The following is a 143,884-nucleotide window of genomic DNA, read 5'->3' as shown; positions in this document are numbered from 1 at the left end:
AAGAGGTGGAAAGAAGAAAGTAAAACACGGAGATGGAGACAAGAGTGATTCAGAGGGGAAGAGGGGGCAGGAGAGAGCGAGCAAGGAGTCAAATGAGAGAGTTGGAGGGGAACGAATTACAGAGCGAAGTGGGAGAGAGCAAACAGGTGGGTGGGACAGTGAGCCGGAAGAGGAAGAGAAGGATACAAAGGTGGCAGTGGGTGAGATGGATGGGGGAAGCCAGATGGCAAAAGAGGAGAAAAGGCCAGGGGGGGAAGGAGAAAAAGACAAAGGGAGAGAGAAAGAGAAGATTTTGCCAAACACTGCTGCAGCACCCCCTGAAGCACTGGGATGCATTTAACAGGGGGCTGGAGGAATCTTCATTCATCAGGAATTCAATTAAGTGGAATAGTCATTATTAATTTTATGGGAATTATTTGTACGGGGGAGGCTGGAGTGCGGAAAGGAATCCAGGAACCATTTCTTCTGTCAACGCCCCAGGTCAGGTAGGCTCAGGCAGCGCGATCTCACCAGTTGAGATATTAATGAGATGCCTCTAGGTGCAAATGATAGTTTAATAGGTGTTACTTAACGGGAGTGCCCCTCATCCACACACGCCAGCCTGCACAGCTCCCGAAGAATTGGCCACCTTGTTAGAATAAGTAATTAGAATGTAGGAACACTCGCTTTGACACTTTAATAAAGTGTCAGTCGTCATCAATTTAGTATTTAATAAAAATAAAATTAAACATTTATTACTTTTTTACAGCATTGTATTTAAAATATATATCCTGCAAATTTTCAGGATTTAAAATGAACTTCTTGGTAGGACTGTGGTCCCAAAAATGGGCCCTATGAGTTATTTTTGTTTTGTTTAGCTGGGTGGGGAGGGATGTGGCTTTGAATTACAAGACAGACAGAGAATAGGGGTGGTGGGGCTATTGGATTATGGGCTTCTGTGGGGGTCTTGAACAGGTTCCCTCCTCCATCTCCTTAGCATTCCTTGCATTTTTCCTGGGCTCCGAGCATGGTTTTGAGCAAACCCCCCTGGCCCTCTGACAGTGCATATGGGCTAGGCCCATTGACAAGATGTGCATGCTATCCAGTGCAATCATCTAGGAAGGCACCATGCAGCTGAAGGAAGGGGAACTCCCTCAAACACTGAGAAGGAATAAGAAACCTAGGACCAGCACCAAAGCTGCAGCACCATAGGGCTGCAGGCCAGGCAGGATGACAAAAGTGTGTTCCACCCAAGCCTTTTGCCCTGCATTGAACCAGCTGCTAATTTAGGTGCAGATGAGGTGATGTGCTCCTGAAACCGTGCCTATGTAGGTGAAGTGCTCAGAAGCAGAGGGAAAAGATGGGAGGGGACAGAGGACCCGTGATGTGGAGAGAGTGTGGCAGGGAACTGGGTACAGATGGGATTGCACTGGGTGAGAGTAAGGAGTCACAGAGCGTGCTGAGCTCAGGTGGAATTGCCGCACTGAGGAGACCGATGGGTTGAGTGCTTGGGGCCGGGGGCGGGCAGTGGCCTCAAATGGGATCGTGCTAGTGACCCTGGGCAGAAGTCAAGGGAACTGGGGACCAGATCCAAAGCCCACTGAAGTCACTGGGAGTCTTTCGATCAACCTCAGTAGACCACGGAGCAGGCCCTAAGCATTCATACACAGTGGGCACAGGCAGGATGTTTATTCTTTTCTCAGCTCTCCACCTATCCATAACATGCCCAACACCAAGGTTACCGTGTGGCTCCAAAAAGCCCCAATAACATGATGCCCCTCGCACCACACTGCAGTTGCCTCCCCAGGGAGGCTTCCAGTGAGGCAGGTGAGAGATGGGAACTGGCCCCCAACAGTTCTGAATAGGTCTTTGTGCCCCAGCTGGATGACCAGCGAGTCCTGTCTCAACCTGCCTTTCCCATGCCATGAGAGTGGGAAGGACGCCAGCAGGGTTCTCCCCACAGTGCTGCCCAAGCACTCTGAAATGCAATGAGGGGAAATGGGGTCACGCGAACTCCTGAGCTCTACCTCCTCCCCACCCCCACATGCCCTGCTGCCCCCCAGTCTCGGCCCAGAGCAGAGAGCCCAGCCAGTGCAGGGGAAAGGGACAGCTTTGAAACAAGTGAAATTCATGCTCAGATCACCCTGACTTTCTTCCACCAGCCCTTATCTCAGCTGAAACAGGACAGGGGGAATAGCAGCTGCTGGAAAGGAACAGACGGGGCAAACCACCCTCTCCCGTGCCTGTCCCCCTCCAGCTGCTGAAACAAAGAGCAAGGAAGTCAGACCCTGCCCACACCCCCTCCACTCCAACAAAGGCAAGCGGCCGCTCCTGGCAGTGGCCTTGCGGGAGGGGGTGTGTGTGTGTGTGTCAGAGAGCTATCATCTCTGTATCGAACAAGCCTGGAAAGAAGAACCTAAGCCCCGCTCCGCTCCCACACGTGCCACCCCCGCACCCCCGACACACGCATAAGTGGCCTGGGCCAGTTCTGCAGGGGCTCAGCAAACACACCGCCTGTATTGTGAAAAACAAGATTCAGCAAGTGAGGAAGAACAGGAGGTGCAGGAACTCCCTCTGGTTTAGGTGCCTTGGCAACACAGGGGAGGGACATTCCCTGGATATCAGCCCTACTAACAAGGGACTCCTGTCTTGGAGACTAATGAGGTCATCAACGGAAACCTAGGCAACAATTATTTAAATCTAAGCTCATCTCCTCCTGCCGGTGTGGGGCGGGGGGGTTAGGGAAGAGCCTTGGTGACATCTCCCCTATAGAAGCTCCCGTGGAGTCTGTTGGAGGGGCAGAGGGGAATGTCTCAAGTCAGGGAACACCAAATCCTTCCAGAGAGGCAGGCAAATGCCAATGACTAACTGAATGGAAACTCCTGGGGTCAGGGTCCCACGGAAATCAGTTTCCACAGCCCTTCACACCCACAACCTTGCTGATAAAGATAATAAATAACATGTCAGTGATACATGCTGATGAGCAAACAGATCTTCCGAGCCAGAGACGAGGGTCCGATAGGAATTGCCATACTGAGTAAGACCAGGGGTCATCTGGTCTTGTATCCTTGTGTGTTAGATCCCTTTCCCCTATGCTTCATCCATCCTTGCTCATTAGACTGCAAGCTCTTTGGAAGAGTTGTCCATGTTTGGACACTGCCTAGCATAATGGAGTCAAGCTAGCACTTTGAAAGTAGCCGGGTGGATGTCACAGCTTGGCCTCTCAAGCCCATGGGTCAGGTGGGCTTGTGAGCTTGAGCTCCAGCCCAAACCACAACGTCCACATGGCTATTTTCACAGCCCTCGCTCAAGCCCTGGTAGCAGGAGTCTGTCTAGCTGGACTGCGAGGTTGGTTCTCAGCTGTGATGTAGACATACCTTATTTGACTTGTGGCAGAGCTGAGAACAGAAGCCGGGTCTCCCAAGTCCCAGGCTAGTGCTCTAACCACTGTACCATCCTTCCTTTCTGTGCTTGACTCCATCCTTGACTTCAGTGGGAGTTTTGTACAAAATCTGTGTTTGTAGAATTCACCAACCCAACTGGTAAGGACCAACTTTTTCATAAGACACTGACATCTGATACAATTTATAATAATACTTTCCAGTTGTAGAGCTCTTTTCATACAAGGGGATCAAAGCATTTTGGAAGCATAAATTAATTAAGCCAAACAATCCCCTTCCCCAGCCCGCAACAACAAAGGCAAGGTGGGTATAACAACATTGGCCCGGCAAATCGATGCACTGACTCAGAGAAGTTAGGTGATGCACCCAAGATCACACAGCAAACCAGTGACAGGGCCAGGAGCAGAATCCAAGCACCCCAGCTCCCAGGCTCCTGCTGTAACCTTTAGAAACAACAATGCCTTCCTTTGACAATTACCCCTTTCTATCTCTCTGTGCGCGCTTCTGCAGTCAAATGCTGGAAGTGGGCAACACCCCATCTAAGCTGTGTTCCTGCCTAAACATTTCCCAAGTTCTGAGGAGAGAAAATGTCCCCTCAGTCTGAGCTCTCAGGATGGTCCAGATGGGCTCTAAGCATAGAGCTAGTTTCTGAGTCAGAGGATGCTGCTGACTGGCCAGAGAAGCCCTACGTTGAAAGAAGCTCTAGGCAAAACCCAAAGGGCCTGCGGATCAGGCCGAGAAGCATTATAAATAGAACACGTATAGGGACATGGGAGCCGAGCAAAGCTCCAATGAGAGACCCGGAGACTGTCACTGGAAGAATCATAAACCTGTAATGGGAGGTACAGTATGAAAAATGCAACATGCTACAGAATGGCCACAGAAATCAATTCAGGTTTCTTCCCCTGGGGTTTGGTAACAGGGGTACTGACAGCCTGGAAAGAGGATGCACTGGGCAGAGGGAAGCTGTGGTGCTGTCACCATCATTTCCAGGGGAACTGTCATTTGCATTTCCAGGCATGAGCTACGAGGTTACCAGGGCTGCAGTGGGAGCTGCGTTTGACTGAGATCCAGAGGTTTTGTTTATATTGCCCACCATCGGTGAGTTGGGGTCAGCGGTCAGGGCTTGACACTAGGCTCCAAGGTCGGGCTTGGGGGGAGGTTCCCTTTATGGTAGAGAGTGAAAGTGCAGTGCACTTGAAAAGGCTGCCACACTGTGGCTGTGCGAGGTCTGACAGCAGCACTGGCAGATCCCCTGGGAAAACCTCTCCCTGGTGTTTCTTTCACAACATTTTCCTCTCCTGGATTCTTCAGCATCCTTGTTAGACCATATTGACTTCTGCTTTTTGTGGGGAAAGGGTAAACAGGCTTCATCTGCCTTCTCACTTCTCTGCTCCCCCCTAGAGTGACCTGGTATCCTAGTTCGCTCTCTCTATTCACAGCCATCAGCACGTTTAATTCTGAGTTCTCAGGACATCGTTGGTAGGAAAGGACTGGTGGAAGGGATCCTGCACTTTCTGCCACATCAACAGCAGTGCATGGCGCAACCTACAGTGGGGGCAAAACTTGCAGTGATCCCAGCACCAGCCAAACGAGGCTGCAGAGAGCCCTGCAGCTGTCGCACAATTCCCTCTGCAGCACCTGCAACAACTGCCAGCACCAGCCACAACCTCAGCACCTCAGCACCAGCTGCAGTCACAGCAACAACAGACACAACCGGCACGACTGTGACAACTCCCCAAGCACCACCACTGACAAACGGCTGTAAAACCCATACGTAGAACCACAGAACCAGCAGCAAGCATCCGCAATACCTTCACTTATATCAGCAAGAGAAACACTCCCAGCCCTGCAACAACAAACCCACCACTGACTAGAGCTCTGTGCACTCAGACCCATATCCAGATGGGATTCTGTCCGGTAATCCCAATAAAAATATGAACTACACTGAGTGTGTTTGGACCATGAGTCATTCCTCTCACCCCTGCCACCAGCTTAACTTGGGAATGGTACGAGGCCCGCTGCTATTCAGTAGTTTTATCAATGACCTGGCAGTAAATACAAAATCACTTCTGATTGGTGATGTGATAAATAATGCTGAGAACAGGGCAGCCCTGTAGAGTGATCCAGATCGTGTGGTAACCTGGCCCGTTTCAACCAAAATGTGTTTTAGTGCAGCCAAATGTACGGTCATGCATGCAGCAACACAGGATGCAGGCCAGACCTACAGAGTGAGGGAGTGTATCCTCGAAAGCAGTGACACTGAAAAAGATTTAGGGGTCAGAGTGGACAAGCAATGGAACCTAAGCTTCCAGTGCAATGCTGTGGCAAAACGGGCGAATGGATGTATAAACAGGAGTAGCGAGGAGCAGGGCGGTGATTTTACTTTGTACACAGCATTGGTGAGCCCAGCACTGGAATGCTGCATACAGTTCTGGCGTCCACATTTTTAAAAAAAGATGCTGAAAAATTGGAGAGGGTGCAGAAAAGAATCCCCAGAAATGATTTGAACACTGGAGCAAATGCCCGACAGTGAGCTGCTGAAAAAGCTCAATCTGATTCGCTTATTAAAAAGAAAATTGAGAAGTCACTTGATGCCAGTGTATAAGTGCCTTCCCTTCACGGGGAGAAAATATCGGGTCCTACAGCACTCTTTAATGTAGTGGAGAAAGACAGATCTGGACACTGGAAGTTGAAGCCAGGCACATTCAATTTAGAAATGAGTCACAATTTTTTGTTTAACAGTCAGGGTGATTAACCATTGGAGCCAACTACCAAGGGAAGTGGTGGATTCTCCATCTCTTGATGTCTTCAGTTCCAGTTTGGATGCCTTTCTGGAAGAGCTGCTTTAGCTAAACACAAGTGACTGGGTTCAGTACCTAGGTGACAGGGTTAAATTCTGTGTCCTGTGTTACACAGGCCAGACTAGATGATCTAATGGTCCTGTGTGGTCTTAAGAATCTAGGAATCTATTAACTTAAATAGCCTCTCAAATAAATAATAAAATAAAACCTCCAGTGGCTACAGGTCAGCAATAAACTCTTCCTTCGTTTCTCCTCACACAGGCTATATCTACGCCACAAGCTGGGGGTGTCATTCCCAGCTCTCACAGACAGATCTGCACTAGCTCTCATTGAGCTAGTGCCTAAACATCGTAGTTTAGCTGCAGTAGCACGGGCAGCCTTGAGCGGGAACTAGGTTAGCCCTGCGGAGTGCAAACCCACCAGGCGTATGTTCACAAAACGGCTAGCCCGCTGCTCATCGCAGCCCACGCGACCACAGCGACACTATTTTTAGCCTGCTAGCTTGATGATTGCTAGTACAAATCTGCCTGTGGGAGCTGGGAATGACAGCCCCAGCTTATAGAGCAAACATACCGAAAGGCAGACTTAGGTTGGTTGCTGCCATTCCATCATTCTTGAGGCAGACCATTGAAGGTGGGATGTTCATTCTGCACAAGACCACTCAGAATGGCCATAAAACACATACTGGAAAAAATGCCCCCTTAGAGGGACTTGTGTTCCCCCTCACTGTGCTGTTTGCTGTATCACTGGGTCCTTATGGCCAAAGGCTACCTTCTGAGCTTCTGAATTAAAGTGGAGAAATCCTTCTCTTGGGGACCTGGAATGCCCTTTTCCCACAGCTGACATGACACCATCCAGCTTCCCACCTCACTCTGCCAATCTCTGGGCCACTTCCAGGGTGCTATAGGACAGACTCAGTATCAACTAACTTCATTGAGGCCTGCTGAAATACTGAACGCTATTGGGCTTTCCTTCAAACACAGATGAGGGAATGGAGGGCCCAGTGATGAGAGCACTCGCCAGGGAATCAGGAGACTGAGGTTCAATTCCTTATTTCCCCGATGGGCTTCCTGTATGGTCTTGGGCAAGTCATTTAGGCTCAGATCTTCAAAGCTATTTTGGCACTCCCATTGATCCTGGACCTTAGGGTATGTCTACACAATGATGTAAGCCCAGGGTTCAAACTCAGGCTCAAACCTAACCTCCCTTCCATCTGCATACAAATTATACTGCCCCAGGGCTTGGACCTAGGGTCCCAGGACCCCACAAGGGTGGAGGTGCTGAGGCAAAGTCAAGCCAGGACCCAGGGTGCAAGTCTTATTGCTTTGCAGTGTACACACAGCCCTGCTGGACCCATTGTCTGGGAGTCCCAGAGCCAAAAGCATTCCACAATCCCACAGGCTGACTTTCTTTGTCCTCTGGACAATCAAGTGTGGACAGTCAAGTTTCCCCACATTGCACCACAAACAAAGGGCTAGAGCGGCCACATTTTGGGAGCGTGCTAGGAAGACTGGGATATAGTTGATTGGACTCAGGCCCATATCATGCAGAGTAAATGCTGGAGCCCCAGGTTGGGACCCAGAGATCATCCATTCCTAACCTGGGGTTACAAATGAGTGTAAATGCTCCAGTCCTAGCTTAACAAATCCAGGGTCTGCAAACTTGAGTCCTACTAACCCTGGGCTTACATTGCAATGTAGATGTACCCTTAGCCTCTCTCTGCCTTAGTTCCCCATCTGCAAAATGGGATCATAGCACTGCCATACCTCACATGGGAGTTCTGGGGGTAAATACATTAGAGACTGTGAGGTGCTCAGATACTATAGTAGTGGGCCCATATAAGTATAAGAGATAGATACATTTGTAATCAGATGGAAGGTACTGTGAGGTCTCCAGGCACCCCCTTGTCTTCCAGCAGTTCAGCTGCCCTGTGTGGAGCTATCTGAAAGCATCACATAGGTGCTGGAACGAGGGGTCCTGGCTTGAAGTGATTTCCATCATACACAGGGTTTACGGTTTGGTTCAATGGCTCTCAGCATCCCCCACTCTACAAATTGTTCCAGTACCCCTGAAGCATCAGCTAAGATATAACTATGGAAGACGGCGTTAAGTGACACTAGTGTGAAGTAGAGGCACTGTGGGATATTGTATAATGTGTAGCCAATTGCTCAACTACATTTGTGGTATAATATTTAAGATGTTCAAGAGACCAAATAACCAAGCTTAGCCAGGGTCACTAATTAGAGACACAGCAGTACTGTGCAGAAAGAAAAGAGTTAATATTTTACCAGTCCCCTAGGAAGCTTGTTTCTCATGCCGTTGACCATCCACAGAAAGTATGCTTCAAAACACCCCCACCCACCGCCAACTACCAATATTAATATCATAGCTGTTTACAAGCTAAACGCGCTCAATACGTCACCCGAGGCTCAAATTTATCAATCAGCTTTTTACCTTCGTTTTCTGGTACCATGATGTACCTTTCCGTATCTCTGGTTTGGATACTACATTCCAAACCAGTAAAGGTACCTCCTAACATGGGGCTGGACACAGAACAAAATGTATCTTGTCTTTGACCGGTTTCATATATTCCCAGTGCCAAAGCTGACTTCATCTTTGCAGGATGCTTTGGGATATACATCTTGACATGAGTGAACAGCATTGTGGGAAAGACCTAATATAATTTGATGAACATAACTGCCCAGGTGCTGGGTATAATACAATATTATAGTGGCATGCACTATGCTTATGTGTTGGCTAACAAGGGCCTGTTTAAGGAAATGGTCGTTTTACCACAGGAGTTTAGCACAGGAGGGTAGAAGCACTGAGGATTCACAAGAACGGCAGGTAGATGAACACGTGTTCAGGCCCTAACCCTGTGCACCTACAGGAGGCATTATTTCAAAGAGGAGCTTTGAGCCAGAACAGCTCAGTAGCCGCCCACTCTTGATTCGCAACACAACACGGCATCATTTGTCACTGAGAAAAGCATCCACTTCTTGAATTGGTAATGCAGGCAGCCTTAGCACCAGTGGCTTCACAAGCAAATTTAGACACTTGCCTCACCAGCAAAAATCGCTGCAAATGCCTCTAGTCTTGTTTACCTCTGCTGTGGGATCCTGTTAAATTCAGAACAAACCCTGTCAACGCTGACGTGCTCGCAATCAATAGAAAGAAAGCAGTTGGCAAAAAGAAATAGTGCTATTTTGCTACTGAAAGTTTTAACATTTTTCTTTTTTCCTTTTCTTTTTGAACACGCTGCCATCTCTTTTCATCCTTACACCGGGGCACTGCAAATGTAAAACTGTAAATTGCAAGACTATGCAAATACCACTAGTATCATTTCCATGAAAATTGGTTGCAGAGAGCAATTAGCACTTCGTTAATAATCAATGAAGTGGCAATTTACACATTGCCCAAAAGCAAATTGTAAATTCAATTTGGTCTATAATTGAGAATTTTGGTGCTTGGCAGAGATGGCTGCTCCAGCAAAGACTTGCGCAGCAGAGTTTATGAGTCAAGTCTCCAGTGAAGTCAGGTTCCTCAGTAATCTAAACACAGCTTCTTCTCAGCCTAAACTGGGACCCTGTCCACAAATGAAATGAAGGTCTCAGATGCAAATTCGTCTCTGTACCCAGGGAAAACACTTGTGAATTTCATTGTCTCTAAATATTCACCTCCTCTGCACAAACACATTGATTACTGTCAGGCAACATTATTATTATTAATATGGCAGTGGTACTAGGATCTTTCCAAACCCAGAGGAAGCCTCTGTCTCGGCCCCAAAGAGCTCGCATTCCAGTAGTAGCCATGGCACAAATGAGAGTTACAACAATAGCTGGGGAGACTAGACTGAGGTCTGGACGAGGGGTAACAAGGAAGAGAAGTGGTCATTTGGGCACTGCAGCAGACATAAAGACACACCATCTATTTTGTGCCATCTACAGCATATCAGTTAATGTCCAGATGCCTCAAATACTCTTCCTTTACTTCTGATTTCTTTGCCATGTGAGCATTCCTGACTCCTTTTCTCTTTGCATTTGAGCTGGTTCTTTCCTTAGGCAAAGCTCCGTCACCAAAAGAAAGTCGCTTTTATTTTCTCCCAGCGTCCTCCCTTAGGATGGATTGTGGCATCTGATAAACAGGTGCAGAAGAGGCCATGAACCCTCCAATGATTTTGTCCTCCATTTAATGCACACTGCAAGTCCTGCTTTGTGAAATGTGTCACTTTCCCATCTGAAGCCTAATGTTGTCCAATGAAACGCTGCTTGGATCTTGTGGATCTTATGAAATGCTGGGTGACCACGTAATAGGGGCATTTTCCGTAATAATTTTATATTATGATTACAATGGCACCTTCCATCTTGGCAATGGGTGTAAAGTGCCTTGGTCCCCCTTCATGTTGCTGGTGAGCTGGAGAAGCATTTTTATCTTTATTGTACAGATGTAGAAAGTTGGGCAAAGGGAGGACTTGCCCCAGCCCACACAGGAAATCTCTGGCAGAGCTGGGAATAGAGCACCCGTCTCCCAGGGCTCAGCTCCATGTCTTATGCCTGAGAATCTCCTTCTCCCCAATCAGGATCAGCACTCCATTGTTCTAGGAACTGGAGATACCCTCTGCAAGGCACATGCCCTTCCGCCAAATTGCTCGCCGTCAAAGGCCTTGACTTTACAATTGGATCTGGATAGGGGGACCTGATGCCCATGCAGAATCCCATTAAAGTCCATGGAGCGAGAGGTTCTGATTGCAGGACCAGAGCTCAAATGCATTTGCCAATGTGGCTCAGTTACCCCTGAGCAAGTGCTGCTGTGAGGTTTGGAGTGCACTCTGAAGGAAGCTCCTTTGCACGTCCGGGGGGAGGGAGGACAGCTTTGTGATCAGTTTCCATCTGAAGTGGATGTTATTAGTTGGTGTAATTAGATCCCTGACATGGGATGTACAGGGCTTCTCAGCTTTCACCCAGCAACGTCTCTGCACCCTTCTTCCCGCCTGCTCAATCCACCTTTACCAAGAGATTGAATTTACAATAGACTTGAACACATTTAAATCCATTTATTGCAAAATTACTTTTCGATAATTACATCACAGCACTGACTGTGTTGCATAATGAAATTAGCATGAGAGAAATTAGAAAGAATATAAAATTATAAGAAATATTGAAATACCTCTTTCCCCATCTATCTTAGCACAGTCCATAGCTTAACTGGAAAACGAGCACCGCTCCTGGATGGGATTTGAATGCATCAAGTGTAATTTTATAATGTCTTTTGTATAAATTAATTATAATGGTTATTGCTGCTTTACATTATTAGATTGAAATTTGCCTCCACTTCAGCGCATTGAAAGAAAGCAGCACCCATTTTTCTCTACAACGTCCTGAAAGTTCTCGTGGCAAGGAGCCATTCTTAGCACTTAGAAACCACCAATGTGTGTTCAGGTGAAAGGTCTGGATTAACACTGGCCTGCCCCTGGGCCCCAATCCCATAATCAGAGCCACAGGAGCAGACTCTCGTGCCTGTGTGCAGACCCATCCACTTCAATGGGGTACCAAGCCAGTGCAAAGGCCTTGCTGCATGGATTCAGTTGTAGGACTGGGGCCTTTCTGGGGAACATGTCACTGAATGGTGTTGCCGGCAATAGAGTAGCTCCGGGGGGTTTAACCGTCACACAAGCTTCAAATCCTAGACCCATAATTTTTGCACCCCCAATCAATCATAGACACAAAATTGCAGGCAAAAAATCAATGGCCGACAAATGATATAACAGAGGAGTCTAACTACCTGCAGGCGCAATCAAATGGTCAAGCATCTATGTGTTATTGTTTGTGCCAGTAACTGATTACTGCCAAATTTGTTTGCAGGCACAAAATTGGAAGCCAAAAAGAGGCCCCTTTGAAAACGGTGCCCTTTAAAAGTAGTTTAGATGCAATGGTGAGGGAAGCTCTGGTGAGGAGAAAGAGAGATTTTGTTTCCGTAATTTTTTATGTCGATGGTTTTACATGCACAGTTTGTTTTATAACTATGTTGTTACCTGAGCAAACTGCATTTGTAAATAGCAGGAGAGTAGTCAGGCAGTTGTTGTGATGTACAAATCACAGTTTTTGCATATACAAAAACTTAGACACAGAGTTCCAATTTTGCTGCTGCTTACTCCTTGCTAGGAATTCTAATACTCAGTTTGTGATGTTATTTCCACATTGAAGTCATCCAGAAACTAAAAGGTTAATGCATTATGAACTGTAGCACATGACTCAAACGTACTGACATGTGCCTGCCATGCTCCTAGTGGTTAGAAGAGCCCGCTTAGAGATGAAACTTTGTATCAGCTGTTGTACGCTTTACCTGTAAAACCAAATTAAGCCTAAATCGGGGTGTGCCTGTAGCCCAGTTTGAGAATCTTTTGGGAAACTTTTCATGGTAATCAGCCTATATTTTCCTTTACTTGATTTCAGCCATTATTCCTAATTATACCCCAGAGGTCCCTTAATTTTGTATGGAAAAATCAAGGATGAGAAATGAAAAATATATGCAAATTATTGGTTGAATTGCTTCTAAATGGAATAGAATGTAAAACCTTTCACATGAGGTGTCAGCAAGTCTTCAAGCAGAGCTGGTTAAAATTTTTCAAATTTCAAAATTTCAATGAAATTTCAAAATAAAAAGCAATAGGGGAAACATTTCCATGAAATTTTCACAAAATGTCTTCCTTGGTGCTTCTGGGGCAGGGGGGGCATCTTTTTGTTCTGTGTTTGTACAGCACCTGGCACAATGGGGTCCCGGTCCGTGACCAGAGCGCCTAGATGTTACCACAATAAATAATAATAAATTTGGATTTAAAAGGTTTGAAATTTAAAATTTTGAAAAAACAGGGGGAAAAACTGAAACCCCTCCCCTCCTCCCCCCCCGAATTTCTCCCCTTTTCCCCCTGACCAGTTCTGTCTTCATGTTTATGGCATCAAGGTTCCTCCTGAAACTTTAGGTCTTTCTACAACAGAAGGGAGGGAACCAAATGCGTGGGTGAGAGAACCTCCCCACACGCCTTTCTGAATCACCCACAGCGTACGTCCTGTCATAGTTGTAACAGCTTCCAACTGAAAGCAGCAGCTTCCTGTAATGATTCCAAGGGACCCCACGTCTTACGGACTCTCCCAGGAGACATAACAGAGAGGGAAGATAAAAACCTTCAGCGCTGTATCATCAACCCCCAAAATTCTTCCACAGATCACAGCCTCGTTCATGAGCTGACACTGTTTTGGTTGAGAGAGAGCTCTATGTCAGCCCCTGGGAAACGGGATCGCTGTATTTTCCAGTAAACGTCATAGGGTGACTGCCGGGAATATAGGACAATCCGATGAAAAATACAGGACCAAGCCTATATCTGAGGGACAGTGCCCTGCACAGCGTTGTGTGTGTTGTCCACAATCACAATTTGTATCCAATGGATAACCCCTTTGTGTGACTGCTGCTGAAGGCTTTGGGAGAAAGCGTGTCCTGTATTGACTTCATATGGGATGTGGGCAATACAGCAGCAAATAAGGGCCATCCCGTGGACTAGGAGTTAGGTGGGCATTCTGACTGATGTTCACTAACACAAAACATACAAGGAGTCCGGTGGCACCTTAAAGCCTAACAGATTTATTTGAGCATAAGCTTTCGTGGGTAAAAACCTCACTTCTTCAGATGCATGGAGTGAAAGTTACAGATGCAGACATAAATATACTGACACATGAAGAGAAGGGAGTTACCTCACAAGTGGAGCACCAGTGCTGACAGGGCCAATTCGATCAGGGTGGATGTAGTCCACTCCCAACAATAGATGAGGTGGTGTCAATTGCAGGAAAGGCAAAGCTGCTTCTGTAATGAGCTAGCCCTTTTGATACCAGGAACTGGCTTGCTGCCTTGTTCCTAAACTGTGTCGGGGAGATCTCAGGGACCGGTGCCAGTCCAGAGACTGGTTGTTGAGAAACACTGCACTAATGTACCCTATTACAGGCCTGTGGAATTAGCCCCACATGCAGGCCCAAGCAAACTTCTCAACTGAGCAACATGCTCTCAAAGCCAGGAATTTCACAACACCGTCTTTCTGTTAAGTTTTCAGGTTCCAAAAACAAGCCGTCCCCAGATCTGGACTAAGAAGAAAATAGTGAAGCCATTAACAATGAAGTACACCAAGCAAACCCAGCTCTGAACACCGAACGGCCTTTTTGGATGAATGCTAACAAAATTAATCTAGGCCTTAGATTTCCCTGACTTCTCACTGCTGTTTAACCCTGTTCCTGTAATAACAGTGAGACAGATTTGCCAGTCAAGAAGATTGGAGCCCCCAAACCTCAGTTGGGGCTGGAGCCAGAAGCCCAGCAGTTTATGGAGCATAATAGAAAAAAAAGTTAATAAATCTAAACAGCACCTAATTTATTGATGAAGTAAGAAAGACCATTTAATGTGGAAAACATAAGCAAGATCAATAGGAGAGAACACAAATAAGTGAAGCTATTGACACATAAGTATTTTAAGCCTAATTGCAGGCATATGCACTTTCTAAGGGTATCTCACCTTCTAATAGCACCCAAGAGACTATGGGGTTAATTGATGCAGCTGTTTACTCCCGGCTCACGTGATCTGAATTGGAATTCCCTGGAGGATGTTATTAAACTAAAGTGTTTAATGAAGTGCTAAAGAGCGGAGTTTCTAATATTCTTCCTTTGAATGAAACTGAATAAAAAAGAACAAACTTCTCTTTCTGGGATGGAAATTTCAGCTTAGTATTAGGCTAAGCTGTCCCAACCCTCATGGTGGGGTGAGGCCGGCTGAGGGGTGCTCAAAGTGAAAGATCAGTTTAAATTTTTTATTGCGGTGAGGGATTTGGTGAAACTCTCACATTGCTATTCTCAGGAAATTTCTCCTCCTCCCCCTTCACTTGAACATAGCTAGTCGGGAGGGAGAATCCTCTTCCGGAGCATCCGGGTAATTCACTCTCCATGTTTATTCAGTCCCAAGGTCCCTCAGACACTGTCCCTCCATCCCTGACCCACAGGAGCCATCCTCTCCCAGAGCAAATTCAACTTCCAAGCCCATTTGACTGTGTGGCCCCTCCAAACTGATCCCCCCCCCCCACCCCCCCCCCCACACAACATTATTACTCTTTAGTGAACATTCTCTTTGGGAGGGAAAAGGGGATTTGATCCTCACCTTCCTTCTCCAAAGAAAGAGAAAAGAAGGAGAGAGTGGAAAGTTGGATGGAAGACAGCAGCTGGGATACAAATCAAGGGGCTGAAATGGTGTCAGCTGGAAGAGATACATAATTATTTCAGACTAACCTACGCCCAACAGTGAATTAAATCACCTTTTCATACGCAACTGACAAAGGTATTGCATGTTAGATAAACTTCCAGCTGTATCAAGAGACACTGAGCCAGATGCTTCTCTCAGTCTCGCTGGTGCAAATCTGGAGCAACTCCTCTGAAACATCAAACAACCTAGCCTGTGAGTTCAGTGGATTTACACCAGTGTTACAGAAACAGGAATCTGGCCCAATCTTCTTAAACCTCTCAAGCCAAATTCTCTTCCTTTACTCCAGTGTAAATCTACATTAACACCATCAGCTTCAACGGGGTTACTCTGTTATAACTGAGAGCAGAATTTGGGCCTTGCTCTTTTGTCGCTCCCATAAAAAGAAAACAATGGAAATATTTACTGGAGGAAAGTTGACAGGAAATGGGGAAAGGGGAAGCCTAAAGATTAGGAGAATTTCTGATGCCACAGGCCATGTAAATCTTGCTGCAAAACAAGCATCCAGTTTTTCATTTCATTTGAATTTTTTCCCAGACAACACTTCCCATATTCCCACCAGTCCTACTTAAACACGCGGTGGCAGGGCAGAGTCCATGAGGCTACCCAGCGTGCAAACACTGTTTGAGTACAGCCAGGTTCATGCTGTGTTTAAGTCTGATTTAACTCACTTGTAAGGCCTTGGATACCCTAAAGATAGCCACTAGCTTCTTTACCCTGTGATACCTCACTATTGGTTAACTCCCTCCAACACAGATAATATACAGGCCACATCCACCTATCCCAATGGCACAGAGCTCAGTTTATTGCCCCTCCCCTCTATACCCGGCACACACAGAGTTCAGTTTCGCCGTGTGACGGCCCCGATTTGGTATAGGAGGTGGAAGCAGCTACCACTGGCACACAACCCGGGAGACTGGACAAACAGACCTTCACTGCAGCCGCTGAGCTCACACTGCCTGCACCCCAGCCAGGTCAGGGATTTATTTGACTGCCTGGTCTGTGCCACTGCTGGCTCTCTTAAAGGCAACAGCCAAGACGGTCAAAACTGGAAGCCTAAAGTCAGACTCCTGAGACCAGATTTAAACACCGGCCTGATTCTGAACAGTGCTGAGCGCTCACTCAATCCTACCGACCTTTGAAAATCAGATAGCTGCCCAAATATGGACGTAGGAGTCTGACTTTAGGCTCCAAGGATTGAAAACCTTGGCCACAGCATCCTTGCTGGACAGGCACATACCAATCTTATCCTGCCCCATATGCAGTGCTCACAGTCATCTCCCTCCCAATCTCTGGAGCATGGAGGTCTTGCCCCTCCTGTCATCTCCCCACCACACCATCCCACCCTCCCAATATTGTAAGAGTGCTCACCTCCCTAGTCCTTGTCACATCCTCAGCCCTTGCTCTGCTATCCTCCCCCCACACCTGCCTTGTATATTGAGCTTTGACCTCTCACATTCCCACTTTCAGTCCCCCACACCTAATATCATGAGCATGGAGCTTCCAGTTCCCCCCTTTCCTGATTCCCCATTCTACACGCGGAGCTCTCCGCTCCCCGGTTTCCATTCAGCAGCCCTATACTATGAACAAGGAAATGCTGGCCTGCAGTCCTTTGTGTGGAGGGACTCCGATAGGAAATTGCTTGCTCTGTTTGGATTTTGCATTCTGAAAAGGGCAAATGGACGATGAATCTGATGAGGCCATGGGATTTCCCTAGAGCCGGAGGGTCTGTCAGGGTTCAGCAATCAGGCAATGAGCTGATTTTTACATCAGATGCTTAGAAAATAAGAACAAAAGCACTGCCCTCCAAGTTTAACCATGGAATCAGATTCTGTCCAGGGCTGCTCTGAAATTACCTCTGTCTCCAGAGCGAGCTCTTCTGCCACAACTTTGAGAAATGCTTTAAAAAAAAAATCAGTGATCTTAGGAATCAGTGTAGACACATCAGGTCGGTCACCACAAGCAAAAATCCCCTGTTTTCTCCATTCTAATTCTACCCCTGCCAGGAGGGCTTTGTCCCTTTTTAGAGCCTTCATGCTATTAAGTGCCCAGAACATGCTTCCTCAAAATAAAGATACTCTCCATCAAAGCCAATAAAACATCTGTATTGAATTGATTAGATGGGGTTTAGGAAGACTGGTCTGTCCCCTGTATCTATCCCCTGTGTGACAGAGCATGTGGATGGGAAGGGAGGGCGTATTTTCTTTCTGTTATTTAGGGATAATCTGTGACACACGCCCACACACATGCTCCTCTTAAAGCTGAACCCCGTTACGATCATTCCAAGGGATGCTGATGGCGGATCATATTGCTGCTGACTCTGTCCCAGACCCGGGCTGGCTTGAGAGCAAGGCAGCAGAACTGGGAGCAAGACACAAGACAGCAATGCCAAGCACTGGATGGGGACCTTTCTGAAAATCCAAATTAAATAATAAGAGAATGATAGGTATTGGGGGGGTCTGCCTCCTGAGGGCTCTGAGCCTCTGCTGACATCCGCGGGAGCTGCGTTTATGCAGCACCTCTCGGGAGTGGGCCTCTGAGATGGAAATGTTTTATTAGCCTGCGTAGGTCATCCTCCTGCCTGTGCAGAGAGAGGGGCCGATGGTATTTCCTAGTGCTTTTGTAACCCGCTGGTGAATGTGGGTTGCTGATCCCCAGAGGGGCTACGTTGGTACAGCTCCCACTGCACGAGGATTAATTCAGGTTGTAGCAGCTCATGGTTTTAGCTCAGGAAGTCCCTGGTTCAATCCCCCACATGTCAGCAGTCATCATGCTTTGTCCAGTCTTGTTTTAAATAGCCCAAACACTGGAGCTTCCACCACTTCCCCTGAATGACCAGCCTCAGTCCAAAAGATCCCATAGTCCTGATAATCAACCTGAACTTCCATGTCTAGCCTTCCTGCTTCCCCCACCCTTCTTGTGCCACCTTCAAGAATGTCTCTCTTTTTCTGGTGTTTGAATGTATAGATGGTTACGTCCCTGCTTAGCAACCCCTTTCCTCAGAAATCTCTCCTCTGGCTCCCTAACAGCGGCCCTGACCCAGGGAAGCAGCACTTAATGCATAGGGTTCATTTTAAGCATGTGCTTGTGTCCTTTTGATCTCTGTCCGGAGTCAGGTTGGTTGCTCTTCTCTACCCACTTTGTCTCCACCCTCGAACTCCATCCCATTTGACTCCATATTTCTAATACTGAGCTTTCTAGCACAGCCACAGCCACATACAGAGGCACCATTATTTCCCTGTCCCCCCAGGGAATTGATATCTCGGCAGATGCAGCCCCAAATTGCATTGCCCAGGTTTGCGTTGGAAACTCGCGCCCAACTGGCTCATCCCTCTCACTGTCCTCACACACGGTCTGGAATACTTGCTCCGAGATGTATTCACTGCCAGGGTTCCCTGCTGAAAACAGTTAGCTATTCCTGCTCACATTTCTTACCGTCCTTTGCATTATGTCTCTGTCCCCAACTCCTCCCAATTTACTACCACCTGTGACTTTTATTGACAAGACATTTTCCTTCTTTTACGGATCAATAACAAAGAGGTGAAATCCCACTGGGCCCAACACTGATTTATGCCTCGAGTCTTATCCTGTGCCTCTCACTGTAGTATCTGTGCTCCTCCAGCAGCTACAAAACCCCACTGCCAACTTAGTGCATGGTCACTGCTCATTACCCTTCATTCATGACCCAGCCACCGGACTACTAGGCCAGATCACATCTTACTCCAGACGTTTATTTTCCAGTGTAGTTACAACTAAAATCAAACTCGCCAACAAGCGATGTAGCATAGAACTAAGCAGCCTCAATCAACCAGGGATCTGTAATCAGGGTGTCAACTTGCAATTGGAAAGGGGAATCTAGTAAGGCATTCCAGGCAGTCTGTCTGCTGAAAGCACCAAGCGTCGTTATTACAAAAAATGATACCAATGAGAAAAAAAAAGTTACGGCCAAAAGCAGTGCCATAGAAAAATGAGGAGACAAGATTAGAAAATTAACTATCGAATATGAAGTCTTGATGTGCATTCACTGAAGAATATTTATTGGCCTGGTGTGTCTTGCTTGCCTTCATAACAAATATCATATTTTTAAATAACTGAAGTCTGTCTTGCTCTCACACCCTCCCTCTGTCTCGCTAGATCTGTCTCTGCCTCTCTCATAGCAACTCTGACAAACCATGCGATTCTGATGGAAAATTCATTAGTTGTCTTTTTTTTTCTCCCATTTTCCCAGTCAGCTTCGCGCCTGATCTGTCAGCCTCTTCCATCCTGATTATCTGGAGACGCCAATTTCAAAGAGACATCTTAATAGTGATGTCAACGAATTAATTAGATGTGTTAATGAGCTAAAAGCAACCCAAATTAAATTAATGCAGTAATAAGCACAGACAGCAAAATTAGCTCCAATTTCTGTAAATGATTCTGAACTGTACACAACATCTCATCCTGCTAGAACATCACCATCCCCCAAAGCTAATCAAAAACTCCAGTGCAATTAACTGCTTAATTACAAAACACACACACAGCTCATAGATCCAGCAGCAGGAGGGGTGTGCTATGCTACCAGAGCAAGAGAGAGAATTCTCTGAAACAAACAACACAAACCTTCCCCTGCAGTCCTTCAGGAGGGGCTGCTCCCCCTCCTCCAATACAGGGGGTGGGCAGACAGCAGGGTATGGAAAGGAGCCTGAACTGAGCAAGGCAGATACATAGGCAGCTCCTTCTCTTCTCATCCTCTAAGCCAGGCTGTCCTAGTCTCATGCTGCTCCATAGCTGTTCAGTCCACAAGGAGCCCTCTTGCTGGATGGAACCAACTGTGGCAATAACCTGTGCAGCCAGGTGTACATCTACCTGAACCTCCTCCTGGAGGACGGGCAGGTCCCTGCAGCACCCACCTTGCTGGAGAACAGCATCCAAGGCTCAGGTTGTTTATGGTTTGTGTCAGAATCTTGAGTTCCAACTAAAAGCCTAATTGTCCAGCACTGCTGATTTCCCAAGGGAGGGGTATGGGGGTGGGGAGCTGCTAATAGCTTTGCAGAGCAGCTCAGGTATCTGATTAGCTCTCATTGTAGCCAGAGAGGGAGAGGGAGAGACAGCCAGGGAAAGGAAAGGAACAGAGTAGTGATGGACACAGAGAAAGAGAAGGGGAGAATGGTGGCAAAAAGCAAAAAGCCAGGGGGAATGAAAATAACCAGAAGAAAGTGATGGAGAGAGACATGAAGAGGGATAAGGAGGAGAGGGAGAATGAAAGGAAAAAAGGGGGAGGGATGAAAGGTTTACACTCAAAGAGGCATATGTGTTTTGCCAGTGCCATGTGGACACCACTCTGGAATGGGTACACCTGTCGAAACCCCACTCAGTTCTGGCCAGTTCATTAGCCTGCTTCCCCTCCCAGCCCCACACTGCTGGAATGCCTTGGTGATGGCACGATAAGCAAGTAGCCTTCTTATCAAAGAATGACAGTATTGATTTGGAGGTTGTAGTCATTAGCCCATTTAGTAAATGAGGAATATTTGAGATAAAGAGGAGGGTAGAAATTCACTGTGACAAACAGAATCTGTGTTGGGGTTTGGGTTTTTTAACCTTTTATTGCAATTAGTTCAGTCTGTTAATAAGCAAAGGATATTTTTAGTTAATTTCAGTTCCAGTTAATTGATTCAAAAGGGAAACCCAGCAACTGAGTTAATTGATCCATGCATCTTGCACAGTAACAGCGAGGTACTCCCTTGGCAACTGTCATCGCTGGGACTCATAAAGGGAAGATATAAACATTGGATGGGGGCCCCATAAAACCGCTGCTGGGGATTATGAAGAGACAAAGCATTGGGGTTTGGATTCCACACACTTGATCGCCAAAACTGAACCTTGGAGAACTGCTGCTCCATCACTTAGCTACAATAAATCCTGTACACTGAATATCATCGAGTCGTCTGTTATTTCTGCAGACCTGGCGTCAGTACTATCTCTACAGATCCGTATGCTTGTACTCTATCTGTACATTGTAATATATGTATTAGCTCTATAAATCTATGCCTGTTGAATGCTTAGATCTCAGTGTCTCAACACGGATGATCTTTCCTTTTTCTCATTAGTGAAAAACGTATTTCCTCTTTTTCTGCCTTGCTGTTTTCTATATCAGTCGTTTTCAACCTTTTTTCATTTGCAACCCCCCAAAATTTTTTGAATGAGGTGCTGACCCCTTTGGAAATCTTCGACGTAGTCTGCGGACCCCTAGGGGGCCATGGACCACAGGTTGAACACCACTGTTCTATATATTTTGTGAATGGGCATGTGCGCACACACACACAGTCGCATGTGTAGCCAACGACATGTGCAAACACACTCTCCCATTGGGGAGGTAGCAATTTTAGAAGCCGGGGTGCTGGGCATTATGAACTTTTGTGAGACCATGACCCAGTGGAAACTCCACTTGAGCTGTATTTTGATTGGGGCCACTCTGCATGTAACGCTGTACTAAATTTCTCCGTGGGTCTGTGGCTTCCTGAAAAACCAACGCACGTGTGAACAGATCACAAAGTAAGCCATTTTCACTGAGGATAATGAACTCTGGAGGACACTGTCAACTTTTTTTTAAAGTGACTAATTTAAAAGTCCGACGTTCTGGGAGAGGGCTCTTGAAGTAGATTTTTTTTTTTTATCCCTTTACAAATGTGAGAAGGACTTTTCTGTTCCACTGCTGGGTCCGTAAAGGTGTTTTGGACCAGCCCAAGAACAACACTGGACATGTTCTGGCTAACCTTCCCTCCCCATTGTTAATATACACACACCTAGCAGCAGCCTCTTCCATTTCAGCTTTGCAGCTGCTGCTGTCCTTGGTAAACACCCTCTTGCAGAGCAGTGAATGGGTGATGCAAATAACCATCTACTGACCAGTGACGCTGACTAGAGACAAAGTGCTATCCAATGCACAAAAATATTTTTGATTTAATGTCTTTCAGTGACCGTGACTGTAACTACAGTCAGTCCAGCATTTTCCATGATTCAGTACTTCAAGTTGACAGCACCCCTTTAATGCAAATAAATACATAGGAAGCTTTTTAGAGTTGTATTCAGAATTCCCAGCATTGATGCTCCTACAGCCATAGTGTACCTGTGTTTGACAGCGGTTTGCTCCAATTTCAAATGTAATAGAATGCTCTGCACACTCTTAAATCCAGCCAGAGAGACCACATCTTCTTAGAAACTTCTGATTGACTGCACCCACAGTTCTTCAGCCATAAGCCCCTGAATCTGCCATTGCAAATTACCCTTGTATGATCCAATCGATAGTTAGGTTCCTAGCTATCTGATTAGTATGTGCATGGTGCCCACTGAATGTGCATATTGATAATCTGGGTTACAGCCCAGTGCAAATCTGGCTGCTGATGTTGTAGGTAATTTCCCCTAACGGGATCCAAGATCTCATTTCCAATCACCATTCTGAAAAACTTGGTGCTACATCACTAATACAAATTCTCATAATTCACTGTTTAGAGACCAATGATGCTTTTCTGAACAATTTCTTTCCGTACTCAGATGAACTCACAACTTCCAGATCATTCAAAGGGCAAACCTCTGGTGTGTATCAGCTAGAACTATCAAACATGGAAGGAATGTAATCCATAAATGGGATCCCATTGCGATGGGCACTGTGTGACACGGAGTAAAACATGGCCCATGCTCTGAGGAACTTGCGATCTGATTTGAAACAAGAGCAGCTAGTGATCATGACAACCAACAGAAAGAGGCGGTGAGGTAGAAAGAGAAGGATTACCAAAGATAACCAAAATAGCATCACTCAGTTATACAGACAAGCTGTGCAGAATGGTATGGTTCGAAGTCATTGAAGGTTTTGTTAAAAAATAAATGTCTCCAACTGCTGCATCACCTGGCTGACTTCTTGTAGGCCTCACAGCAGAACACAGAAGAAGGACGCTTAGGGCACTTGCCTTGGACTCAGGAAACCACGGTTCAATTCCCTGCTCTGCCACAGACCTCTTGTGTGACCTGGGCAAGTCACTTAGCCCTTTTTGCCTCAGTTCCCCAGCTGTAAAATGAGGATACTAGAACTGTCCTACCTTCCAGGGGGCTTGTAAGGATAAATATGGTAAAAGTTGTGGGGCACTCACATACCAGGATAATAGGGACCCTCTAAATACCTTGGATAGACAGAAAAGGGTCTTGAGTGGGAAATGGCTTTGTGGATTAATTCAGGGGTGATGCTCCATGCATGAGGAGCACTGTGGAAGAAGCAGACATTCAAGGCTGCCACCATTGGTTGAGGAAAGGAAGTGGAGGAGGTGATGTCATAAGAAACAAAGGTGGATACGGAAAGGCAGAGTTGTGAAAGGCCTTCAGCATGAGGAAAACAAACTTGAATTCAATGGGGTGGAAAACCAGGTCCGGTTAGGAGAACTGGATTCTGTTCCCAGACTCATTGTGTGACCTTGGGCAACTTCACTTCTATGGCTTCAGTTTCTTCATCTGTTAAACTGGAATTAATGCCTATTTCACAGGGACAAGGTGGGTGAGGTAATATCTTTTACTGGACCAACCTCTGTTGGTGAAAGAGACAAGCTTGCTCAATGCACTAAGGTTGATAAAGTGATGTGAAGTCTTCATATGGAAGGCAATATTCACGATATTATCTAAGGACTATCCTCATATAGAAGGTGCTATCCAAGGGTAAAATGTTTATTGCTCCTTCATTCCTCCACTGTTAGTTTGCCAAATTCCTCAGTAAGAGGACAGTCCAAGAGGCTAGCCTCATTATCTCTGCAAAGCTCACCTTGGAAGGAGCTTTTTATCCCTGTTCCTTTACCAGAGAATGCAGTCCTTGTATGTGTCTACCTTTGCTTCTCTGAGACATTCTGTAGCTTTGAAGCCTGGTCTTGTGCTATCCTCTTGTCCAGGATGTCAGAGCCAATCCCAGGGTTCAGATGTCACTAATGTTCTAATATGTGGTCACTTCTCAGAAGACAGACGTGAACAGAATAAGCCGAGGCCTCAGAAGTTTGGTTCGTAGTCTGTAAACATGCACATTGGGAAAGAATGTTCTGTCACCATCTGCTTGTGACTTCATGACCATGCAGTGCTTCTATGCTTTAAACCAGCAGTTCACAAACTGTGCGTTGGGACCCCAAAGTGGGTCACGACCCCCTGTTTAAAGTGGTTGCCAGGACTGGCGTTAGGCTTGCTGGGTGCTGGGATCCAGAGCTGAAGCCCAAGCCCCACCACCCGGGGCCAAAGATGACGCCTGAGGGCTTCTGCCCTGAGTAGCGGGGCTCAGGTTACAGGCCGGTTTGGCCCCACTGGGCTTGGGCTTTGCCCCCCCAGGCAGAGGGGCTTCAGTGAGCTCAGGCTTTGGTTCCCCCTCCTGGGGTCGTATAGTAATTTTTGTTGTCAGAAGGGGGTCATGGTGTAATGAAGTTTGAGAACCCATGCTTTAAACAATCAGTTTCTAGGAAATTTCTGTTTTACCCTTTGCTATGTCTTGCTTTACATAGGCCCTTTTCCCAAACCATGAAGCTGTCAGGGAAATTTGTGCTGCTTGGAATGGTCTGAGGCAGATTCCCACACACATGTGAAGGCTGTTACATACCTCCTGAAATACAGAGCAGTGTGCCACTTACTAACTTCTTGTGCACTATTTCAATTTGTCTTCAAGACTATGGAAAGAAGCTCGTGAGCTCCTGTATTTCCTTTTGGTGCAGAAAACTAACATTGTTCTAAAGTGGCATATAATTGAACATACTTAAAAGACTTTTCGATTAAACAGTCACATCTGTACGTTTGGAAACCATCGCCCTTGCTTTTATTTTAACGATACTAGTTAAAATGGAATAAAAACAACAACATACTTTCATGTGGATTTTAAACAGATTATTTCAACCTACAGAGGCTAGATACTAGATAGATTGGAGCTAGAGAGAGGGAGAGAGCTTTACAACTGTGGTATAACTAAGGGCCTATTTAAAATTAGATTTTTCAAAAATCGCCAATTCATACACTTAGGCCCTGATTCCACAAAGCATTTAAACATGTGCTTAAAGTGAAGCACGTGTTCAAATGCTTTACTGAATTGGGGTCTTAGCATGAAACTCACAACATTAGAAGTATTTAGTTCTTTTGATGCATTTTCCCTCTCCACTCCTTTTTTCTAATAGGACAACATGACACTTTGCCCATGTGGGAAATCAACAAAAGCCAAATTTTGTTAGATGCAGAGCACCTTCAACTCCAGTTGACTTCAATGGGCTGTGAGAGCATTCAGCATCCAGTGGGATCAGGCCCTAGGAGCTTTACTAGCCATCAATGCTAGACATGTTACCAGCAATCAAGACCCATTGCTGGTACTACTCTGAGCATTGGAGGTTGGTAATGTTTCTAGTGGCACATGCTAGAACCATTGCTTGCATCTAGCATTGGACGTCCTGGGAAAAAGCTGAAGTGGAAAAGCAGAGTGCACTTAAATAATACCACAAGTTGCCCACATTTTAAAACACTGGCCCTCGATTCTGTTGCATATTTTTCAATTATTTACGATGGTTTGGGCAGGTCTTTGTGATCTATAATGAAATACAGACAAAGCACTTTTGAAACTAATATATCTAATATAATGAGATAATTGTGTGTGTTGAAACAAACCCACCTATTTCTTGATATACAGGATTTACAAACACAATTCCCACGAAAGCTAATGAGAAATATACATATAAATCTCTACACATCGAGAAGAAAATACACCCCATAAGTGCATTTCTTGAGGTTGTATTATCAATCTGCCATCTGGTTTTATTTATTCATGATTCCTCATTCTAGTACAATAATATTAAATACAGCTTTGGCTTATTAATATTTTTTAAATTAATATACATTTTAACTGGAATTTATTAACTTCCCCTTGGTTTGCCCTTTACCTGTTTCACTGTTCTCTCACTACGTTATACCAAGCTCACATGCATCTCACTATGGTTCACTCTTCAGGTCTTGGCTTCTGCTCAGTGTGCCTGGGGAGGCGCCATCTTGCTCTTCCAAGTGCCATGGAAGCCAGCATTTGTAAGATCCCTTTAACCAAACTGAAAATTAGTTCAAACCAAGCCCAATCCACTCACAGGCTAGTTTTATCTATCCCAGAGCCGTCCAGGCTGCCATGCAACTGCTCCAGTTCTCCAGAACTGTCCCAAGAAGGAGGAGCTGGGACATCTGTAGCTGTTGTAAGGGACCCACCATCTCCTTCTACATCCTGTACATGCAGATACGTCACCTATCCCCTATAACCACTAGGAGGATCATTACATCCTCCAGGATGGTCAATCTTTACCATGCCGTGACCCCGTTTTTCCACACCAGCGCCCTCTGAGACCTCTCTCCCATCTAGCTAGGATCTAGCTGGTAGCCCCCATACACCCAGTTAGCAATATGGGAATAGCAGGATGGTTGCTACCTCTGACACCTGTTCACAACCTGCCTGGAGTCACAACCCACAGGCTGAGCGCTTCTGATGTAGACCGGTGGTGTCAAAAATCTTTTTGGTCATAAAGGGTATGTCTATATAGGCTGCAGCAGCGAACCTCCTGGCCTGGGTCAGCAGACTCAGGCTCACAGGGCTCATGCTACTACACTCCATATTGCTGTGTAGACAGTGTTTTGAAGTTGTGGCTTGGGCTGGAGTTCAAGCTATGAAACCCTTCCCTCTCCGTAGGCTTCAGAGCCAGAGCTCCAGCCAGATCTGCAAGTCTATGCAGCTATTTTCAGCATGGCATCGCGAGCCCCACAAGCCCAAGTCTTTCAACCTGGGGGTGGGGGGTAGGCGCCCCAGTGCTGCAGATTGGATAAAGATTTTTTACACCACTGGTCAACACCCGAAGAGGGACCCTGCCCTTTATAAGGGAGCCTGCCCTTCCAAATCTCCCAGGTTTGATTCTTCTCTTCATTATATCGCCTGCTTTAAAATAGCACTTCCAGTATCAGCTGGCTGAAATAAGAGAAGGCCATAATCTGAAGACCTTGCTCAGTTTTCACTCACTCCTTTCTCCGTCAAAATTCCTATTGACTTCAATGGGTATTTTGCCTGAAAAAGGACTTTAAGACTTTGTCCAGAGTCTTCTACAGGTCCAACCCTTATAAAAAGTACTGTCCTTCTACAGTATTGATCCATAACTGTACATCCTACAAAAGCAATATTTTGGGGGTATTACTGTAGAGTTCTGCAGTATTTTCTATAGGGTATTTGTCTCACGTCCACAGTAATCTTTCTTTTTCCTCCATTTCTATTGAATGCTGTTTTGATCTTCTGCATATCCCTCCTGAGTTTATATTCCTTCTTCTTTGTGTTCAGTTCTCTGATCGTGGCTTCTCTGTCATGTCATGTGATTCATATTCTTAACGTGCAGAGTAGCAACCTGTCACATGCATAACCTCTTTGCACCAAAAATGATCTTTGATCTATGTAAACTCCAAATGATGCCGGAATGCTTGATATTAATATTTTTTGTTTGTGTGTCAATGTTCTCTAGAATCTAATTAAGCAATGTTTTGAGAGCATTATAGATGTTTGAACAACTTGGCAGAGCAGACAATAAGAGCTATTGACCTGCGAAGATAAATTGTGCTTGCAAATTCTAAGAATTCACACGTCCACACTTCTTTATGCTAATTCTTCTGAAAATACGCATTCAAAACAAGGCTTTATTTTGTAATAATCTTGGAAGGCTTAACTGAGTATCTTTTTATTCTCTTTACTTTTAGACACAGACACAGAAGGACAAAACAGAAGCACTGATGTGGCTAAAAGAAATGACAAAATAAAACAAAGAGCAGATCTACCCCAGCATTAGCAGCAGAATTTTTCAATCACTTTGACCCTGTTATGACTGAATAGGTTAAATTGGCTTTGAATGATGTAAAGATTGACAGGGTATAGGTCATCCTCATACAGCTACTTACCCTAATTTGACTTTAGTAATCTAAACGGAGGTGTCAGATTGGAGTGATGTCGAGATATATATATATGCGGATGCCAGGTCTGCTGTGGGAAGGTAAGGAATTAATGGTCTACCACACGCCAGTTACAAGAATGAAGTCACTGCAGTCGCCTGCTCTAGCCTGGTAGAAATGGGAGGATAAGTGCTTAACACTTTTTGAGAGGATCCGCATACCCACAATGGGAGTTGAGGGTGCTTAGTTGCTCTATGGATGCTCTGAGCCTGTTTGCTGTACTGGGCCCTCCGGGATTATAGAACAAACAAAGGAAGCTAAGCATCAGGAGAAACCGACGAAAGGTTAGATGGACTAGAAGAAAGAGTATAACGTACGAGGGGCACAGAGCTGTCACCAGATGTGGAGTATTCACATCAGCACTGCCCATCCATTAACTACTCAGGCTAATGTTCTGTACCCAGCGCTTGACCCACTGGGGCATCAAGAGCATTGTTAATGAAGGTAAGACAATCAGTTCATATTTCGGAATATATCTCATCAACCTGGCATTTGGCTCCTAAGGAGCACCAGCCCCCAGCTGAGCACTGTCACTGATTTGTTGAGACAGAATTATTGTGTGAACTCTTGTACGTTCTGCCTTTCTCCAGTCCTTCCCACCAGAGCCGCTCTCTGGTCAATGGCCACATGTCCAAAGGGGAAGGGGTATCAAGTGCAGGATAGCGCAGGGAGCTTAGTTAGGTCCAAGCTTAATATTTAACATCTTCATTAGTGGTCTGGAAGAGAGGGAAGCAGCACAGTGAGGGAATCGGCAGGTGATCTGAAATGGGGTGGAGTTGTACACAGCACTGAGGACAGAGTAATAACTCCAAGAGACCTGGAGGAGTCAGAAATATGGGCAAAAACCAATCATTGAGGAATGGTTCAAAAATATGGGAGGTTGTGGTTATGGGAAAATTAACACACCAATTCCCTATTCAGCAAAATAGAGAGAGGACAGATAGATACTTAGGTATTTTATTATCTTTTATTCAATACTCCGAGAAAGTCCAATTACCTGGGGGGAAAAGCACACCTGTCCAATTTTTTTCAATATTAACATTTGCTAGACATACCTAGTCTGTTAAATATGTGTACATCAAGAGGTCACTCAATTTAATGAAATCACTAGAAACCACATAGGTGTAAAAATGCTCGCTCTGGAATGTGGTAACACCCTGCAAAATAGAAAGATCTGATGACTGTATTCCTGTAGAATGTCTTTTTTGAACAAAAGATAACTGTTGTCATGATTGTTTTCTATCTGATATTTATATGGCAAGGGTTTGTACACTTGTTAAAACTTCCTAAATAAAAAAATAGAAGAGAAAGAAAGAAAGAAAGAAAGAAAGAAAGAAAGAAAGAAAGAAAGAAAGAAAGAAAGAAAGAAAGAAAGAAAGAAAGAAAAATAACAGTTTGGAAAAACACAAAATTTGGAGATAAATCATCCAAAAATGCCAATGTGATTCTGGTATGCATCACCCACTTATTACTGCAGGCTGCGCTAGACTGTCTACCATTTCTTGGAATATTGAATGCTACACCAGACAATGCACTAGTACCTGTGAAATAAAGAACAATCTCGCATTGATAGGGAAGGACTAGATGACCTGGTAGGACTTACCTACCTCTAACATCTATGATCCATAGGTAGCCTTACCCCATCCCTTGCCTGAATGCTCCCTGTTCTCTAAGAATGGGAACCCCACCGCTCAAAGCAGCACAGCACAGATCCCTGGGGCTGAAGACAAGCTGAAGATGATGACCATCAGCTGATTGGATTGCCTTCCCAGAGGAATCTACACTAGTTCCTGCCAGGCTGATCGACTGTGAGTGATTGATTGCAATCGATTTCTTGGGGGCAGACACAGATGCAGCACCAGGGGTGTTGCTGTGTTAGCATTTAGTTTTAGGGAGGACAGATTAGGAGCAAATTTTTCTAGCCTGGGTTTGACGCCCGCTATCATTGACCAGGCCTGAGCAGACGGAAGGAAGATTTTTGTATCCCAACATGGTTTTACTGTGGCCCTTTGCATTAACAGTTAACATTTCAAGTGAAACAACACACCGATGATCACATCCTGCCTTTCCTGAAAAGGGTGCATGAGGCCTCCAAAGCACAACTGATGCAGTTCTGCATAGCGGAGGAAGGGGGACAGACCATGGGAAGCCCACGGCCTGGGGTGCTCTGCACTTTTCCACAAGGCCACCTTCCGACTGCCATCGGGGAAACGTTTGCAGAAAAGCTAGAGAGCAGCAAACTCTGTCGATCCACTAGCCAAATTCTCTGCGTCATAGCAGGCCGTGGCCCTACTTCATTCCGAAGGAGAGTAGCTGAGTTGTTCGGCTATGCCCGAGCTCCAAACTGGGGAAGAATATTCCATCCCCCACCTGCACAGGTTCCTGACACAGGGCTAGCTGCTGTCCACACTGTGTTAGCGAATACTGTCCTGCAATGTTGGGAGCAGACACCTCCGACTACCCAAAATGAATTGCCGAAGTAATGCATGTCATACGCCTTGTGAGTACAACCACCTCCTTGACGGTTCTGCAGCCTGCGGGACCACCACCGACACAGCCTGAACCCTCCTTACTAAAGAGCTGTCCTCATGGGCTACGGATCATTCTGGCTGCTCTAGCTGATCTGGCTCAGTTGCATGGAGGAAAGGTAGTCACTTGTGCACCTGGTGGACAAGCAGATTCCACACAGCACTGAAATTTCCATAATAAAGTGTTTTACACATCCCCCAGAGGGATGTTTGTAGTTTAGCCTTGCCCTGACCCATAGCAGTACTGGCTCCCCAGTGGTTCTCAACCGGGAGTTTGCGTACTCCTGGGGGTACGCAGAGGTCTTCCAGGGGGTACATCAACTCATCTAGTTATTTGCCTGGTTTCACAACAGGCTACATAAAAAGCTCTAGCGAAGTCAGTACACACTTAAATATACAGACAATGCCTTGTTTATACTGCTCTATGTACTATACGCTGAAATGTAAGTGCAATATTTATATTCCAACTGATTTATTTTATGGTTATATGGTAAAAATGAGAAAGTGCGCAATATTTCAGTAATAGTGTGGCTGTGACTTTTGTATTTTTATGTCTGATTTTGTAAGCAAGTAGTTTTTAAGTGAGGTGAAAATTGGGGGTACACAAGAGAAATCAGCCTCCTGAAAGGGGTACAGTCGTCTGGAAAGGCTGAGAGCCACTGCTTTCGGAAACAGCACAGTGCCATCTGTTGGCTGTCTCTCCTCCTTATCCAATGGAGCGAAACTTTCCTCAGGAGAAAGCTCTGGAAAGCAGATAAAGGCCAAGGAGAAGTGCTGCCTTTGCCCTGCAATTTCCAACCCTCCCTTTTCCAGATGACATGCGATGGGAACGTCCTTTCCTTACGCTGGCATTTCCCATTCAGTTGGCTTTCCCTAAGGACATGAATATGGGAGTCCAGCTTCCCTATCTCTTTCTGTGGCTCCATTACCTCACTTTGGGTTGATTCCCGACCACTTTCGCATAGTTAATGTTTGGTTGTGCCTAGGGAATGTGGGTTTTGTGTGCAGAGCTTGATGTGGTGTTTGGCAGCCGGGCAATTTCAGTAAAGTCTGAATCATAAACAGTAAGGTAGCATTGTCTAGTGGGCTCCTAAATTCTAACAATCCCTTCTTTACCACTCAGTGTGTGATCTGGGGCAACTCATTTCTCTTCTCTGCACCTCAGTTTCTCCAACTGTCAGAAGCACAGTGATACTTCCCATTCCCACAGGGCTCGAGTGTAGCTGGATGATGCTTGTTCTCTTCTAACAATCTTTTTAAGACATGCATGTGGCCCAGACAATGAGCATTCCTACTCTGAAGGGCTGGGCAACCTTGCTTTGTTGCTGTGTTTCACCCAAAAGTGACTGCTTTTAAGTTGTGCACAGGCTTCTCTCTGTGCATTGTTTGCCTATCAGTTGAAGTGCTCTGGGATATTTCAGGATGAAAGGCTCTCTATAAATGTAGAGCGTATCACTGCTCAAGCTGGTTTCAAAATGCTATGTATTTTCTGTGTAAAATTTGTAACGGAATGTAGCATTTTTATTTCATTTGAAAATTTGTGGGCCATGTTGTAGTTTTCTTTTGATTCTTCAATAAAATAGAAACCAAAAGAAAAGTGTTTCCCCATCCCCAACCCCTTGCATCACCCATTCCCCTCCATTTTTCCCACTGGAAAAAGCAGAGGAAAAGGGATTTTTAAAAATGGGCGGAAAATTTCAGATTTTGATGAAAAAATTGGAAAATTTCAACCAAACTGAATATTTTTGTTTTGGTGAAAAAGCCACCTTTCATTGATATAACCTTCCAACTACAAAAATTTCAACCAGCTTTACGAGAGCTAATCCTAAAAGGATGATTGTGAGACTCCAAAGAGGTCGATTTGCATAGGAGTTGCAGGGGCTCAGTACAGCCTGGGGACAGCCAGAAGTTCCCAAGTTCTAATCCCACTCTGGCAGACTCCTCTCTGTCTCAACTTCCCCAGCTGCAAAAGGAGGATAATGTTGAAGTAAAAAGAAAACGGTACAGAGTTTAAGCACAGAAGTTTCCGGTTATCAGGGAATAAGGTACAGATTATCAAGGGGTGTGAAATTCGGTTTAGGAACGGGTGGCGTAAGGAATACATAATCTGCAATCTCCCTGATTGGGGTTAAAAGTTTAATGGGTCAAAGTACAGACATTGAGATATGGGGGTATGTTGTCCATATAATGGCTATGTTCAGGTGTGGAGTATAATGAGTGGATACGATGATGATGATGGATCTACCCTCATTTGGTGGGATTTAATGTTCAGTGGGTTTATGGTTCCAGTTCATATGGTCCAATGGAAAAAGTCTCTCAGTCCCTTTCCCATAGTGGGTGCACGATGTCGTTCCAGCTCACACCTCCTGGTACTGTCGGTGGCCGGTGATGTGTTCGATGTAGATGTCCCTGGACCATCAAATGGTGTCCGAGACCATGAGGCGCCGCATGAGCCGTGCGTAGCGTCGACCGATCCCACAGGTCCGCAGCACACGCCCGTTGCAGGGGTCCCAAGCGCCCAGGGCTCCAACGATCAGGGCATCCATCTGCACCTCGTAGCCCTTCACTCTCAGGGTGTCGGCCAGGGGGGCGTATTTTTCCAGCTTACGAGCTCGGGCTTCGTGGAAGGCCGGGGTCCTGTTCTCGAAGGAGACCATGATGTCGACGAGGATGATCTTTTTCTGGGCCTCGTCAGTGACAACCACGTCGGGTCGCGACTGGCTGTCAGTACCGGGGATGGCACAGTTCACGGCGACCTCCCCCAGGCGCGGTGCGATGGCTTTCACCAGGCAGTTCTGGATGGCATTGTGGCGCAGCTGCCAGGCTCTGGAGTGGGGCTTGCAGCTGCACAGGACGTGGGGCAGGGTCTCGTTGGAGTACCTGCACTTCCTGCAACGCTTGTCTCGGTTCCCGTGGCGGACAGCTCCGTTGAGCGGGACGCAGTTGAGCCGGGCGCGGTGGATGAACCGCCAGTCGGCGAAAGGGGTGAAGCCGCCCCCGGCGAGGAAGTGGTTGCTGGCGTCCCACTTGCTGGTCAGTTCGAAGGCTTTACCCTGGTCCGGTTTATGCTTCAGGGTTTCCATGTCCAGTGAATGGATGGCTGCCTTCAGGGTCCTCTCCAGCACGCCCCTGGCGCTTGGGGTGACGATGGTGTTGTCGTCGGACCTGATCTGCGGCACCAGGACTCCCAGCTCCTGGTGCTCCTCGCACCACTCCCAGCAGCAGCCGACGCACTTCCCCAGGTGACGCGTGGCATTGCGAGCGCGGGACCACAGTGAAGCGATGTCGCGCCCGTCCCGTCCGAATTCGCCATCCAGGGAACTGCTCAGGAAGCTGGCGGTGTCTTGGTTGGAGGGGGCTCTTCCGATCTGCTTCTTTGTTGCGTCATGGAGGGCGTTTGCTGCGATGTTTCTTACCATGGTGTTGGGACACGTCAGCAGGCAGAAGGCATGGGATAGTACACTACTTACTTACCCACCCCCATCACAGGGGAGGATGTTAATTAGTTAATGGCTGCAAATGGGCTTTGAAGTAGCAAAGTGCTCTATAAATGCTACATATTATTGTTATTACACCAAAGCAAGAAATGAGAGGAGACGGGGATACAGTTCAAATGAAGCTCTCTCTTTACTGATAAAATAGAGCGTCTTGAGCAGGAGGGCACTGGATTCTTAAGAAGTTTACACAGTTTCCAGGGATAGAAGCAATTACCACCTAGAGCAGTAGCACTTCCTGAATTACAATTAATTGAAATTTATACAAAAATAGAAAACCAGCTACATTTTATTTTCTGTGGCCTGACGTTGAGAGTGCTGGAGAGATCCAGAATAACATTTATAGACCAGACCCTACTCATCCTAACCCCTCTTAATCCAAAACCTCAATGTTCCAAAATTAGGTTGCATCATATGTTCCCCCATCTGTGTCACTTGCATACAGATGTTCTGTGCTGTTCTCTTTGGACAGCTGGAATTCTTTTCCACTCACAAAGAAACAGCAATGAGCTGTTTAATATAAAGAGGCTGTGAGTTTTGACCTAGAAACCTTAGTGTCGCTCATATTCTGTGGCTAAGGATGACTCTGGTTTGACGTCACAGGGACATTCCAAACCATCTCAGCAGGCTTCATCTGGATTGTATCCATCACACAATCTTACCTAGGGCCTCATCCTGCTTTCCAAAGGTTTCACTGAAACCAGTAAAAAGAAAAGGAGTACTTGTGGCACCTTAGAGACTAACAAATTTATCTGAGCATAAGCTTTCGTGAGCTACAGCTCACTTCATCAGATGCATTCAGTGGAAAATACAGTGGGGAGATTTATATACATAGAGAACATGAAACAATGGGTGTTACCATACACACTGTAACAAGAGAGTGATCACTTAAGGTGAGCTATTACCAGCAGGAGAGCGGGAGGAGGACGGGGGGGGGGCGCGCGGGGGCAGAAACCTTTTGTAGTGATAATCAAGGTGGGCCATTTCCAGCAGTTGACAAGAACGTCTGAGGAACAGTCGGGGGTGGAGGGGAGGAATAAACATGGGGAAATAGTTTTACTTTGTGTAATGACCCATCCACTCCCAGTCTCTATTCAAGCCTAAGTTAATTGTATCCAGTTTGCAAATTAATTCCAATTCAGCAGTCTCTCGTTGGAGTCTGTTTTTGAAGTTTTTTTATTGAAGAATTGCAACTTTTAGGTCTGTAATCGAGTGACCAAAGAGATTGAAGTGTTTCACTGGTTTTTGAGTGTTATAATTCTTGACGTCTGATTTGTGTCCATTTATTCTTTTACACAGAGACTGTCCAGTTTGACCAATGTACATGGCAGAGGGGCATTGCTGGCACATGATGGCATACATCACACTGGTAGACGTGCAGGTGAATGAGCCTCTGATAGTGTGGCTGATGTGATTATGCCCTATGATGGTGTCCCCTGAATAGGTATGTGGACACAGTTGGCAACGGGCTTTGTTGCAAGGATAGGTTCCTGGGTTAGTGCTTTTGTTGTGTGGTGTGTGGTTGCTGGTGAGTATTTGCTTCAGGTTGGGGGGCTGTCTGTAAGCAAGGACTGGCCTGTCTCCCAAGATCTGTGAGAGTAATGGGTCGTCCTTCAGGATAGGTTGTAGATCCTTGATGATGCGTTGGAGAGGTTTTAGTTGGGGGCTGAAGGTGATGGCTAGTGGTGTTCTGTTATTTTCTTTGTTGGGCCTGTCCTGTAGTAGGTGACTTCTGGGTACTCTTCTGGCTCTGTCAATCTGTTTCTTCACTTCAGCAGGTGGGTACTGTAGTTGTAAGAATGCTTGATAGAGATCTTGTAGGTGTTTGTCTCTGTCTGAGGGGTTGGAGCAAATGCAGTTGTATCGTAGAGCTTGGCTGTAGACGATGGATCATGTGGTGTGGTCTGGATGAAAGCTGGAGGCATGTAGGTAGGAATAGCGGTCAGTAGGTTTCCGGTATAGGGTGGTGTTTATGTGACCATCGCTTATTAGCACTGTAGTGTCCAGGAAGTGGATCTCTTGTGTGGACTGGTCCAGGCTGAGGTTGATGGTGGGATGGAAATTGTTGAAATCATGGTGGAATTCCTCAAGGGCTTCTTTTCCATGCGTCCAGATGATGAAGATGTCATCAATATAGCGCAAGTAGAGTAGGGGCATTAGGGGACGAGAGCTGAGGAAGCGTTGTTCTAAGTCAGCCATAAAAATGTTGGCATACTGTGGGGCCATGCGGGTACCCATAGCAGTGCCGCTGATTTGAAGGTATACGTTGTCCCCAAATGTGAAATAGTTCTGGGTGAGGACAAAGTCACAAAGTTCAGCCACCAGGTTTGCCGTGACATTATCGGGGATACTGTTCCTGACGGCTTGTAGTCCATCCTTGTGTGGAATGTTGGTGCAGAGGGCTTCTACCTCCATAGTGGCCAGGATGGTGTTTTCAGGAAGATCACCGATGGATTGTAGTTTTAGTAGTGATAGACTGCAGCATCGGGGATATATAATGCAATATAGGCCAGATACTGAGGGGTGGGTGAACCCTTTTGAAAAAAAAAAATAGAGTGGTTTTAGTTGTCAATCATCCTTCACACGGAACTCTTCCAAGGAACAAAAAGTTCACCTAACTTTCTTAAAACGTAGATTTCATTTTCATGCCCATATGACCTTTCTGGCTGCATGTGGAAGTAGTAGGGGGCGGCTCTAAAATACCAAGAGGCAGGCTATTCTTGTGGCATTTTGGCCTGGAGACTGGAAGTAACAGAAATCTTTTTCTCTTAAGATTCCTCGATCAGTTTTATAGACCAAAGTTCAGAGATGCATCCAGATTTTTTGAGTGCTTATCTGACCTGAATCTCTGTTGCTGCCCAGAATTTCAGGTTATTATAACTACAGAGATGGCACTGGTGTCTAGTAGTTAAAGCTGGGATCTGGGAATCAGGAAACCTTCCTTTTTATCCTCACTCTGAAACTGACTCCCCGAGTGACCGTGAGCAAGTTACTTAATCTTGTTGTGCCTCAGTTTTCTCTTCTGTAAGATGCAGCTAACACTTACTTACCTTTGTAAGTGCTTTGAGATCCTCAGATGACAGGATCTCTAGAAGCCATTATTAGTAATAATGATTATTATTCTTATTCTTTTTGTAACTAAACCATTAATAAAAATAATTTTTCAGAGAAACAAAGTACCCTGTCTCTCAATGACAGATTATGGTGATGGAAAAATTATTCACAATATGAATCTGTTTCCAGTCTATTTCATTTCAATAAATTATAGCACTGAACACTTTCACTTATATTTTTACCAAAAAGGAGTCCACACGTATATTTTCCCATAAACTGCGCTTGCATTTTTTGGCTCTTTTGTAGCCTCTCCTGGTTATTACTTTAAACCCTTTCGCATTTCCAGATTGTCTCCAAAATTTTAAACATATGTCCACTTTCTGTGTGCAAACTGAGTAGTTAGACACACAGTCACCCCATTTGCAGGCCCAAATTGGTGTACATGCACAATTTCAGTGTGCAACAGGCTGTGTCAATAATGCCCTTGAATTCTGCAATGCACAATCATTTGCTTGCCCGATCAAAACTGGGCCATATCCTTTGAAGTGAAGAGCAACTCTCTTGCAAGGTAATTAGCATTTCGCAGGATCAAGTCTATAATTTGCATGCACAAGTTGGATTTATGTGCACAGATAAGGTCATTAGACTTTGTATTTTGCCTCCACAAATTCCTTTTGGACCTGCAAAATTGTGTTAGTTGTGTACATCTCATCTTTTAAAGGATGACTCAGCTGGTGTAAATCAGCATTGCTCCACTAAGGTTGGTGGAGCTACACAGCTATATGCCAGCTAAGGATCTGGCCCTAAACATTTAGGTTATTTGATGGCAGGCATTCCTAGGGAACCGAATCTGTGTTTCTCTTGATCAGTTTTGTAGGGCTCCATTGCATGGCATTAACACAGCTCATTGCACTGCTGAGCAGAGAGCCGGATTTGTACTTTTAAAAAATAAATAATAAACCAATATGGAAATTGGTTGCTGCTCCCCAATTAGTTTGTGTCCCTCTTCCCCATTTCCTGGTGAAAACTAGGAGCCCTTATGGGACAATTCCTACAGTATCACCGCAGCCTGTCCTTGGAGCTTGACATCTGATCACAGAGGAATGGTTCTATTCTCCACTACAGCTGATGCAAATGTGTGCTAAGCATTTTCTTGTGGAGGGTAAAATACAGGAATCCCTTCACACCCAGGAGCTGTGCAATTGCTCTCAGGTACACACTCACCTACACACACACACACACACACACACACACACACACACACTCTTTCCTATGGTCCTTCCTTTCCCCGCCCTTTCCTCTGGCTTTCCGTAGCTCCCATCTCTCCCACACCTCCCTCTCAACCTACTCTCCCTCTGCTAGGTCCCTTTGCTCACCAGCCTCTCCTATCAGCAATGGTCACCGGTCCCTCCATCTCTTTCTTCTCTTCACTGTTGTTTATCCATTAAATTCACTCCAGATGGGGCTGAGATTTTCCTCTTTCCTTCAAGTCAGTGCCACAAGAGCCGTGTGTGAATTCTACCCGTCGACAGGTGCAGGGCAGAGTGGAGCATATGCCATTGGTTTGGCAGGGCTTGCTGCAGAGCTAGCTTCTGTTAGTGTCTCCCAGGGCAGAACTCAGCTGGGACCTGGCACTGCTCAGAAACACCATCTGGCATCGGCAGGCCGGCACCAGTGGAACCATTACCCGAATAGGCAGCTAGGCAGACGGGAGCACCTCGCAGCTCAGCGCTGAAACTGCATACAGCAGCCCCCACAGGGCCCCTCTTAGCAGTATAATGTGGGTTTTCCCTACAGTCAGAAGATGCTGCAACGCCGACAGGTTACTTGGGCTGAGAGCCAAAGGAGAGGTTCCTTGCCAGGGCTCCAGTAACTCAGGGCTTTGATGGCAGCTGCAACAGTAGCCACTGGAGTGAGTGGATGTTGACCCCAGTTGTCTGACCAGGGTATTAACCTTTTATAGCAGTGCTTCATTCCAGTGCCTGCTGCTCATTTACAGGACAGCACATCTCCCTAGGTTCCTCTGCAACCCTTCCGCATTCCCTGGTGCGACGTCTGCTCAGATACTGGGACAGTTTCATAGGAGATGGAATCCCAAGGCCACGGGGACAAATGTCGATGCTTGTCTGGACACCACCCTCTAGAGTAGCGGTTCTCAAACTTCATTGCACCACGACCCCCTTCTAACAAAAATGACTACACTACCCCAGGAGTGAGGACCGAAGCCTGAGCTTGCTGCCCTGGGTTGCGTGACCCAAAGCTCAAGCCCCAACCGCCCCAGGGGGACTTGGGCCTCAGCTTTGTCCCCAGGCGGCGGGGATCGGGCTTCAGCTTCAGACCTGGGCCCCGGCAAGTCTAATGCCAGCCCTGGTGACCCCCTTAAAACAGGGTTGTGACCCACTTTGGGGTCCCAATCCACAGTTTGAGAACCCCTGCTTTAGAGGGAGAGACTCCTGGGTCATGTGTCCTTAGCTGCTGACAACCTTCATTAGCAGGAGGAGATGGGTCCAGGACTGTAGCGTAAAAGGTTAAAACAAAGGCAGAGCTGGGCCCCTGAGCCTGATTCCTAAGCCAACGGATTTCAGGCAATAGGAAGGGGCCAAATTCAAACCCTGATTTATTGAGAGCAAAATAATAATCACGCACTCGGCAAGATCTCCCTTGGGCAACACCCAGCCATCCTCCTGCCCCGCGGGGCCACGCTCCCCTGGGTTCAGCTCCCTGCAGTACTCTCCGAAGCACACGCCTGAGAGGAATGGGAATTCCTCATCCGAAACAGGACACTCTGCCTTCCCGTCGGAGCCCTGTTTATCCGGGACAATGGATCCCACAACGAACCGTTCCTTACAGAATAGCCATGACGTGGCCCTGCTCTGGAAGTGTGCAAAGGCTGCTGAGATGGCCCCCCAAAAAACCCGCACCCCTTCATTCATCACCCTGAGTCTTCTCTTCTCTAACAGCCTCCGCCCACATTTCACTGTATTACAGATAACTGGGGGGAAAATAGCCGGCATTGTTTTCATTTCCCGTTTTTCAATGCCATTCTGACCACTTGTTGACCTCTGCGTCACCTTCTCTGCCGTGTTAGTGGAATTCAGAGCCTGTGCAGTGCCATGGGGCATGGTATGGTACGGTACCCACCTTGGAGCTAAGTTTGCCTGAGACAAGGCCTGGCTTTTGCCAGGGACTTCCAGTTGCTTTGCATTTTGTGCGGCCTTTTATTCAATTCAGGTATATGGCTCCTCTGTATGCATCACTGCTGCAGTTTTATTGGACTTAACCCTCCCCTTCTCAGGGCTAGTGCCACATCAAATGCAATGCGCCCATTGCCTGGGTGTCTGGATTAACCTGCGGGGCAAAAGCTGGGTGTATTCATCCTGCAGACTTATCGCAAGTGTGTGCCTCAAACTTAACCGCTCAGATTCTAGGGACAGCACCAGCATCAGTAGGACATTCTCCCTACCTGAGTGTTTGGGTCTTGAAGCTAACGCCAGTACATTTGGGATTGGTCTTCCTGATCTCTGCATTTGCACTCTAAAAAAACCCTTCTAAAAAAACTCAGATATTCCTTCATCTCCCTTCTCCTTTATGAGATGTCCCCCTCCCAAAATCCCCTTTGATTTGTTCTCAAAATACGCCATTTGTTCTCAAAATACGCCAAATCTCAAAATACGCAGACCATTGGGAAGGACTAGAAAGACCCATTGTTCCATATGATGTATCTTTCAGATCCTTTTAGATATGGGTTTGGCCTGTACAACTTGAACTAGATTTTTGTAAGGGGCCGTTGTCGGATAACACAGAAAGGCAGGAGGTACCCAGCCCACCACCCAATTTCTTAAAAAAAAAATAACCTGTTTTAATTGAATTTTAGAAACGTAAAGGAAAAGTATCTTGATTGTGTTGCTGGCAGCACTCGGCAAGCTTACCCGGGGAGTTCTTCTTGTGAGTATGTCTCCCCTCCCACATGTATCTGACACTTAGCTTTTGAAAGCTGCTTGGAGCAATTGCCTTGCTGAAGTGTGACATCATTTGTCACATACAGCAATGGAGACCGTCCAACGTGAGAAAGTCCAAGAGCTCTCTCCAGAAATGGGCCCGACTCACCAACATGTTGCCTTCAGTAGAACAGTGAGTTCTTACCTTGTGTCAGCTAAGATGTGGTCACGAACAAGAGGTCAAACCCCAATGAAGACACAACAGTTTGTAGCATTAACATGAGTTAGCAGTTCCAGGGAAACCCTGGGCTCTCCCCACCCCCACAGCCTTTACCTTGACCTACGAGCTCAGTGATTTTCAACCTGGGGGTCCACAGACTATATCTAAGATTTCGAAAGGGGTCTGCACCTCCATTAGAAATTTTTTAGGGGCTCCACAAATGAAAAAAGGTTGAAGACCACTGAGCTAGCTCATGTGACAACTACAAACTGCCTTGTCTTCACTAGGAATTGATGTGCTGTTAGCTACCATGCATTCGCAAACACAAGGGAAGAACACACCTTCTTTCCTAGTGTGAGCACAGCCAAAGTTTGAAGCTGGAATTGGATCCAAGTCTGAACACCCCTCTAATCAAGGGTATTTGGATCCAGGGTTTGGGTTCAGCTCAGGTGAGAGAAAGGCCGGGGCTGTGAAGTTCAGATATGGATCTGGATACACATTTCCTAACATTAGAGAATGTTCAGATCTCATGCTCGGATCCACCCCTTGTTTTCTCTCCTCCTGCTTTCCCACCAGAGCTGCAGACCTTTGTCAAAGATTCATACCACACGAGACCTGTACCAGACAACCTGCTGTGTCAGGAGGACATTTAAAACCTTCTATGATCCCGTCTAATGGCAAAGGAACTAAACCTCTGCTGCGATATCTCTAACACCTTTCAGAAGATAATGTAATATCCTTGGTAGTTACATCCAGCTGACAATAAAAGCACTTGCAGTGCAGAATGATATATATCGCATTGGAAACTTAGTAGGAAATGAGTTTTTAGGGTTTCCCATTTTGCTATGGTCTTCACACATACAAGTTCACAGAGGTTTGACAATCTGATAATCCCACAGATTAATATCAATAGCCTTGAACGGGACTCCGAGACTGCACCTTTCGTTTCACGTTGCACTCGCCTCCTCACTGAGTTTTCCTCACAGTCTAAACTGTGCTAACCTTTAGCAGAAGCCAAAGAACAGCTCTGCCCGTCTTTATACGGGGTCTTTGTTCTTTCCTAGAGGCTCCCCTGGCTGTACCCTGAGTTTCAGTTCATGTTCACTGGGTTATCGGGTTGCAGTTGGTCCACTTGCCTCAAACTCACCCGCAGCCCAGAGAATAGGTTAATTGAGCACTTGTCTATTGTGCTCAGTTCCTGGATGCCTGCTAGCTGTACAGGATGGTTTAGTGCCAGAGACCAGATGGACACACAATCCCATACCACTCTGCAAAAATCTCATTCCTCTTTTAGCTATTGGCTTCCCCCTGGCCCCTGCACACTGACCTTCCCTCTCTCATGTGTAGAGCATTCCCTTCGCCTGAGAGTTACCCATCCAAGTCTAGCCCTCTTGTGGCTGGCTCTGCGGAACAGGGGCACGGGGGTTGGGCCAGTGGTGGTCGACAGAAGCAGCAGAAAAGTTTGTAAAGAGACTCCAGTTAAAAATGAGAGAGCGATGAGATGAAGTAGGGCAGAAGGGGCAGGGAAGAAGAGGCAGGGAAGATGGGAAACTAGAAGAGGAGGATAATGGGGGGAAGTGGAGATGGCACAAGCGGCTCTGAAACACCGACGGAGTTTGGAAATGGACGGCAGTGGCAGCTGGCAGTGATTTCATAAAGCTCTGAGAAAACCCATGCTGGCGAGGTCTGTAATGCATCACTCTCCATCTCAGGGTGATAACTCCTCCCTCCATTTGGCCTCTGTGATAGCACCAACAAACTGAGAAGCTCATGAAGTTATTCCAATCTCCTACCAGGCAGCCCAGAATGAGCCTTAAAAGGTTATGTAACCTGATGGTCAGGGTGTGTGTGGTACATACCCCACTTGGTGACTGATTCACAGAAGATCCACCTCGAGAGCCTGGCTCATTAGTTCAAGCTGTAGAGACTTGTCCTTTTTAGCGCCGCAGGTCCCTTGTGCAATCACCAGTGCTGGCCAACCTGGTGACTGTCACAACGCCAGCCTCAGTCGTTTTCGTGAAGAATTAGGTTATGTCTACACTTAAAACGCTCGCTTCAGTGTAGACACCCACTCCAGAGATGGGAGGGGTTCTCCCACTGCTGTGGGTAATCCACCTCCTTGAGAGGAGGTAGGGAAGTTGACAGAAGAATTTTTCCATCGGCCTAGCGCTAACACTGAGAGTTAGGTCGGTCTAGCTACATCTTGGGGGGCGGGGAGGTTTCACACCCCTGGGAGACGCGGCTATGCCAATGTAAGTTCTCAGGCCTGGTCTATACTAAAAAGCAAGGTTGAAAAATCCATACCCCCGAGTGATGTAGTTAAGCCAACCTAACACCCGGTGTAGACAGCGCTAGGTCAATGGAAGAGCTACCACCTCTTGGGGAGGTGGGTTACCTACACCAATGAGAGAACCCCTCCCGTTGGCGTAGGTAGTGTCTACGCCGACACTCTACAGCAGCACAGCTGTGCCACTGTAGCATTTCAAGAGTAGACAAGCCCTCAGTATATACCAGCCCTTAGATTTCCTCCACGTCCAACCCATGTCCAACCCACATCCGCCATGTCCAACCCAAATGGGCTCCAGCCGCAGGGTAACTCACAGCCACGTAGCTGGACAGCACTACAAACAGCCGCTGCAGGTGACTCTTGTGCCTGGCAGGGGAGCAAAAAGCACCCAAAGCACTTGATCCCTCAGGACCCTGAAACCTGACATCTTAAATACTAGTCACATTCACTTCTCATGAAATTGGAGAGCAGTAAGAAGAGCATTTTAAATGACATTGCCTAGGGTCTATTTCCTTTTAGTATGAGCAAATCCTGGTCTCAGTTACACCAGGATCCATCCAGAGAAAGTGTACATCCAATGGAGTTACTCTAGATTTACACAAGTGTAACTAAGATCAGAATCTGGTTTATTCCTCATGGGATGTTTTTGTCTAACTAAAGTATTCTATTTGTTCTTTGCCAAATCCTGCAATCCATACTTAGTCAAAACCTTAAAATCTAAGTAACAATCTAAGTACAACTGCTTTGAGCAGGGGATTGGACTAGATGACCTCCTGAGGTCTCTTCCAACCCTAAAATTCTATGATTCTATGAAAACAAAACCTTATTTCTAATATTTAGACTTGGCAGAATTCAATTTTCATTTTTTTATAATTCCAACTGATAATATTGATGTTTATTTTTAAGCATTTTTTAAATTTTTACTGATTTACATTTTCACAGTTGTGGGAAATCATGGGAGGGGATTAGACAATAATTATTTAATGACAGGAGCGGTTGAGATTCAAAAAGTTATAGCTTTGTAACTGTTAAAACACAAATTGTCAACATCGCATGTCAAAATATACAAAGTAAATATCCTTAAATCGAATTTTAGTAAGTTCTCAAGCAGCACTTTTCTTACTTTGCCCTTCTGTAAATTTAGATTATCATCGCTGGAAATATTTTTTCATTAATTTGGGAGTGTGCAGTGAAATTGATGTTTATTGACATTTACCAATAAAAATCTAATCCTTCCAGCCTACTTATATTGCTGTAGCATCTAGGAAACCCAAGCCCTATTGTGCAAGACACAAACACAAACACACACAGAACAAAATATTGTCCTTGATCTGAAGATCTTAAAATCTAAGTAACAATCTAAGTACAACTGCGGTTTAGCACTTGATGATGTGAATATTTCACTACAGCTATATGGCTGTTATTGGGTTGCTAGCTGTATCTAATGTATCTATCAAATATTCCATCGCATACATAGTACTGTGTACTATATAAGCATGTGCCTTCAGTTATTTTGCATGCATCACACATGCACAGAGACATAGAATCATAGAAATGTAGGGCTAGAAGGGACTCAAGAGGTCATCAAATCCAGCCCCCTGCACTAAGGTAGGACCAAGTAGATTTAGACCATCCCTGACAGGTGCTTGTCCAACCTATTCTTACAAACCTCCAATGATGGGGATTCCACAAGCTCCCTTAGAGGCCCATTCCAGAGCTTAATTACCCTCACAGGCAGAAGGTTTTTCCTAACATCTAACAAAATCTCCCTTTCTGCAGATTAAGCCCATCACGTCTTGTCCTACTTTCAGTGGACATGGAGAACAACTGATCCCAGTCCTAACAGCCCTTAACCTATAGGAAGACTGTTACCAGATCTCCCGTCAGTCTTCTTTTCTCAAGACTGCACACACTCAGATTTTGTAACCTTTCCGCAGAGGTCAGGTTTTCTAAATCTCGTATCATTTTTGTTGCTCTCTTCTGGACTCTCTCCAATTTCTCCACGTTTCCTAAAATGTGGCACCCAGAACTGTACACAGTACTCCAGCAGAGGCCTCACCAGCACAGAGTAGAGCAGGACAATTACCTCCCATGTCTTACATAAAACACTCCTGTTAAGACACCCCAGAATGATATTAACCTTTTTTGCAACTGTATCACATTGTTGACTCATTCAATTTGTGACCCACTATAACTCCCAGATCCTTTTTCCTCAGGCCTACCGCCTAGCCAATTATTCCCCAGTTTGTAGGCGTGCATTTGATTTTTTCCTTCCTAAGTGAAGTACTTAACCCTAAACTAAGTCCAAGCTCTTTAACACACAGGCCTCTATAATAATATACAGCAAGACACCTACGCAATACATTTCACCTGAGATAAAACTATCAAAAAGAGAAAAAAGAATCACAGATGCTCCACTCACGTATAGAAAGAAAGAAAGAAAGAAAGAAAGAAAGAAAGAAAGAAAGAAAGACCCCCCCACACACACACACCTAGTGAGAGCTGTTTGCACTACCGTTTTTTAAATCTTTTGTGAGCTTTGAATGAGACCCAGTTTTCTCTGATAACCAGAATCCTGAAGCCAGTCTCTCTGATAAATATTTATCATGCCTGGTTCTCTAATACTTCAGATTAACCTCCATTCTTCCAACAAACATGTCCTGTCCAATGCTCTGCCTGACATCCACATAGCCCCCTCCAGCCTCCTTCTCCGTATCCCCTGGGGAATACGTTTCCATTAGCTTCAGAGGGAATTTCCCCTCCTCCGTCAGAACCGGATTTCTCCCATGCCATGTAAATAATTTAGAAGCACAAGCATGCTTGTGTGCAGCCCAGATCCAGTGCCAGGAATCTTGGGAAAAGGGCCCAACAATATTGTACCAGTCCAAAGTAATTAAAGTGCACCATTACATATAAATTTGTAATTAAACACTTTAACGTAATCATCCCACACAGCACGATTCCTGATGAATTAATTAAAAGAACTCCAGAAATTAATGTTTTACTTGTCACTATTGTTGTGCTAGCCTTAGCCATCTCCCTGAATATTCCTGCAGCATGTTGTGAAGTAATTATATAATTACTGGGGAATGGAAAGGCCCAGAGTCCCAACAGAGGAGAAATGGAAACAAAGTGGAAATAACACACTGCAAAAGGAAGAGGCAGATCAGGTCACCGGGCTGGAGAAAAAGCACCCCCTTTGCCTAAGAAAATGGGGATAGGGAAGGAGGACGGGCCCTGACCTAGCAGACCCTATTTTCCCAGGGCTCGAAGAATAGGGGTTCCCTCAGCTATGTGAGAGGTGCTCAGCTGTGTGTGCAGGTACTGTTCACCTGGGTGCAGGGGTGTTGATTGGATACTCTTCCCTATTGTGTCTGTTGGCGTTTGTGTAGTGTGGGGTGTGCTTTGCATTTCTGTAGGGCTCGGGGTACACTACAGGGTGTACTCTGCATTTCCGTAGGGTATGGGTATCTGTGCACATGCAGGGTTCTGGTGTGTTGCTAAGCGCTGTACTGACTGCAGTTGTCCTGTGTATTATTATTTTTACTACCATAGCCCCAGTCAAGATCGGGGCCCCGCCATGCTCAGCCCTGTACATTCACACGGTGAAAAGCAGTCCCTTCCTAAAGAGTTCACAATCTAAATAGACAAGACAGATAAATGGCGGGAGGGGAAAGACAGGCACAGAGAGGGGAAATGACTTGACCAAGGTCATCCAGCAGGTCAGTAGCAGAGCTGGGAATAGCCTCTAGGTGTCTTGAGCCCCAGTCCTGTGGCCTATCCATGCTGCCTCTGAATACACACAGTCTGAAGGATGCCCTGCATGGCTGGATAGTCCTTATTTATGGTTCCAAACCCAGAGAATAAAATGTGTCTCTTCAGTCTAAAGTGACTTTCGGAACAAACTCCACGAGGGAGCCCAGTATGTGCATCTCCTCTGCCACAGACTGCAGAAGCTCAGAGAACAAAACAACTGCCAACCTCTGCAGACAGGAGGAGTCTGCTCCAATATCTTTTACTGCTGTTCATGTGTGTGTTGCTCTCATCCCTGTTTGTGCAGTTGCCATGTTGCGTGTGTACTGACCGCAGTTGTGGTGCGGTTCATGTCCTGACTGCTAGGGATGGGCTCCTGGAGCAGGGGAAGCAGCAGGGAAGCATCTTCTCCCTGTGCTCTGGAGACAGTTCCTGCAGGGCAGGCTCCTCTCTGCCAGCCCAAACTCACACTGATCTGCTCTGGCAGAAGCCAACATGGCCCGGTCACAAGTCTGGGTTTCTACCCAAACCAGGCACTGGGCTCTCGTCATTCAGTCGCAGCTCTATTTCAATACTAGTAGTAACACGGATAAACTCAGGGAATGAACACTGTTCGGTAACCCAGATCTTTATCCCCACGCCCAGCCCGTTGGTGCTCGGGGGGGTCAGCACTCAGGAGCCACTTTTATTGACCACTATTACCCATTTGGCTGCAACATGGCAAGCCAGGAGCCCTGGGACCCCGGAGGCTAACGGGCTTACTGCAGCGGTGAAGTGGTTATGGCTGAATTCAAATGGAATTCTCAGACGCAGCAGAATCCGCTGGGCGCTCAGGACTATTTGGTGGAATCCAAATGGGAGATTTCCTAAAAGGACTGAACCAACAGTTCTAACTTTCTGTCACACTTAATTGCAAAAAAAAAGTCCCCTCCTTCCTTCCCTGCGCTGCTCTTCCCCTGATCTCTCCCAGAACATGGCACCTATCAGTATGCATGTGAGGCTGGGCTGCACAGCTGACTGTTGTAGGTCACTCTGAGGCACACCAGGCACTCTGGGCAAGTTCTGGCAGGGCCCAGCTCGGGGAAGCTGGTGGAACGGAGCCACGTTAATTATTCCTCAGTGGGGTTCCCCTTGTTTTAACATTATTTTCAGCACCGCCCAGACATGCAGCTTCACATCCTTCTACATTGCCACCTGAGCTTCTCCACGCAACGGAGACTGTTTGCAGACTGCTAAGCAGCTCTTGGCGTGGGTCTCATGTTTATTGTGTCTGGATCCAAAGGAGAGACACGCAGCCAGTAAAGAACCAACTCCTCCTGTCACCTGCCTCTGTTCTCCTCCCCTTTTCCAAATCGCTAGCAGGACAGGTAACAAACCTAGCTCACCAATAGGACAGAGTATGGACATCTCAGAGCAAACGCTGGCTGGGTCTCCATTTGGCAACAACACACTGGCCACTGTGCCAACTCCTTAAACAGCCATGTTGCATCCACCATACCAAAAGTGCAGCCCCTCCGGTATCTCTGCAAGGCAGCGAGTATGCCGGTAAAACTTTCCAAAAATGCAAAGTGTGCACCTTATAGAAGTTCCTGCTGCTCCCCACTAGCCTCACTGCTCCTGGGTTACTCCATGCATCTGAGAATGTTCATCCTCTTGGATCTTCCTCCCTGGTCTCTCTGAGAAATGGAAGGACTCTAGGTTTTTAGGGTGTTTAGCCCTGGTTTAATTTTAATAGAAATTTCTCCAAGCCAAGAATATTGCTCTGCCCTGGGTATATGCCAGGTCTGGCACTTGCCACACTATGGAAAAATCTACCTGGAAATCTGTCCTTATTGTAGTTAACGATTGGTAAACATTAAAAGACTTTGTTCAGAAAAAGCATAAGGGATACCCAGTAAAGTGATATGACTAAATCAAGAAGCAAGGAGAGCCTTCATTGAATTTCCAGGAATCTCGATAACTCTTTTCCCATTAATTTTCTCTCCCACACATTTCTGTGCCTCCAGTCTCCAGCTGAAACACCATGATGAGGCTGTTCCCCCAGGAATCCATTGTCATCATTTTGCCATTGATCTCAGTGGAGGCAGGCTTTCCCCACTGGTATTTCTAGCTTAGCCAGACACAAGAAAGATCAGAAATCGCATGAGAAAACCTGTTCTCACGGAACTCCCAGCACAGTTTTGCAGACCAAAGACCAGGAGGTTCAGCTAGTTACGTAAGCAGCCAGACTTGATCACGCTGCCGATTGGTTCCCTGAATTCAAATTCAAACCCTTGGCAGTTACCGGAGCAAGGCCTGGATCCTGTCCCAAAGAGACACGGTCACCCCACAACAGGGTCTCGCAGCTGTTATCCTGGAGCACCCCAACGGCCAGCCAGCCCCACCCCTCCTGGGTCTGCACAGGGATCGGGGCCATAGGGAGGGCGAGGGGCTTCGTCCCTGGGACCCTTACCCAGCTCACACAGCCCCTCAGCATCTGAGGCTGCACCACCCAGGGCCTGACAACCGTTCTCTCTGTCCCAGGATCTCGCCACCCCAGGAATGTCTCCCCATTGACCACCACCTTCCGCTCCCACTGGATGTCCGAGGGGCCTGGCCCCAGGAAACTCCACACAGACATATAGGTTGGGACCAGGAGTGGGAGCGTGTCCACCTCCCCCCCATCATCTGGTTGACGGAGTCTATGGCCTTGGGACCCAGCAAGGGAGCTAGACACCAGGGCTTTTCCGCAGGGTCCCCCTCGTTCAAATCTCCAGCCTGCTCAAAGGCAGTGAGGTGGGCATCCACATCTTCCCCCCCCCCTTAACCAGGGGCAGCAATTTAGTCTCGAGGTTCCCTGCGGAACTGGCACCCCGGGGTCTATCCCCACTCACCCCTGGGAGGTCCCCTATGCCTCTCCGCTCCACCATCGCCAGTTCTGCTGCTGCTGCTTCTGCAGCTCTTTCTCGGGCTCTCGCTGTCTCTAACAGTCCTCTTGCTCTCTCGGACTCAGCTCCAATCCCATCTGTCTCCGATCCTCCGATGGGGAACCCAATCGTGAAGACCCTCGTCTGGTCGGGGACAGGAGTCTTGGGGATGCCTGGCTACCACTCCAGCTGCTCCCAGATCCTGCTATAGCCCCATTTGGGGTCAGGAATCTGTTCCTTAGAACGGTCATCCTCCTCCAGCTGCTCGATTAACTGTGCTTTGGTGAACTTTCCAATGCTCAACCCTTTCTTTCTGCACAGGATTACAATGTCCTTCTTAAGGAGACGGTGACAGGCCATCACTTCACTCTTCCCTTTGTTGTTGTGGACTTACAGGACTGTGTGCTCTCAGCTCCCCACGGTTTCCAGGGAGAACCCCTAGTGTGCCAGCCCTTCTCGAGGTCACCACCTCTTTGCCAGGGTCGAGCTGCAGACTCCTCCACCCCTTGGACTGCTCGCTGCAATCCCCAGGGGAACCCTGTTACTGCAAAAGTCCTTCTCTCGCCCAGGGCCAAGCCGCAGGCTCCTCCGCCCCTGAAACTGCTCACCGCAGTCCCCAGGGGGACCCCATTACTGCACAGTCCTTCTTGTTGGTCACACACTCCCAGGGGTTAACCGCCCCCCCGAAACCGCTCCTCTCTGAGCCTTCAGCATGCCTGGTCCTCGTCAATCCCCCTTCGTTTTACTGCTCCCCTGTCACTTACTGCAGGAAGTGTCATCCATGGGGTGCAGTACATCCCACCGCTACCACCAGTTGTCACGGAGTCCCTGGGCGATGCTCTGGAACTGCTCCCCATGAAGCCAGTCAGGACTCTGGGGCAGTCGCCTTTCTGTGAGCAGCCTGTCTGCAGGACACACAGCTCACACAGCTTCCACCTTCCTGGGTCTGACCTTGGAGCATTCAGCATCCTCTGCCCCTCCATGCGCTTCCCACAGCGAGTCCGCTCAGGCGGGGCTCCTGGGGAAGCCAGAGGGTCCTGCACCCCAACTTCGCAGTCAGACGTGACTCTCAGCCAGCCAGTAAAACAGAGGTTTATTAGACGACAGGAACATGGTCTAACACAGAGCTTGCAGGTGCAGAGAACAGGACCCCTCAGCTGGGTCCATTTTGGGGGGCAGTGAGCCAGACAACCATGTCTGCACTTCACTCCATGTCCCAGCCAGCCCCAACATCCAAGTATTTGTTTACATCACTCATGAAAAGTTATACAGAGGGTTGGTTGTGGAAAGCAAATATATCAATGAGTGAAGATTGTCCCTCAGTAATTGAGAATTTAGGGTAGGTTGTCCATTTAGAAAATACAATCCATGAGGAAAGTATTTCAGTTACTTTCTCGACTGCGCTTCTCATCGGCACTCCAGCTCATCCTTCCTGGTATTGCCGATGTCCAGTGATGTGTTCTATGTAGATGTCCCTCGACCATCTGATGGTGACCGACACCATGAGTTGCCACATCAGCCGAGCATAGCGCTGGCCGATTCCGTGTTCTCTAAACACTCGCTCGTTACTGGGGTCCCATGCGCCCAGGGCTCTGACGATCAGCATGAGCTGTTTACGTGGATGAAGTCAACGGTCCAAATTGTTCTCTGGGATATACCTGCACTGAAGTTGGCTTCAGCAAAGTTACACCAGCTGTACTCCAGGTATTGACAGCAGAATCTGACTTAATATTACAACTCATTGTTTTCTTAAATTTAAACTAATTTACACTGTACATACATACACTGTGTGTATATATATATATATATAAAATCTCGTGGAAAGAGAGCTACCAAATGCTCATGGCTGATCGACTGCAAGCTGAAATGAAACACCAATGTAGTGTTGACCCAACAAATGTGGCAGTAACCACGCTTCAGGAAAGGCGAAGGAAGCTGCTTCACTCAAAGCAGATACGCTCAGAGTGGAACACTCTGGGGAATCCACTGAGCCATGCTGGGTATGCTACGGGTTTGAAGAAAGCCAGCTGTGCAATACAGTGCAGCAGCACAAGTCCAAGAATAGAGAATGCCAAAAGAACAGGATGATGGGCATCGAATAAAACCAGATTACACCTGTACATTGCCTCTTGCTACAAGCTAGCTTCAACCCTGGCATAAACTCCATTGATTTCATATGCTCACTCATGTGTGTGTATTTCTCTGTATATTCATCTGCATCAAAAAATATACATTTCAGGTATATACACAGACACACATATACACACCGAGTCCCCCTCTACTGGTATAATCACACACATAATGGAACTCCATTGACTGCAGGAATAAATTTGACCCTACCCATCTTTGTATGATTTTTAATGCTGTGTGCCTTTTAATGCATGTGTAGGCCCATGTTTTTATTTGATTAGATGCAGAACACCGTACAGTCAGCTATGTGTGTGTGATTATCCAGGTACAGGAGAGAATTCACAAGTAGGTTCAAAACTCTCTGTGTGTACGCAAAGAGGCATACACAGGTGTACTCACAAAAATAATGTTTTGGCGGGATGTGAATACACACAGAAACACACAAAGTGTGTGAGAGAGAATGGACAGGAGTGAATGCACACAAGAGGTGGAAGGGAGCATGCAAACAAATACACAAGTGTGTATTTGCAGGTGAATATATACAATTATGCACAGAAGTTTGTGTGTGGATACTGGCATGTGTGTATACACATGCATATATACACTGCGTGAAATCCTGACCCTATTTAAGTCAAATGGGACTTTTGCCATAGACTTCAACAGGGCCAGGATTTCACCCAGTATGTCCAAGTCCAGGGGCCCAATCCTGCTCCCTGTGAAACAAATGGCAAAACTCCCATTAAATTCAGAAACTGTCTGGGGCCTTGTATGTTATAAGGAATAGCGAGTATGGATTTGTCAAGAACAAATCACGCCAAAACATCCCAGGGTTACTGGGTTGGTGGATGGAGGGAAGCAGTAGATGTGATATATCTTGATTTTAATAAGGCTTTTGACAGTTCCACATGACATTCTCATAAGCAAACTATGGAAATGTGGTCTAAATGAAATTACTGTAAGGTGGGTGCACAACTGGTTGAAAGATTATTCTCAAAGAGTTGTTATCAATGGTTCACTGTCAAACTGTGTATCTGTGGGGTCCCAAAGGGGTCATTCCTGCGTCCGGTACTATTCAATATTGTCATTAATTACTTGGATAACGGAGTGGAGAATATGCTTATAAAATCTGCAGACACCAAGATGGAAGGGGTTAGAGGATAGGATTAGAATTGAAAATGACCTGGATAACTGGAAAATTGATCTGAAATCAACAAGAAGAAATATGATGAAGACAAGTGCAAAGTATTTCACTTAGGAAGGAAAAGTCAAATACACAGCTACAAAATGGGGAATAACTGGCTAGGCGGTAGTACTGCTGAACAGGATCTGTGGGTTATAGCGGATCACAAATTGAATAGGAGTCAACAATGTTATGCAGCTGTGAGAAAGGCTAACATCACTCTGGGGTGTATTAACAGGAGTGTCATATGTAAGACATGGGAGGTGATTGTCCCACTCTACTTTGCACTGGTGAGACCTCAGCTGGAGTCCTGTGTCCAATTCTGGGCACCACACTTTAGGAAAGATGTGATTAAACTGGAGAGAGTCCAGAGGAGAGCCACAAAAATTGATAAAAGGTTTAGAAAACCTGACCTGTGATGACAAGTTACAAAAAGTGGACATGTTTAGTCTGGAGAAAAGAAGACTAAGGGGGGAACCTATAACAGTCTTCAAATATGTTAAGGGCAGTTAGAAAGAGGATGTTGATCAATTGTTCTCCGTGCCCACTGAAGGAGGGACAAGAAGTAATGGGCTTAAACTGCAGCAAGGGACTTTGGGTTAGATATTAGGAAAAACTTTCTAACTATGAGGGTAGTTAAGCTCTGGAATGGGCTTCCAAGGGAGGTTCAGGACTTCCTATCACTGAAGCTTTATAAGAACAAGTTGGACAAACACCTGTCAGGGATGGTCTAGGTGTACTTGGTTCTGCATCAGTGCAGGGGGCTGAACTAGGTGACCTCTCAAGGTCCCTTCCCTCCCTACATTTCTAGGAGTATATGTGGAACTCCAGAGCTCTGCCACAGATTTCCTGTGACTTCCTTGGGCAAGTCATTTAATCTCGGTGCCTCCTTTCTCCATGTGTAAAAAGGGGATAACACTACCTCCCTACCTCACAGGGGTGCCAGGAGAATGAATACATGAAAAGATTGTGAAGTGATCGGATGCTACAATAATGGAGCCCAGATAGATAGCCAGACAGATGTTTGCTTAGGTCATGAATATGCACAGGTATGCACACAGGTTTGCATTTGGGTACATGTTTGTTTATGTGTAAATAAGTACACCCACGGGTGCATATGAATATGTCTGGGTGCGGGTGTTTGTTATGCAAGTATGCATGGGTGTTTGATTGTGAACACTGGTATGTGTTTGCAAGGAGATGTGTTTGGGTTTGAGTACACAACAGTTCCCCAGAAAGCAGCTGTTTGGATGGAAGTGAGTTTCTGCAGGAATCCACCCCAGTGGCTGTGTGCCCAGGTGAGCGCTATGCTTGTATGCCTGCAACCCTGCCCGTATTTGAGGTTTTTGCCCTGTTTGCCAGAAGCACTTCCCATGGGAGCCACATCCCCCTGGAAGGGCGGGGAGAGCTGCTTCCAGGCCTGAACCCTGCTGTGCTGTCACACAAGGCACAGCTGAGCTGAGGGCCTAAGACACTGCTTGCACTCCAGAGCTGGGCTGCGTCTCCCCCTCCCTGCCACATGCACACGGACTGCGAGATAAACCTTGGAAGGGGTCTGAACCACAGAGACAGGGGGCCTTTCCTCACCCTTCCCCACTCCCAGTGGAACAATTTACCTTACGGAGCAGGTCCAAGATATTAATTAAGATAAATCTACCTCAATTTTGAGATTCTCTTATCATGTAATTTATCAAAATTATGTTAATTATTTCTGTAGGGCAGCAAAATTATTACCTCTTCCGTGTCTGATTTGTATTAATATTCATAATTTAATAATTCAGCATCCAAGCCATCTGGTTTGGGGAGCCACACTCCTTCCCCTCCCTCTGCCAGAGCCAAAATAGTCCATCCTCACCGAGTCAAGAGCAACCCCAGTGGCTCTGAATCAAAAATATGGCACTGGCTCCCCCCGCAGCTACCCTCGACTTTCGCCATGTAACTGCCCCTTCCCTTCCCTCCCCCTCTTCAAGTGCTGTCAGAAGGGCGCGCTCTTCACCTGCAAAGAGGAAGTGGCCCCTTTCCCTGGCGCTTGGCTGCGCCACCGTCACACGCATTCATCTCAGCCCGGCAGGTGAGCACAGCTGAATTGACATTTTCCACACTTTGTGATTTTTACACTGTAATTTGACATAATTAATGCCTACATTACTGCTGATAATTTAGCTAGTTAATTAAACTCGGAGGAGATAATTAAGGAGAGGCTACTGCTTGGACTGCTAATTGTTTTTGTCATTATTTTAGGGGCCTGACAGCTGCTGGCTGAGTCATCCTCTTTTGTCAGCTGACAGGTCAGGTGACTGCGGCGTCTCCGAGCAGAGGGCTCAGGGCCATAGGCGAGCGTCTCGAGGTTGTTAACGGAATCGACGGATCTACCTGCCTTCATCTGGAGCCGAGCCAACCTCCAGCATGACGCCTCATACATGCATAAGCAGCTAAGCCAGCCGCTTGGCGCTTTGTGCACAGATGGTAGGTAAATACCATCCGAACCGGACCCAGGATTTCTCCCTAGCCAGGTGACATCCATAGAACGAGTCCCTCGGTTCTCAGCTGAAACGCGGCCGGACAAAGTGCAGCACGCATTTTCTTTTAACCAGAGAACAACTGCCTCGGTGAGCAAGGCCAGGAAGATCAGCAACGGGGGGCACAGCAAAGCAGAGAGGCCAGGGAGTATTATTTGTGTTGCAGTGGTGCCTAAAAGCCCCAGCCCCATTGTGCTAAGCTCTGTACAAACATATCATCAAAAGACTGTCTCTTCCCGGAGGGCAGCCGCTCTGGGTTCCTCCGAGCCCACTGCCATTCTGCACAAAGCAGAGAGACAGAGGCCCAGTAGTCTCTTCTACATATTCTCTATAGCAAGCAGTAAACCCAGCGACCTCTGGAGCTATCACTGTGCTAGGGAGCCAAGGCAGAGGAGAAGCAAAGACTGCAGCAAGATGCAGGAGCCACTCAGCTCTTTACTGGCCTCTGGGTTCTCCATTAAGCCAGAGGACCAGAGCATGGAGCTGGCGTTTTCCAGTGGCTGCTGTAATACGCCGTTCCTAAAAGACCAATATCTTGGAAGCACGTTGATCGCCATGCATAAAAGTGAAGCACATTCATGTGCAATCTGTCTGCTCTCGTGGGATGTGAAGGCAGCACACACATAGGGCCAGCTCTATCTAGCTGGCAGAGAGCTCAGAGACACCTCACACTCCACAACAGCCCCCACATGGCCTGGATGCCCCTTCCCAGCAGTGCCAGGGCTCTGAGGTAGCCGCTGTCTGGCAGCCTTAAAGGGACACAATAGTCAATTTATTAAGGGTGGAAATTTGATTTAACCCGTGCGTACCCTTGGATTTGAAAACGAGCCTGACCGGGAATTTCCTCTCCCTCTTCCTCCCTTAAATTGGGCAGCTTTATGTTTTTGGTTGAACCAGCTTCATGTTTAACATAGATCAGAACAGAATTACCCGGGTTGCAGCAGGTGAAAACGAGCGCATGAAGTGGAAGCAAGCCCAGGTGATCGCCAAAGAGATTGACATACAGAGGAGGGTGCTGCTCTGGAGCAAGACCACAAAGGGTTTGGCCCTGCTTGAGCAAATGGAGCCCTCCAACAGTCAGCAGATTCTTGCACCCTCAGCACTGACCATATAGATCCCTTTGCCTACCACCAGATCCCAAGAACTTTGTAATAAAGGCTTCAGCAAAAAGGAATCCCCCTCCCCCTAAATACCTAGCTACCCATGAAAGGAGCAGTGACTAACCTCAGTCAATGCACAGCCGACCAAAAACCCATATTGCTTAATGCCCAGGGCTTTACAAAGAGGAGGGCTTGTAAAGGGATCACTCACTGAATCAAAAAAACCATCTACTCACCGGACTGCAGGCTGGGAACTTGCTGCTTTAACTGCCTCAAAACTGAGAAGTTGGGGAAAGGGGAGAACTACCACTAACTACACAGGAAATAATGGAGGGGTGGAGCGTTGATCCAACCCATAGAGCTTTGAGTGACCCAGTTAACCCCTTGGTGACCTCTTTACTACAGAGGACTTGCTTTGCGGGTGAATTGGGCCCTTGCTAAGCGCCAGTGTGGGTGGAAGTCACCTGATGTGTGACTTACCAACTAATTTGCATCTCTGTTGAACTTGTCCCATGGCTCCTGGAAGGTGAAATAAGATCTGCTGCTGGCAGTGGAAGGACGAGCCAATCAGGAAGTGCGTGAGGGCCTTGGGAACTCCTGGGGAGGCTACTAAACAACCCCCTCTCAGGGAGGGAGCATGCCACCTACCACGCCCTCTCTCAGATCCCTTTTGCTGCAGGAGGAAACATAGGCCAGCAGCCACCCGCCAATGCAGACATTCTCTACCAGCAGGGAAATGGATCAATAGCAGACTGACCCTGTGGCCAGAGCTGACGGTGTCTAAACGGCATTGCTGCTGAGGGGAGGGAAGGAATGGGCTACCAGCAGCCACCCACAACAAGCTCTGCTAGTGGGATGCCAGCAGCCATTTGCCTTCCTCCACACACACGCACACAGAGGCTCCCAGGGCCTGGAGAGTAGGTAGGGCCACCAAGGTGCTCTCCTTCACAGCCTGCCGGGGCACAGCCTGCCGACCAATGGCCAGCAAGGCATGTATTGCAACACCCTGGCCTGCAATGGAGGTTGGGCTCACTTTATCCCAGCCCCAACAGGTCTGACCTGGCTGTGATAATACACAGGATATAGGACTCAAGTCACATTAGCACTAGAGATTGGCAAAGCACCCAAACTCTTCCCTGCAGTCCCAGCTGTTGAGCGGTTTGGTTCAAGGAGGCTCCATTCACTTCTGGGTTTCTTTAGTTGTATAAATCTCTCTCTCTCTCGTGCGCACACATACTGTTTCCCCCGGCTTTGCCCAAATCTGGAAGAGGAAGAGTCAAAACAAAGCATGAAAGACTAGCTGCCCCCTTCCTTTCTTCCTGGTCTCTGCTCCTCCTTCCAATCAAGCAGGCACCTTGTTCTCCCAGGCCCCTTCCTCTCCTCCTCCAAGTCACTTCTCAAATTACTCGTCTCTGGGGATGCCTTCAACCCCTAAAGCTTGCATCAAAGTAGTGTGAGCAAATCAGTTACAATATTTATCAAAATTCACAGTATGAACTGCAGCATCTTCTAGACAAGCGTTAAACTCATCTGCGCAGGCTCTTGGTTTCCGTTACTACTCAGTGGACTGGATGCTGCCTATTTAGATGGTAAGGTCTTTGGGGCAAGGAACGTGGGCCCGATTCTGATCTCAGACTGGTAGAAATTAGGAGTGACTGTATTGAAGACAATAGAGTTACACGGGTACAAGAGAGTTCAGAATCAAGCCCCTTGTTTTTATGCTTGCCTAGGCCCTCTCTGGTGCTTTATTGATAATAAGGAGGATAATACCTGGAGGCATGTACAAGATGATCATTAAATTATTTAAGATACACATTAGTGAATGGCAGGTTCTCAGAGTGCCAGCACACACCAGCACCAGAGATCCCTCTGCTCAGCACAAGACCTGGGAGCAGTGAGGCTGTATGCCACAGCCCAAAGGCTGCTCTAACTGACGCTGCCTGGGGAATTGCTGGAGCACAGTGCATTCCAGTCACATCCCTCCCTCACCTTCCACTGTGTCGCAGTTGCGGGGGGCAGGGATTGGGGTGTGGATTTAGAACCAGCTGTGCCCACTCTGTGCCAACTGGAGATTTCCCCATGTTGGGGCCTTGGGGGAATGCTTAGTTGCCCACCTAGGATTTTACCATCTGATGGTGCAGAGGGCCCAGAAGGGGGCCTAGGATCTGGCCCAGTACTTTTAATGTTAATAATCCAAGCCCCTTGACAATCAGCAGCCCTCCTTGCTGCTTATAACCTGGCCACTTTGAGTACCGCCTGAGCTTTGGTTCCATACTCTGCCCCCGCTGAACACCAGAGCTGTGTGCTTGGCCCTCAGTGCTGGAGCCCTGCTTGACATCTCAATTGGAAGTTTAGGAGGAAGACTGGTCACTTCCCAACTCTGTTGAATTCCATTCAAATAATTTGATTAATCATCTCATCCCCACTCTGGGCAATTGGTAGCCTCAAAAATCAAAGCTTTGGCTACAAACGCTGAAAAACCATGAAGTTACTATAAAGGCTCAGCCAAGCATGGACCAGGCACCAAAGCAGAAGCCTGGAATCTAGAGGCTCTTTGCTGGGGAGGCTCAATAGTCTTTATAAATACCTGTAAAGCTAGCAGCCAAAACATACCAGACATGTAACAAATTGCACAGGGGCTGTTTTCCTTCTCTAGATGTTTGGAGTGGATTTTTTCTTTTCCTGCATTTCTATTTATCACAACTGAAAAAAACAAAGTATGCAAAAGTGAGTTTATATTTTTACTTTGCACAAAGCCATTGCAACCTTCCCAAAGATCATAAGGATCACAGAGTAGTGCCCCTTTTATCCAAGCATCTCAAAGTGCTTTGCAAGCATTGGTCCCAATACTTCAGACACACACTTCGTCCAACACGAGTTAGTCCCATTGATTTCAATTAAACACATATATAACTAGCTGCAGGAGCACAGCCATTGGTTGAAGGTGTTTAGCCCCACAGTAACTGAGCACCTTAGAGAGTCCTCTAATGTTCCCAATGCTCGTGATTTTATCATGAATGGCACAATGGTTGATGTTTTTCTTAAAGTCCCTGGAGTCATGGGATTTACATGGGAACCTCAGCTTTCATTAAAAAACTGTTTCTAACCTTCGTGGTTGCAGAGAAATGCCTGAAGACGTGAAACCTAAAGTCTCAGGAACCAAAAGGAAAATAAAAAGAACCCCTAATTTATTATTTTTTAAATTCTTATGATTTTTAAGCCAATTTCATGATTTGGGGGCCGGACTCAGGATTTTTTTAACACTTGAGGCTGGCAATATTGTCTATCAAATATGCCCTTAAGGATAACGCTCTGAGGTTAACAACTGTTATCTCCATTTTAGAGACGTGTCAACTGAGGAACAGAAAGTGACTTGCCCCAGGTCACACCATAAATCAGTAGCAGTGCAAAGAATTAATCCCATGTGTCGCAATTCCCACTTCTTTGCTCTGCCTCCTAAACAACAGTGCCTAGCAAAGTATGTGGGAAGAGTTCTTCAGGGATGACACCAGGGATCAAAGATATGTGGCTTCTTTTGAATGAGGAGGTTTTCCACAGTGCAATCACATTTATTGGTAATATCCCGGTGCACAATTCACCAGTAGGAGAAGCAAATGGGGTATCATTATTATTATTATTATTTGAATTATGGCAGCTTCTAGAGGCCCCACAATCTTAAATTAGAGAGAGCTCCCACCCCCAAACACCCACAATCTAAATAGACAATACAGAGGAAGGAAGGATCATCATCCCCATTGTACAGATAGGGACCTGAGGCACAGAGAGATTAAATGATTTGCCAAGAGTCACACAGGTGGACTGTAGCAGAGGCAGACTGACCTCAGCTCTGCAAATTCCCCATCCAGTGCTGTACCCACACAGCCATAATCTCTTGGTGCTAAAAGGCACTTGGCCAAGCACTTGAGTTGGGTTTTTTAATGGTAACATTTGAGAACTAGCCGTTCTGCTTCAAAAAGCAGTTCCACCAGATTGGCATGGGAGGGATGGGTGGGCGGGGGCAACATGTGGAGCTATTGTTATTCAGTCACCCCATATCCCAGGCAATCACTTTACTGAGGAAAGAGGTGTGTTTCAAACTCCCAGAATGGCACATCCTCCCAAAGATCTGAGAAGGGCCCGGGCCAAGATCTGATCATGCCCAGTGGTGCTTCCTTGGCTAGATGAGAGACGCTGGCATTCCCACCCTGTTCCAAAAGGCAGCCAGTACACACCGAGTAGGGTCAAAATTCAGCACCCCTTCCTGGGGATTGGTTGGGTTAACATGAGCCCCAGCCTTCTCCCAACGACTGACCGTCCTCAAGGTTCTTCCCCCTTAGCACGGCTCAGTCCCATACCCTCGCTGCCTCGTACACCTCCCTTCTAACTGTCCTTAAGGTCTTCCTTCAGGGTGGAGTTAACGAATCACACCTGCCACCAGGAGACAGCAGGAGCCAAGTAGCCAACCCTTCCCAGCAGGATTCCAACATCCACCAACCTGGTGGGTCAGCAGAAGTGGGTATGGAACGGCTTCCATGTGAGGAGAGATTAATAAGACTGGGACTTTTCAGCTTGGAAAAGAGACGGCTAAGGGGAGATATGATTGAGGTCTATAAAATCATGACTGGTGTAGAGAAAGTAGATAAGGAAGTGTTGTTTACTACTTCTCAGAACACAAGAACTAGGGGTCATTAAATGAAGTTAATAGGCAGCAGGTTTAAAACAAATAAAAGGAAGTATTTCTTCACACAACGCACAGTCAACCTGTGGAACTCTTTGCCAGAGGATGTTGTGAAGGCCAAGACTATAACAGGGTTCAAAAGAGAACTAGATAAGTTTGTGGAGGATAGGTCCACCAGCGGCTATTAGCCAGGATGGGCAGGGATGGTGTCCCTAGCCTCTGTTTGCCAGAAGCTGGGAATGAGCGACAGGGGATGGATCACTTGATGATTACCTGTTCTGTTCATCCCCTCTGGGGCACCTGGCACTGGCCACTGTCAGAAGACAGGATACTGGGCTAGATGGACCTTTGGTCTGACCCAGTAGGGCTGTTCTTATGTAAGTGCCCTGCTGAGTAAGGCGATAGTTCGGAGAAAGAGTTTCCCTTGAAATGAGAATAGATTTCACAGTCCCTCTCCCTTCTCTGCAAGCACAATGCCTGCTGGGACATGGGGGGGGAGGGGGCAGTTTTGTGGAGCCCCTTATTCAAATACTACCATCGCTGAGACAGCTTCCTTTCCAGTGGAGGCAGATCTGCCTTCTTGCACTTAGAGAATCCCCCCCCCCCCCCCCGCCAGGATAGGAGCACAGCACAGGGGGTAGCAGTGCTGCTCTAAGGAGGCCAAGCCTGGCGGGCGGGGCTCAGGGGCAGTTATGCCCTCTACTGCACGAAGCACAGAGCTGCCTCTCCAGAGAGCTGCTTTCTGTTCCCAGCTCTGCCCTGGACCCACCCTATGACTTTCAGTACAGCATACGACCGCTCTGTGCCTCAGTTTCCTCTTCTGTAAGCGAGGGGCCTCTGTAAAGTACTTGGTGAGCTAAGGATGAAAGCATACTCCAGAGAAACAATACATATCAGCAACATGATTAACACAGAAGGAACACTGGTAGAGTCTCCAGCCATTCTTCACCCTCCCCTCAGCCCCCAATCTCTCCCAGTTATACTAATATCTCACTTCATTCCTTCCAACATCTTCATCCCAGCAGAGGCTGCAAAAGCCCTGCCTCCCCTGACCCCCTCCTCCTCCAACATGCACACAGACACAGAAGAGAAGGCCCCAAGCGCTGAAAGGGAAGGAGACGAAAAAGGAAGAGCATTAGGTGGAATGAGAGATAGCGAGAGCACAGCCATATCAGACGACTCCAGGCAAGATAACATGATAAATAATCAATCAATCCGTGCAAAATCCTTAAGTGCTTGATGTATCCTCCTGCAAATTGAATCACTTCTCCTACCAGGAAGTTCTCTCTTGTAAATAAATGAGAGCAGAAATGGCCCATATTGAAAAATAATGTTGTTAAAACCACTGATTAAGTTTTACACAAGCATATGAGAGCAAACTAAAAGGTTTTAGCTTTTTAATTTAAGAAATGAGGAATATGATATAATTTCAATTTGTGATGAGATAAGATGTTCTTGATATTGTGGCTTCAATTGGATTACATCCTAATGTACTTTTATAAAGTGTCAGGCTAGCTGCAGATTAAGGTATGTGTGTAATATTCTTTATTAACAATTTAATGGACTTGCATTCACTCTATCTGTCTTAATCAGTGTTTCCAGTCCACCTGGGAGATCTAGTTAGTGCAGAACCTGAAACGCCGACCTGATGAAAGAAGAACTCAATGATCTGTCAGTGTCAAAAACAAGAGGGAACCACTGATAAAAGCATGTGGAGGCCTATCTTTCTGCTCTTGTCAGCACAGCCAGTTCAAAAACTTCGCAATAGAACTTCTTGGAGCCACCCAAGGAGATCCAAAGCCAGGCTGGCATAGTGCCACGCGGTGATGTGATGAAAGGTCTGAAGGCCAAGGCCTTTGTGAACTACAAGGGACTCCCCAGGCAAGACTTTTCCAGTGCTAGAATATTACAGGGCACCATGACAGCAACAGGAATCCCATGTCCAACTTTCTCGCCAGGAATTGCTAGCATTGCAGAGACTAGTAGGTAGTAAGTGGACTTCAAATCCGGATACTCTCTAGGGTTTTTTGTCTGCAGGGACTCTGCAGCTGGGTTCTCTCAAGGCTTCTAGCATTTCAGGGAAGGAGGGTGATCAGAAGATATGTGTTTTATTGCTAAAAGTGTAGCCAATTGCACGACTAGTCTTGTGGTTCAATATTAAAAATGTTCACGACACCAGATAACCCAGCTTAGCCAAGTTTATTGTCTTAAGACAAAGCTGTACAATACAGAAAGGAAAGAGTTAATACCATACCAAAGGGAAGTGGTTCGCTCTCTTTTGCCGTGCCAGTTCACCTTCCAGAGAAGGTGTGCTTTGAAATACACCCCCAAAATTACCTATATTTATATCAGAGCTGTTTACAAGCGAAAAACACTCTGTACATCACCCACGACTAAAATTTACCAGTCTTTTACCTTAGTTTTCTGGTACCATGGTGTACCTTTCCGTATCTCTGGTTTGGTTACTACATTCCAAACCAGTTACCTGTGAAAGGTACCTCCCAGCCTGTACCAGGACACTGAACCAATGTCCTCCCCATCTTTTCTCTGTCTTTGCTATTTGAATTACAAACCCTTCAGAGCAGGGTCTGCCTGTGTTTGAACAGTGCCTGGCACCCTGGGGCCTGCAGGGGCTACAGCACTAATAATAAGGGAGGGCTATCTCCAGCAGGACTTTGGTACCACTGCTAAAGAGTTAAAAAGTTAAAAAGAACAGGGACTTCCATTCTGAGTCTAGGCCACCTGCACTAACTCCTCATCCCTTCCTCTGTGAGGTATATAGGTTAGGGTAATAAGGCCTCCCAAAGTGTTAATGATCAGCAATGGGACAGCGAGGCTGTATCACTACCTAGCTAGCCAAAGGCACCTCGCGCCTTGGTGTCTCAGTGCCAGTAATATCAATGGGATAATCTCTACCAGCACAGCCCCACCTTGTTCCCATATTAACAGGGTGCAGGTCCGTTACTAAGCATAGGAAACAGGAATGTTCGCAGGGAGAGGGAGCTGTAGAGAACCAAGGTTTAAAGAACACGCTCAGAGAGTTACAAAGCTGGCCATAAACAAGAGAAAGAGGCAGATAAAACCACAGGCTTATCGTAGCCTTTTCAAAGGGATGTGTGCGCCTGTCAAAACCCCTGCATCCCCTCTAGGCCAAGATGGGCCATACCCCCAGCTGTCACATCCCTTTGTCCCGCAGCCTTCCTATTCCCAGGCCTGCTGCTTGTGGTGTGGATACCCTCCTGCTTCCAAGGTCATCACCACCACTGGAGAGAACATCAACCCTCCAAGCTTTTCTATAGCCGCCCCTAACGCTGCTCTCCACCAGTCACCCAGGGCAGCCCCATTTCCCCATGTCCTTACCAAGTTACTATATCCACACCTATCCCTTACCTCCTGCTCGCCAGGCAGCTAGGGAGGCCGGCTGTTATCTCCACTCCCCCACGTCTTTCTGGAACCTTCCGTAGCCCTCAGCTCAGCAAAGCACATGAGCAAATGGCTGTTGCCGGCACCCAGTGCCGAGAGGCTGAACAACAGCTTGAGTTGGTTCGTTACCCGGTGTGCTACACCCAATAATCACAACGGGGTGGAGAAGCAGAAAAGTTTATTTGAAGCTTCAAATAGGTACAGGGAGATTTGAATCTCAAATCCTGTACACAGAGCAGGAAGTTACACAGGCTTTTATACATCCTTTTTCCCAGCATACTTATCCAATAGCAAGCTGCCCCAAGTATCCATATAGCCAGCCAATCCAGTTCCCAGCTAGTTCCCTGGTTCTCTGTATCATTTGTTAAACTATACATAAAGCTGCTTTATTCAGCATTGTTCTTCCATATCTGCCCTGTGTGGCCTTGCTTAGTTTCAGGCAATCTGACTCTGCAGTATATTGTTGCAGATCCTCAGCATAACTGCTGTGTGTGCCTCCAGGCGGGGGGGCCAAGGACACTTGGGCCTAGTACGCAGAGCTGCTGCGAGTGCCTCCAGGCGGGAGGGGGGGCCAAGGACACCTGGGCCTAGTGCGAGGGGGCTTCATCGACACTCGTGGTCTTCCATCCCCTCGAGTTACCTAGTGGCCATGCCCCAGTGTCCCCAACATGTTTAAGTGCAATTGAAACCAATAGAACTTAGACGCGTGCTTCAGTGTTTTGCTGAATAGGGATTAGAGTGACCAGACAGCAAATGTGAAAAATCGGGACGGGGTGGGGGTGGGGGATAATAGGAGCCTATATAAGAAAAAGACCCCAAAATTGGGACTCTCCCTATAAAATTGGAACATCTGGACACTCTAATAGGGACGGACAGCAGAACTGGGGCCTATTAGCTATGCTGTGTATGTGTGACCCACCATCCCGCCCTAAGTTCTGGGTGGAACTCCCCTCTCCTGCATTCCCTTCCGCAATTAGGAGTGGGGTAGAAGATGAACCTCTGTTTGCCCTCTGCCCCGTTGGAGGCGTTTTCATGTTGCAAGGTCAGGGGAGAGGTGGGTGTCTATTTCACACACACCTTCCCCCAGCACTGTTTCGAAACCTCCCCCCTCCCTCCCTTTCACAGTCTTCCCAACTACTGCTGCAGTGGTGGTATGCATGCACACAATGTGTCGATGCAAGAAGCCATGAGCCAGCAGCCTTGTAAATAATGTGCAACCAGGGGGGAAAAAATATCCTCCTTAAATCCCCCTGCGACGCGCATTCCCTGCAACACTACATTTCTGTGAGGGAAGCATCAGTTGGTCGTAGCTGCAGGTGCTCCTGCACGGGGGAGGAGCGCAAAAATGAAGTTGTTTGCGGCTTTTGATTCCATCCCTGGAATTATTTACAGCTGCAGGCAATATTAAACTATGTAGAGCAAGTGTCCTCATTTACATGCTAATTCATTTATACCCTCTGGATTGATTTCTCCAATTCATTTTCAGCCCACTAACTCTTCTGATATGAATTATATTATCACCTCCAGAATGGCAGTGGGGAAAGTGACTGTAGGAAGCCACCCCAGCCCTTCTGATCCCAGATGGCCCTGGCTGTTCAGATGCCACATGGCCAACCACAGCTTTGGCTACTAGCTGGTAGCACCCTCCTCTGAGAAAGGAAAACCACTGCGGCTGCTCAGAGAGTAAATACACCCAAATCTAAACAGACACACCAGGGGAAGTCATAAAACACACAGGACTCACCAACTGGTGGACCTAGGGTTGGTCTCTTCAACAGAGACCGTTTCATGACTCTGGACAGGAGAAGGAGCTAACTAATTTCACAGAGTGAACTTGAGGTTGACCCGCAGTCACTGACAGCAGAAAATTCTGGAGGAGTGAGAAATGGAACTAATTCTAACCTTCCCAAGGATCTTTTGCCCTGGGCTGGGCTTTTAGGGCCTGCTGGACATAACATGCTCAGTCCATCACCCTTATGGTGGGAGAAGGAAAGAGAAGTTTGCTGCTGAGTGCTGGCTGATGGAAAGAAAGTGATAGAGCCAGTGAAGGGGAGGGAGGAAATCAGACAGAGGAGAGAAATCAGCCCTATATTAGTCTGTAGAAGGGAGAAAATGGCAGGCCTTTTCCTCTATCACAGTCATTGATAGATGCACATTAAAAGGCTCAGGCCCCTTGGACCAATATGAAATTCGTATTCAGAGATGAGGTTCTGAGGGAGCCCAGAGACAGTTTAAGTTAATAGACAAGGTTCCACTTTGGGACCATTTAGTTTCTTCTTTTTAGAATATATTTTCTTTAGGAACAATGGTACAAACAACAATATGTTAGATAACATTTCCAGGTTGGTGTCCTGTTGGTTGAGCGTGTTGCCCCTTGCTCTGAACATAAGGCATCAACATTTCTTCCCACTATTGGACCCAGCAATGATCAGCCAGGGTTTTGAGATATGGAAGTGGTGACAGGATGGTTTGCTGGGTAAAATACCCTCTTCCTGTCTCTTTGTACTAATTGCATTCAGTAACTACTACTTTGTGATCAAGAATACGTCCAGTCATGTAGAAGGTAGCATTTCACCTGGTTTTTATGTCTTGAATGAGCTGTTGAGGGGGACACCTCTGCTCATATCATTCTGGAAAGTGCTTCACTAGCTCATAACCACTGGTTAAAATGCCTGCAAACCCTGATTCCAGTAGCCGACAGAGTCAGCAGTTGGTGGTCATCGTTAAGAAGAAGGTGTGAAGACAGTGGACAAATTGCAATTATTTTGGCTGTCTGAACAGTTCTTTCCGACTGTGCCCATGAGAATCATTCTGTATTGGAATGAAGACTAGTAGGCATGGAGACCAAACAAGGAGGTGGCTATAAATGCAGCCGAATAGGGAATGAATAGACAGACAATGGCACACACATACACATAAGGATTTTGTATTTTAAAGACTACACGAACCCTTGTTTTTGGGGCATCACTCTCTTTTGTTGCAGTAATCCAACCATCTCTATCTTACTATTTAAGCGAATGACATTTTTCACTATGAAACTGGATAGTCAGTGCTGTTGGGATCAAACCCTAAAATGTCCGGGCGGTCTTGACACTTTCCCAAGGACTATTTCTGACCCAGACTCCTCAACAAAATGGAAGCTACAGAAAATAAAACATAAATTGAAAAATCTCTCCCACCACAATAGAGATGGCAGCTCATCACTCCCAGTTACACTGCTAGAGACCATTAACTTGGGAGGGCAGAGACACAGTTTTCCTTGGTAGCCTTTATTTACCACTATTGTCTGACTCATGCCCCTGCCTGCCTCAGAGGAGTGTTTGAAAGACAAGCTCTAGCCCCACCTCTCTGATCGTTTGGGGGTGGGAGGAAATTGTCCTAACTGGAACAACAGACTGTCCCTTCTTAATGCTACTTTAAAGCTCCTTAGCCAGGAAAATTGATAATTCAGTCAAGTACAGTTTCTTTAAACTTCATCATTTAGCTCTTGAAACTGGGCTATTGAATTCATATAGTTCTTTGATCAAAACCAGTTAATTAAGTTATTCCCTTGATATGACTCTTATCATTTTAGCTCCAGACCTACATCACACTTACGCAAGTCACATATTGGCTTTGATATGCATCCCGTAAGCTTCCCAGACTATAATCACTGAGTTTCTATAGATTCACAACTAGCCTACCCGGTTTCACCTATCACATGTCAAGGGCTATTACTTGTAGATACTTACATGTTAAAGAACCATTCTGAGAACCCAATGTATGCCTTCTGTGACATCACTGAAGTAAACAGATTTACATCTGGGGTGAAATTGGCCCAACGGCTTCTTCCATCAGAGTTTATCTTTAGTAACCCTTGTGGTTAAAAAGCCATCATGTTTTTTAAATATTACCTGCTATATTGAATCATTTTATAAAGAACATGGAAAGGAGGCTAAATATTTATATCTCCCCAACACTTTCACGCCTGAATGTCACAACTTTATTGCGCCAAGACCGACTGGTGCTTCCCGAATATTGGGAGTGCAGTATAACTATTATAGGAAAAGAGGGCAAAGCTAAAGCTGAGCTGTAAAATGAAAGTTGAGTCAAGAACAAAGATACGTGCTGTAGGCGCCACTCACCAGTCTCTGAGGGGTATTCAGCACATTTGTTTTACTGTTTTGCCCTCCCCTTGTGAAATTCTCCTGGCACTGCCTGATTCTTTACAAATATTCCTGATGCATCATTCTGGGACAGCACGGATACCAAAAGCCCTTGTTCTGGGAGGTCGTTGGTATCTGTGTTGTCCCAGAATGATGCACCAGGAATATTGGCAGCAAATGGGAAGGCACCATGAGGATTTCAGCAAGTGGCTGGGAAAGAATGTTTCAAAAAGTTAGTTACAGACTCTCTGTGCTAACTGCTCCCCACCCCACATCCCAGCCTGGTGAGTTCGGGGCATTTAGAGATTCAGTGTGTGCTTAACCCTGCTTCCATTTCTTATTCACCAAACAAAAAACCAACACCATGGACATAATGAGATTAAGCGTGAAGCAGTAACAGTGCCTTGTCTCACAGAAGGATACCCTTGAGATCCAGCAGCTATAAGTATTGAAATATAAATGCCTAGTAGATGATTGTCCGGATGCTTACCTCAGAATTGCTTCTTCACATAGGACATTTTAAATAACCATGGGGGAACATCAAGAGCTTGATAGTTTGGTTCAGCTAACCACCTGGAAATACAGATGCTGCTCTGAACTATGCTGTCCTCTTGGGTCTAAAAACCTGGGTTGGAAACCTCACGAGAACAAGAGAAGTTTTTTTGTGATATTTTGGCACTTTGAGGCATGGGAGACCAGAGGTGTCTGTAACTATCACTCCATCTCCCTTCACCTTTAGACACACTGATTAAGCACTTTACAGCAGTTCCCCACCTCCAGCTCCACCCTAAATCCTCTCCAACCTGGCTTCTGCCACTGAAATCTCTCACTAAGGTTCTCCAGTGGCCTCTTTTAATTAATCTCAGGGCCTGTGCTCCAAAGCCTCACCTCATCCTCCTCTGTCTCAACACTGCCTTTGGCACCATTGCTTTCTCTCTCCTGCTTGACAACTTGTCCTCCCTTGGCCTTTGTAATACTGCTCGCTCCTTGTTCTCCTACTTCTCTGGCCAGACCACCAGTGTCCCCTTTTGGCAGGTCCTCTTCCTCTCCATTCCATGGGGATCCCACAAGCTCTGTTTCAGGTCTCTACACCCTTTCTCTGGAGGATGTCATCCACTCACATTACTTCAGCAGCCCTCTTTATGCTGGTGATGCTCAAACCTATCACCCTCCAGTCAAATCCACATGCCAACCTGCCCCTCTGATGTCTCCTCCTGAGTTTCTCACCATCAAATTGAAATGGCCAAACCTGAGCTCCTAATCTTTCTCCCACGCTCATCCCACTCCTATCTTCGCCCTACTGTCATCCAGGTCTTGTAACCTGTGGGGTCATCTTTGTCTCTTCCCGGCCCCTCATATCCAGACTCTTGTTTCTTCCCATGCAACATCACTAAGGTCTGATTTTGTGCGTCCATCTCTCACCCAGACCCTCATCATCTCCCCTCTTGATGTCTGCAACCTCCCCTTGCTGTCCATATAAAATGCAGCTGGCCAAGGTCCTAGCCCATTGATGCAAACATGTCACCCCTTCTCCAGCCCTTCCTTCTCTACTGCACCAAGTAGAACCTTCTTGTTTTCAAGTTCAAACTTCAAGGCCTTGTATAACTCTGCCCCAGACCCATGCAGCTGATCTAGTTCCTTGGCGCTTCAGCCCCTGGTCTCAGCTACACACTGCTAGCCTCGACCCCCCATTCATCTGCTTCACCCACTACCAGCTCTGTGCCTTCTTCACCATTGGTCCCTATGTGTGGATCACCCTGCTTGGTCTGATTCCCAGAGCCTCTCCCCTTGCCTCTTTCTCCCTCCTGAAGGCCCTCTTCTTCCACAAAGCCTACCACAAACCTGATGCTTAGTGGTCTTCTCATTCATTCTCCATTCGTCTCCCAAATGAGATCTGAGCTCCATTTCTCTCCTGTCCTGTGCTCCGTCATATTGCACACGAGTCTCACTGATCAGCCACCTCAGCTTAAGGATGGGATACCTGTCCTCTCTCCTCTGCCCTTCCCTGCCATCTTATTATCCATCAGGTCCAAAATGAGTTTGTCAGCTCCTGGGCCAGGGATCCATGAAAGGCGATTCAACCAGCCACCTCTCCTGAGCTCCTCCCCTATGCCTCCTGGCCCTGTTTCCCAGCCCACGGTGATTAGTTAAGAACGTCTCCGTAGCGAGGGTTTCATCTGCACCAGGTTGCAGGTTCCATGGAGCAGGGACCTTCCCTTTAGTGTGTTATAAAGCACTGGCAGTGTTGATACAGAGGAGGAGGAGGAGAAATAGGCATTTGGGCTCAGCTCCTCAAAATGTATTTAGGTGCCTAACTCCTGTAGGAGCCTAATTACCTTTGCGCATCTGAGCCTTGGGGCTTAGATGATAAAGAAAGAGGGAAACACAGCCCCAGCTTTGCAGCAGGCCCCTTTCCTCAGGCCTCCTTCAGCTCACTGACTCAGCGTTTCCCTGCTCACCCCCCTCGCACCCCAGCTGCCCCCATCGAACCCCAAAGGGCAGCTATAGTGAAAAATGTAAAACCACATCCCTTTGCTCTTCATAGACCAGCACCTCCTCCCCGTGATGGGTGATAATTTGCAAGGCGCTTATTCCGACCACCACCCCCCTCCCCGTGATGGGTGCCAGACCCACACCACAGTCCTGCTCTCATCTCCTAAGGAAAAATGGTTTAATTTGTCACAGACCAATTATAGCTTCTCATCTGTCCCTGAATGACTCCTGGTGGCTAGCGTCGAGGACAAAGGGTCCCTCTGTGGGGAGATTACGCATGGCTATTAACAAGAGGAAAAGCGTCCACTGTCTCACCTTGCTGGGGCTGCTGTCTCCAAAGAGCCAGGAAAAGGAAAGGCTTGCTGACTGACAGCTGGAGGGAGGCTCCCAAAATCCCTCCTCTCACCTGGAAGAATAGCCATGACAAACTTGATATTAAAATAATATTCATGCCTGGCAGATAAAGTCCCGGCTAGAAGGAGCCCCAACATGACTGTCAATAACCTTCCCTCGGTCGTTTGCTACCAGGCATGCTGTGACACTGTGCGTGATCCCAGTCTGGGGGCCTGTGTAGGTTAGGGGAGCTTGCCACGTAGGGTGTGACATGGACAGAGAGTAGATGTGGGGGGGTTTCATGGGTGTGTTTCACCAAACTGGGGGGGGGCACCTGGCATTAGTACCAGAGCTACCCCTTTAATTCAGTCTCGTTCTCCTGAGGCCTGTGCCAGGCCCCTGAGAAAATTCCACCTTCCTACAGAGAGGATGGTTGGGGTGATTCCCCTGGCAAAGAGCCCTTGGTAGAGTCAGTCTCCCTGACTCCAGAATATTCCTGAAGAGCAATGGCCTGGCATTTAGAATGGACCCAGCTCTCAGATCCCGATCCCCCATCACAGGAACATCGCACTGCCCCCTCCTTACACTTGGTGCTGGACTCTGGGTTTAGCCTTCAGGACCAAAGTGCTCCTGGCCAACAACACCCTTAAAAGCGAAGCTGGTTTCTCCAGTGATTCGGTGTCCCTACTTGCTGATGGTGAAGAGAAAGCACGTATGTGTGAATGGAGATGAGTCCCTCATCCTTCACATGGCTTTCTGGGAGAGATCGCACCCCAGACCTAAGGGGGACGGGAGAGGGGCTGGTGTATTGCTCAGGCCCCATGTATGTGAGATTCTTCCCCCATGTTGATCCCAGTTGTGTAACAGGCCCCTGCCACCAACATAAAAAGAGAGGGGACCTCCCTGTTGAGGTCTGCCTCTGCTGGGTAACAGCAAGATAAACTGGAGTGCTCTGCTTCTCCATCTCAAGCTGATTCAGGGTGCAAGACAGCAGCCAGCGGGCTCCCTCCTTCCATGTGGCTTTGATCCCAGATCTTCACTGGAAGAACAGGGGGAAGATGAAAGTCAATTTCCCTTTGTGCTCATGGCGAATAATTCAGAGAATTCCCCTTGTTTACTCTGAACCGTTAATGATCCGTCAAAAATTACCTCTGAGATTGTAATTAAAGAAACCTGCCAGGAGGGGCGGGGGAGAGGAGACAGACTGTAGGGAAGTGAGGGCTCCATCTCTAAGTCCTGATTGGCTAGAATGGGCTGTCAGCCCCACACCTCCCCTCCAGAATTCTTGTCCTGAGCCTATTGGAGTCACACACCCAGTGCAGGGCCCAGCAAATAAGGGGTGTAGAACAGCACTGCCGGTGCTCCCCTTTACATCTAACTACAGGAAAACGAGCTGCTGCACCCTGGTTACACATGAATCAAGATGGCAACACACCTCAGCAGGAGCCCACAGGAAAGGAGTTCAAATCAGCTCCTGAAATAGCTGCAAAACTTCCAAAAAAAATATTAACCTTTCACCTCCCCCATCCCCGTCATGGGCTCTGGGAGGAAATGGACGTGTACGTGTCCACACACATTCTCTCTCTCTCTCTGGAGTATTTCAGACTCCCTCTCCCTTACAAGCCAATGTCTGAGCTCAGAGCTCTGTGCTTGGTGGTAGGTATCACAGACACTAAGTGGAACAGAGTTTGCAGGAAGTTTCTCCTCAGCCTTCTAGTGATTCACAAGAGAGAACTAAAGGGTAACTTGCTTTGCAGCAGATGATAGGAGGGGATGTTGGGTTACATCATCATTTAGGGGGTGAGAGCTGTGGGCAGGGAGCCGCGGGAGAGTAGGAATTCCCCTCCCCTACCTTGCACCAGCAGTCCTGAGGTCGTATCCTGCTCACTTTACTCCCACGCACACTGTTGCAGACAGTAGAACCGCTCCCATCAGACAGGCCCGCAGGGTTCACCCCTGGGATTTTCTCAGCGTAAGCTTCTAACTGGAATAAAGCTGCGTCCTTTTTTCACCTTCGCCTGTTTGGTTTTCCTGGGGCTGGAGCTCAGCCCTTGGTTAATCAGAGCAGGGGACCTGCTAAGCCCTGAACTCAGGCCCTGCAAGGTAGGAAGAGGAATCACTCTAACTCTCCTGTTTTTAAAATGTAAAACTGCAGGTGTGCGCGTTAGCAGGGCCTGGCCAGTCACCGCTGGGGATGATACACAGCTAGATTGCATGAGTCTGTTTTAATGCGGGCTGCCCTAGCTGAATCACTACTTCAAACACAGGCAAAGTTTCCCCACTCACCTTTGGCCGATGTAAAGTTAGTTGTAGAGCAGCAGAAGCATGCCCGATTCTGGCCAGACCCGACGGGGCCCTGGCTCTGTACTGCACACAAACGAGGGCCCTGCTCCCGCGGCGTTGTGGAGCTCCAGGAGGCCGTGCAGGGGCTTGAAGGTAAAAATGTGCAAGGGAGTCTGCAGGATCAGCCCACGGGCTGGTACCTGGGTCTCCCCCACTGTCCTCTGAAACCACGCATCGTAGCTCTCACAAGATGCAGATAGGTCAGGCAGTGCCACGGGCAGCCATACTCACGCCCGGCCTATTCGCCCAACACTTTGTTATCGAAATGAAGGCTCCAGCATCTACGGTCGGGAAAGCAAAGAACATCTGTGCCCAGTGGAAGAGCTGCTCACACCCAGTGGGGTTCTTGCTCCAGGATTTCTACAGTGGTCATAGCACTTATGTACCATTTCACCATCCCATCCTTTATCCAGGCACCTGGGTTCCACTGAGCACAGTGTAGATTGCTCTGTGGTGCTGGGGACAGGACTACCGTGTTTATATCCCCCAAGCAAACCCACCGCAGGTGCCGAACGGCAGAATTCATCACCGCAGGCTAGTACCCACCACTGCAGGGGCCACATGGCTATGAACGCTGGCACCAATCACACACGCGCACGCTGGAATGAGATCCAGGTTCCCCAGAGGTGACAGCGCAGCCTGCGCTGGCCCCAGATTTAGGAGCCGAAACTAAATCCCTACGGCTGGAGATTAGTCATGTCCATCACGTGGGATTTGTAAGGGGAAGAAGGGCCTGGGGTAACATTAGCAGCGAGTTACAGCTTAGCCAGCCAAATGCTCCGGCTGTTGCCCCCTCACTAGCCCCAGAGTAGAATGGACACGTGCCAGCAGTCCTACAGGAACTAGCTTTGGGACCAGCTGTTTGATGATCTGGAATTCCATGCAGCCAGTCTTTTCACCTGCTTCTATAACTGCCACTGGGGTAAAGGCAGGGGTCTGTGTGTCCCTCCTGCCATACCATGCTTCAGAGAAACATAGACAGGATGGCCCATTGGTGCCTGCCCTATTCAGCCGAGCCCTGGAGCATCCAGCTATGTATGTGGTGTAGATAGAGTAGGATCATTGCTAGAACACTGGGTGCTGGAGACTGAATCCGGCATGGCAGATCACATCTGGAATCCGGCCTCTGCTCTGGTACAGCATCCAGTCCAGGCAGCTTCGGGCAGGGGAGTGAAAGGGCACTGCCTGCAGAAAACAGAGCAAGAGACTCCATGATTCTGGAGAGAAGCCATGTGCACAGGGAGGGTGGGGGGGATCCTGGACACACCAGAATACTCTGACCTAAACACAAAGAACTCTCCAGAGTGTTGAGGAAACTGAGGCAGGGAAACACATACAGGTGTGTTTAATATTTTGTCTAGATCTATGTATTTCTGGCAATCGGTAAAGTGTAACTGTGCTTACAATCCTGTGCAACGTCACTCGGTTTGTTTCACTCTCACATTCCCCTGAAGAGGTGGCCTGTAAGCACAGAGTGCTCACATGGCTATGGGGGGAACTTGAGGGGTCAACACTCATCCCAGGGGCTAGGGAGTTGGACCACAGGGTGTCAGCACTCACGATGGGGTGCTAGACAAAGGATCTGCTGAGAAACCCCAAGCCAGGGCCCGTGACTGGATCCTGTCGAGAGCCTGCAAATTTAAAGCACCCAAGGTGGGCCCCAAACACAAGCGCCTGGAGAGAATCCACGCAGGGGGAGGCCGACCTGGGCTGTGTGTGACCGAACGTATGACAAACCGATGTAGAAGCAGCAGCTCTATCCTCCCCACAATATTGTAAACAGCGAAACAGGGACACTACACCGCTGAGCCTGGGCAAAGCTGGAGGCTTGCCACACAAAATGCCAATGTTGTATATTGGGCATAAAATGGAACAACTTCATCTGTAATGCAGATGTTTATGGTCGCTCCGGTCTACAGATTACTGGGGCCTTATGCTTTTTGGACATGTCGCAAGAAGGCCACCAGACATTCCAGCGAATGCCATTCTCCAGGTGGCTTGTAATATCCAGGATAAAATTCCACCCAGCGAGGGGTGGAGGTGGCCCCCCTATTACATGGGTTCATGAAGTCTGTTCCGACGTTGGACTCTTGGGTCGTCAATCCCCTGCGGCTGTGCAGGAACAGACCAAATGGCGAACGCTCACTACTGCTGACGGTTTGGCTAAGCATTGAAACAGCAGCATTACCCTTTTGTTTAATGACCCAGGAGAGCAGGGGTCCTACTGTAGCTGCCTTATGCCTCCATTCTCCTCCTTGGGCAGGGCTCTCCAGCTCAAGTACTGTCCATTTTCAACATGGTAGAAGATTAACAGCGACTGAGCAATTAAGGTTTGTGCTGAAGCAGGCAGGGATTTTCCAAGGGCAGGGGGCTGAAGGAGGCAGTTGCCCAAGTCCCACTGAAAGCCAGCTAGATGAGGAACTCCTTCGAAAATCCCAGCCTGACACATTTATGAATTTTCTGGAGAAGGGGGGGGCGTGAGCCGTAAAATGTCAATGCTTGCAGAGCCCCCAAAATTCTGTAGGTTAGTCATGGCCAGAAAGGACAACGGCCTTTGAAGTGATTCTGCACGTGTGCCCTCTCCCCTTCCCAGGGGGCAGGTAAGGGTTTGGGGTTCTTATACTAGTGCCCCAGGCAAGCCCCTTTATGGGGTTAAACTTTTCCAGGGCTGTAGCACGACAGAGGATTTTTGAATTTAATTGATGATTTGCAGAGGGCAAAAGCTGACCAGGAGCTATAGCTCAGTAGGAGTGGAGCAGGTAAGTCCATGCCAGCAGCTGGGGTATTTCTATCCTCCAGTATAGCTAGGTGTGAATGAAATCTTCTCTCTTTCACCAACAGAAGCCCGTCCAATAAAAGATATTACCTCTCCTACCTTCTCTCTCTCTAACTCTCCTTTCTGGGGCTTGCACAGGCCTCAGCCCTACAAAGACTTAGGCAGATGCTTAATTTTATGCGGTGAGCCTACTTGGAACCATTAAACACTGGCACTACTCACCCTTGTAAAGTACGTGCCTAGTTCTTGGCCGGGTCAGGGCCACAGGCTGTACCGTGGAGCACAGGATCTGGATAGTGGGACAAAAGTCACAGCTGGGGGCAGGCTGTTGGAATTCTTGTGCCTTACTGTGCTCCTAGGGCTGTCTCCTAACCCCAGCACCAGCCTTCCATCCTATGATTGAAGGAGTATTCACACAAGCAACTTTCATTCTCCAGGAAAGAGAATTACAGCACTTTTCTAGATTAACCCTTCAAGGCCCTGTGGTTAGCAGCAGATAAAATGAATCGCTTCTGTGGAAACACAGGCTACAGGGCAAGATACATGGCTAGAAATGGACCTACAGGGTTGCATTTACCAGATCTGCTTCGTTTGATGTAACCATCATTTGGCTACTGTGGTTACAACAGACATAATACATCTCTGGTCAAACAAGTTGGATCCAATTTTGCCTCATGCTCCATCAGCCAAAGCACCAGCTACAGTCTGGTTTCCCAGAGCTTGGGTTTGGGGATAATGGGAGAAGTAGCAAGAGAGCAGGTGTAGCTTTCAGTCTAGGGGTGGAGAAGAGGGAGACGGTGACTTGTAAATCGAGTCAGTGAGGAATGAAGGCTACAGAGATGTGCTCACCCCCGTTTATGAAAGAGCAGCAAAACACGCTCCAGCCCCGACGAGAGGAGTGCGTTACTATAAAGGCTGCGTTGGGCGATGTACAATTTCACTAAGTGGACTGGCTGACTCCTGAAGAGCAAAGGTCTCACAGGCAATACCTTCTCGCTCACTTGTTCCTAAGATCAGCGTGAATTTCAGACCATCGCTTCAGTTCCATGTGCATCAAAACAGCTCTTCTCCACCCCCTCCCGTTTCAAGTTACCCTAGTGCCTGTGAAAGGTGCTAGGAGGAGGGAACCCTCTCTGCACAAAACAGAGGCAAGGGCTAGCTTTCCCTTCTCGATCCCCCGCCAGCACACTGTACCCCCATCCCGGGAGGAGGGCCAAGTTCAATCATCACAGCCTGTCTAGTCCTGGCTGATACGGATGTAGTCCCATGTCCTGCAGCTCCACCACATTCACATCACAGGGCTCCAGGTTTTCCTCTAAAATTTTATGATTTATTGAATAGAAACGTATGCAAATATAAAGTGAATCCCCAAATGCCGGCGCTGACTATATGGATACAGCACACACTGTACAGGAAAAGCATTAGTACTTCCTGAGCAAATCAGCTGTTTGCCGCCCTGGGCAAAGCAACCTGGTCAGAGGACCAGACTGCCACCTGGCGGAGACGGAGAACATTACGCCACCATACTTCGAGGCACAGGTATCAAGCTGCAGACTTCCATCCTGAGAGCGCGGCGGCGACCACCTTCCAATGAGAAAGTCTCTCTCGTGCAGGAGCAGAGCATCCTAAGGAGATCCATTGTGATGGAGCAGGGGAATAAACGCAGGGAGATTCCAAACTAAGATTTGTAATCCCTCCTCCCAGTCTTCCTCCACGGTGCCCAGCGCCCTGAGTGACAGAGCTGTAGGCCGGGTGTGTACGCATGTCGGATCAGACGCATGGCTACAGTCCTTTCCTGTATGTGCAGAGAGGAGGGGCGAGGAGAGAGGCCTTGACTTGAGACTCCTTCAGCTCAGCAAAGACCTCCCTCCTCGGCTGCCTTCCCCATCCCAGCCTGACTGCAGCAGACTCGGACCCCGGGAAGCAGCTGGCTCACCACTGAAGGAGCCTCAGCAGACGACTGTTTACCCCACTAAGAGAATGTGGCTGGGGGAGGGGTGGGCGGCTCACCCCCATCGTCCACGTGGGCTCCTGAGTTACCAGCTCATTGCAGGAGGTTCTGCTGCCACCTTCAGAGTGACGGGCCATAGGCAGCGAGATCTCCACTTTCCAGCCCAGTCTCCAGGACAGCAAGCACAGTCCCGCCCCTTCCTGCGGAGGGCGGCAGGGAGTGTCATGTCATGAAGATGCCTGGCCCAGACGGACAAGCACCCTGTGGTTTGGAAAGCCGAAGTGCTGCTGAATGTCCCTGCAGCAGCCTCTCTCCTCAGAGCCCAGCGAGGGCCTTCCCGTCCCTAACCTTCTCCCCATGCGAGCCAGGTCCCCAGCTCTGTGCCCGCCCTCCCTTCCTAGTCTGTTCATGCTGGGGCCTGCAGCTCCTGATGCTGAGAGGTCCTCCGTCCCTGGTGGCCCATGGCAACTCCTGGCTCTGCAGGGCAGGTCTGCACTGCAATAAGACACCCATGGCTGGCCCGTGGCAGCTGACTTGGAATTGCAGGGCTATAAAATTGCAGTGTTGACATTTAGGCTCTGGGACCCTCCCCCATCATGGGGTTTCAGAGCCTGGGCGCCAGCCCAAGCCTTAACATCTACACTGGAGTTTTATAGCCCATGAGCCCGCATCAGCTGACACGGGCCAATGACAGGTGTTTTACTGCAATGTAGACACCCTTCGAGCTTCCAAATGTTCGTGGAGCAAACGCATGCTGGAAGGGAGGGTGCGGAACAGCTCCCCCTTCACATGCCCATTCAGTGGCAGGGGGTGGTCAGGGGGCATCAGAACTAGTGTGACCAGAGAGCCAGCGAGCTAGCAGCCAGGGAGAAAATCAGCTCTACTCAGCGGAGTGGGAGCCAGGCCAGTGCTGGCTCAGTGCAAGGCGCAGCGCAGAATTCAAGCAAGAGTTCCCAAGTCCCAGTCTCCTGGCAGAGGCTGCAGCTCTCACTCAGCTGGGTGGGTAACACCTCGAGCTCCTTCTGGGAGGAGAGGGGAATCCCACTGCCCCAGCAGTCCTCATGCCCTGAATCCCCGTCTCTCAGGGCAGAGGAGCACTGTCTGACTCCAGAGAAGCAGTGCTGGGGAGGGACCATCTCCTGGATGCCATGGCGCACCACACTGCCATGCAGGGAACTTCACTGCTGTGCTTTCTTCTTGCTTTTCTGCTTCCATATTTTGGACCAGCGGAACTTGCTTTTCCTCTTGTTGGGCTCCTGGCTCTCTGGAGATGCATCTGCGGGAAAAGAGAGAGCACAGAGCATGAGGTCCTGGTCCTTACTGAAGCACAGAGCTGGTCAGTTACAACAGAGAGCACCCTTACCCAGCTTCCGGAGCATGTCTGCCAGCATCTGATCCTCCTCTAGCTCTCTGGGAAGGAAGAGGACTGTGTTAGAGACGGGCACCAGGAATGCAGTGAGCCAGTACCCCGCGCTCCCAGCGGGACAGGGAAAACTCCAGAGCAAGCCACTGAGGGCTGCTCCTCTGCTCTGCCACTGTAGGCCAGGGGTGACACCCCCAGATGAGTGCCCTCTTCATTGCTTGCCCTCACGTGACCCTGAGGGTGTGCTCTACATTGCCACCCCACCTGACAGGGGGAGACACCCCTGTAGGCAGCAGCGAGCAGACAGAAACGGGCAGTTCTGTAATTGCCCAGGTCCCAGTGTGTCTGCGAGCTCTGGGCGGCAGAGGAAGCTGGTAACACTCCCGAGGGCCCCTTGGCCAAGCCAGGGAAGGGCAGAGAGCAGACAGGGCCTCCAGTCTGCATGTGGAGCACAGCAGGAGACATGGCTGCAAAGGAGTGCACACGGAAATATTAAAGCCAGCAAGACAAGCACCAGATTAACCTCTCGGCCCTTCCCCTGTGCAGGAGAGGTGGGCGCTCCAGGCAGAGAGCCATGCAGCAAGCCAGCACTTCACAGCCAACCACCAGCCACAGGGGAGTGGGTAGGTGGCAGGGCCTACACAAAGCAGCTTCTCCACGCAGAGCGGGGCTCCCGTCAGCTCCAGCGTCTGCCCACAACCCAGCCTCCATCAGGCACCTGCTCGAGGGGTGCTCAGAAAGCTCACAGGAGATGCTCTTCCTCTATCCTCCCCCAGAACATCCCTTTCCCCCCTGTCCCCCAGAAGATTCGGTTTCCTTCCCACTCCACCGCGGCGCTGCTCGAAACCACTCTGAACTTGCCAGAGCAAAGACATCCGGCTACAGCATTTTAACCTGTCGCTTTAAAGTTCCAGGGAAAGCCCCCGCTGTCCCCAGCCAGCTGCCGGTTGGGGGCGGAGGCCAGCGTGTTTGAAACCCCCACTCCCCCAAAAAAATCTTCTCCCTGCCCCCTCCGCAGCCCAGAGATGGAGGTGCCCCAGTTATTAACACCCCGCACCAGCAGCCCTGCGAATCTGCACCAGCACAAAGGGTTCAGGATCCTGCAGCTCCCAGTCACGTGGGGCGGGGGGGGGGGAGGGCAGATCATCCAGACTCAGCGCGTTCTGGGGCGGAGGTCTCTGTAGAGGAGACTCGTGGGCCCGTTGTCCTATTGGTGAGGTGCCAGTGGCGTAAATTACAGATCACGGCGAGACAACTGAGTGAGAGTTACAGGATCTGGCTCCACCAAGGGCTCCTGGGGAGGCCAGGCCGCAAGCTAAGAGGAGCCCCCAGAATCCCAAGCGTTGCCAAGGGAGACATGGGGGCTGTTCTCAGTAGAGCTGGGCAGAAATCAAAACCACAAACCCAGCCCCCCCCGTATCCCTCCCCAGCTCTGGGATCGTCCAGCTCCCAAGCTAAACTTTACAGCGTGATCCATGCTCTTGGCTCATACAGTAAATGGAGGGTTCCCAGGCTCATGCCCTGGAGAAGGCTTCCCAACTGCTCAGCTCCCTATCCCCTCCCCCCCAATCCTTCCATGGCACCACTGCTCCTGTCTTTCCCTTTCCTCAATCCCTCGCTACCAACAGCTTCCGTTCTGTTCACTGCCCCATTCCTTTCCCCTCCTGCGCCACACTGGAAAGGGACATGGCAGAGGGGGAACTACGCAGCCTCAAACCTGACACTTTCTAACCTTCAGATCCTATTTGCCCTGGAACGAGGAGCGGTGGGATACAAGCAGCCTCTGTCTTGCCTTCCCCTCTCCCCACTGCCCTGGGGTCCTGTACCTGAGTCTGTCCTCGTCCAGGCATTCCACGATATCGTTTCTGTCATTGACGGTGTTCAAGTAGGAGTCCAGCAGCTCCTTCTCCCGCTTCTTCTCCATGTAGGTCTTCTGCTCCTCTGTGCAACACAAGGGGAAATCGGTCACAGCAATGCTACTCGGGCTCGATCCATGGAGCGAGCGCTACGTTACTTGCATGCTTGTTGTGCCAGACACCCTGCCTCTGTGCTACAAGCAAGACACAGGCCTACCTACAAAAGCAATAGGTTCCTCACAAACCCCCTGGTCCCCTCCCCCAGAGGCACTGCTCTCCCTCCTGGGCTGGGTTACGTGGAGGGGAGGTCAGGAGGCCCTGACAGCCTTGCTCATCTTCATTAATTAGCCTCTTACAGTTTGTATGGCAACTTCTGCCTTTTTTATATATATATATTTTCTTACTGTATGTTCCATTCTGTGCATCCGATGAAGTGGGCTGTAGCCCACAAAAGTTTGTGCGCTAATAGAAGTGTTCGTCTCTAAGGTGCCACAAGTACTCCTGTTCTTTCTGCAGAGTAGAATCCCAGCAAGATGCAGAGACAAGGGCTGGCACAGAGTTGCTCATGTGGGGGATGGCAGCCTTGCTGGGACTGCCTCGCTTACCTGGTTTGTTCATTAGGCGCCGCAGCTCGCTCTCGATATTCCACTGCTTCTCCTCCAGCTTCTGCTGTTTCGATCTGCAAGATCCCAGAGAGGCAATAGGTGATTCTCCCGCCCCACCCCGAAGCAGGACTCTCACACGTGGCTTTGGAGCTGGAGGCTGCTCTCCAAACTACCCGGCAGGACTCAGGAGAGGACCCAGCCAGGGCGAGGGGGCTCCTGGGCTGTCCCACGGCACTCAGATAAGCGCTCTCTCTCCTAACACCCAGACATGGGGCTAGGGGGGGCCCATCAACCCTCCCCACCTGTGAGCGAGCTCTGCCTCACAGCACCCCAGTATAGTATGGATTGCTTCTACTGTAGTGATGCCCCATCAGCTAGTACCCTCAGCTGCTGGCAGATATACAAGAGATTCCTTCAAGCCTTCCTTGTCTCCCCCCCCCCCCCCCAATAAGTCCCATTCTCCAGCCCCCCACACTGCCGGGGTCAGCTCACTGTCTATGGGCAGGGCAGACTGCCCGGCTTTCTGGTTGTACTCACTTGTACATCAGCTCTGACTCCAGTCTCAGCAGCAGCTGTTTCTCGTGGATCAGTTTGAACCAATCCACCATGAGAGCATCCTCTGAATCGTCTGCAGATGAGACAAACAGTACGTCCACTCCCAATGCATTGACTACAACAGTCATCAGTGACCGTCCACCTAGGACAGCTCCAGATAACCTACGCTAGTCACAAGTAGCCTCAGATAGTTGGTTATGTATTGTTCCCATCACAGATTGCTCCTGTTACTCAAGCTATGGACAGTGAGCATCACGGGCAGATGCAAGTAAACTGGCCAAGGACTCTCCTCATAGGCTGCTCACTTCACCTTCCATGCAATCTACCCCTCTGTGCCAACCTGGACAAGCTTATCAAGTATTCTGACAACAGGGACGGCCCTGGGCAAAGTCCATGACAGACAGTCCAATCTGGATTCCCTAAGACAGGTCAGGAGCAGCCTTTCAGTTCCTGAACTTCACTGACCTTCGGTCACTTGGCAATAGAGCAGTGAGCTCCTGGAACAGCGTGCCAGGAAATGGACAGAGCCAGTTGGAATTTCTTCATCTCAGGGTTTTATCTGGCCTTACATTTAAGCCATCTCAAGGGTCCTACACACTGCTTGAGCTACTAGGATCAAAGCCACCAGCCCAAATGCATCTGTAGATAGGACACTGACCATGGGACTCTAGACTCATCCCTCCCAACTCTAGCTGAGATGGTCCCTCTGGCCTCCCTTACCTCCCTCACAGTCACGCAGATGCTTCTCCATATCAACTCCCTTGAGCTCCAGCTCATCCAGCTGCTTTTCGATCTCTCGCACCTTCTCCTGGATTTCTTCCTCAGGGATGTAGTCTTCTTGGAGCTGAGGGACAAAGTCACACGAGGCTAGAAACTAATACTACCTGCTTCCCGCATGCCACCCATCAGCCTGGGTGGAGCAGGGAAACAACAAAAGGAGACAGGCTGGAATGGACCATCTCCCCCTGGGACCACATCCTGGAGGCACCAAAGTCAGAGATGATGTGGAGCTGGTAATTGGCAACACAATGGGCCATGCTAGGAAGTCACATAGATCAGCATGGCACAGCCATCACCAGCAGTAGCATCTACCAGTCATGATGCAGCCCTTTCACCTCATCTATAACCCAGCTGGTGCAAGAAGATCTCAGCCATAAGATCAGCAGTGAAAAGGAGGGGGCCCCAGACTGAACTGAACCATAAGGGCAGTCTCTGGGGAAGGATCATTATGATAGCCTTGTTTTGCCACTCCACCATACCTTGGTCGGGGATGCCACTTCATTGCTCACAAGGCTCTGGAAGATTTTTGGAGCTGGCGGTTTAACTAGAAATTAAAAAAAAACAAACACAGACACACGATAGCACCTCTGTAGAGCAGCCACTAGGTGATTTGATAGTCAGAGAGAGACAAGGTAGGTTAGATAATACCTTTTATTGGACTCACTTCTGTCTGTCCAGTAAAAGATATTAACTCACCTACCTTGCGTCTTTTATCCTGGGACCAACACAGCTATAGCAATGCTGCAAACAGCTACAGATGATCCGAGACAGGAGCAGATCCAGTTCCATCCAACAGAGGGCAGCGACGACACACACACACACTTCAGCCAGCACAGTGCAACAAGCCGCTTCTTCCTACCGTCCATACCCTACTGGGATCGGCCGTTTCTCTACGCTGGAAACCACGAGCCCTGTACTAATTCCCGGCTCTCAGTCCGTCAAACCATCGTACGCTGCAGCACACTCCCTCGGTAGCCAGTAGACACCCAGTCCTCTGGAGCTAAACCTGACGTGGTTCTAAAGGGGCCCAGGACAGCCTGGCCCGGAGTGGGGGGTTATAAAAGCCCTGCACTGGAATGAGCGCCAAGCTCGGTTCTGAGCAAAACCAAACCAAATTTTCCCTCAGCCTTGTACAGTTCCCAGAATATTTATAGTGACAAAGAATTAACAAAGGGCTGGTCAGAAATACTGGACTCTCGTCGTGCAAGTGCCACTGTACCCATCTTACTGGCCTTTAGCAAAGAAAGCAAAGCTCGGATCAGTGCACTCACAAGGAAGGTGCAGCAGAGACCAGGATGGGACAGATGGCCCAGTGGTTAGGGCATTAACCTGGTCATCAGGAGACCTGGGTTCAATTTGTTGCATGACCTCGGATTAGTCATTGGAGTGTGTTTACACAGCAAGACACCAAGCCTGGATTTACAGACTTGGGCCCTCTCCCTCCCTCCCCTCAACCACTCTCCTCCCTGGGCCTCAGAGCCTAGGCACCAGCCAGGGCCTGAACATCGACAGAGCTATTTGTAGCACAAGCTCAAGTCTGTAGACCTGGCTCTGACACTCCTCCCCAATGGGGGTGGCGGGGGTGGGTTTGCATGGAACACATGAGACCAGGAGGCATGGACACCTTAGAAATGCGGGTGCTGCTTAAAATCCACCCGAGGAGAGAAGACAGCTACCAAAACACCCGCCCGTCCGCAGGGAATTGAATCGCAGGCACCGTTCTGTGGCTGGTGTGTGAGACTAGCACTCCTAGCTATTGTCACAGTCAGCACAATGGAGTAGGAAAGGGTGCCCCGTACTGCTGGGAGCTCACTGATCGCTTGCTAGCCAGTTCCCTACACCATCGGCAGGGACAGTTTTGACTTGCCATGTCTCCCCCTGCAAGTTCCAGGAAAGGGCGTTAGTCATCCGAATTTGTTTGTGATTGATTAGTTGCCCTCTCCGCCCTCACGCGCTGTGGTGCTGGGGGACACCTAAACACCTAACCAGACAGCGCATGCACAAGCGGGTGGAAAGACAGAGCGACCTATAAAAAAACCTCCTGCCCACGAGCAGGGGAGGAGTGCGAGATTGGCAAATGCACAAAGAGACTGACAGAAGAGACCCAATAAAATAGCCTAGGGGGCCCCCGAAGAGCAGTCACAGAGCCCGTTACTGGAGCCCCAAACACACAGGCCTGAGACCACAAGCTAGGGAGGAGCTCGAGGGCAGCTCTCAGCCCAGCCCAACCCTCAGTGGCGTGGGTTTCCTGGTTCTACTGCTTCTTCGGAGTCAGGGGGGAAGGAGGCGGTAACTGACCCTCTGCTGTCTCTGCACCACTGCTCACTCTGGAGCAGCATTCTGACACGGCCTTGCGTCAGGCAGTTTTCCCTTCTGGGCCCGGCCCCGTGCACTGCCTGGCACTCACCCCTTTCTGAAGGTTCCTCCTGTGGGGAATGTCCTGCCGTGGGCAGCCTGCCGGTGGCGCTCCACAAACGAGGTGACCTAGCTTAGCGAGAAAAACATCTCCCAAGCAGCCCCCTTGGTGCAGCCTCTGCAGCGCCTCCCATTAGGGTGGAGAGCCCCACAAAATCACCTCTGCCTACGGGCTTGGAGCCAGAGGAGCCAGTGCATGCAGCAGGTCACAGGAAGACACAGCATCCGATTAGCTTGGCTATCTAATAGTACTGTACATGCTGGAGGCAAAACTTCCATCCCAGGATCCCAAAGCACATTCATTCAGGGTCACAGTCTGACTGTGATGCAAGGTTTTTGTCCATGTTACAGACAGGGAGACTGAGGCAGAGGCAAGTTAAATGACTGCCCACAGAGAGTTAGTGGCAACGCTGGAAACAGAACCCAGGAATTCTGACTCTTAGCCCCGTGTTCTAATCATGAGAGAAAACATTACCTACAACAAAGTATCTAGTATCAACCACAGAATGGAGACCTAGAATACTGGGATAGACAGACACGGTTAACGAAGGGGTAATAAAGTTAGCATTTGTGACCAGTCAGCTCTCTCTGTACCAAGCGATTTGGAAGCTCTAAAGGGACTCTTTATCTAGTCTCTAGAAAGGAGGTTTGAACCTCTTCCCTAATTCATAGCTCAGGACAATGGAAAAGGAGCGCGGCAGGTGGTGGTACAGGAAAATGCCATCTGCCTTTTCGAAAGGACAATACAGAAACTGGCCGGAGCAGAGGCCTGTAGATTGGCCTATGCAATGCCATTTCGGAGACTAGTCAGTACGCTATTGAAAGGCAGCTATTCATCATCGGAGTCTCTGTAAGCTCAGAAGGCCATCTCCTGGAGAAGCAGCATGACCAGTTCAGGTTATTGGGCTCAATGGGAGGGCTTTAGTGGCCTGTGATGTGCAGGACAGACTAGATGATCTGGTGGTCCTTTCTGGCTTTAACCTCTGCGTCTGAAATGCACCGTGTCGGTAAGTGGGAGGAATGGGTTTGGGAAGTGGGAGTAGTGGCCACCAAGGTGTGTCTAGACATGAAAGCTGAAAACAGGTGAGCCTGTGTACACTGGACAAAAATAGTATGTTAAACAGGTGCTAGTGGACATATGTTAAAAGCCTAATGAAGACAGGGCAGTTGTAGTTTTAATGCATGATAGCTAGCGAGGTCAACCCTTGAGCTGGGGTTTCCCTCAACCAGCTACCACAGGCTAAAAGATTCGAACACGTTAGCTAGCTTGTGTTCCCTAACACATTAGAGAGACGGCTTTTTTCCTAGCGAAGACAAGGCTATGGAGGCAGGCTTGACAGCAGAGAGCTCTGGACACAGCAGGGAATTAGTATCTCACTCACAAGCACTGCTGACAGGCTGCCCAGAGGAGAAAACGGCTTTCTTGAGAAGGGCTCTTACCTGGAGCAGAAACCCGCTTTGACTGGCTTGATTCCTTCTCCTTGGTAGGGACAGGAGGCTCTCCCCATTTTTGCCAATCACTGAGAAGATCCTTGTCAGGGATCAGTTTCTTCTTTTGAGGCAGCGCAGCAGATAGAACTAAAATTAAAAAGCACAGACCCAGTTTGGGTGTGAAATGCACCAGGCTTCAACCCTCCCCCAGCAAAATGAGCCAGTCCCTGTCAATCCCCATCTCTAACCTCCAACTAAACCCTACTGGTAATCCCCTCCTCTGCTCTTAGCTCTAATGCCATCCCAGATCAACAGCAGTACTGGATACACTCCTCACAATCTGAAGAGCTAAGACCCCTGAACTACCCTCCATCTAGTTTCCATGATACATACAGTTCTACAATAGAACTTTTCTCCCCAACAGCTGGATCCCCACAAAGCAGTGTCGGGCTCCTCTGCTGTGCACACCCACTGTTTGCTTCGGAATAACGGTAGATGTAATAATGTCCCAGACGCTGCACTGATGGGCACGTCAACAACCACATCTTCAATTGCAATCAAGACAAACCCACAGCGTCACTGGCCGCAAGCGTTCCATCTTCTACCCCACCCCAGCACACGCTTCAAAAAAAGCCAGGACACATTTGAACACCCGCCCCCACCTAAGAAGCCAGATCCCTTGGCATGTGCAAAGGGTGGAGACGGAGACGGCAACTAATCAATCACAAATTCGGATGACTAATGCCCTTTCCTGGAACTTGCAGGGGGAGACATGGCAAGTCAAAACTGTCCCTGCCGATGGTGTAGGGAATGGGCTAGCAAGCGATCAGTGAGCTCCCAGCAGTATGGGGCACCCTCTCCTACTCCATTGTGCTGACTGTGACAACAGCTAGGAGTGCTAGTCTCACACACCAGCCACAGAATGGTGCCTGCGATTCAATTCCCTGCGGACGGGCGGGTGTTTTGGTAGCTGTCTTCTCTCCTCGGGTGGATTTTAAGCAGCACCCGCATTTCTAAGGCATCCATGCCTCCTGGTCTCATGTGTTCCATGCATTCCTCCATTTTTTCAGTCCCAGGGACAGCAAGATGGGGAAGGGGAGAAAAAAGTAACAGTGCAGCAGGGGAAAAGAAAGGGATGGATCCTGGCTCTTGAGGACTGAAGGGTAAATCCCAGCACCACTGGGAGAGTCTCCTTCAGAGCACTAGAGGGTTTACTGTAAACTGCTGCCAGGCCCCAGCTCCTTGCACTATCGTCTCTCACCAGCGCCATGGCTGCAGATAGTCAGGGCATTACAACCCCGGACGCTAGGGCCAACATGAAAGTGATTCCAAAGCAAAGGGCATAACCCCCACGGAAACGGATTAAAACCCACCACCCACAGCAAAGACGCACCAGAGCATGAAAGAAGCCATGGGACCATGAAGGGAGGACGACAGTGGCCAAGTAGCCTCGTCTTCCCATGCACACAATTATACAACTAGACAGTAGCCAAAACCTTGCCTCCCACCCAGGTAGGAGCGAGAGAGATTACATGAAGACTGGCTCCTCTTCCTCAGTTGAGGCTGATCCTGCCAAGTGAAGATTGGGAGCCAGCCTGGGGTGGAGGAGGGGAAGCCAAGGACTGAATTCTCCCCTTGTATTTCTGGTATCCCACACTCTGGCTGTGTCTCCCAACCCATCATGCCACTGCCCTGGACGGCTGGAGAAAAGGTGGGCAAAGCTCCCTCCGTACTATGTTTATAACCCATCTTACCAGTGTCCTTATTTGTTGGCGTGGCAATGGATGAAGGTGATTTCTCCTTCCCCTGTACTGGGCTCAGGGCTATGTTGTTCGTCACCTTGGAGCTGTCCACAGGTTTCTTAGGAACACCCTGATTGGAGTCTCTGCAAGGGAGAAAGATACAACTTAGAAAGTCGTATATCTGCTGGGATTCGGTCTTCAGCAAAGCTCCTGACTCCACCGTCTGTGATCTTCCAACAGAAACAGGGCCCAGGTCCCTCAAAGCAGTAAGACAGAAGATTCACCCATTCCAGGTGCAGTGAGCTGGAAAGAGATCTCCTTCCCCTCAGCATTGCCCATAAAAGCAAAAGCCAAGCAGCTCTTCCCACTAATTCCCTCACTTTGTCACAGTAAGGATTTAAAAACAGAAGAGTTTAATGCCAGAGTTCGGGTCCCTCACACATGCAGGTTTCCGACTGCACAGCGGATCTAAGACATTCACACACACTCATACGCTCACCACTGAAAACCGATGGCTCTGGGACACTCACTTGTTGGCCACTGGCTTCAATATGGATCGCCAGGAGGCTGGGTTCTCAGACTTATCTTCATTGGCATTCACTCCTCCTACTGGAAGAGAAACAGCAAGTAAAGAAACCTACAATTGACCCAACCAGCTGATCTGCTACAATCCAGATCCCTCCCTTTGCAGACCCAGAATAAGGGAATTCCAAGCTCCTTGTGGATCTTAGGTCATGATAACCCCTGAGCTGGCTACTTCGATTAAATGAGCCCAGGACAAGACCACACAATTGGAGAATAAATTGGTGCTCTTGTTCCTACTTCATTCTACGCCAGCTGCCCATGCCCCACAGGTGAGAAATAACCTGTACAACATATATAGCACCTAGGATCCCAAAGCACTTCAAAACCTATACAGAAACCTCTTTATCCATGCAGAAATGCAGCCAAACAGGAGATTAACTGGGGCAGCTGTTTAACAGTCTACAGTAATGCAAAACCAACCACTTAAAGCAGGATGTGAAAAATATGGTATCTCACTTGAAACTTCAGGGGAAACTGTATGTAGGTGGCATATAATTACTCAGGACAAGGCTCAAAATACAGGTAACTCTTCCAAAGAGAGACATACAATCATAAGGGGTCAGGATATCAATTTTATGTTTCATCCAGAGTACGACACCTGCAGCAGAACTGGGCTTAAGACACCATGCTGAGTTGCTGGTTCAATACTGACTCGGAGGACCGAGTGCCACCTTCTAGACTGCAAAATCACCACAAGGGTTCCTGGGAGGTCTCCTGTGCCCAACTAACTTGTGAGATCTCACAAAAATCACAAGCCAGTGTAGTAGGACAGCTAGGACACTTCAAACCCCAAGACACCCCAAGACGGCGGTAGAGGGATAGCTCAGTGGTTTGAGCATTAGCCTGCTAAACCCAGGGTTGTGAGTTCAATCCTTGAGGGGGCCATTTAGGGATCTGGGGCAAAAATTGGGGATTGGTCCTGCTTTGAGCAGGGGGTTGGACTAGATGACCTCTTGAGGTCCCTTCCAACCCTGATATTCTATTACATGACTCCTCAATGAGTGAGACTGCTCCACAGGCTTGCCCCGAAGAGACACCACAGATACTGTTCTCCCGGGGCAGATGGATCCATGTTGTGCTAGCTGTCCCAGAGCTCAGACAGCTGAGTGTGCGTTGGTGACGGGTACAGATGAAAGCGCCAGGCTTGGTGGTCCACTTCTTGTCTCGATCTCAGAGAGCAGAGCCCAGGAGCCACACTCCTGGTAAGAGGGGAAATTCACAACATGTGTAACACCATAACCTAGCCCCCAGAACCGCGTAACAAGTCGCTCTCACCTCTGGTGTCCTTCCAGTCAGGCTTACGCCCTGTGTCGGCAGGTCTGAGGGTGGCCGGGCCCTTCTCTCCATTCTGCGTGGCAGCCCAAACTCCTACCTTGTTTCCTGGACTTTTGGATGAAGGTTCAATGACCGCATGCTCTGTTTTTTTTGTATGGCCTGGTTTGTTGGCCTGTATTTTGTGATCAGGACTCTGCCTGGGGGAGACAGTGGGAGAAAAGCTGCCAAAGCAAACAGGAAGAGTCTTGCGAGCCTTTACAGAGAAAGTCATCTTTACTGGCCTCCATTCCAAAGATCCTCTGAGGGTCCTAAAAATAGACTGTCTCCCATGTGCCCCACACAGTTGATGAAAGGGAGGATGGAAAGAGACCTGCTCTAGCTACTCCCATTGTTTCTCCCAGCCTCCCCTCCTTCACAGGAATAGATGATTGAAAGACAGAGGGTCTTACCTGCTGGGCAGCGGAGAACCACTGGAACGGACCCCTCCTGGCCTGTTTGCAGTGGCATTTGATCCAGGAAGAGCCAGCGTGAGATGTTGACGTGCTTTATCCTTCTCAGTGCCGCCTGAGTTTGCCCCAGAAAAGCGTATGCCAGAGGTGGCTTTACTAGCTGCCTGAGAGGGAAGAGGAGGAAGGCCTTGATCTTTAGTAACCGGTGATTTGGCAGTCGAAGACTCTGAAGTACCCCCACTGGACTCGAAGAACTTCTTTCGGGCTTGCTGCGTTTTTGCTCCTGATGCTGTCCAAGAAGGTGAAGTGGTACCTTCACGGCAATCTGATTTATTCCCAGCTGACGAGGACCATGGAGCATTTAGGCTTTTGGGACCAGAGCTAGAACTGCTGCCAGCAGGTGACCTGGATGGCATGGTGGAGCTGGGGGAATCGGAGGTGGAATTGGTGCCTTTGTTTAACTGACTTGATTTCACCAATACCTTCTGGGGATCTCCTGAGGTCACGGTAGGTTTGTTCTCTATGCTACGTGGTCCGGAATTCCAGAGACTGGTTGGCTGTTGGTGGCTGGTACAGATGTAAGTACCAGGTTCGGTCCCGGTTTTGTAGGCCCCAGACTGTAGAGTGTTGGAACACTGTTTGCACCTATGGACAGTCGCAAAAAACCCCCAAACTATTAGGAAACATTCTCCAGAGAATTGGGTGCCACCAAGATGAACTCAGCAGCCAACTGCAGGGACAACATTACAGCCAATACAGGGGAGACATGGACACACAGGACTGGGAAGGGCCATCAGTGCAAGGAGCTCCACGTAAAAGCCAGACTGCTACCAAAGGGAGCAGTGTGAGTGCCATGTTGCCCCCATATGCCACACTGCAATACACACCATAAACACCAATAAGAGTGACCTACTCGGATCACCACCTGTCAGAGGTACAAATGACAGTGAGCCAGTGCAATGGGCTTCCCCTGGACATGGATGGTTTTACCACATCAGTGTCATAACCTAGGCCCCAAGAGGAGGCTGCCAGTAACATCTGAACAAGGAGCAGTGTACGTTCCCTAATGCTGCAAGTCAGGCATACCCCACCAAGCCGGCTCTGAAGAGCCTTTCTATTGTCCAAGAAGCAGCCATCCTAGTCTCCAGAAGTTCACTGTAGGTGAAACACAGCAAGTCGCCGAGGTTAACAGGCAGCTGGGCAAAGGGAAGAACTACACAGCAGCTGTGGGAGGCTCTCTGTCCAGAAAGAGGCCAGGCTGACCCTTCCCTGGGCGTGGACCCTGCCTCCCCGCCCCTGGAACTCTACCTGAAGCAGTTCCTATGATAGAGCTTCCCATCGACCAAGTGTCGCTGAACCAGGTGCACGTGATTCCCACAGATGGCACAGCTGCTGCTACGAAGATTACCACTGTCTACCAGGATCCTCTTCTGGGGAGAGAGAAAACAGCAGCAGCGACAGCCATCAGCCCAGTAGGAAGCTGAAAACATGCCAGGCAGTCTCGTCTAAACTGGACCATTCAACAGCAGCAAGCAAATTGGAAAAAAATTATCTACAGGGGGGACTGGATGGCTCAGGGGCCCGGCAATGGGAGAAGGAGCCTTTTAGCACAAGGTCCCTGGAACAAATCCAGCCCCGGTTGACAGCAGCCAGAAGCCACTGCCATCTGAACACTATTTTGTGGCAAATCTAAAACGATATAAGTGGTCCAGTTAAGTTCCTAGAGGTGCTAATACCATTTAACAAACCCACCACCACAACCAGGACTAATCAGGATCCTTGCTGACAATCTCACCAGCAACACCAAGGACCGAGTGCACCGTGGAGAACTTGGTTATTGCCATGTTTTGCTTCTTCTGTTAAAAGATAAGAGGAGGTGGATTCTCGCTCTCTTCGGTGTTATAAATCTCTGTCACTAGCACACCTGTTGCAATGCTGCACATGATTAGGGTCTATATCACCACATTCTAGTGCTTGGCATCATTGTGGCAAGCCTCTAGATACCCCACCAAGTTTGCTCTTGTATAGACGGTAGCATTTGTCACTACCCTGGACTCTCGGTACAAATTAACGTATTAGGATATACAGCATTACCCTAAGGGCAGAAACACATCATTGTTAAGAGATTTTATGCTCCCCCTTCTTGCCACCAGGCAGCACACACCCCTCCCTGGGCTAATCCAGGTCAACTAAGTCTGGCGTTGATCCCAAATGGGGAGAGAGTCAGCAGCAGGGCTGAATTTAATCACCAGCACAAAGAGCACCTAACTCAGGGTACAGAGCCTGGATCTATCAGTTGGGTGGCATAGCCACTAGACAAGCAAGGAGAGGCCCAAGTCCAATTGCCATCTGATTGAACATGAGCTTGTTGGTAACCATGCAGATGCCCTCTCACCAGTGGTAAGTAGGGCCTCCAGGTTTAATCCCATAATGGGAGAGTTGGTGGATCATAAACAGTGGGTCAGGACTCAATCCCCAGCTGGCTGAGGACTTCTAGCCTGTCATGAGTGTCTCCAACGCCTACCCGCCGGTTCAGAGTAGGAGAATCCTGTTTCCTTACCGATGTCACTGGAGGATTTTCCTTTGGCAGATCCTGCCCTGGACGTGCTGGGTTTATCTTGGCTGCAGGTGGTGGAGGTGCTGGTGAACTTACAGGAGTCCGCTTGATAGGTTCCGAAATGGCCTTTTTCCCAGGTGGCTCCTCGCTCGATTCAGAAGTGGGACGCTTGATTCCAGACAGGCCTCCAACTGGCAGAAAGGACAAGGGAGCATAAGCCAGAAACATAGGCCTGGAAGTGATCTGTATTACAGTAATGTCTGAAGGTCCCCAGCAGGCCCCATTAGGTACTATATAAACACAGGAAAACCTGGGCTTCTCCACAAGCTTGCACCTGAATCTGGGGCAAGATGCAACAAGTGAGTTAACAGAGAAGGAGGTGCATCCGGCAGTGGTAGCTGCTGATCCTCTCCATCTTGGAAGCGGCTGGGACTTTCTTAAAGGGCCATTTCTCTTGGGAAATTTGATGGAGGGAATGTAAAAAACACCTCTCCCCCAGGCTGGGCAAGTTAGTGGCCTTCAGCATATCTATCTTGGGTGCTTATAGAACCCCCATTACCAAAATATCTGAGTGCCTCACAATCTTTAATGCATTTCCCCGGTGAGGTAAGGCAGTGCTGTTATCCCCATTGTACAGATGGGGAACTGAGGCCCAGACAGGCTGAGTGACCTGCCCATGGTCACACAGGAAGTCTGTGGCAGAGCAGAGACTTGAACCGGGGTCTCACAAGTGCTAGGGTAGGCCCCTAATCACTAGCCCAGCCTTCCTCCTAAAGTCAATAGGCTTTTCCATGACAGCGTGACCGGAACTGGGAGGCACCACGGGAGCCACTAAGCAGAAACAAACAGGATTTAATATTCAAAGACTTGGGATGCATTCGCTAGATATGAGCGATTTCCTCTCTCTCTTCCTTGTTTGGGGGTGGGAAGGACTCCCTAAGGTTGCAATAAGCAGGGAGGGGAAAAGAGAACGGCCAAACGCCCCCAGAACTCCAATCAGGAACAGGGAACAACTGCAGGACAGCCCCCGGGAGGGGCAGGGCTAAGTTAGCTTTCCAGTTTGGTTATGACAAAGCCTGACTCCAAGTGGTAGGGCTGCTCAGCCATTTAGGCCATCCTGCGAGTGTGTTCTTTTCCCTCCACACCCCCACCCCTTTTTGAACCATATAGTTCTTCACGCTCTCTGTGGGACACAGCAAAGAATTATTCTAGCTGCAATTTTGGTTTTAAAGCCAAGTGAAGGAATAGCCATCTGAAAAAAAGATTCCCGAGAGAGCTGTAAATACGCCACGAGAGAGGGAGAGCGATTCATGGAGCAGTATGAAAGTGGCCTCCTGCAGAGGAGACTCCGGCAAGCTATCCAAACAAATAGCAAGTGCAATTTCACCGCAGGGACCAGCAGGGCCACAGCGAAAGGTCTAGATTCAAACTTCCCACTCCCAGAACCCAGTGCAAGCAAAGGGAACTTCAGTCCTGCTCTAATGTCAGTGCACAGCCTCAGTACATATCAGCCATTCCCTGGTCTCAGGATTGCAAAGAATGACTGGCGTCAGTGAGGAATATGCAATAAACAAGATGCAGAAGTCAAGAGGTCACTGCCGCTGGACTTCAGAGTCTGCTGTGTGTCAGAGGGCACATTCCTCGCACGCCTGTGGGTTTGGACACACACACTTACCCCAATGTTCTCAGCGCAACTGAAACATTTTGTAGGACGCTGGAGGGTACAAAAATGTGGTGTGTTTAATGATGTGGTAGGCGAGTTCCCCTGGGGATGGAAGGAGAGACCCCAACCTGGCACAAAGCCCACCGTGCTGCACAAGCACTCTGGCTGGCGTTCACTTTTTGACATGGATTTAAAAACACGAGACAAGGAACGAAGCTGAGGGTGGAGAGAACACTCAGCTATTTGAAAAAAACCTGGTTTCGTAATCCAGATCCACATTCTCCAGCTGGAGCTCTATCTGCCTAACCATTCACAACCCAAATGTCACCTCTCCAAAATGTCCTTTGGAGAACCCATGAGTTTGGCTTCTTGTATTATTTCATTTGTAATAGTTTAAAGCCAGATACAAAACAGATCTATCATAATGTGCATGTAAATCCCGATGGATGGTAGTTAACATACACTCGGTTATGTGAGAATAATATTCTCTGAAGCCCTTAGGCCGAGTCTACGCTTAAAAGTTTTACTGTTGAACTATGTCAGCTAGGGGTGTGATTTTTACTGATGTAGCTAAATTGGCCAACGCCCTAGTGTAGATGCAATTATGCCGGTATAACTATGCTTACATGGGGATAGCCTATACACTCAGCTCCCACAGGAGCGTTTCGCCTAGGCATGTCAACACTAAATTTCAGTCTCCAAGTTTCACATAAGCCTGTTTCCTGGGTGCCTGGGGAAGGTGGGGTGCATGCACACAGGAGATTGTAACAGCTATCTGATTTGCTTAAATGTTGACTGCTTCCTCACTGCAGACTGGTGGGCCTGGGTGGGAGGACCAGGTGGAATTCCATCCTGAGCAGGGTGCCTGGCACGCCAGGGGCTGGGCTACTTACTTGGTGACCGTCCATGGAAATAGTTATAATACTGAGAGACGTAGGTGAGGATGCTCAGCCTGTCTGGCACCCTCAGAGCCACCATATCCTCAGCATCCAGCAAGGCAGGAATGCCCAGCTGTTCTTCAGCCACTCGAAATGCCTGCAGTGGGAACAGAAGAAAAAGGGTCTGTGCTAGCCCAATGACCGAAGCTGTCAGCCATCCATTAGGAGAAAGGTAAGGAAGCACTGCAGCACACAGGCCCCTATTCCTCCCCGGGGGAACAGCTGGGCTAGTTCAGCTCCTACATCATACAGCTGTTATGGGAACTCTGACAGTCACGACTTCCAGCCACAAGATTGGGAAATTCAGGCTGACAGCCCAAAATCCAGCCAGACAGGCTGGTCCCAGCTCATTCCACTGGAACTCAGCTAGGTTTCTCCTGCTCTTCCTTGGGACTGTTTCGCTCTCTGTATACGTGTATGTGCCTATTTGTAGATAGAGAGGTTGCGGCCCTGCTGAGCCGGATGTTATGGGTCTGGGCCTAGAGGCCTGGCTTGCAGGTTTCAGTCCCATTCTTAATGTTCCCATTAGTGGGGTTTTGGTAGGTAGTGATACTTGGGTCTTGTCTACATTGCAAGCTAGTGCACAGCAAGCCTGCGTGTTGTAGATTCACACCCTGGCTTACCATGCACTAACTCGCCACATCAACAAGCCCTTGGTGTTTATACACCGCTTTTCACTCCAAAACCTTTACAAACATTAAGCTTCACAGTCCCCTCCGTGAGGTGAACGTCATTCCCTATATGACCAACAGGCAAGCTACAGCAGTAAAAATGAAGCCACTTGGCTAAGGCCGCAGACGGATCAGAGGCAAAAGTAGAATCAAAGACTTCCTGGCTCCCAAGCCCCTGCTCAAATCATGCATTTCTAATTCGGATTAACAACTTCGGTGCTGCCTAACATACCAGGTACTTGGGGCAAAAATTGCTCACCAGTGCTGCCCGGTGTACTAGTGCTAGGGGGACAGAAGGTAAAGTGATACAGAGCGACTTTCTTCCAACACTGAGCAAGAGACTTCACTGGACCCAGGAAAAGAGCAATATCCCTGCAGCTACTCTGTCTCTCTCTGCTTCCCTGCAGCGCTTTGGCCAAGGCCCTTCTCCATCCCTCCTTCCTGGCTTAGAGAGAGAGCTCAAATACCCTCTCTGTTGGAACATCCCCTTCATAATGCTAATGAGAGATCAGCTACAGCCGAAACAATAGATGAAAGTCTTAAAGACAGAGTCTTACTCTACGAGAGCCCTTCCTGTCTGGCACAGTAATATAATGGATCTGACCTACAAGCCAGCTGTCCCTGTTTAGGAGAGACAAACGACTTTTTTAACGAGCCAACTGCCCTATTTTTCATTTGGTCTTTCCAAAAAATCTTTAACTGGATGGTCAGAACACATGCTTACCACCAAGTAGTTATGGCAGCGTCAATTGCCTAGCTTGTCCCAGGACACACTGATACAGACAGGCCGTGCAATAGGTGCGTCTACACTGCTGGTACAAGCTTGTGCCGGGAAACAAAAAGATGCTGTGGGGACACACACCTGTGTTTGTTGGTACTAGATCAGCTCAGAGCAGTACAAAAAGATACATAAAGACAGCTGTACTTCGTGGAGATAGGGCCTAAGAGGGAAAAAGGGCCTTCTGCTGAATCAGTGTCGTCAGCGCCTGCAGCACGGAGGGGTTCCTTGGCCCTCTCCTTTCCTAATACTGAGATCTAACAAGATCACAACCCAAGGTGAGTTGCCACTATTCCAACTAACTGCCTGGGAAATGAGGGGCTTAATAATAATATTTATATAGCACTTTTCACCAGTCGATCTCAAAGTGCTTTACAGAGGAGAGAAGTGTCATTTTAGAGATGGGGAAACTGAGGCCCAGAAGTGACTTGCCCAAGGTCACCCAGCAGGCCAGCGGCAGAGCCAGGAATAGGTCTCCTGAGTCCCAGTCTAGTGTGCGCTCTCTCTCTCAATTAGGCCGCACTGCCTCCCAGTAGTAGTGAAGGAAAATGAACAAACATCTTCCCCTTATTTACATATTTCACTTCTAGTAACAAAAAACAGCCCAACAGATCATTTTTGGCATCTGGTAAAAGCCACATTCTTCCTCGCCTCAAGACCTTGTATGGAGAGTTTCAGACTGGAACAGATTTTTCCAGTTGTATAATAAAGCCCCCGAAAAGAAGCCTAAGAGCAGCGAGGCAGCAGCAGGATCTGAACAACAGCAGAGGAAACAGCTGTGGGAGAAGTTAGTCCCATACGTGTCCCAAGACAGTCACAAGCTCAAGGAGAGCAGGTCTGGTGGTGGAGAGAGGCACGGGTGGCCCACCCCCTCTGTGTCTTATTAGCACAGGGACACGTTACCTTATAGCAACAGGAGAAGGAGGGAGGAGAGACTGAAAAAATAAAGGACATGAAGACAGCAGAGACCAAGAAATGGAGAAAGACACAGAGGGGGAGACAGACGTGGGAGAGAAGAGACAATATGGACCCGGTGAGCGTACAGACATTTTCATTAATAAAACCAGCTGAGGCAGCCTGAACAGTTCATTTCACAGAGAGAAAGAAAGAAAGAAAGAAAAGAAAACAGCCAAGTTCCTCTGTGGAAGGGAAGCCCTCAGCCATGCACAGGAAGCTAACAGCCCTCCAGAACTTCAGAGCATCCTTGCTGAGCATCTGTAAACGCAGCTTGATGTGAATACTAAATGGGGAGGAGCGACTTCATCAGCCTGGCACTGCTATAAGCCGATGGTTGGTACCCAGGAAAGCCTGCTATGGTAGTGCACAGCACCCACACAGAAACAAGAGAATTACCTGACTTCCCCTTTGGGACACGTCCTAACGTACAGGAGTGGAGACAGAGAGGAACAGAGGGTGAAGGTCTGATGGAGGGAGAAACAGGACACGAAAGGTTGAGATGGTGGAATCGAAAGACAGACATGACTTCCAACCCCACATGAGCCCAGAGTTTTAAGGAGAGGACTCTCCATCACAGGCACAATGCTGCTGCTAAGTCATAATTGAAACACCCTTACTAATTCCTCCGCCCCATGCCACCACTTGCAGCCACGCTCCCCCATGATCCTCAGTCTCTCTCACTCACACACACACACTGCTTGTCCCCTGCCCAGCAGCTCACATTACACTTGGATGTGGGAGAAACCTGGGGCAAAGGCAGGCAAGGACATCAGGGGACAGTTCCTGGGGGAGTAGGATCAGATACACACGGTGTGGGGCCAGCGACTCAAACCGAACCACCACCTCTGCTGTCCTCGCTGCAGGGCCATGCGTTACCCGAAAAGGAGGTAGCTATTTGGACTCTGAAGAGAACAAGAGACGTGTTTGTTCACATCCCAGCCTCACTCCAAGCAGCAGTGAAGCGAGCATGGGCCAGTGCCAGCCCTGAAGGGAACAGCAGCTGTATCTGCGGCCCATCTTTTATGGGGGAAGGCAGGAAAAATTCCTTTCTTCAAGGACTCATCCCACGCTTGGCTTTTGGAGCTAGCGCAGGGAGTGGGTGGGTGACCTGAGCTCTATTCCTTTATGGAGGAAGGAGGGAAAGCGCAGCCCCAGCCTGACCAGTTCCCAAGCTGGAGTAGCAAATCCAGCAGGGACGAAGGCTCTAGAACTGCCCCACCTTCTCTCAGCACATATCTCTGCAGGGAGAGAGGTGGGGGGACCCCCTTACCCTCTCTTGCCTCAAGCTACCTACCAAGTCCCCCTCTGATCTCTTGGAAGCAGCACACAGCCAGTACATTAATGCATCTCCTCCCTGCGGATTTCTCCCTCCTTCGACCCCCAGCCCTTCTGTCCCAGTCTCTGTGGTCTCCCAGCTCGGGCAGGCAGAGGGGAAGGGGGACTTTCTGACTCCCAGCAAGGGAGTCCACGGCCACACCTGCCCAACAGACACACCAGGGGCAATGGGGAAACGTGGGCTCGCTCCTTCGTTACACGGAGCACACCACCCCCAAAGCCTGGCCGAGACGGCTGTGCAGGGAGCTCCCAAAGAGGACAGGAACAGGAGCCCTCCTACCAGTACCTTTACTGAAGAGCCTGTGGCAAAGGAGAGCTCAGCCATTCCCTTAATTCTCTGCTCCCATACCCCAGCCCACGCCCCACTGCAGAGTACCTCCTGCACCTCCTCCTCCAAAGGCCCCACAGTAGCATGGCTAGTCTCCACTTGAAGCCTGAGCACTGGCTGGGTTACAAGAGAGACGTCCTACATGCCCTGGGGCAGCGCTCCCAGCCCTGGCGGCCCAAGGCACAGAGCACATCCTTAAAACCTGCTGATTCGGGGAGCAGCAACACATGCTGCCATTCCACCACCAGCCGGCCTCTCTCTCTCTCTCTCTCTAGCAGTCAAGCGTCTGCCTCCTCTACTCTTTGCAGTGGCATCTATCAGCACTTCACATGCAGAGAGCTGCACGCCACACGGCCCTTCCAAAGTGCCTTTCCTCGCTGCTTGCTCCATAAAAGAGCTGCCCCGCACTGAGAAGCCGGTGAGGATGGAGAATCCGCAGGCCGTTCCAGTGCACAAGCTGCCCCGCTTTTCATGGCGAGCTGGCAGAGCACTCAGTGCTGGGAGATGACAAAGCCCCTGTCTGGGGATCCCTGTCTAAACAGAGGTGACAGGGCACAGGCAGTTAAGAAAGCTGAACGGCCTTACGGTGCTTTGCAATAGCCGGGGAAGTTGGAAAATGTTTGCTAGAGTCACCAGAGCAGATGCACGTAGAATAAGCCAGCGGGTCTGAGTGTGTCATAAACTCCATTCCCTGAGTTACTACCGGTTAACTGTGATCTGCTCCAGGCATGGACGAGTAGTAGAGCACCATGCAGAGAACACCACACCACAGGGGAATTGGGGCTGCCCTGGGCACAGCCCACCGTGATTAACAGCAGAAAGCAGAACTGCAAATCCCACTTACCAGAGAGTTGTTCTCATAAACGTTTTCCTTACTCAGGCCGTTGAAGTCTCTGAAACACAGAAGAGGAGAAAGAGTTTAGCTGGGCGTTGGTAATCCAGAGCACGCCACTTCCATTCCAGCTCCCCGAGACCCTCGCAGCCTGGCTCTTTGGGAAGAGAGTGGCAGCTTCCTTCCTGCTTTGACTGCCACCAGACATACCCCAGCAATTCCATCGGAGGCCAGGTCTACACTACAGACTTATATCGGTGTAACCCCATGGCTCAGGGGTGTGAAAAATCCACACCCCTGAGCAATGTAGTTATACCAACCTAACCCCCAGCGCTATGCTGGCAGGAGAGCTTCTCCCATCCACATAGCTACAGCCTCTCGGGGAGGCGGATTAACTACGCCGACGGGAGTGGCATCTTCACTAAAAACGAGCCCAGAGGCTCCCATTGGTAAAGGCACTCCAGTACCTCCTGCGGACAAAGGTGTGAGCTCAGCACGGGAAACTCCACCAGCACAGCTGGGACTTCCCTGCCATCTGCGACTGGAGCACCGTTTTGGCTCCCTTTCTTCCAGTGCTGGCCATGCTGGCCTCCCCACCCTCAGAGTGGGCTATGCCACGCCAGCCAAACATAGTGTACAGATTCACGGCTTCTGCAGTGCGGGAGAGGTGAAGGCTTTTACCTGCTGCCTTCATGAAACCCTTGCTCCTTCCCCACACCCCCAAGGATCACTGCTGCCAGGCAGGACACACCTCTCGTATTTGTATCATCATCGCTGTTCCTTAAGGCACAGCATTCCCCTAATGATCACTTGCAGATCCCTGTGCCCGCCCTAGAACTACCAGACCCTCAGAGACCTCCAGCATCAGAAGAGCCTTGGCTCCGGTCCTCTCTTCCTCCAGCAGCCTTGGCAGCAAGAGTCACCCCCCTCCTCCAGGAAAGCTGTGAATATCATGCACTTCTATGATACATTCACCTCCTGTGAGCTCAGGGAGCAGCAGGTCCAAGTTCTGGATTCAGATCCTGTCTCTTCCCCGACCCCGTTCTCTGCTGTTACATGCTCTACCAGACTTGGGCCTGAGCAAGAAATATTTTCACCTGCTGTACAACATGCAGATTAAGAAAGCAGAAATCATTTTAGAAATCGAGTTTGCTTTCTATCAACGATGCTGTTGCTCTTCTCAACCTGGACAGTGGCTAGCCAGAGCCATTTTTATTACTACTCAGTTTCTCTCCAGTTATCACCATGCTACAGTTTTGGGGCTGAAAACATGCAGCAGAATGTTTATAGCATGAAGGGGAACTTCTCATTAATTACAAGAGAAAGAATTATTCATATGACATTTTGCAAAAATGTAGGCCAAAAACTTGGGTTTTCTTACGTTCTCAAACAGCCTTCCCTTAATACACACCAATTCACCCCACAAACTCACGCAACTGTTTCTATTTAAAGGGAATAAAGGACAACTATAAGAAAAATCCAGGATAAAGCTGCCACACACAGTTCTATTAATAGCACAAATGCATGAGTTTATATCACACACAGGATCATTTGCATGACTGCTACTGAAAATATGGGACAAAGTCTGTCCTTTATATACTTAATACAAGACACGAACATTAGGCAAATAAGGGATGTCCCTTAAAATACGTGAAGGACAATCCCCTGCTCCAAACTTACAGTGAGATTTGTCCTTCAATAACAGAGGGGTTTGAAAAACACCAGTTGCCGACTTCAGATTTCAAACAGATCAGAGTGGGCTGTCTTTTAAATAATTTCCTTTCATCCAAGGCACAAACCGCCACCTCTTCTCTATTTCTTTCATCTGGACCCAGGGTCCCACCTTCCAAGCAGAACTGAGAGTTCACCCCCAGGAACTGGTGAGCCAGGCAGATGGAGAACGAGCTGGGGTTTGATGTCGAAATCCCACTTCTGAACTCCCCCAAGAAGTGCATAAAGACAAGGAGCAACCCAGAATCCTCCACCCGCCAGGCTGGAGAATGGAGTAAGACTTGCCAAACCATCCCATTCATTCCTTGTCCCAGTGGGCTCCTGGGTGGGGATTTCCCTTCCTTACAATAGTGGCTTAAAAGGAGTATTTTATTTATTATTCTGCTTTATTAAGGAAGCAGACTGTATCACTGAGACAACAATTAAAATCATCCCGCTTCACCTCAGACAAACCATATGGGTCCCTCCTGCCCCCAGCCCAGGGAGCCAGTCAGTTACAAGCCCTTCTCTCACTCTCACATCCCCACGCGAGAGCTTGGATCACGCCAGTCGGTACAACTAACACCCAAAATGCCAATGAAAACAACAGGCAGCTCTGTGCCATGGATAGCAGCATGCACAGCCAACTCTCCCCTCACTGCAGGCTGTTTTCTGCTCACACCCCCAGGAACTGCAAAGATAAATGTAAGATGAACATCAAAATCTGCTAGACTGTGGAATAATCTGCCAAAGGGACTCCTCGCTTGAGTCATTTAAAGCCAGGCTGGACAAAGCACTTAAGAATATACTGTAGGGGAAAACCCCAGCATGGGCAGGAGTTGGAGAAGATAACCTAGCAATTGTTTTACATCTCCAGCTTCTCTGATTTTAAGGAAGCTTGACGTAGTGCTGAGGAGAGAGAGAGCAGCAGCTCAAGGAATGTGTCTTCTCACAGCAAGTCCAATTAGACTGCACTGAGCAATGGAAAGCACCACAGAGCCAGGGCAAGCCCAGGCTTTGCTCTGTATCTTTCAACCTGCCAAAGCACAGATGTGGGAAATAAAAAAAAAAAAAAAAAATCTCCGTGCCAGAGGTTTAAAATAATGCCAGATTCATTGATTTGGCATCAGTCACATTCCCCGTCACCTCCATGTCACGAGGCTGCATTTCTGAATTCCATTTACACCAGTGAAAGTGGAGACAACATCAAGGCCATGTGGGATGGAGCCTGGAGGTAAGAATTTGGGTTTCTCTCTGCTGAAGGATAATTGAAAAATCTGCTTGCAGTTCTCTCTGAAGAGAATGTACACAGCCAGGCTGTTTGGCGATTGTTCCACCTAGAGAGCCTCACTAAAAGGCATCTCTCCTCTTCATGCCATGTACCCCAAACACTGTTTCCCTCATTGGCTAGTCATCTTAATGGTTAGTCTTATTAACAAGATTACATCAGATTTTTCCCGAGGGAGTTGATCTAGCTAATGCTCTTTCTAGTCTGTAGTATCAGTTGCTCTCTGGATCAACTTATCTATAATCTTACAGGAACAACGTGAATACAAAGGGAGAACTAAACCGGACCACAAGATTTCTCCACTGAGAAGGCAAAGGGGAACTCAGTTCATTGGGAAGTGAAGAGATGCATTTACCAGACCCTGGTGGAAGGCTCGGGGCAGTGGGGAAGAATGGAGTTTGTTCGCTCAGGAAAGTGCAATTTTAAGCCCCTGAACAAAGTTTTCATTCAGCTGGCTGAGATGGCCCCGCTCCCAAGGAGCTACTCCAGCCCTACCATCTCCAGCTTGCAGCGTTTGTCATGATCCCTCCTTAGCACATGTGTTTCCATAGGGAAGATCCTGTCTGCTCCTGCAAGCCAGCCATAGGATGCAACAGCACAATGGGATTCTGCAGCTGCTCACCCTGTGACTGACAACAGGAAGCAACCCAAAGGCTGCCTGTGGAGAAAGGTCCAGACAATGCCCCGGGTCTCTTCCTGGGGTTCCCTGGGAACAGTGAAACCTTCCCAGTTCAAAGGATCCCTTGCAAGTAGTAAAGGCCCCATGACAGCACAGACCTTGCAGAGGAGAAACCTGACCTGTTCCTTGCACAAACGGGACTGTCTCTTGGCAGCCAGCTCTTCCACACAGGACATGCTTGTGCTGGCTACAGCACGAGCAGCGGAGCCCTAGGTTTATGCCCATGCACAGGGGCCCATGCGCGCGCGCACACACGCACACACACACCCCTTCGATCACACACACACACATACACACACACACACACCCCCCCTTCGATCAGCCACCAAGCTACTGACAAACCAGCTCAAAGGCCCTGGAGAATCAGCTACAGATAAAAAGACATGGGTGAAGCTCAACAAGTCTGACTTTGCTTAGGGCTCTGTGCGGCCTTGGCAACAGCCCTAAGCAATGGCACCTAAAATGCAAAGCCCAACCTGAACGGTGCTGAACTACAATCCATGCTCATCCTTTAGTTTGCTATGTAGAGGGACAAGTATGGATGAGGTAGTATCTTTTACTGGAGCCGCCCAGAGAAACGGCTTCTGGGAGGACAGAGTCTGTTAGCCTCTCTAATCTAGTGGCTCCAGGAATGCTTTGGTTTGTTGATTTTCCAGGTAACAAGGAAGACAAGCAAATTGTATGACTCAGCACTTATATGCAAATTCGCTGCCGCAGTCTGATTGGGCTCCCCTTGCCCAATCCACTCCATTCCTGTCTGCCTCCTAGACTTGCTGTCCCCTATGGAGCAAACTCGCCTGGCTGCTCTCATTCCAGCTAGCTGATAACAACCATGCTAAGGTCTCCTGGAGAATAAGAGCAGACAGATACTGTTCACAGCTCACCAGTTCCAGCCATCCAACTCTACGCAGCCTGCAGCCTGCCAGGGGATTTCATACCCCCTCTAAATTCCCATATGCTGACCTATTAACAGTTAAAAGAACAGGAGTACTTGTGGCACCTTAGAGACTAACAAATTTATTTGAGCATAAGCTTCCGTGAGCTACAGTTAGTTAGCAACCCGAGAAAGAATATCACCAATGGGCGGCAGGGAAGAGGGAAGGAAAGAAGACAGAGCTTAATCAAAACCTTTCCACCAAAACGTCCCTAAAACATCTGGAATTAATACCAGAGAGAGCAAATGACAGAGCACAGTTTCTCTCCTTTTCCAGACTCACTTTATCAGTACAGACTCAAAACCCACTAACAGGACTAGCAACATATCACACCCCCAGCTGATGCCAAGGTGAGAACACTGCAGAGTCCACATCTTGGATCCTGCAGCTGGGAAGCTTCATCTTCTTCTGACAAGAATAAATTAATGCTCTGTATTCATTCCCCACTCATCATGGGCACAAACCTGCCTGGAGCGGTGCATGGACTGTGTATACGGGACGTTAAGAAATCTTAACCTATTGGAGCGAAAGGGGAATTTAATTCCAAATTCATTCAGTCCTGGGTTTCTTTTCCTAACAAAGTCCAACATGCCCTAGTCTCCTAGAGCACATGGGGAATGCAGTCCTAGTTGTACGCAGGCTGCCCAGTGCACAGAGCATAGAACCTCTTGCCACTGCTGCCTGACCTCAGCTAAATTTGGAAGAAGTAATCTTTCCCTTCACATGTTTTCTGGCAGGAAACAGGAAGAGGGAAAAGACGTTATATCAGCCTCCCCACCGACCTATGGACTGCAAACCCCAGAACAGAAAACCGCAATGTTGTTAAAGCTTTGCTGACTGCCTGAAGTCTCCTGCTACTCCCCATGCCTCCCGGAGCAAGAAACACCTTCTCCATAGCATACCCCCGGAGCTAAAATGTCATCTGTGTAAGCCAAGAGAAGAAAACATGTTGCAAAACAATCTCTGCAGATTTACAGATCAACATTCAATCTGTGATTTATAGACACGAATTAGCTCTGTTGCAAGGGTACCAAGCTCACAGATTCACAGGAATTTAAAAAAAAAAATCCAAGCTTCTGGAGCTTCCCATGGCCTCCTGCAACTTCCGACACCAAGCGTGTAAAGGTATCATCTCCACCCAGCAGCACCTTAACCTGCCAGTCGTACACCAGCTGCTTTGTTGTGTGACTCTGCTATTGTTAATATGAACAGGGAGACCAGTCCCAAAGGCCTTGTCATAATTTCACCTGCACTTGTCTGTCTGAGCACGGCTGCACCTGAAATGCTCTGTGGCAGAATTAAACCAAAAAAAAAAAACAGGGAGAAATCACAAGTGTTTGCAGCTTTAGTGAACAGAGAGATTTATTTAAAGTGTGTCTATCCCCTGCTTTAAACATGCAGCCTAAGCATTATATGTACCCCCTGGACTGGCCAACAGGGAATTTCCCTGGAGCTCAGGTAGCCAATCCCCTGCCCAAGCGTCCATGTTTGATACGGTGTGACATCCATTCAATACAAGGCCAGCTAGGACGTGGCCAGGGCCTTTCTGAGTGTCCGGGAGCCACATAACATGCTGCCACAGGCATTTACCATGTCACTGACTCTGGATTGAAGGCAGGCAGGGGAACATTTAGAGTCCTGCAGAGAACCTCCAAGACAGTAAACACGGTGAGGTGGCAAGAAGTAAACAGAGCAAGGCAATTTTCAGAGTAACAGCCGTGTTAGTCTGTATTCGCAAAAAGAAAAGGAGTACTTGTGGCACCTTAGAGACTAACAAATTTATTTGAGCATAAGCTTTCGTGAGCTACAGCTCACTTCATCGGATGCATGTTTCAGAAAGACTGCCATGGACTGGGTGGCTGCTCCTGCCGGTCAAACAAGTAATTCATTCGCTGGTGACAGCCTCTTTAAAGCACAGAAGCAAAGTTCAAGGAAACCCACAGTCACAGGAGAGAGGTGAGCGGGGATGGACGGCCACTTCCTTAGGTTAAAGCAAGAAGTGAGACACCTGTAAGAGAGGCTTCCCCACAGAAAACTGAACAGACCACACAGGACAGCCTAGGCAGGAGGGCACAGTCCAAGGAATCGGAGAAGAGCCCCAAGAATAGAAGAGACAATCTAATTCCTTGCCAGACTGACATGGCCTACCACAGGGGACCCAAGTACTCCCATCAATGTGACAGAGAAATTCTCTCTCTGCCCCCTGGTTTTGTTCTCACACTTCTTGTGTTACTAGCCTTCAAGCTAAAATTACACAGTAAAAAGAACCCAGAACGCAACTTCAGGGGCAGCACTCAGCCCTTCCTTTCATAATGCAGCTGTTGAATCAGACGCCACCAGCCGCGGAAAAAGAAGGCAAGACCTAAACCCTATGGGACAGCGGTGTAACAGGCTGAGCAGCCTGGCCTCCTGGAGATGCCCTTAGTGCATAATGAAGTCACTGAGAGTTGAGGGCTCCCATTCCCTCACAGGATTGGGCTCTAAATCGGCAAACAAGCAATTGGTGACAAGCAGGCAGCTACTGAGCTCTGCCTGTGGGCTGTCGAAGAGCTCTTCTGAAAGCAGCCACTCAGTCTGTGTTTCCATGGAAGAGGCCATGGGATGGGGGACGGAGAAGAGGCAGTCAGTGGAAGGAGTAGTTTCCTTCCAGCATGGCTCTGTTCAGCTCCCCAGCATGGAATCCTGCCTGGAAATTCCCAGGGTTTTTGTTGTTATTGTTGTATTTAACTAGCATTTATTGGCCAGCTAATAACTGATGAAATTGGCATTTGGCACAGCATGGAAAGTGGAGCCTAAACAAACATTAATTGCAAAGAAGCAAACATCTCCCAACTGGCGTTTAAACTTGTTTAGCAACAGAAGGGACATATTTTAACTGTTTACAGCTCAGCCCCAGCCTTTCGCCACTCGCTAAGGAGAAGAAAGGAGTGTGAACGGGGAGAAACAAGCCATTGGCTCGGAGGTTTTCTGCTTTCATGACAGCACAATTACTTCAGTGCCAAAGCAGAACACCATCTAACCAGGGCTGGAAGGTTTGTAGCATTGTAGACAGACGAGGTGGGGGAGGGGATATCTTTTATTGGACAGACTTCTGTTGGTGAGAGAGACCAGCTTCAGGTCTGAAGAAGAGCTCTGTGTAAGCTCGAAAGCTTGTCTCCCTCACCAACAGAAGTTGGCCCAATAAAAGATATCACCTCGCCCACCTTGTCTCCCTCATAGCCTGGGACCAACAGGGCACACAGCTTGAGCATTCTATTAGGCTAATGCAGCTAGCACTCAGCAAGCCCCCAGCCACACAGGCCCCCAAACACGAGGTCACGGCCCTGCAGCAGGCCCAACTGGACAAGACCAGGCGCTGCCATTAACTGGACACAAACTCCTGCGCTAGGCAAATCACACACGTGGACTGAGCTAAAATAGCTGCTAACACCAGAGAGCACCTCAAGGAGCTGAAAGAGATGGCACTCAGGACAGCGCTCCCACCCCATAAAGGCCACAATGCTCAAGGGCAGCCTGAGTCACAGTTAATGCTTTGGGACACTACACTCTGACTCTTCCCCCATTGCCATGGTCCTCGAAACCCAGACTCACATGCCAACCCAGTCTCCCTTGCCCCCGTGCAATAGGGCAGGACAGAGAATTAACTCACAACCCAATTTCTTCCAGCAGCCCAGGTGGCACTCAGGTGGGTACTGTGCACTGAGGTTCCATGGGAAAGACCATGATACCTAGCACAGAAAGACATCCCTGCCGCTCCCTGTCCAACACTCCAGCCAGCCAACCAACCCCCCCCGCCCCGTCCCTGTGCTACAGAAGAGAGATCCAGTACTGAGTGCTGAGAAACATAATTGTGCATGGGAACCCTGAAGCGGCTATAAAGTCATTCAGTGCATGGCCCTGCCAGGATTTTCTGTGGGGCATTTTTCCAGTCAAGTTTTAAATGACTCTTAAATTTAATGGGGAGCAGGGATAGCTCAGTGGTTTGAGCATTGGCCTGCTAAACCCAGGCTTGTGAGCTCAATCCTTGAGGGGGCCATTTAGGGATCTGGGGCAAAAATTGGGGATTGGTCCTGCTTTGAGCAGGGGTTTGGACTAGATGACCTCCTGAGGTCCCTTCCAACCCTGATATTCTAAGATGAGCAACCATTTTTATAACCTCAGTTCCATGACTCCTCAGTGTTTCTGGCATAAATAATTTACAAGTGAGAGGACACCAGATTTCCATGGGAGGGAGACAGAATTTGGATCAAATGCAGGAGAAGTTGTAAGGCAAGATACTAGAAGGAACCAACACAGAGGAGGAGGGGCACCTGAAGCTCCCCGTTACTCACATGAGGTCTGGTTTGTGCCGATGAAGGATGGCACAGAACGCCAGGCCGTCCCGGAAAGAAGTGGTCATGTTGGTGATGCTGACATCCCGGTAGCCTTCACACTGCTGCTTGCACCACAGCTGCAAGTTTTTGATGGCTGCCATTCTGGGTAGGCGGGCAGTCAGAGACCGGGGTTAGGCAAGTACAGGAGAGGCAAGACAGATCCCTGCTGCGATGCTCCCAGTGGAAAATCTGACATCCAGAGCAGCACTTAGCGATGCCAGGAACTGAAGAGCCCCAAACTCCACCAGCTTGGTTCTGTGATAGACCCAGATCCTTCACCTGCTGCAAAGTGCTTTTGCTACCAACCTCCCAGGCCGCTTCTGCAGGCAAGAAAAGGTATGCTGCGACCAGCCCCCGCCACTGCTGGCACAAGCCCTCCCCCGTCACTGCTGGGGATGAGTGTAGGCAAGGCGAGTTCCTGCCCCTTTCACGTCACTGCTGGGGGTGGGGGGGTGCAGGAGATGCTGTTGCAAGACCCTCCCCCAGACACTGCTGGGGGGGGGGGGTGTAGGCGATACTGGAGCAAGACCCCACGTCACTGCGGGGGGGGGGGGTGCAGGCGATGCTGGAGCAAGACCCTCCCCCAGACACTGCTGGGGGTGGTGGTGTAGGCGATGCTGGAGCAAGACCCTCCTCCGGTCACTGCTGGGGGGCGGGGTGCAGGCGATGCTGGTGCAAGACCCTCCTCCGGTCACTGATGGGGGGCGGGGTGCAGGCGATGCTGGTGCAAGACCCTCCTCCGGTCACTGATGGGGGGGGCGGGGTGCAGGCGAGGCTGGTGCAAGACCCTCCTCCGGTCACTGCTGGGGGGGGGGGAAACGTGCGGGCTGCAGGCGATGCTGGTGCAAGACCCTCCTCCGGTCACAGCTGGGGGGGGGGCCGGGCGGGGTGCAAGACCCTCCTCCGGTCACTGCTGGGGGGGGCCGGGCGGGGTGCAAGCAATGCTGGTGCAAGACCCTCCTCCGGTCACTGCTGGGGGGGGGAAACGTGCGGGCTGCAGGCGATGCTGGTGCAAGACCCTCCTCCGGTCACTGCTGGGGGGTGCCGATGAAGCTGGCCTCAGCCCGGCTGTATCTAGCGGAGGGAGCCCGCGGCAGCCCCAGAGGGCGTCAGGAGCTTCCCGACTCCCAGCCCTAGACGCGGGGAGCCACCGCCGAGTCCCGCTCGCCGCCCAAGGCGCAGCCTGTCCTGCGGCCCCGCTCCGGTGCCCGACCCCGCCAGCGGGTCCCGGCTGCAGCCTGCTGTGTGTGCGGGAAGGAGCCGAGCCGCAGCCGGATCTGTGGGGAAGAGGCGGGGAGAGCACAGGGGAGGAGCGGGGGGAGGGATCAGGGCGCCCCCTCGGCCGGGAGAGAGGCCCCTTCTCTGGGGCAGGGGGCCGGCCCCGCTCCGCCCCAGCGCGGGTGAGCAGGGTCGCGGGGCACGCAGCGGCGCCGGGGGGAAGTTCCAGCCCAGCGCCCCCGGCCGTGTGCCCGGCAGAAGCGCCGAGCGGGCGGGCGGGCGGGCGGGGCGGGGCGGGAGAAGCCCCAGTGCCCCGACCCCGCCCGCAGAAGTGGCTGCAGGGGGGGCAAACAGGGGCAGTGCCCCGGGAAGGGTTTGAAAGGAGCAGAACAGGGGCAGGAGCTCCTGGAAGGGCCCCCCACTTGCTCTGGCCCAGGGCCCCAGGAAACCTTGATCCACCTGTGCAGGCCAAGCCCTGCCAGGGAGCCGGGGTGCTGCTCTCTGGTTCTGCTCCTTCGCTGCCCTGGGAGACGCCCAGAGAGCGCTGGGTGCAGGCCCTAGCCCAAGCCAGGTGGAGACCATGGAGTTGCAGAACCAGCCCCCGGGGCCTAGGTGAACCGACCTAGATAGGGGAAGGTGCTTTCCTCTGGCTCATAACCGTGGGTGTGGCAAGATCAGGGAGATAGCTCACCAGATCCTGGAGCTAGCACAGCTGCTGAGCTGGGCTTTTTCTAGCTTGATTTGGGGCAAGTGTAGAACTATCCTCTGGAGCAGCATTAACAGGACTCAGGCAGATTTCCACACATGTATCCCTGCTCTCTTCCCTCATGTGTGAGTGCAGAGGACATCTCCGCTGCAAAGCTGCGAGGGGCAATTGTGCAACTAGACAGAGATGTGGGGAACGATTCAGATGGTGGTTCAGAATCATTTAATGAGTCTTCTCTTTGTCGTGTCCTCAGGCTGCTTCCCACCATGTCCCTGCACATGTGATTGCCAGAAAAGTAGTGCTCAAGCAGCTAGCGTCACAGGAGATGCTCCAGCTTTTTGAAGCTTTCTGCCACCATCACAAGTATTTGGGCCAGTGATGTAGCCTCACTTGATTATCCTGTCTCCAACTCCGGTGCAGAGTTGATGAAGGCAATGCCATATAGCTGATGTGCACCAGGTGGTAGATCGACTAGGGGGAGCCAGAGCATATGGGCAATAGGGTCATTCTCTAGTCGTTTGCCATAATTGAACGCTTGTCTGGTTGGATGACAATTTTAGGGGTTTAAAGGTGGCAAGACAAGTTAGATGAGTGAAGAAATCTTGAAACCAGTTTCCACATCTGTCCCCTGTTCATACAATAATCCATCTGCCCATACATTTATGCATCCCCTACCTGCTGATTTTTCAGCAGACTGACGCCTGTTCACTCCATGCACGTTTCCAACGAAAAGGCATGTCACAGTTCCATATAAACATGCACACCCTGAGCAGCCCCACTGTAGAAACTCGACTGGTGTGCATCAGAAAGGAGCCTCACCCAACGCGGCAAATCTGAACACTTTGGCTCAAACTTAACTTTGCGCCAGCCTGTCTCTAGTGTACGTGTATCATTGCCTTAGCACGCTGAAATCCATGCACGTTTGCTGTTGCCGCGGTAGTGTTGCGAATTCAGCAGGTAGAGGCAGCCTGCATTTCTAGCTGAAGAGCAAGCACTCTCTTCCAAACACTACCTGCACCTCCTGGCTGCCTGTTCAGCCTGCAAAACCCTAGTAAACTGGAAGCTGCTGGTGGCACTGGGTGATGCAGGATCAGGGTAGGAAATTTAGGGAAGAGGATGTAGCAAACAGAAGCAATTTATATCAGAGCTGGGAAGCTACTGCTTCCACTGCACAATACAATTGGGTTTAGGGGGTAGGGTCTAGAATAGAGAGGGGGGGAAGCTGAAAGAATGCTGTAAAAACATGCCATGATAAACAGCTCTAGGGTCCATTCATTGTTACCCTGCCCTTTGTGTTGTCATTTTTGCCAGTGCAGAGTGGATGTAAAGTGACGACTTCTGTCTCCTTTGCACTGGTGTAAATAAACGAGTACTCAAGGCTCAGCACAACAGCGAATTGAGCCTGGAGGTCTCAAACCAGCCAACTGAATGAGGCATATGCCAGACAGCAGCTCCAGCCCCATATTAAGGACCATTGCGTCTCTCATGCTGCCCCACAACTGAATGAGCAGAGCCTTCTCTGCTAACACAGAGCCTAGATCAGGCAGAAGTGTGTGGGGACAGCACCCAGAGTGGGCTTGCTGCTTCCCAGACACAGCTGCACGAGTGCAACTGACAGCAAATCTGCACCCAGAAGAGAAGGAGCTGTTGGATGCAGGAACATAAAGGCTAGCGCCTGAAAGAGAATTTTACAAGGGGTAGTTGCATCTGAATTTAGGCCATTTTTTACACTCAGTCAGCAGTTAGTGACTTGATCCCCCTTCCCAAAGGTACGGAGTTCCCAAAGTCCCAGTTTTGGCTCCACTGTGATCCACAAAACTCCCTCCATCCCCATCAGTACCTAAACTCTCTTGGCACCTAAGTTTTCAGGGTAAAAGTTCCCTAGGTTTCTGCCTTTGGGCATGCACACTACTGCCTCCCTCTAGGCATCCAAATGCCTAACTCCTGCCTCAGCCCTAGAGTGATTCACAAACTGGGGGAAGACAAGCATTTGGCTGCCTATGTCACATGTGGGACCCAATCGGCTGGATGTGCTCAGAGGCCACCTACCTGATCGGGTCGCATTCAAACGCAGGTCCGAGGAGGAAGAGGAAGTGGCGGTGCCACCCTATAACGGTTAGCCCCAACCACTGGACTACAGAGCCACTCTCTCTCAATGCCTCTTCCACTGAAATACTTACATCACTGGGCCAGAGAGAGAGAATGGCTCTACAGCCCAATGGTTGGGGGACACACCTGCTCCAATCCCTCTTTCAGTATAGAGCCATGCGAACAGCTTCAAGAGGAGAGTCTGAGGGACCCTCCTACATTAGAATAGCCCCTGGCTCAGTGGTTAGAGCACCCTCTTGAGACAGGGCAGATCCCTGTTCAAATCCTCTCTCCTCCTCGGGCTAAGGGGGGAATTGAACCCAGGTCTCACAAATCCCAGGACCTTGCTCTATAACCAGTGGGCTAAAAGTTATAACACTTCCTACTTCATCCATTTTATGTGGCACGAGGCAGGTGCCTAAATCATTCCCACAAGACATGCCTTAGGAGCTTGACTCCAGCAGACAAGTTCCTGTTTGTGGAGCTCCAAGCAGAGAGAGGCACCTCCCTGCAGTCCAGACTTCGGCACCTAGGTGAGAGGACAGGGCTTAGTACATTCCACTGCATTGGCATCTTCCATTGGCTAGTTTAGGCATCTCCCTGCATAGCATGCTGGCTTCGGTGGTTAGGCACCTATCTCTCCTATTGCAGTGTAGAGATGCCTAGGCTCCTAATTCAGGTTTTGTGGAGCACTATGGTGTTCCTATGATTTTCTACATGCGTAAAAGTTAGGCACAATACTACTTGGCATTGCAATACCTAAATCCCCCTTTGTGAATCTGGGCCTTGGTCAGACACAGAAGGGCACTCCTTCAGCTGAGCCTCTGCCCCAGTGCGTTACACCAGGGGGAGGTAGGAGGAAGGGATGGTGATTGTTAGCATCAATTAACATTATCAACTTAAAAGAAACAGCTGGAAAAGCAAGGAACTCACAAGAAACATATTTGTATAGTTGACAAATAATGCTTTCATCTAAGAGCTGCCTATAAATTAGGTATGAAGAATTAATACAGCCAATATAATATATTAATGGCATTTCTATGACATGATATGGATAATATACATTAATATATAAATACCTTCCAAATAATTCACAGTGTGTTTCCATTTCATCAACAATCACCAGCCAACGTATTTACTTTATGGGAAGGATTATACATTTCATTATAAACGGCTTGCTGGGCATGTCAGCAACTTTTACATCTCCATTCGCTTTATTATTAATGGCTTCCTGAACAGTAACAGCACAAAGATGCACACAATGCAGTATCAATATTTGATGTGGCATCTATAGTCTCCCATTTATCATTTATAACAGGCTACAAAAACATTATAAAACATTTATTCCACGTTTATAGATCATTTTATACTAAAACAAAGTTGTGTTATAAATTCATTATTAATCCTGTGTGCCATTTATAGGAATCCCTTGTAATAAGGCCTGAGCATATGTTGCTCTACAACTAAAACAATCAATAGACCGTTGGGGCTGATAGGAAATATTGCACCCTCTGAGCCAGCTTTCTAGTGCTGCGTGGCTTCGGCAAAGGAGCAGAAGGTAAACATCTGTTTCTGCTCAGGTTACGCTAGAAATGAATCAACCCTTGATGAGGTCAGTCAGAAGAAATGCAGCATAAAACCAGAATTGTTTCACCCCATTGGAAGGGTGTGTGGCAAACAAAGGTGCGGTTTCTGGGCAAATGTTAACAGAAACTTCCATGGCAGAGAATTCTGGCCCAGTTAGATCTAGATTATCCAAACCAATTCTTAACCTCCATTTTCTTGCAAACCTGCAAAAGGCAATGGTCTCATTACTGTGGACATTAGGGCATCATACTCAGTCCCCTTCAGGGAGTTTGGGAAGTGCAGGTTCTTCCGTACCGAGGAGGAGGGAGGCGACAGATGTAAAAAATTCACTTGTAGGATTTCTTTTTTTTAATTCAGTGAAAACAGGGTTTTGTGGAGGTGAGCGTTCCCCTGCGGTGTTTGCTGCCCAGCTATTGCAGCATTGGGAATGTGAAAATGAATTTAGCCCTGCAACCCCAGGGCCAGTGGAGCCCAAACATCTACCCAACAATTATATAGCCCTGCAGCCCAAGTCAGCATACGCAGGTCAGCTGCAGGTCTTTAACTTCAGTGTGGACATCACCTAGTCTAACCTCCTCTATCACACAGACCCTTAAATCTCACCCAGTTACCCATCAAGAGATGGAAAATCCACCACTTCCCTTGGTAGTTGGTTCTAGGCAGTGTGGACTGAGCAAAATTCAGGTTGGAGACACTCACTGGTACACAATAGGCATTGGGTTCCTATTACATGGTAAAGGTGATAGTAATGACATATGAGAGATAGTAAGCTCATACCATGTTATTACTAATGATTCAATAATATTGTGTACAAGCAACAAGTACTTTGCTGTGGGTCTCATTTGTCTCCATGTGCTCTTTTGGTCTAAGTTCCATTTTCCTGGATTTGATGCCGGACCTTTGTAAATGTTGTTTGTCCCTGCTATGAAAGTCCAGGGGTGCCTGACTTCTCCAATGCAATGGAGTTCATTCCACAAAAGCACAACAAACACCTGCCGAGAGTCTTTCCTAACACATGCCCATAAACAGTTTGGAGGACTTGGAAACATTGCTGGCTAGTGCAGCCGCAGTAGCCAGCCACAGTACAAAGCTATATATCTGCTGTCACTATTGACCAAAAATGCTTCAGTTTTAACTCATTATCTTCTTAGTCCTAAATAACAGCACGATCTGGCGACCATGTGCCCAGCATACCCTGAATGTCCACGACTGCTACGGACATCAGTTCCAGGCAGTCTGCTGTCACTCCTTAAACTCATCCCAGTTTCCATACACTTTATCCCAGGGCTGCCTACTCTCCTGATTTTATAATTCGTCTTGCAATATTTGGTGCTTTTGTAAAAGCCCTAGCTCTGGAATCCTGTGATTACCTGAGAACCTCAGCTTTCATTATACAACGTACGTTTCTAGTCCTCTTTGTTGTGGACGAAACCTTGGAAGTGTGACCTGAGTGCATCCTAAAGGCACAAAACCACAAGGCTATGATTTTGGGAGGGTCCTGATTCTTTATTTTTGAACATTCTGGGTTAGCAATACTGATATCTCGATATATCTCAAGACCTTTGGACCAGGGTGAAAATTACAATTTGCTGACATGGGTAAGAGGAAGTTATCTCAAGGACAGGAAAATCTTATCCTACCCATGTTGCAAAATTACTTGGCATTTAACAAGACTTTGTCTTCTCTCAGTTGGCTTATATATATAGCTGTTATTTCTCTCAAGACTAGCAGGGGCATGTTTTTCTTATGCTTTCAAAATTAATGACTTATTTTAGATTAAGGAATCAAAACAGGAAGGAAGTATCCATGAGAGAAGAGAGTGTGTGTGTCTCCTCTGTAACATAATAAATCATCTGCGCCTTACCAAAAGGCGGCCAGGCTGATTCCTCAGATATTTAAAAGGCCCGGGTCAGAAAAAAAAAAAAACAATTTCATAGCTCCGCACGCCACTTCAAAATACTTTCAAACCAATCACTCATGATTGAGGCCAGTTTGCGGTTTTACCTGTGAAGTACCTGGAGAAAAATATAAAATTCAAGTTCAAACATGACTTCACATTGAAGGAAGCTGAAAGTGAAATAAGATACACCCAGAGGATGCACTTGTGTCAACCTGCAAATCCCTACGCTGGGTGCATTGGGGATGCTTCTCAAGAGGAAATTCATCCCCCAACCTTGGAGTAAGGAATCTTGAGCATCAGAAGCAAGTGACGCCGTTATCCCAGTGCATAAAGTGATTTCCCGTCAAAATAAACAAACAAAAGAATTTCACATGTGGGGGTGGGTCTCTGATCCTCACACCCCCAGAGCTCCCTCTGCCCCTCATGGTGAATGAGCCTGTCTCCACTCCTCTAATACCATTGCCTCTTCCCATGGCGTCAAGAGACTTCAACTGTTGCAGTGAGGTCAGGGACGAGACAGTCACCCATTCCAATTCTCTGGGATAGGAGAGTCCTAAAGTATCAGGTGTCCTGCAAATGAGGTAAGCAGGACATTAAAAGGGCCCAGAAATTTATGGTGGGGCTGCCACAGGATTATGCTGAGTCATGACTCAATGCAACAAGTTTGACCATTTATTTTAAAAGGTGACAAGCCCAGACCAAAAGGTATTAGCGTCCCTCTCCGATGGATCAGACTGAAATACACAGTGATCTCTGCACCGTCAAACAGAAAGAACACTCCAGTTACGTGAGGATTCAGAGATCTTACCTCTGCGTATTGCTGAAACCGAAAATGAAAATTGGGTTTTCAAACCAGAACATGTTAGGTTGGGTGCGGTACCCTCTCCTTATCATGGATCACCATGGGAACATGCCACTCCCAGTTTTACTCTTTCCTTCAAACTGGTTTGCCACTGCCATCCTTTGATTTTTTCACCTGTTATTAGTGAAGCAGAGAGTAAAGGCTGGTGAACTGAGCTGATGTTTGTCAGTGATTAGATAGCACTTTCCCTCTTCAAGCCATGCTACAGACATTAACAAATTAACCCTCACAAGCCCAGGCCATGTGGGTAAATGGGTGTTATCCTTGCTTTACATACTGGAAAACGAACTATGGCTACACTAGAGAGCTTACAGCGGCCAATTAATTAATCTGCCCCCACCAAGCAGCAGCAGCTATCCCCGCAGGAGAAGCCCTCCTGCAGACGTAGTGCTGTCCAAACCAGCGCTTAGGTCAGTGTAACTTATGTCGCTCAGGAGGGTGGCTTATTCACACCCCTGAGCGATGTAAGTTATACGGACATAAATGGCAGTGTAGACATAGCCTGAGGCACAAGTTAATGGACACAGCATTTCCGGTTATGGCTTATTAGAACAATCTATAATCCACCAACCCCTCTTTTGTCCTGTGACTGCAGAGGAATTAGCAGGCCACTTGCTCTTGAATGGTCCCTTAGATAATGTGCTAACTACTTATGCTAAACAATCTGTTTCACCCTGCATTTAGCTGTGACGGTAGCTGTACCTTTCCCAGAAGAGCTCTGTACGGCTCAAAAGCTTGTCTGTCTCACCAACAGAAGTTGGTCAAATAAAAGATATGACCTCACCCTCCTTGTCTCTCTCCCAGCACGTCAGCAGCAGAGCCAACGGTAGACATCAGGATTTCCTGGTCTCCAGTCTGTGGCTGCTTAAGAGACCATCATGTAACTGGCACAATACCAGCTTTAGCCATTTTCTCCCCACGTTCTTTTCTCTACAAACCTCCAAGTTGGAAGCCAAAGTATGAAACGAATTATTTCTAAACCTAACACTGTGCCAGCAGCACAGGTGCCGGGAAGAGCGGACTGGCAACCTCTAGAAGAACTGGGAAAACTCACCTCTTTACAAATACCGCGTGCCCCTGATGCATTCATCTAGCGGCATTGACACCAGCTTTAGAATGAATTATCCCTTTTGCTTTTCCAGCTGGAAGGCGAATGGAGCTGTGGCAATAATGGGAACTCTGCGTTGTGGAAATAGACCGGGGAAGGAAAATGAGCCAAGTGCAGAGATATTCAAGTTAAATTTCATTTACTGGTATTCGATTGTCAACTCTTCAAGGCAGGAACTGCCATCATCTTGAGTCCTGTCCAGTGCCAAGCATGATTTTAGAGAGACAAGGTGGGTGAGGTAATATCTTTTATTGGACCAGCTCCTGTTGGTGAAAGAGAGAAGCTTTCGAGATCCATAGAGCTCTTCTTCAGGCCTTCTTCAGCTCCATGGAGCTCGAAAGCTTGTCTCTTCCAACATAAGTTTGGTTCAATAAAAGATTTCACCTCCCCTACCTTGTTTCTCCCTTATCCTGGGACCAACACGGCTACAACACCACTGCAAACAAGCATGATTTTGACATTTTTATTCAGATTTAAATATCCAGGCGTCATCTAGGTTACTAATGAAAAATACATCAAATCAAAACATCAGCAAATCCAAGCCAAAAATAGCCAGACCACAGAATCACAATGAAATGATGATTAATCATAGATTCATGCTTGTTTAAGGCCAGAAGGGCCTGTTACAATCCTCCAGTCTGACCTCCTGCCAGGTCATAAGATGTCACCAAGTGGTTCCTGCATCCAGCCCATAACTCTGTCAAGCTAGAGTCTATCGTTTAGAAAGACAAGTATAACAGAAAGCCCTGGAGTTGAGGTCCACTCGAAAAGCCTTTTTCTATTGACCTCTTTCAGTCTATTGCATTTAATAGATGGATAAACCCCCACCACACCCAATTAGCAAGAGATCAGATCCAGTACCTTGTATCAACTCTAGCTCTAAACTACAATCCAGAAATTTCTAGGGAAGTCCTGTCTTTCCTGGCAGGGAAAAGCGCAAGGGACATCTATCAACTTATCTGGCCGCATTATCTCTGAGCACCCTGTAAGGTATTTATCCTCAGGACCCCCTGGTGAGGTGGGGAAATGCTATTATCTCCATTGTACAGATGGAGAACAGAGGCACAGATACACTTAGGCCTAGATCCTCAGTGGTATCTAGGGCACCTCAGTGGGAGCTATACACCTAAGGATCTGAGCCTCAGGCCTAGGGTAGTCAGGAGTCTGGTCAAAAGGGGACCTGACGGGGTCCGATTAGATTGACTGACCAGACACCCAAAGTCCAGTTACTGCGGGCAGGGAGGCATCAAGTCATCACCCACGCCAGCCCCTACTCAGCCAGGGCCACCTTCTACCTGCGTCGGGCAGGTGCAGCTCCCAGCCCTGGCTTCGCAGGCAAGTCCCTCCTGACATGGGCAGAGGTGGGGGAGAAAGGGGAAGAGTAAAAGCAATTGGAGCAGGGGAAAAGAGGAGCGAATGGGGGCAGGGCCTCAGGGCAGGGGTGAGAATAGGGCGACCAGACAGCAAGTGTGAAAAATCAGGACACGGGATAGGGAGGGGGTAATAGGCACCTATATAAGACAAAGCCCAGAATATTGGGGCCATCCCTATAAAATTGGGACACCTAGTCACCCCAGGCGGGAAGGAGAGGTTCCGGCACTTCTGCTGGAGTGTCCAGATTTTAAATATTACAAAGTTGGCAAACCCTACTCAGGCCTTGTCTTCACTATGAAAGAAAGGCATGTTCATAACCCAAGGTAAAATCCTGGATACCTAAGCACCTAAATACCTTTGAAAATCAGGCCCCCAGCCTTTACATTAACCAGCTAACTCATGTGGAAATTACCAACTTCCTGGTCTTCACTAAGTGCTCACCTCAAGTTAGAGAAGGCCCAGTGTCACATGGGAGAAAGCCTGTGGTGGAGCAGTAGCCTGAATGCCATTGCCCCAGGTCCTAGGCTAGTGCCCGAATACTTTCTCTTGGTCTCAGAAAAGGAAAAATGACATTTTACCAACACGTGCCATGAACCAGACAGTTCCTTTGGAAGTGGAAGGCAAAGAGTCCTTGCACTGAGAGCGGAAATTCACATAGCTCAGGACACGTCTACACTTAAAATGCTGCATCGGCACGGCTGTACGGATGCAGCTGTAGCACTTAAAGACGACACTCTAAGCCGACGGGAGAGCGCTTTCCCCATCAGCATAGTTAATCCACCACCCCGAGAGCGTCTCTGCCGACAGAGCTGCCTACGCGGGGGGTCAGTCAGTATAACGATGTCACTCAGGGGGTGGATTTTTCACACCCCTGAGCGATGTAGTTATACCGATAAAGGTCTGTAGTGTAGACCAGACCTCTGTGTGCCCTACCCAATCTCAGCCCTGTTCTGCGGATGGCATCGTTAGAGGTTTATCTCCCCTTTAAAGGCATTTCCAATAAACCCTGGAGAGCAAAATCATGATTGCTTTAGATGTTAAAACTATTGATGTAAAAAAAGGGCAATTTTATTACTTTTATGAAATGTTTTTCATTATTTGCATAATTGTCAGATGCTAATAAGACAATTAGCAATTATTATAACTTAATAATGAGCCAGCAATAACTGGCCTATTGTATTTTAATGAAATTCTTAATTGTTGCTGGGGGGTCCAGAGGTTCTTTTGTCCAATCTCTTTTTCCATTAGAGACGCTGTTCACATGAACAAGGCGAGGAATAAGGGGAGACGAGAGCAGCTACTGTGAAGAGGCAGAAGGGAGTTCTTATAAAGAGGTCATTTTTATTTAAAATGGAGAAAATGAAACCTTTGGACTTAGCAGCTTTAGGATCAAGTTAACCCCTCCCCTACCCCAAAATCCATCTTCATGTTTTGACTTTCAAAAGGCGTCATCCTAGGAAAACATTGCTGTCAGGTGACGCAGGTTGAAAACGTATAGAGGGGGGCGGACTCAGGATGGTTCATGGGCCCAGTGCTGGCAAAAGTATTTACAATGGTAGCCAACAGTGAATAGATGTCATTCTCTGTGCCAGCCAAGCTGCCTTGAGCTTAGATATCACCACACTAGGCTATGGCAGGCAGTGAACAGACCCGTGGGAGTAGTTCTCTCTCTATATAAATGGGGCATATAGGAAGTGAAAGAGGGGCTCTCTCATCCCCTTTCTGCGCACACAGAAAAAGGTCTTTTTTTTTCTTCGTTAGCATTAGAATGAAAATGTTGGTACCTTTAAACATGAAATCCCAGTTTCCTGGCTATTACCAGTACCAGGTGTAATTTACGTGGAGGGTACAAAGGAGAGCAGCCTTTACTTTCCACTTCGTCACATGGCATCTGTAGCCTGTATCACTGATAGCACTGTGATCAGGCAAAGGGAAAGTCACCTTTGTCCTAGTTCCCCTCTCAGAAGTATGCTTCAGAGACAGCTGCGCTCTGAATCACGAAGACACAGACACAGCTCCTGAGTTAGTCATTCCCCATCCGCGGTTCCCCTACAGCTCATTCTCTGCAGCCCCCAGTGTGTATCAACAAGTTTTGGTACCTCTGGAAAGTAGTCCCTTAAGCTGCCACTCCTAGGCTAAAGTCCACTTCCAGTAAGAGACACACCCCAAATATACACCTCAGAGAGTGAGCACAAGAGACACCCCTTGCCAGATACACATGCTAAGAAAGACGCACAAACAGCAAACACCCACGTACACAAGTCACCCCAACATACACAGTGCTGAGAATGACACAGCACACAACACGTATACTCTACAAAACACACAATATCAGTATTGCCAACCCCAAGGGTTAAAAAACTAAGAGTCAAGCTCCCCCCCATCCCCAAAAGAGAGAATTTTTAAATAAATAAATAATGTTGAGGTTTGTTGTGCTTATCTCTTGGTGTTTGAGCCTTTAGGGGTTGTGTTTTCAAGTTTTTCTCCACAGGCTAGAGATTTAATTTTTTTTAAAAAATAAAAGCTGAGAATCTCATGTAATAACATGACTCCAGGAGATGGGACTTTAAGAAAAGCAAGTATCATATGACTTGCAATCAAATCGCAGGAGCTGGCAACACTTCTCCTGTAATCCCATGACCGTAGGAGCTGGAGCTTTAGGAAAAATAGCAAATATCATGAAATTTGCAATAAAATCATGAGAGTTGGCAACACTACAAAATGTAACATCTCCACACACCCCGGGTACTGTATACCCTTCTCCTGTGCCTACAGAGCTTTCTATGGAACAAGCTAGTATGGGAAAGAGAATGACTCAGAGCGCAGCTTTCAAAGGAGCCTCAGTCCGGTCTCTACTTTTGTACGTCATCACCAACATGAACGTTTTGGTTGTGTATTAGCTGTCACACACACACACACACACACACACACAAGCAGCAGAATTTCCATTTGTAAAACCCCTTCCGTGCCGGATGAGTATGCACAGGTGGGATTTGCCTGCCTTTGCCCTCACACATGCAAGTGACTGCCTGGGCACAAAGGGAGGTCAGAATTTGAATATTTGGCCAATGGACAACTAATCAGATGGAAACACCATTCAAACGGTCGGGGTCGGTCCTGAAACAATGGAGTCGATGGGATCGCCCCTGCATTTGTACAGCAGCAAACGTAGCTGGCGTGAGTGTGAAGAAGCAAATGCATCAGAACAGCCACATAGCAGCACTGGGAATCAGAGGGCAGGAAGAGATGGGGGAAGTAAGATGAGATGTCAACAAAAGGACTGAAGCTGAAGCAGTGGTTCCTATTATTTATTAGCTGTATGGAGATAGTGCCCCACCAGGACCCCTCTGTGCTAGGCACTGTACAAACACACAACCAAGAGACAGCCCCTGCCCTGCCGATTGTCGGAGAGCAGCCTTTGGACTGGGAATCTAAGCACTGGGCTGGGAAGAGATTCATACAGGCAGGGCCATAATAGCAGTAAAATCTGGCGTGAATCTTTTCCCCAGCACACAGATTCCCCTGAAAGGAGGCCCTGAATGGAGACGCTTGCTCATATGCTTACATGTGTGTGCCGGCCTGCAAACATACGAGTACATGCATGCTGACAGACACTCCCCTATACATGGGCACACGGGCATTTACATGTGCACAGGTAATGAGCTCTGTTACCATTCAGCCACCTGGCTCTTGGGCACTGAATGCCACTCATACAGCATGTGTGAAATCAGCATGTGTATCCTGCAAGTGGCGTTACTGGCTGCTCTGTTGTCATTGCTCAGCTCAAAACTTTCCTTTCTCCCACCAACTCCGCCTTTGGAAACGCATTTCTTCACTTCTGCGCGCTGGGCAACTTGAGTCAGGAACACATGAGTCTTAACCCACGTCTGACTCATATTCCTGGCCTAGTGTCTTTGCTCTCTGATCAGTGGGGGACAGAGAGGGAGTTTCCACAATACACCATGTGACTCTAGAACAGTTCTATGAACCAGTTTATTTTCTAGGACGTATTTGATCGTCATCCAACAGGAAGAAAAAGCAAATCACTTTAAAGGCAGCAGCATCTCTAATAATCCAATACTTCTGCTCCACATCTGACACCAGAAAGCTGGTGGTAGAGACCATGAACAGGGAAGAGTGCCAGCTCATTGAGTCTGGTTGAGCAATGTATTGTGCTTCCTCTTTCATCTCTTTTCATCTTACTTTACTTCTCATGCCCCTTTCCATTCATCACAGGATCATGAGCTTCTAGGGGGTGGAACGGTCACTGGTCCCCACAGCCAGTGCAGAATTGGCCCTCAGAGTACAGTCTGTCTCCTCTGTCGGTGAAGCATTTTGACCAGACTGATGGGAAAGAATTGATGGGAACAAAGGGGCTCACCTTTCCCCCCGCCCACTAGCCCTATGCTAGGACCAATGACATTGGCTCAGCCAGACTGCAGAGAAGTCAGACTTTTGTTTCCCTTCCTCATCCTCAGAAGCTGCTTCAGATACTCCCCGCAGCCCTTTGCAGACAGTGGGATGACTGGAAGGACAGATACTATGCTTCTGTCAAGCAGCTAGCTCTGGTTAATACCAACCCCCCACCTCACGACACTCCTCTGGAATCTCCCGCACATCAGCACCTCACAGCATTTGACTAGAAACAAACGTCCAGCCGCTGGTCTCCCCCAGCGCACACAGCTCAGGCACCTTCTAAGGAGCTGTAACACCTGGCAAAACCTCAATGCCCTCTAGTGGTCGTGGGAGGTATAGAGGGGAGCGAATAGCCAGGAAGCCACAAGGCACCGAGTTGAACAATGGAAAGGGACCCTAGCTCTAGGGTGACCAGATAGCAAGTGTGAAAAATCGGGACACTTTTTCCAGGGGGAGGGATAGTTGCATATATAAGACAAAGCTCCTAATAATGGGACAGGCCTGACAATATCAGGATATCTGGTCACCCTACCTGGCTCTGGACAGCAGGTGAGAACGCCACATGGTCCCAAGAGCCATGCAACAGTGTGAAGAGCAGGAGTCTGCCTGCTTCATACTTCTCCCGTTCTACTGCCTAAGGGCTCCAAGGCCCCAGCTAAGCATCCAACAGCGTGCCAACCATCCAGGATTGCCCTGGACTCTCCAGGAATTAATCTTTAATTAAAGATTATGTCATGTGATGAAACCTCCAAGAATACATCCAATCAAAATTGGCAACCCTGCCAAACACAGGCTCATTGGATCAGAGCCTATGACAAAAATAGCTTAATTTGAAGAAGACAACCCAGAGTAGAGAGGTGACATCCCCCTGCTAACGATGCGCTAATGCATGTGTTCTAGTGAAGGGATCCTGAGAAATAAGCCTGGAGAAGGGGATGGGTCTGTCCCTGGTCAAATATAGAAAGATTTTAACCAGGGTATCTGAGACCCAAAGTCTCTGCACATGCTGTTGTCCCAGTTGAGTGCAGGTGCTGGGAAGTGTAATGCAGATGCCAATCAGAGAGAAAGGAGTTCAGGCAACAGCTACCAAACAGGGAGGCACCAAGGGTGATCAGAGATGGACGGATCAGAGATGGACAACAGCCCTCAGTGGGCTTGGGAAGCCCCTATAATGCCTCTGATGCTCCCTGCTCCATTCATGGTGACTATAGCCCCCTGAAGAAATGGATACAGTCTTTGTTTGGGAGCAAAGGTCCAAGGCCCAGAGGTTGGAGAGGTACGGGAAGGGGGACTGATGTCAGGATCAGTTTCAGGCACTATCCGTGTATGTCCAGAGCTCTGCTGGGTCTGGTTCTGAGTCATGCCGCTCCTGAGCTGCAGTGGGGTCAATTACAGCCTCATACTCTTGTGCTTTGACCCACAAGCTGGGGGTGCTGCAGGAGCAAATTTCCTTTGGCTGTGGCCCCCCCGGTGGCCTCAGCTCCCCTGCACAGGGGAGGTCCAGGAGGAGGCTGCCCTTTGGGGCCAGTGCTTGGCCAGTGATCTGAGTCTCCTTCCAGTGTTCCAACTCTAGAGCTCTTACTTGAACCTTCGATTTCCTGGGGGGCTTGGGGCTTCTTGTGTCCTGAGGCAGACAAGTCCCTAGTGAGGGCTCGGTCCAGAGCTCGTCCCTGCAGTTTCAGTTGTCTCCTCAGCTTCGCCCTGCGGTTCTGGAACCAAACCTAGGGAAACCCAAAGGAAAAGAGGCATTAACTAACCATCTTTTTGCCTGCCTGCACTCTCACGTGCTGCTGGCAAACTGGAAAGCATGGGGTTTATAAAGCATCCATCCTGCATCTGTCTCCCCAGGTTCCTCTGGGGGAGCTGTAGCTCCAGGAATCCAGACAGAGATGGTTATACAAGTGAAGGTTTTAAACCAAAAACAGAAATTTCAGGTCATGTCACATAACGGGGAAAAATCTCATTGCAGAAGTGTCCCTCTCGCGCGCGCGTAATGCTCACAGCAGATTCCCGAGCTGTCAGCCAGTTCTAGAAGGAGAATCCTAATACCCTTTACCCCCTCCACCAAGGAACTGGACACTTTCACACGGGCTCCCTGTGCACCACTCCCTCCCTCACGAGCTGGGGCTGCAGAGAAACCGGGGGACATGAGCAGCTCTCTTACTCTGAGCCTGACAATGGGTGTCAAGCCTCATTTCCCCACCCCAGACCCTCCAGAAATGGGAGGGATCCACCACCCTTGTTCTCCAGAGACATGGTAAACAGTGGCCCAGCTCAGATCAGGGCAGCTGTCAAAGCCAAGGTGAAGAGAGGGGAAACACAGGAGAGAGAGCAGGGGCCATGCTGGGTAGATCCCACAAACCCACACTTTCCCCACCATGCAGCTGGGCAACATCCCCACTTCAACCATTTCCCAACCCTGAGAGGAGACTGATCCTTAGTCTAGCTCTCCCCCATGACCTGTGGCTGCAGAGTTTCTACTACCAGAGCCAACAGGCAGGCAGAACTGAGCCCAACATCTAAAAGGTTCCCTCCTACCTCTTACCTTCCCTGGCCCGAGGTGGGTTCCTCGGGCACCAGTGCCAATGGGGCTGGAACATCGACAGGGCTGGGAATAAGCACAGCGAAGATCAGAGCAAACAGGAGGTGACAGAGCCTCCTGCAGCAAAGTCCTAGCCCCCTGCCCAGCAACCTGAGAGGCTGGGTTCAATGAGCTGCCCTCCCGGCCTGGAGGTCAGGGAGAGGAGTTCATTGTAAGCTCTGCAGACAAGGGCAAGATGCTATTGCCAAACACTAGCCTGGAGTGCAGTACCCCATGAGCGTCCGGTACCTGCACCCTGGCCTCTATCAGGTCTAGCCGGAGGGCTAGGGCCTCCCTCATGAAGACGTCAGGGTAGCGCGTGGTCTCAAAGGCTGATTCCAGCTCCTCCAGCTGCCAGCTGCTGTAATTGGCTCGAGCTCGTCTCTGCTTCTGCGGGCGAGCTTCCTCTGCAGAAAAGCCACAGCGACTCCAAATGAGCTAGTACCACTCACCAGACCAGCTTAGGGGCACAAAGCGTGGGCAGTACACTTCACTGGGCACCATGCTAGCCCTAGCCCTAGCCTCTCCACTGGGCACTGTCCATCCCTCTTCACCACCAGCCCCTGATGAAGAATTAGCCCCGGGCTCTCCCCGGCACAGCTTATCCCCTTACCAGGGCCTTTGTCTCTCATCATCGAGACAGAGACCTTTCAATCAGCCACGTGAGGAGAGGAGACCCCTCAAGAGACTTGCTGTTCAATTTATTGTAAGTCTAAAAAGCCTTCCACTCCTCAGTGTCTAGATTTCATTCAGCTGATTTTGTCTGGGCTATTTCACATAGTGTCTGAGCGCTTCACGATCTCGAACGTATTTAGGATGGGATGGGTGGCCCTGAGGTTCTCATCGGTTTAGCGGTAGTGCCCTGGAACCCCAGCCAGGGACCAAGACCCCACCGTGCTAGGGGCTGCACGAACACGGAACAAAGAGATGGCCTGCTTGCGCTTGGGAGGGTGTTACAGGATAGCTGGTTCCCATGGATACACGGAGCCCAGCTCCCCTGGACCAGAACAGATGCACCCAATCCAGCCAATTAAAGAGGCTAAGCTACACCTGGGCCTATCACGGGCTGCTTGTGGCAGCTGGACTGAGACAGGCTGCGCCTTGGGGAAGGAAAGCCACACCAGAGTGGAGCTAACTTCTGTGGTGGGTCCCCAGAGCGAGGGGTCAGGGGCTCATGGAAGCAGCCCTGGGGCTGTTGCTCCAGCAAAACTCAGACTGGGAAACTGCCAGGAGCAAGACAGCCTGAAGCCTGAGGCTAAGGAATGAGTTAAAAGGCTGTTTTCTGGTTGTTCGCTAACCTCTGTTAAGGAAATAACCCCACTTGTAAAGCCTGGGCATGGCAGCGTGTGCTCTGGGGCTGGGCAGAAGGGCTGGCCCGGGGGCAGATGGGCACCTAACACCACCAGTGAGCACAGCCGGTTCCTGGGGCCAGTGACATCTTCACCCCACATACGATGCAGAGTGGAGAAATCTTTTAAGGCAGGATGGGGTTTATTAGCACTATTTTTTGTATCCTTCCACTTGCCACAGTACCCGGGGTCCATCTAGGTAAGGTCTAGAGCAGGGGCGGGCAAACTTTTTGGCCTGAGGGCCACATCGGGTTTCCGAAATTGTATGGAGGGCCGGTTAGGGGAGGCTGTGCCTCCGCAAACAGCCAGGCGTGGCCTGGCTCCTGCCCCCATCTGACCCCATTCCCTGTCCCTTGACGGCCCCCCGGGAGCCCCCGCCACCACATCCAACCCCTCCTCTCATTCCTGACCACCCCCCCCCCGGGACCCCTGCCCCATCCAACCACCCCTTCTCCCTGACCTCCCCCAGAACCCCTGCCCCTGACTGCCCCCCGCCACCCCATCCAACCCCCCCTCTCCTTCCTGACTGCCTCCCCGGGACCCCTGCCCCCATTCAACCCCCTTGTTCCCTGCCCTCTGACCGCCCCAACCCCTAGCCATGCCCCCTGACCACTGCCCCGAACTCCCCTGCCCTCTATTCACCCCCTGCTTCCTGCCCCCTTACCGTGCTGCCTGGAGCACCGGGGCAGGCAGCCGCACCACCCGGCTGGAGCCAGCCACGCCACCACGCAGCACCGAGCACCGGCTCAGGCCACGGCTCTGCAGCTGTGCTGCCGCTCAGAGCATAGCGCCGGCGGCGCAGTGAGCTGAGGCTGCGGGGGAGGGCGAACAGCAAGGGAGGGGCCGGGGGCGAGCCTCCGGGGCCAGGAGCTCGGGGGCCGGGCAGGAGAGTCCTGCGGGCCGGATGTGGCCCGCAGGCCATAGTTTTCCCACCTCTGATCTAGAGGGAGGGGATAAAAACAAACCAACACATTTTAGAAGTCTCTACACTGAACTCTTCTCCTACACAATCACATCACAACGATTTTAAATTCCGGTATCTCGGGACCTTCCAGGGGCTCAAAGCAAGGACTGTGCATCCTGCTGGAAACTGGGGAATTTACCCGTCCCCTGGGGTCCCTTCGTCTAGCTTACCTGAGAAGTCCCCCAGCTCCCCCAAACCTGCATCTTGGCTTGCCAGCAGCAGTGCTTGTTTGCAGGGCTCCGGAGGGCTGCAGGGCTGGAAGAGCTGGTAGCTGAAAAGGGGAGCTGGAAGGAAGAGGCTGCAGACAGGAGCGGATGCGAGCTGGGCTGAGAAAGCAGGGCCGTAGAAGCGAGATGCAGCCGGGAGCGAGGACACCATGTATTCTGAGCCGAACATCCTCCAACTAGGGACACGAGCAGAGCTGCTGCACCTGGGTGGAAAGGAGACAGGTGGAGGATTCCTACTCTTCTGGCCCGTGAGAATCCCACTCATCCACCGGAGGGGAAGGGGAATGTGAAAGAGCCTTGCCCATTGAGGAGACCTGACTCCAGTTATGCTGCAGTCCAGATTAACCAGGGAGACATTGTTCCAGTAGCCAGATGCTGCAGAGAAAGGAGTGAGAAGCCCCAAACAAAGATACTCTGGAATGACTTGCCCATGGGAAACGTATCTCCCTGACCTCCATCAGCTAGAGGTGGGTCATGCTCTGAAGCAGGAGGGGTTCTCTTTTGTTGGGGGGGTTTGGATTATGGGGAGAGCTGGCTTAGAAGCCTGAAGACCACAGGGTTTCTTACTCCTGAAGGAGACTGCAGAGCCTGCTCTCTGGTTTCCCACTCCCTCAAGGGAGCGCACCAGCCACCTTCAACAAGGCCAGAGGGTTGAGCAGGATTACTGCACCCAAAACTCGAATGAAGGATTGACATTGCAGCATATGGCTCATACTGATGTCCTGGTGAGCTGGCTGGCTCTGCTGGGGAAGCCATAGCTGGCTCTTGAAGTTGGGACAACCAGACTTCAAAGGCTGATGGTCACATGCAGCCACAATGATCCAGACCTCGCTCACCTGAAACTCCTGTGGAGGGAGCATAATCCTGTTCAGCTCATGGCTGCCAGAGAATCATGGCTGCACTACACCCTGCTTGTTTGTCGGCTCGGAGGCAACATGAGAATAGACTCCCAATACTGCAATATTCAGGGCCCAGCCAAAGCCAGTACATGTGGAATATTAAAGGTGAAGAGAGATCTCTTCAGCCTCAGAGCACTTCTGGGGTCAATTCAAGGTTTCTAGCAGGGAGAGACAGACAGGCCGGTTCTCTCTCCAAACCACCTTGCCCATCCCTAAAGAAAACCATGCCAAATTTTTGTTTTGTTACTTACATAGCACCTACAGCGGGCTAGATGACTCCAAATAGTTTCACTCAATAGTTTACACTGTGACCACAAAGGAGCCCAAACTCCACCCTCCAGCAAACCCCACTGACATGAAATTTGGAGAGGATAAATTACCAGTGCAATTTTGGTAATTTGGGGGGGAGGGGAAGAGAAAGAGGGGGGGAAGAGAAAGACAAATGAGTTCATCTGCACAGGCAGGGGAAAGGAAATGCCCCTCCCCAAAACAAATTTCACCCCTTCACTCCTCAGCATTAAGTGTACATTGATATTCCTGAACATTTACCATGCTGAGGAGAGTAAAGTCCCACTCCAGAACCAACAGGATCCCCTCTTCCCTTAGCACTGCACTGAACACCCCCTTTTTGAGAGGCTATGTCAGCCCCAAAAGGAGGGAACAGCCATTAGGAACATGGCAATCTTGACACAATTTGCACCAGACTGTGCTCCAGAGGAGTCCGAAGTCACAGAAGCTGTAGAGGAAGATGAATTTCAATGGGCAGAACACTAGGAATGCCCCCCCCACCTCACCCCCACTCTCAGAGCACCTTTTCCCCACCGAAATCCTCCCCATCTTACCTGCACAGAGTGATTCAGAGATCTGCAGAGCTGGCTAAGTCTTGGACAGGTGAGTTCAGGTGTACTGGAGGATTTGAGCTGTCTCTGTTAATCCAGGTATGTCCAGGAACAAAGTGGAGACTGGTCCTCACCCTGCTCTCTTTCCCCCCAAAAAACTAAATGTGAGGTTCCAATTAAATTACTGTGGTGGTCGGGGAGGGGTCTCTGCTGACCCAGTCGAGTCCAGTGAAACCGAGAGCTAGTCTGGACTTTCCCAGGTGTGTCCATGTAGGAGGCAAACTGCAGACAGTCTCTGATCACCCACTTGTCTCCAGCAGGTGTGAAATAAAGAAACTTCTTACCTGAAGCCTCTTTTCCAAGGCCCTCCTTTCCCCTCCCCTATTCAGACACTAAATTAACTTCTTCACTTCAAAGAAACTCTTCAATCAATTAGAGGGGAGCGTGAGCCGGGATTGAATTTCCAAGTAAATATTCCCACTAATGGCTCCCTAGCAGTGACCCAGAAAAGCTGTCTCACCTGCAAGAGGAGTTCACAGAGCTCTCTCTCTAAACAGGAGACAGGAAGAACTGCCACCAAGATTTCAGCTGAGCCAAATGAGACATCTGAAGCTACCTCCACTTTACATGGTATCATGTTCACTATGGAGGGAGAGCCCCAAGCTTTCCAGTCGAGAACAGATTCTCCTGCAGCTCTCCTGTCTCCATCGCTGTCTCTCCATTTGCACAGATTACTCTAAATTTCTCTGTTGGGAACACGGAGCAAGGGAATGAAATCCCACAAAGCCAGGATATTCTGCCTTCCAGAATTACCCCAGGCCTAAGATTACTGGGCATTTCTCCTACTGTTTATTTCCAGCTGGATTTTGCATAGCTTCTCCAACAGCTACAGTATTAATTTTGCTCTTGTGGATTTGCAGGAAGAATTTAAAAAGTAACTAATGACAGTGTTTCCAGCAAGAACAAACTGTTAGTGACTAGAAATGAAGACAAGAGACAGCGGAGACCAGAGCTCATTGGAGCAGGGGGAGAAGAAACTCAGGAGTATGAATAGAGGACTGAGAGCATGGTTGGCTAGAGGAAGCAGAATCTGAGAACAGAGGCCACTGGATTACAGAGGCAAAGGCCTGGGAGCAGTTAGAGGCCAGGGCGTGGGTGCAGCTACAGCCCCCGAGGTGTTTGTGACTAGAGATGGGAGACCAAAAAGCAGCAAGCAACAGAGAACGTGGTTTAGGCTGGCAAGGGCCTAAGAGCTAGATGCAGCCCAAGTCTATAGGGCAGACACATCTGGAGACAAAGGAATGGGAATGTGACCAAGAAAACAAAGCCTGTGGAAACGTGCCTCAAAATGCTGGGATGGCTACAGCAGGAACACAGTGTCTTGAGCCTGAGGAACTTGGTCTTTGCACTATTTGGGTAGTACTGCTTAAATTCTTGAGGTCTCCAAGTTTAAATGTGCCAGCACCTTAGGGAGCACACGAGAGCCTTGCAGGCTGTCTGGTATCAATCTTCACACTGCTACGATGACATGCCATAGCTACCCGGACTTCTGGGGCTCCCAGAATTCTAGAGAGGGCTGGGTCCGGGGGCCAGCAGTTCAGGTTTGATTGATCATCATACAAAGAATTACCGCTCCCTTTTATGGCGAGGGCTGTTGTCAGTGAAAGATGAGGCTCTGCAGTGACTCAGGCTTACTTCTCTCAGCTGGCTCCGCTGGGCTAGTGATTCCCTCCAGAACTGAACACGGGGCTCAGAGCCAGCAAGCAGCTTGAGAGCCCTTCCCCAGAAAGTCCCCTAGTCACGGGGAGGCAAAAGGGTTTGTCTGTCTCTTGTAGCTTTCCCTTTCCGAACTGCCACACCACCCCATCTCCCTTCAGGGTCCCTTCCTGCCAGCCTTTGAAAGTGGTTGGGTCACATCCCTGGAGCTCGGAGAGTGCCCTCTCGCTGGGTCGGAGTTTGAACTGTAACCGCATCCCAAGTGGCACATAGCTGAGAGCAACTAATTCAATTACTTCCATTTACCAAATTGATGCCTCCCCTCCCTAGCATGGACACCCCACTGCTGACAGACGGATGGCCTCTCTCTGTCCTGCTAACTCCAGGCCACCTAAGAGCAGTACAAGATAGTGCCTGCTTAGAGCACTTTCCTCCTCCCCCCACTTCAGCTCAGTTGCCAAGGAATGAATGACAGCCCTCAGCTGACCAAAGGAAGCTGGTCACATGCCCACTCTGAGCACAGCTGCAGGCTTCAAACGTGCTAGGTGCTAAACAGCCAGGGAACAACTGATCCACCCCATCCAACTAGAGGAAATGCGTGTGGTGGCCTGAGGTGTAGACACAAGCCAGGTTGTTATGCAAGAGCTCTCGATTACAGAGATCTCCCCCTCCCCATCTCTTGGCCCATTCCCCCGTTGTTCACCCCACTTGGCTCCCCCACAACTCCCACTGTATTCAGAGCAACATCTGTTTTCCTGGACACCATAGGCATATGGTTGTGCTATCAGCCTCCCAGTAGGTCTAAACAACCCACTTCTGGCCATGGGGCGATTTTAATGTTGTACCACATACAGGATTGGGGAGGGGAGTGAAGGTTGGATACCATTCCTGGCCTAATTAGCCCACAGAATAGTCTCCCAAGGGAAGCAGTGGGAGCTTCCTCATCTGGGATGTTTCCAAGCAGTTAGAGAATGAACTTGGGCATGTTCTGTAACAAAGGATCTTGCAGCAGCAGGAGGAGGAGGGGCCAGGTGACCTACTGGATTGTTGCCAATTCCCATGGCTCGGAGGTGGAGAACTTCGAGATTTCACTGATAAAATCAGAACAATGGACAATTTCTTCTTCCCTTCCATGGGCAAAGCCCAGAAGCCAGTGCAGCCTGAAGAAGGGAGGAGAGATTATCCTCCTGAGCTGTAACAGAGCTTCGATGCAGGGAATACATACTATATTCTCTGCAGCCGCTAGGTCAGGCCACTGGACTGATTGCAATTTAGCTCCTTGTTCCCCTTCACGAGCCTCCTCTCTACTAGGACACGTGCCTTCTTCAGGCAGGAGGGGATCCCAGCTCTAGCAGAAACACACCCTGAATGCAGAAGCGCAGAGCTCGGAAGGCAAAGCAAAGAGAACACCAAAGAGCAGAAAGTAACCTCCTCCCAAAGTGGTGGCCCTGAACGACATAGACACAAGTGGGTGGAAGAGACAAGCTTTTGAGCTTTGGTCTCTTCCACCAACAAAAGATATAACCTCACCCAGCTGGTCTCCTCTCATGTCGTGGGACCACCATGGCTCCAACCACACTGCAATGGATGTAAGTGCTGAGCACACACCATATTGCGACACCCTAACTCCGCACGGGTACTTTCAGTCAGCTGAAAGCGCGGGGAAGCTGCAGAGAAAGCTCTGCTTTGAAGCCAGTAAATCTTTATAGCTTGAGGGATCACACTCCACTCACTGGGCCTTGGAACCGGCTGGAGGGCAGTAACTGGGGCACAAGCTTGTACGAATGGCCAGCCACCAGCACAGTCTGAACTAACACTGTCCAGGGCAATGCCTGAATGATTAGCCCTTGATTTCGTTTGGATCCTATTGTGGGCACTAACGTCTCACTCTGAAGCTGCAGTGGGAGTGAACGATCGAATAAAAACTACGGTTAGTTTTCTCGGGAGAGAAATCATCACTGTCATGGGAAGCCTTCGCTGCCACGGCCTGCTGTTTGCAGGAGGATGTGTAACCCCGCCATTGCTGCAACAATGAAGGAGCGATACCTGGTCTCCTGGAGAAGGAATTTGCCTTTCTTTGAAAGGGGACAGGCTGAAAGCTGAGCTGGGCAACAGGGAGTCCTGCTAATCGGGGAGGCTTTAGAAACACTGAACAGAGGGAGCAGGAATGGGGGGAAAGGGAACAGAGGGTAAGACAGTTGTGGGGGTGGAGGGGGGATACAGCAGGAAGGAGGCCATGGCAGACTGGAAAGGACAGAGCTAGGAGATATGGGTGGGGAAGAGGGGAGAAAAGGAGCAGAGGAAGGAGAGAGAGAGAGAGATGGGGGGTGCTGCAGGACAGGACTGAGATGGATGAGCAGAGCTGGGGCAGAACTAGACGTGCTAGGTATGCTATAGGACTAGAGGAAAAGTTGAGGGGCAGAGAATTTGCACCCTACTTTCCCTACCACCCTGGCTGTAGCCCGTCATACCACAGCTCTAAGAGGCTTTAAAAGAGAGAGGAGAGGGACAGAGCCAGCCCAAGCTGTGCCTGCCTCAGAGTTTACCATCAAACCTGCTGCTGTTTCCATGTCAGTTTCTCTCACAGCCTCCTTCCTAAGGCTACGTCTACACCTAAATCACTACAGCAGCGCTTCAGTGCGGACACTCCAGTGACTAGAGGGCTTCTCCCATCGCTGTCGCTAGGTCAATGGAAGAATTCCTCCATCGACCTAGCACTGTCTACACCGGGGGGGGGGGGGGGGGGAATTTACTGGATACCATTAAATTAGGCTTGAATAAAGACTGGGAGTGGATGTGTCATTACACAAAGTAAAACTATTTCCCCATGTTTATTTTTCCCCCCTAGTGTTCCTCACATGTTCTTGTCAACTGCTAGAAATGGCCCACCTTGATTATCATTACAAAAGGTTTTTTTTCCCTCTCCTGCTGGTAATAGCTCACCTTACCTGATCACTCTCATTACAGTGTGTATGGTAACACCCATTGTTTCATGTTCTCTGTGTATATAAAATCCCCCTACTGTATTTTCCACTGCATGCATCCGATGAAGTGAGCTGTAGCTCACGAAAGCTTATGCTCAAATAAATTTGTTAGTCTCTAAGGTGACACAAGTATTCCTTTTCTTTTTGCGGATGCAGACTAACACGGCTGCTACTCTGAAAGAAAAAGTGAGACTTGGAAAGACCAGGAGACAATCAGAAAACATCCACTGTATCGGATGCTAAACATGTTTGCAGCATTGACGACCTCAGAGGTGAGACAGGCACCCCTGAAGGCGAGACAACAAATAGGAGATAATGATGGGAAGCCCGACAATAACCATCAAATGATAACAGCAGAAAACCCCAAGATTAACACCACTTAAGGACTAATGATTGCAGGATGACATTGCAAAATGCATGGACTCAAATGGGACTTTACAACTATAAAGCTGGGGTGTTTTGCCAGGGAACTCTGGGTTCAGTCCTGCAAAGCCTCGGAGCATCGGATCGCAATTGACAGAGCCCAGCTCCTCACTCGTGCTCAATCTAACTGGCCGTTAGATTCTCTCAAGCTACAACAGACTGGTAACTATAAACAACAACTGGCAGGAGTGTGTGTGTGTGTGTGTGTGTGTGTGTGTGTGTGTGTGTGTGTGTGTGTGTGTGTGTGTGTGTGTGTGTGTGTGTGTGTGTGTGTGTGTGTGTGTGTGTGTGTGTGTGTGTGTGTGACTGAAAAGCATATGCTAACTGTTGTATTTTCAATAAATGCGGCGTATTTGCCTTTGCCCCCGAAAAGATCCCATGTGTTTCGTATGAGCATAACATCCTCGCTTCCTCCATATCCATATATCGTTTCATACACACTCATTGTTCTTACTTATAGCCTTCCCCTCTTCTAGAATCAAACCTACGTGTTTCTGCCAGGAAGTTCTCGAAATTCCTCACTTTCTCACTCCATATCTTTCAGACAGGTAAATCTTATTTTTGATGTTCATTATTCATTCTTTCCATATGTTCAAACCATCTTAACTTTCCAATTATTATCCTGTTTGCAATTTAATTTTAACATTTATATTATCTTATCCTAACATTACTTACCCTATTAATCAATGTTCTCCAGCACATATTTCTCAATAAAAGCATTCCCACGGCATTTATTTGGATTTCATCCTAATATCACAAACTAAGTATATACCTGTGGTAATGGAATTTATATTAATTATTTTTATGCCTAATTTATAGATGGCAAAGCGAGGCCCAATTGACATATTTATCAAGCAGAGACATCCGGTTGCTGAACACGCAAGTAATTCTGAATCAGATGACGCCAATGTAAATGAAACCGAAGTATTGTCAACAAAAAGAATTCATACTAGCTTTATTCGGAAATAGACGCCTCATACATTCAGTTTGGTTTTGTAGCCACAAATGATGGTGGACTGCCAAAACCGCAGTGCATTATTTGTGGTTCACGACGCAATGAAGCCGTCAAAGCTCAAGAGGCATTTAAATACAAAACATAATGAAATTAGTTCAAAGCCGAAAGAGTTCTTCGAAAGAAAGCATGTTGATTTAGAAGGCCATCAGAAACAGATCTTTGAAGTGTCACACACAAATACTTGTGCTTTGCGAGCTTCTTATAAAGTAGCGCTTTGCATTGCTAAGGCTAAAAAGCCATACACAATTGATGAGACACTAGTGATAGGCGGTATTAAAGATGTTTGCATGGAAATGCTGGGCGAGCCGGTGGCAAAGAAAGTGGCTCAGGTGCCACTTTCAAATGACACTATAGCTCGACGAATTCACGATCTGGCTGACGATCTGGAAGATCAGCTCATAGGCTAGATTAAATTAGCAAAGTACTTTTCTTTGCAGCTTGATGAATGTACAGACGTTGCTAATACGGCAATTCTGATGGTGTATGTGCGCTTTGAACATGAGGGTGATTTGAAGGAAGAGTTTTTGTTTTCTGCTTCACTACCAACAAAAACAACTAGTCCTGAAGTGTTCAAGAGTGTGAGCGACTACATCGTTAACAAACGTGGGTTGGATTTCAAGTTTTGTGTAGGCGTATGTTCTGATGGCGCTGCCGCGATGACAGGACGGCATTCTGGAGTGGTTACCCAGACTAAGGCGCTTGCACCCGAATGCACGTCGACACACTGCTTCCTTCACCAAGAAAGTCTTGCAACAAAAAAAAACGTCAACAGAACTAAACAGTGTGCTCAGCGAGATCATAAAAATTATGAACCATGTAAAGGCGAATGCTTTAAATTCGAGACTATTTGCTGCATTATGTGATGATATGGGAGCTGATCATAAACAGCTCCTATTGCATGCCGATGTTATCGAGGGGAAAAGTCCTGTCAAGAGTATTTGAGCTCCGAAACGAGCTTGCCGAGTTTCTTCATGACAAAAAATCAATTGGTCACAATTGTTCTGAGATGTGGATTGGATAGCCAAGCTGGATTATTTGGCTGATATCTTTGCCATCTTTAATAATCTCAACACCTCCATGCAGGGAAGGATGGCTTCGTGTCTTACAATGGCAGACAAGATCGACAGACAGAAACGAAAGCTAAAAGCGTGGAAGAGTCGAGTGTCAAGAGATTGTTATGACAGGTTTCACAACTTAGCGACAATCATCGCCGATGCAGGTGAAGACCTTGATGTTACATCTCTACGAAATGTCATCAGTGAACACGACGAATTTGGCAGAATGTTTTGAGTTTTACTTTCCAGCAGAAGAAGATCCATGGAAGACTGGATGGATCCAAAATCCATTTATTCCACTGAAAGATGACTTAACTGTCACTATGGAGGATAAATTGTTGGAGCTGGCAGCTGGCGAAAGATTGAAGATGAGTTTCGAAACTACAACATCACGTGCTTCCTTTTGGATAAAAGTGAAAGCAGAATATCCTGAGCTTACTGAAATTGCTCTGAAAACTCTTCTCCCATTTCCTTCAACATACCTGTGCGAGACTGGCTTCTCAACCACGAGTGTTATTAAGACAAAGTACAGGAATAGTATGGATAGTCATTCTCCATTGCATGTAGCACTGTCCTCAGTTGAACCACGACTGGATAAACTGACAAAGAAGCAGGCTCACCTTTCACATTAGTAAAGGCTAAGGTTTTAACATGCCTATTATTGTGCTAATAAATTTTTTTTTTATAATATCTTTATTAGGAGACTTTGCTGGTTTGATTTTTAAATATTTTTAATTTGTATTGTAATATTGTATTATTTGTTTACAAAATAAACAAAATTAAAATGTCTGCCAACTTTTATTGTATTCATTATATTGTTTCTGATATAAATTAATATTACTACGAATGTTCAAATAATATTTTCTTGGATCATAAACGAATAATAGTCATTTTATACTACCCGCACAGACGCATAGCCTTTCAGTCTGTCTTCAATGTATTTAAATGGGAACATCTCCACATGTACGCCACACTCCCATTCCAATTAATACTGTGAAGAATGTTAGTTTTTCTGATCTGATGTGCTACGTGCCTATGCGAAAATGATAATAATGTGGCACAAACATGGTACCAGTCCCTGGCAAATATGGTACCGGTTCCTGGCACATTGGGGGGAAAAAAACTCCCGGTCCGCCACATCAGATAGTTTGAGAAGCACAGCTCTAGGGGACAATGAGAAAGCGCTCACTCTCCCTGCTTAATGGCTACACTAGACTGTCTCTTCCCACTAACTTGCAAAAGCAAAAAGGCCTGCAGGCTTTTATAGGATTTCTGCCAGCTGCAAGCAAGGAGCTTATGGGACCACATACTGAGACCCTTGTTCTGGAGCAGACACACAACCAAGCCTAGGTACACAAGCAAACTGGAGTGCAGCCGAGGTATGGGCTGCTCAGCCCAGAGTGACTGCATGAAGGACGGGGCTGGTGTCCTGAAATCACAGGCATGGATGCAAGGACCAGAAACCACAGGATGGAAAGGGGGCTGGGGGAGGATGTGCAATGAGAGACCTGCAGGGAAGACGGGAGAAGGCTCTCTCAACACAGAGTCTCGCTCCTCAAACAGGAAAGACACATGGAATGTCTGGACCTGCATCCCCTTTTCCCACCATTGCCCTTTGGTCCTGACTGACCACGTCCTCTCAAATCCACCTGGAAATCCTATGGGCACATGCAATCCTAGCTACTCAGGCTGGTGAGTGGGCGAATCCTGTCCCCGGGAGCCCTGAACCCAGGAGGGCCATGCTTGTGTGTCACTGAGGGAGCGGGAACTGAGTGTTTCCCCAGGGCGCCCTGGGGCTAATGCAAGAATTGAGCTCCAGGCCCAAGGCAGAGCAAGAACTGAGCAGCAGCAGCTCTCTCCAGTGCTTGGAGGCAGGAGAGTGACGCTCTTGCCCCTTCCTCTACCTTCTGCTGGTGTGGGAGGAGACTGGAGACCTGCACTTTAGTTCCAGTCCAGATCCCCGGGGAAGCAGTCGGGGGGAGGCTGAGGTGTTTCTTGGCCCTTCCCCTTTGGGCGCTAGTCCTGTTGGCCCCAGAGACAGGTATCCCCCTCCCTGCTGCCAATGCACATCAGTTCTGACCTGAAGCACCCCAGCTCTGCCAGTCTGGACTCCCAGCTCTACTACTGCTCCTAAAGTCCGATAAGCTTCAGCCCCTACTATTCCAGTCCGGGGTCTCTCCTTGGGACACTGCCAGTTCTGCAAAGCATTTGCAATGGCAGAGACTAAAACAAGACCACCGCCCTCCTTAGGCTTTTACAACGGTTCCACAGTTAAACCCAGACCAGGTGGAAGTTTAATGCATTAATTCATTGCAGCAGGGAACCCTTGGAAAGATCCTTATCCACTTCCATATCAGATCCAGCGTGGGGCTCTTCTCAGTGGGTCCCTGGGTAACAGATAGTCATAGCTCTTGGAGACAGGGAAGCATTCCCAGTTGTGTGTTCTCAGACTGTCTGTAACTGGATCCCCCTGCACCAGGCTGTCTGCATTCAGTCCCGGATCATTTGCAGAGTAAAGCTGAAACATCCCTTCAAAAAGCAACTGGGCTGAGAGGGAGGAGGGAGCCCAATCACTCAGGCATCAGACTTCAAAGCAGGAAACACGGTCAGCAAGGGGCGCTCACCTCCAGCAGTGCTTGGCCAGAGCAGCTCACCCCGATGGAAAAGAGCCAAGGCAGCATGAGGCAAAGCAGGAAGGTGAGCAGGACACACACAATATCCAGCAACTTCTCCCCTGTCAGGAGGCAGCTAGTTTGC

General features: G+C 48.7%; 2 protein-coding genes across 5 annotated transcripts; both read right to left on the bottom strand.

The window, feature by feature from the left end:
- Positions 1-79,079: 79,079 nt before the first annotated feature.
- MICALL2 (MICAL like 2) lies at positions 79,080-112,100 on the bottom strand. Of its 4 annotated transcripts, none has more exons than XM_074965232.1 (17): positions 111,775-112,100; positions 102,844-102,892; positions 97,886-98,027; positions 95,333-95,520; positions 94,081-94,202; positions 92,773-93,417; positions 92,324-92,544; positions 90,994-91,072; positions 90,476-90,606; positions 88,731-88,868; positions 85,355-85,419; positions 84,816-84,939; positions 84,078-84,168; positions 83,541-83,614; positions 82,906-83,020; positions 81,080-81,126; positions 79,080-80,992 (listed from the first exon to the last, which is right to left on the bottom strand). In XM_074965232.1, the coding sequence occupies exons 1-17, from the start codon at positions 111,915-111,917 to the stop codon at positions 80,895-80,897; spliced, it is 2,472 nt and encodes an 823-aa protein (XP_074821333.1). In that variant the 5' UTR covers positions 111,918-112,100; the 3' UTR covers positions 79,080-80,894. The 4 variants fall into 4 exon arrangements, with proteins under 4 accessions (XP_074821333.1, XP_074821331.1, XP_074821332.1 ...); XM_074965230.1 differs by lacking the exon at positions 111,775-112,100 and adding an exon at positions 104,512-104,901; XM_074965231.1 differs by lacking the exon at positions 111,775-112,100 and adding an exon at positions 104,512-104,898 and having other exon boundaries at positions 92,324-92,520.
- Positions 112,101-128,241: 16,141 nt separating this feature from the next.
- On the bottom strand, positions 128,242-134,286 carry LOC141994372 (uncharacterized). The gene is made up of 4 exons (XM_074964581.1): positions 133,938-134,286; positions 132,140-132,399; positions 129,906-130,063; positions 128,242-128,796 (listed from the first exon to the last, which is right to left on the bottom strand). The coding sequence occupies exons 2-4, from the start codon at positions 132,363-132,365 to the stop codon at positions 128,473-128,475; spliced, it is 708 nt and encodes a 235-aa protein (XP_074820682.1). The 5' UTR covers positions 132,366-132,399; positions 133,938-134,286; the 3' UTR covers positions 128,242-128,472.
- Between the last annotated feature and the right edge of the window lie 9,598 nt (positions 134,287-143,884).

This window comes from Natator depressus, chromosome 10, assembly GCF_965152275.1.
Source record: "Natator depressus isolate rNatDep1 chromosome 10, rNatDep2.hap1, whole genome shotgun sequence".
NCBI lineage: Eukaryota > Metazoa > Chordata > Testudines > Cheloniidae > Natator > Natator depressus.
The sequence above is the reverse complement of the archived record's forward strand: the minus strand, read 5'-3'. Positions and strand labels throughout refer to the sequence as shown.

Excerpts from the sequence above, each read along its gene's own strand:
- MICALL2 (XM_074965230.1), bottom strand. The coding sequence starts at position 104,864 with ATGAATGGGATGGTTTGGCAAGTCTTACTCCATTCTCCAGCCTGGCGG. Across the intron at positions 84,940-85,354 it reads AAGTGGCATCCCCGACCAAG|CTCCAAGAAGACTACATCCC; the intron begins GTATGGTGGAGT and ends TTTGTCCCTCAG. Across the intron at positions 81,127-82,905 it reads CTGGACGAGGACAGACTCAG|AGAGCTAGAGGAGGATCAGA; the intron begins GTACAGGACCCC and ends CTTCCTTCCCAG.
- LOC141994372 (XM_074964581.1), bottom strand. The coding sequence starts at position 132,365 with ATGTTCGGCTCAGAATACATGGTGTCCTCGCTCCCGGCTGCATCTCGC. Across the intron at positions 130,064-132,139 it reads GGAGCTGGGGGACTTCTCAG|AGGAAGCTCGCCCGCAGAAG; the intron begins GTAAGCTAGACG and ends GCTTTTCTGCAG. Across the intron at positions 128,797-129,905 it reads TGATAGAGGCCAGGGTGCAG|GTTTGGTTCCAGAACCGCAG; the intron begins GTACCGGACGCT and ends GGGTTTCCCTAG.